Source organism: Scleropages formosus, chromosome 20 (genome assembly GCF_900964775.1).
Source record: "Scleropages formosus chromosome 20, fSclFor1.1, whole genome shotgun sequence".
In the NCBI taxonomy this organism is placed as follows: domain Eukaryota; kingdom Metazoa; phylum Chordata; class Actinopteri; order Osteoglossiformes; family Osteoglossidae; genus Scleropages; species Scleropages formosus.
In genome coordinates, this window is record NC_041825.1 from 7,040,757 (window position 1) to 7,184,817 (window position 144,061).

Here is a 144,061-nt window from a genome sequence, read left to right on the forward strand (position 1 = left end):
ATTTTAAAATATTGGAATAATTTCTGATGTAGGAAAAGCCAGGCACAGTTAAGAAGACTGATTTCATATGAAAACTATTGAAAATGATTTATTGTTGGCATAAGGGTTTGCTAAATATGGTGAAAAAGTGTCCCACATAAAGAAACCAAACATTTGATTTGTTATGCGTTGGTCAACTTTCCTCTATAAACAGTTTCTAGTAGTTTGTGATTCATTTCGTTGTCCTATCAACTTTAGTGCTTTTACTTAATCCACAGTCCTGTGAGTGTTGAGATTGATGTTTACAGCTGTCGGCTATTTTTCAAAAGTCTGATTGACTGTAATAGGATATTGACAATATTTTTGCTTTATGTACAGTGTTGTGACATTGAAGTATTTAGAATAGTTCAAATGGTCAAACTGCAGTTCAAGTAATCAGCTTTCTGGATCTTCCTTCCCAACCACAAGTCTAAAGGAGAAATTACAGACCTTTTTGTTTTTTTCCCTCATACAGTGTTCAAGGGGTCCAAAAGATATTGGCTGCTAGTAACCTCCTAGTGTCTGAAAGGCCTGCAGGGTGTGTTCATTCAAGAGTCATTTGAGACATGTTAAGACTATGGAAATATAACTGTCAAACATTCAATATGTTTACTTAAAATTTGTACAGAATTCCATGTGCACAAATGGCTATTATTACTGCAGTTCTCATGGGTGCTTCCACAGACATCTGTGTCTACATGGAAGAAGTGGAGAGTGATGCAAAAAGCATAAAATATGTGGATGGTTGTAAAATATTGTAATATTACAGTTTATTTTAAATGTTAAAATTCCGTGCTGTGTAATGACATGGAAAAAATACTCAAGTAACGAAGAATGCTATGTCTTTGGAAGGCATGCGAGAGAGTGAGAATCAGTTTTTCAAACGGTTTCAGTTACCGAGACAGGACCAAATGTCTGTGCTGGGAAATAGCACAACTGCACTGTATTTCAATAAACTAATTTATAAATGAATACTGAACGAATGGGATAAAAGCTTTTACAATAATGCACAAACAAATGCTCTGGCAGTGGTAGTGAGAATATCATTGTTCACTTGGTTTTCACTGCTGATTGAAGCCCAGCAGACACATTGCAGGATGAAAATATTTAGAAATTTGCAATGAAAGCAACCTAATTTTCAGCAAATGGAACATTCTTCTCTGTCATTTCAGTGCTGAGCTTGTGTCCTTTGTTGTTTACAAATTGCTTTACTCAAGGCTATCAACAGCCAAAATAACATGCAGTAAGTATGGAATCTTAAAGAGAAAGTCACTTTAAGCAATATTAAAAATGTCATAAGTTCTCAGAGTATTCTTATATAAGCTTCTTTTATTTTTATTGGTTTTTCTGTTTTCAAACTTTAATTTGCATATATTCAAGCAAGAGTAAAAACAATCCAAACAGAAAATGTATGATGTTTAAAACTACCATAGTTATATAGTATTTTGCATGCATTTAATATGCTGAATACTTAGATGTAAATTACCTACATTTCATGTGTAATTTCCTTCAGTTTCCTTTTTCAGGATGATACTGGTATCACAGTAACTTCTTTGTATACAAAACTCACTAATGCACAGCTGCCTGTTCTATGTTTCCTTGAATAATATATGCATGATTTGGAAATTCCTGATAAATTTTTAAAATGGTCAGATGAAGACTGGGTCAGGAGGAAAAGAGTGAGGGGCAGTGAAGGGTTTACGCAACAGCATCATTCCTGTGCTTAGAAATTCCATATATGCCCCTAGATAAAATAAAAAAAATTACTCTCCTTGCCCTTCTTTACAACAGCCTAGAAGGGGCTATTTAGATATAATTCAGTGATCGCTTAGTTGCAAATAACCTTTTCGAACCCTTCGAGGCTTAATGACCTCTTAATGGCAGCTGATTCTGGATCCCTTTCCATTCCAATTGTCGCAAACCTCACTGCAGCTTTTGACACTGTTAATCATGGCATTTCACTCGCCCATCTGGGGACTGCCTTTAGAATTTCAAAAACTGCACTTAAATGGTTCAGCTCATGTGTCACTCGCCACTGCATAAACAGTGTTTCACTTCTGCATTTAGGGATGTAAAGTCCTGTATTTCTCAAGGCGCTCTGTTCCTTAATGTGTAATGTTCCCACTTTGTCACATGCTAAGATTACACTGCTTGAGTTATCATTTTTTATGCAGTTTCTCAAATCTGCATCCACAGCAACCCTTTCATTGCAAGAGCTGTCTCAGCATTCTCCAGCGGCATTTCTCTTATTAATTCTTGTATGGTCCAACACTTTCTGCAATAAACTGTGGCATGGCTGAAGCCATGCTCCTTGGGAACCTTCATCACTTACACAAAGTGCTGGATCCATATGCATAGATGATATGGTAAGTCAATTTTAGTCTATGTTAAAAACATTGCAGTGCTATTTGGTCTTGGCCTCACGTTTGATGCACATCTGTGGACCATTGTTAAAAACCTCATCCAAAAAACATTGCCAGGCTGTTCCTTGTACCTTTTGCTGTTGCTGAAAAGCTAGTTAATGTGTTTATCTTCTCAGGAACTGACTTCTGTATTTGTCTCCTCTCCAAGGCCTTGAAATCCAATTTTAAAAAGCTCAGGTATGTTCAGAATGCAGCAGCTACTGTACTGACCAAATCTCATGCTAATGACCACACCACACTTGTGTCAGAATCCGTGCACTGGCTTCCAGGTAACTTCAGAATCCTCATGCTTACCTATAAAGCGCTACATGATTTGTCATCTGTGTAACTCTCCAGCCTTCTATCAGTCCTTTTCCCTACCCTATCTTGCAGTCTTCCTTCATCTCACTCCAGTCTTTTACACATCCCACAATCTCACCTGAACTCTGTGGGTCTAGAGCTTTCTGCTTTTCTGACCACAAACTGTGCAATTCCCATCCTAAGAATATCAGTGAGCCTTCTTCTCTAAGGACCTTTAAATCCACACTCAAGACCTACACGTTTAAAACTGGCTTCCAATGATGTGCTTGTGCATTCCTTTGTCTCTCATCATTTCTTGTACTCCTATTTTCTTTTCATTTATATTATAGGACCTTTCCACATTTATTTAATTAGCTGAAGCTTTTCTCCAAAGTGACTTACAATGTTATCTACAATTGTTTACCCATTTATACAGCTGGAAATATAGCTGGGAATAATAATATCTGTGGCTTGCAGGGTGGAAATATCTCCCTCCACCTCCACACCAGCACAATGTGTCTACTCCCTCCCGCCTCTTGATTTTACACCGCATGTCTGTGTGTAACCAGCAGCACTCTTCTCCTTGCCTCAAGGGAAGGGCCAATTGTCTCGCTGTTTTCTTCCTCTTGTGACAAATTGTGCCTTTGACAAGGCGTTTCAGGACCAAAGGATTTTTTAAAATTAATTCTGGTGATGTAAGGTCCCAGAGTCAGGTTTCCTTTTGCAATTTGTTCAAAGTAGAGATAGAACACTGAAAAACTGGGATTGACCTGTTTTATAACTCCTGTTCTTCTACAAACAGTTTTTTTTACCCTGTTCAAGACTAAATTAACTTGAAGAAGAGAAAAAACTTACTTAATGAGCATTACATTTTATTCCAAGAAAAGACTGTGAGACCTGGCCATTAAAACCACAAAGATTTCCCACAAGAGAGTGGCTGATTCCTAGCAGACATATTACAAACTTTCATCCCAACTTTGATGATAAAAACCATTAGCTGACTCAAGCTACAAAAATAAAACAGGAAAGTTTTTGTAGCCTCCCTGAGACTTCTGTTTAACCTTCACAAGAAAAATGTACATTACTGTTTATGAGAAATGACGCCACACAAAGAAAATTGTAAGCTGTTTTACACTGATTACCACATAATAAATATTATTATAGAAGACATATCTGTGAGCCTGGTTTTAAAACCATGAGTCCTAAAGCGTGTGTAGGCAAAGTTGTGCTTCTGTCAACTTTCCCTTGGAACAATGCAGCTTTGTCTGGTGACAAACTAAAACTTTTGTTCAGTTAGGGCTGAGAAGAAACAAAGACAAAAAAAATCACTATCAAGGAAATTACCTCTCGCAACAGGGTTTGCTGTCATTCTTCTACTACATCTAGCTGACGCCTTTCTCCCAAGCAACATAAAATGTTATGGTTACAGTTATCACAAGCTCACAATTATTTATATAGGTGGGTAACTTTAATGGAGTAATTTAGGGTAAGTACATTGCTCAAGGGTACTACAGAGGGGTGGGGATCAAACCTGCAACCTTAAGCTCCAAACGTACCAGCTGTCTCCTGTTGTTCAGCAGACACTTGTACACAAAGCACCTTACAATTTTAGCCATTTACTTAAGTGTTCTATCGCTGCTCTCAGAACTGAAACCATAACTTTTTAAGGATTAAATCCTGCTGCTGCTCTAAACTTAGCTATGACATCAAGGTTAGCCTGATATGTATAATCGACTGAAATAATAAAAGGTAATAAACATTATTGTTTTGAAGGAACACTGGAAGCTGGGTAGCAGCAAAATACAGAGATGAATATTTTTCAAAGGTGATAATTTTCTATAAATATATATTTACAGTACTGTGCAAAAGTTTTAGGCACTTGGGGGGGGAGAAAAAGCTGTAAAGTGAAAATGCTTCCAAACATAATGATCTTAATTAATAAACTTCCTACAAAGCTTAGTAACCAAACATCATGAACAACCACTTGATGTGGTGGGTTTGGCTGGGTCCCGCTTTCTGCTGGGTCTGGGGTTCGAGTCCTACTTGCGGTACCTTGTGATGGACTGGCGTCTGTCCATGGTGTGTCCCCTCCTCCTCCAGCCTTGCACCCTGTGTTGCTGGGTTAGGCTCTGGTTTGCTGTGACTCTGCTTCGGACAAGTGGTTTCAGACTGTGTGTGTGTGTGTGTGTGTACTTTCTTTTTTTAACAACATACAAAACATTTACTGTAATACTGTAACTTTTTGCAAAAGGAATGCTTGGAAATCTAAAATATGCTCTTTCCCATTGACATTAATGCAGACGACATTAAATAACCATCTAAAACAAATATTTTTGTGAAACATCTAAGTGCCTAAGACTTTTGCGCAGTACATTTGACTGGCACTTTTCTCCAAAGCAACTTCCAATGAACACTGTGTAGTAGTATCAGCCCACACCTTATTCACCCAAGATGACTTGCACTACTAGATATAGTATTTACATTGAGTCACTCATCCATGCTCCAGTGAAACACACTCTCACACACACACACACACACACACACACACACACACACACATACACACACAGTCTGAAACTGCTTGTCCTGAGGAGGGTCACGGTGAGCTGGAGCCTAACCCAGCAACACAGGATGCAAGGCTGGAGGAGGAAGGGACACACCCAGGATGAGACACCAGTCTGTCACAAAGCACCCCAAGGGGGACTTGAACCCTAGACCTATCAGAGAGCCAGACCCAGCCAACCCAGCTGCACCACCACACCACCTACCCATACACCCCCTACTACCAATTCAATTCAAAGCATCACTTTTGAATGAAACCCACACAGACAGAGGAAGAACGTGCAACCTCTACACAGACTGAGCGGGGATCGACCCCACGTCCGCTCACACCACCCAGGAGCGCTGAGACAACAGCGCTACTCACTGTGCCCCAGTGTAATGTATATTATATATTACAATAACTTTGTCTTCTATTTTTGAAATATGATTTAGTGTGGTTCATTTAAAAAAAAGGTGTATTTTTTCAAATATCCATTAACTTACATTTTTCTACAAATACCTTCAAGAAGAATTACACTGCTGTCAACAATAAAGAACTAGGAACTTCAAAATTATGTTAAAAGGCTAAAGGTTTGAGAAAATTATAGAAACCCTGGCATAGCACTGAATGTTCCGGAGAGCAGGGTTAAGTCAAATGTATGAGAATGAAAGAAAATGGCACAAATGAAATAGGACAAAAATTAGGATGTGACACCAAACTGAGCAACCAGATGACAAGGGCTATTGTAAGCGAAATGACAAAGAGGCTACAATAATGAGTTTCAGAGTACCAATATCAGGTAACATCTGGAGTTTACCATAAGCCTTGTTTTGGATTCTAACAACTTCTGGGAGGATGTTTTGTGGTCTGATGAGACTAACACTGAACTGTTTGTTCTGAATGCAGATCATTATTTCTCACCAAAACAAAAACAGCCCATTAAATCAATCTTTCCGACAAAGATGTTGGTGATCACCTACGAGCTTTTCTCACCAAATGGGACCGGGAAGCTTGTCGCAGGGCGGGTGCTGGATGGGGCACCAGCCCATCACAGGGCAATCACACACTCTTTCTTACTCACACATTCACACGAAATACAATTTAGAGGCACCAGTTCAGCTGAAAATCATGTGCTTGGACTTTGGGAGGAAACCCTGGCAAACACAAGGAGTACATAGACTGAGCTGCATTCAGAGCAACGAACCAACGCACAGTCCAGGATCCATAAGGCACCAGTGCAACAAGCTGCATCACTGTGCCGCCCCAGGCTGGTTATTACTTCTGTAAATACAAATATTTCAAGTTAATGAAAGGGAGGAACATTATTCCTGTGGATTTATGGTGTAATGAAAGAAAATCTGAAAAGGTTTAATTAGAAAATGCTTTATGAAGACACAGTTGTAAATGTGCTTTCAGCATGTCTGAATATTATGTTATTTCTAATCAATTTTATTACATTTTACTTTGCACAAAACTATTTCCAGGAAGACAGATCAAAAGTGATGTAACTATGGTTTAGTAATACTCAATATACTGCATACGTCCTCAAAACAATAAAAATCCATGTTTCTGGTAGTTTTATATCACAGGCTGTATCACTTCAAATGGATTAAATTGCACTATTTCTCTAATTCATATTTTTTTTGCTGAATGTATTTTATTACTGTGGCTATGATAATACTGTACTGATACTTAACTGTCATTTTCAGTATAATTGCTAGTTGTCCTCACTGCCTTTTAAATGGATCCAAATTAAAAAGGTTGTTTACTCGAGAAATGAAAAGAGGATTATTTTCTGCATTAATTCACATTATCCCACAATAAGTTAAAGGTAGTCATGAATAAAACATGTCTTCGCGCCAACAAATTAATAGCGTGTTGGCCTTCTTTTGGCCTAAATGTCTACTTCAATGCATTACGAAAGACTTGCGATTAATTTCTAGAAGAAAACAAGTGACATTGTGTTCCTGCTCTGAAGAATTAATAAGATCCACTACCCTTCCTCACCCTAATTATTCTTTCCAGTGCATCACCAAGCATGCTGAACTGGGCTGAGTTTAAAGCTCAGTGCTGGCTTTTTACGATGTTTGTGTTATCCTCCGCAGAATATGCATTTAAATTCATACAGTGAAACACGATGTCCTATCATTTTAGAAGCCCAAAAGCCAGCGGCGTAATACTGCAAGAAAGCAGGGCAGAGAACTCTCTAGAACATCAAGACATGGCTCGTCATTTCTGGATTCATTCTCTGCGACTGGAGGAGGAAAATTCATAACATAGTACATGCCCCCAAACAAACATACTGACAAACTGCACTACTTGGATAACATACTCAGGTTCAAAGAGATCTCCAATCATCCTCGAGCCCCCAGAAGTGTTCATCCAACTGTACTGCCATTGGTAGCTCCACACTATCGATTACCATTGATCATAGTCCAGGCTCAACATGCCTTTCCCTTGTCAGTAGAATCAGTCCTCCGTTTTTTTTTGCTGTGGGCTCTTCTGTACAAATTTGTGGCATACAGTTCCTGACGTGCAGCGCAAACACTTATGGTATTGCCCGTGGCTGTTTACATCCCCAACACAGATTGTGTGGTGTCTGACGGGGGTATGAGGTAACCAGCCTTCACAAGGCGCGCCAGCTCCTGTTAGTACTTTCTGCCTATCTGACAGTGTCACCTGTTCATATCCATTTCTTCAACATGCTGTGAAACATTCTCTTATTACGCAATAGCTTCAAACTTCTTTAACACTCAGAAATTGTTTGCATCTTTTACGCTCAACATTTTGCAGAAAATTCTGAAATTATTTTCACGCTTACTACTGATCATCTGTAGATCAGAATGTCACTATATACTTAATGTCTTTTCAAGGAAACAGACACAAGGTAATGACCAGCAGGCTTTAATTGTTGTCATATTTAATAAAGCTGTTCAACTCTTCTGATTTATGGCCATGCTTTTTTCCTCATTCTGACCAGGAGCAAATCCCATATCAGATTTTGAAGATAAAATATTTGCACAAAATATTTGCAGTGTGAAGCCTGTAGGTTATGTGACTGATTAACAATATTTTAATTGTACAATAAAGGTCTACATCAATTTTCCATGTGGAGCAACTGGTTAACGTTTCAACAAGTGACCTTCTGTGGTCCTGAGTCCCCATCCCCCAACATAAAGCATTGTCCAGACTGTACTATACCAAGTGTTTACTTTCTGAAAATAATCAGGACACCAAAACATCCATTAAAGAAATTCATTTATTTACATGATGACATATTTCAGTTATAACAGGAATGAAAATCATGGACAGTAACACAAACACCAGCCCAAATTCACTGATGCCCAAAGGAGGCCAAACCTTCCTACTAAAGTTCTGCATGTGACATTTTATGTGCCAGTCAAAAGTTTGAGCACACTTGCTGGTAACTATTTTGTTTTTTTTTTTTATTTCCCCATGAGGCATTTGGTGAACAAGACTCAGAGGCTCCGGCACCAATTTCCAAAGATGTCAGACTCTTGAGGGTCCATTGCATTCTCCCCTCTGTCCAGTTTATCCCATACAGGTGTTGCCCAGGTGCACTCATGACTGGTACAGTACATACACACAAGGACCTCGTCCTTTTCAGAGAACTAGTAATTCTGAATCTAGGGAACTTTGTGAAAAGTTTATTTGGTGTGACCTCCAGTGACTTTTTGACCAGAATCTCAGCGTGTAAGAGTTATATTGTTAAACCCTTCTGACCATGACGTTCCGATGTTAGTTTTGGCTTCCTCAAATGTTTTCTTTTTTTTTAGTCTGTGTGTTTTATACACGTATCCATTTTTACCCGCGTCCACGTTGTGTCCCTCAGTCCGACCTGGCAGCTGCGGAGCAGTGAAGCCTCTCAAAACGCTGAATATAATTATAACCCCCTGTTTTTATTCGTAGACAACCAACCGATCGTCCTACGATTCGGACCATAAGCGACACGAACTGAACTCTGTTTTTCACACCTGCTTCTTTTTGTTCAGGTAAGCGGTGCGTTGTTGAGAGCGCCGCTAAAATAAAAAAAACTTAAAAAGGCACCCGGTTGAGGATCTGCGGCAAAAGTGAACAGAACAGCCTAATCCTGCTGCATTAACCGCAGAGAGTTGAGTTTCACCAATTCCGACAAGATCGAGAAGCATCTTTACACACAAATTACAGACATCGCTGCGGAAGTCGGGGAGGCAGGAGAACGAGGTTTGACTTTGAAGGCGGTCGGATCATCTCCGATCGAGACGTTATTTTTCGGTCTCTCGCCGCAACTCGATCCCGCTTCGGCATCTTAAAAACGTCTATTTGCGCGCTTTCAAAAAATATTCGCTATGAAATCGCGCTAACAAGAAGTGCGAGCAAAAAGGCCACATCTATCGGATTACGCATATTTTTAACCCATACAAAAGATGAATGCGAAAAAAAGCCCATCATATCGCTTCAAGCCAGGCTCTTTCCAAACATAATGATGATCTTAATGCCACACAAGTTGTTATATAAGTATACTTCATTTCAGCAAGTCCAATTATAATCTAATCTGGTTTTTAAAGAGAATAATAATTATTCCCCTACGGTTCAGGTAAATAAAATATATGACAAGTCAGTGCGATATTATGGTAGCTTATGAAACAATGTAGACATTAAGCAACTGAAATCAGTTACTTAGTTAGTATTTCAAAGCAGGCCTGCTGTTTACTGTTAATAACGAATATTTGTGTGACAAACATACGGACAACTGTCGAGTGCGACGGAAAAGCGATTTTATTGGGCCGATTGAAAAGGAAAATGTGTACATACCCTTAAAGACACTCGAAAGTGGCGACTGCGGTGCGAAATTAAAAAGCGGTATCCATAACGATTTGATCCAAGCAGAAGAAAAAAAACGCAAGCAGGATCACTGATCAGCATTAATTTGTTTTTCCTTCCTTATTTTGTACTTAACCGTGGTTCACTACTAATTTCCCTCACCCATTATGTTTTTTTTTTTTTTTTTTGTTATCCTTTGGCCAAATTGGGAAGAATCCAGCGGCAAGTCGCTCTCCTTTCGCTGTACTCATTTTAAATGACAACTCCCTTCGCTCTCGCGTCCGTCCACCGCTTGTGCCCTTGACTCATTACTATTTCACTGCTATTTTCCTGTCTTCAGCCTCCAAAATGGAGGCGGGGGACTTGAAACCGCAACATAGTGGCTTGGCAAAGGGGTAGTTTGAAACCGCACTCGAACTCGTCCCTTTTTGTTAGCTGTTGTGGGACACAATATTAATATTAATTCAAAGCGATACCGGTACATTTCAGCCTGGCGTACTAATATCACACATTGACTTAGCTGTAATTTGTTTAAACGTGTAAACTGGAAAATAATAAAAGGTTGAATACTGTATTGTGCAACTGACAATATTACGTGATTACCTCAAGAGCCACGCTGCCAGCTGACGAGAATGTGTTTGAGCACGAATATAATTACTGTAACATAAGCCTCCTCAAGAAAGTACATTTGATTTGATTTAACCACTTCTGTAAAATTTGTAATAAGGTGCAAAAAAAATGAGCTGCAAAACAACATATTGCCGTACTGCATTACACTTCTCCAAAAAGCTATGCCCTCCATAAGGTCAGTGAACATAGGTCCATATTTCTGCAAAAAAAAAAAAAACAAAAAAAACAAAATGTGTTCCAGTTTTGTGACTGGAATGCAAAAAAAGTATTAAATAACCCATATTTTGTTTTAGGTACTTAAATCTTGCATAGTACACATTATCTGCTTTGTGCAGAACAGTGCATTTTGGCTAAAGCAAAGCCTTTGCACACTAAACTGTGTATTATGTTTAGGTGACCAGGAACAAACCTCCAAACATGTGCATTTACTCTTATATTTATTGAACCTAACACTTAAAACATCTGGTGACTAACCTTGCACACCACTACAGTGTGTGGTTGCAGAGCATAGCAGAATAAAGCATCAACTTCCCTGGCTTGACTGGTCACTGATTTGTGAACTATTTGCTGTTTCTATTTCTCTGGCATATTTAATTATTCTCTAAATATACAGTGTTGAAAAAGATAGGTGCGGAGTACATACCAGAAGAGCTACATAATATGTAACCTACTTTAGTAATTATGTAACCATAAGAATATAAGCACACACAGCCTGCCAATAATTGAGCTTGACGTGCCAGGATAAAAAATATATTTCTACCAAATGCAACATAGGTAAACTGATAGAGTGCATTAACAGAAATGCAAAATCCATCACCTCTAATTCAAACAAAAATTCCTAATTACTTTGAATTTGTGTTGTTGCACATATGCACCAAAATCTGTGTTGAATTTCTTTATCGAAAAGTAGACATTTCAAAAGTCAGCCACTTCCCTTGACAAGATTTGGCAGAAAACAACTTGGCTGACAATCCACTGTTAGATAAGAAATGCTGAGAAAAACTTCCATCCAGAGGATCCAATTATGTTATGTGCTGTGTCGTGCTGTTTTTAGTGTTAGGAATATGAACCAAGTGATCATTGCAAGAAAAAAATAATTAGCACAATATGTGCGTGACAGATTAAAGATATATTTGTGAAAATTAGTAATACTGTTTTCCACTGATGAGTGTTATAGACTGAACCATACTTTAATAAAACAAATATAATAAATTCTGTTTGATTGGACATAAGTCATTTATCAAAAAATCAAAGTAATTCAGTCTACAAGATGAAGGCTCATCAATACTGGTGAATCAGATTTTTTCGTTTTAATGACTTCCTTGACACAAGGCCAACCGTTGTGAAAGTCTACTGCAAGCACCAGGTCTATATTGCTTTACAGCTAAGGTTAATCCATCATGAGTTTCTGCACATGAAACACTTGTACAAGCTGGGTCACTGTGGGCCATTGTAGGTCATTGTGGCAGAACCTTGTGATCCAGAACACATTTGCATACGCTATACTCAGCAATAAAATTCAGATTTACCACAAGCCTGGACACTACCCGTTTCGTGTTTTAAGTGCACATTAAACAAGAGCGTTAACAATGTCTCCTAACAGAACGTTACATGTCCGTTTGTAAGCACTCACGTTCGTAAGCACTTAGGTAGTCCAAATCACAAATCCACCAGAGAGCAGCTACGGTGAACATTATAAATTATGCATGATTGCTGACATAATGAGTACACCAGTAGTCTGACCAACTACTGAGATTTCAAACTTTCTCTGTTGCTTTTTGAATTGATGGGGTACAAATACACTTCAGCAAAATTAAAATATGAAATTTTTACAAATTCACAAATTTTTACAAATTCACAAATTTAGCTGAATTCACACTTGGGCAAACATTGTTTTGGTCTGCCAAACAAAACAGTAAATTGTAAAGAGATGTGCTTTGAGTTAAAGCCACTATGAATATGCTTAACTTCTTACAGTGTCTTTTTTGTTCAGTGGTTATGTATGATAAACTGCTAAAAAATCTAGACACAGTACTTAAGGGTGAACATACTGTTTCTATTATGCCCCTGTAGGCTGCTTCACAAATGAGGCACTAAGTTTGTTATGTTATTTTTAGCACTGTAATTTATTTAGAACTTGCTACATATTTCATCAAGCTGTTTTCTTTCAGTTGTTCAGTTATACGAGTACTTTGTTAAAAATAAAATCATAACTTTATATTTGATGTGGCCTAAATTACTTGAATACCTTTATATACTACTGTTTTTTTTAAAATACAGTAAAACATTTTTGCAGGCTAGGTCCGATTTAAATGTTGGTAATAATTCAAGCCCTATATAACTCTGTTGCTCCAGTTTAGTATTAGGTTTCATTCACTAGTACATTTTTAACACTAGTCACTCATTAGAAAATGCTGCCAGGACAGTCCTTGCCATTTTACTCACAAGTAATTTGCACAATCTGAATGGCTCCTGCAAAATATAAGATAGTATAATGTGAAGAAATCACAAATTTGTTTAGATTTTTTAAAATACTAAGCAATACAAATGAAAGCATGCTTTTTGGAGCAACAGAAGAGAAAACAGAGTGGACTGACAGCACTTTCTATAAGGGAATATGAGGTAATAAAACATTCCAATAATTTGGAGTAAGACATTAGCAATAAGGGGGGGCACGGTGGTGCAGCGGGCTAGGCTGAGGCCTGCTCTGTGGCGGATCTGGGGTTTGAGTCCTGCTTGGGGTGCCTTGCAGTGGACTGGCATCCCGTCCTGGGTGTGTCCCCTCCCCCTCCAGCCTTGTGCCCTGTGTTGCCGGGTTAGGCTCCGGCTTGCCAAGACCCCACTCAAGGACAAGCAGCCTCAGCAAGTGTGTGTGCATTGGAAATAACTGCGACTTGAAGACTAATTTATATTTCAGGTTAATGGATCATCAGTAATTTGAGCAAGGTATAATCAACATAGTTAAGGAACTGTGATGGCATATGCCTTATGTGCAAAAGATGACTTTCAGAAAACATTCAAATGTTTTCTGAATCTTTTTAGTGACTTTCTGAGCTGGACTTGGTTATGACATCAAGTTCACATCTACCTTTGTTTGAAATAGGAAAATACAGTTTCACATTGAACTACAGCTGTAATACAGTTGTACATTAATAGTAGTTCCTGGAGAACCCATTGTCCCTCCAATCTTTGAAGTACATTTCCACTTTTAAAGTCCATCTTTTGAAATATACTGGCACAAATTTAACGACTGATTCGACTCAAGTTCGCTTGAATACTTTTCAAAGATGGCGAGTTTGTCTCTGCAGTATATTTAGAATCTTGCATTTCGTCACTTAACCTTGTAGTACTGCTTACTAATAACTGCAGCGATGGAAAGATGCTCCTCGACTTACGATGGTTTCACTTACGATTTTCCGACTTTATAATGATGACCTGGCGATAGACATTCAGTGGAAATCGTACTTTGAATTTTGAATTTTTTTCACGGGCAAGCGATACCTGGTGCGATACTCTCGCGATGCTGGGCACCGGTGGCAAGCCCATAATGGCCATCGCATGTATACTAGGCTATGATGTTCGGTAGGTTAGGTGTATTAAATACATTTTCGACTTACGATATTTTCGACTTACGATGGGTTTCCTGGAACGCGACGGCATCGTAAGTAGGGGACCACCTGTAATGTTATTGATGATCACTGAGTTGTCTTGATGTTTCAAGAAAGAGGTCCCTACATACTATGTAACGTGTATCAACTTGGAGGCATGTCCGCAACCACTGCCCCAGAACACCCCCTTCCTCCATATGTACACAATACTCCACTAACATTTCTTGGCACAGGAAAAGGTGGCAGCATCATAGTGACAGCCTGTGGTCTTCAGTCTTGACCTCAGAACCCACTGCAGGGCTAATTCCGCTCGAATCTCTAACCTCCTGGACGTATCATTGACCTTGATTTAGCTGACTACCTCGTCCAATGCACATTCAGTGTTAGATGAGCAGCTTTACAAATATTTACCCATTTACACAGCAGAGTATTCTCACTGTATCAATTCAGGATCTAAGTACCTTCTTAAATGAGATTTGAAAGAGGAACCATATATCATATGATATGATAATGCACCACACCTATTACTTGCTGCCAAGATAACATTACATTTATTTTACATTACCCAACAGCCGCGCTTGTTTCTCGAGATTTGCATTATTGTTTTATATTATAATAAGAAGAATGCAAGGACGTTAGATCGGATACTTTGCACGATCTCACAGTGACAGTGTGCTTACGATACTTACATCTCAGTCCTGGTTGTTTGTGCTGCATGATGATGAAGACTCGTTCAAACAAAAATCGTATCCTTGGTGTGTCATTTACGAGTGAACACTTCCGTGATACAATCCTGAACAAGATTTTTATGGACTAAGTCCCAACGGGCGAAACAACTCAGAAAGATAAATCAAGTACGACCTACAGTCCAGCAGAAAGAGCAGAACACACGTGTGCTTTTCGAGGAGTTTTTATTGAATTCAGCACGACTCATCCATACCCGCTACGCCGGTGTTCGCCTGCTGTTTGTATTATCAATCAGCGCCTGTACAGAAGAGCTGCCTTGAAACGGACTACCTAAACATTCTCACAGCTTGTTTTGATCACCGGGGTCCAGGAGAAGGGGCTCTAGAAACCGACCAATCTCCTCGGCCTGTAATTGGCTTTATAAGGCTGGCGAAGAGCCAACGTGTTTACATTACGATGATTGACATTTGTAAGAGCCAATAGGAGACTTTTCCTGGGAAATTCGTCGGCTACGTTCAGGTGGGCGGGGCCGGCGGAACAATGCTTGTTTCATTGCAGAAGAGTTCTTCAAGATACACGGAGACGGCAGCGCGAGGAGTTTACGCGCAGTGTCAGCCTGTAGCGATGTGCACGGCTGCTCCGTAAATGGAGTATTTAAAATCTGTCCTCGAACTTCATAACTCACTGGATTCTCTGGGACGGCGACTCCAGTAAGGACCCGCTCTTTCAAGTGCATGTAGGTTACTTTTCCTAAAGGAAACTAATCATGAACAGTACTAGAAAGTAGTTCGCATTCTAATAAATTATGAGTGATTTATAAAAAATATATATTAATTAATTTTCCTAAGGCTCTGCCAACCGAGATGTACTGCGAAGTGAATATTATTATATAATACAGGACTTCAAACGGCAGGCTGCTCTTAACGATAGATGCAGTTATGAAAGTTTCTTAGTTTCAACCAATCAGACACATTTTATTAACCCTAAAACAGGTTGTTTTTCGTTGCCTTTACGGAGGGTCGCAAACAACGCACGGAATTTTCGAGGAATTATTAGATGCTTGTTTCGTTGTGTTATAAAAGCACTGGTTAATTATAGAAGAGGTTTTTAAAATTGATCATACTAGTATGGTTAGGGGGTCAGTCTGTGGTGTGATCGATACGTTTGCATGCATGCATGTGTGGGGGTAATTAAAGATGCATGATAAGGAGGTAAATAACATGAACAGACTGTAATCCAACCGGTTAGGTCGTTTCCACACCAGTGACCGAGCACAGAAACCCAATAGCGTTACAACATTGCAAGTCTTGTACTTAAACCTTATAGTTCAGCGCTTTTTTTTTCTCGATTGCGACAGTCACAGTTTCTTCATGCTTCGCAGAGGAAATGATCGCACCAAAATATTAATCTGCTTGGTTTAGCATTTAGGCAGCGGCGGAACGGAAGAACCGTGAGCACGAAAAATATCAGAATCAATCTCTGATGTTACCTGACATTTTCCCGAAATTACCTTTATTGTAGGTGTTAATAATGACACCGTAACGTCTGGATTATGCAAGGTCTCCGTGTCAACATCTCGTTGTATCCGCTACGAAGTAAGAGCGATCTCGCCATTCATTTTCATAGTATCAAAGTTCATATGTAAAGTTAAAAGCGCGCCGTTGCTTTCGGGTGGATTTTGCGCTAAAGGAAACGCGCCCACTTCACTCGGAATATAGCAGAGAGCTAAATGATATCACGCTGAAGATTCTGCAACTGCATTTTAGAGTCTATATACCAGTAGGAAAATCGTGGGTTTACTTTAATCCTAATGTGAATGTTTATATTAAAACGCGGCGGATTGTTGTTTCGGAAACATTTGCAAAAAAAGCGGGATGGCCGCCGGAAAAGAGACGCGCATTCGCTCAGCCTGTGAGACAGATAACTCGGATCGAATCGATATTGCCGATAGCAGAATGTAACCGTGACTAAAGCGTGTCGCATTCTGGTAAACAAGACTCGCGGCGCGCGTGGGGGCCGCGTTCGGAGCGCGACTCTGGCGATTCGGGAGCGCAGCGCTCCTTCTTCTCAAACACACACCCCGGTTCGAGTGCTCTCATGCGGGCTGTTCCGCTGCGCACATAACGGCACAGTGTGAGACCTGCGTAAAATAAAACACATAAAAATGCATAGCTATAGGTTACTGTCCTGTAACCTTTCCTAATTTGATGCATTTTTTTTTTTTTTTTTTTTTTTTTTAAATTTTCTTTTTTAACGCTTGCCAGCAAACGGGAAAGTTTTCCCAGTATGTACGTGTGGATCAGTCAGTCTGGGTTTGTTCGTGTACCGTTGCTTACTTATTTGTTTATTCGTAGGTCATCGAGATGCCCGATCATCAAGAGGTTCTTTTCCGCAGCAACCGACCCCGCGTAACAGCCTAGACCTCCTGGGATTGCCTGTCGGTCCGCTTTCCTTACAGCAAGTCGACCCTTTGTGGATGATGGATGGCCGAGATTACGGAGCCCACAGATCAGTGCACGTCCCCCCGCCACTGCTCTCCGCTCTGGACACGGAGCCGCACCGACTCGCGGTGTCCACTGTGTCCGAGCGCGTGGCCGCGTCCCCCGCGCGTCTGGCGACGGGACCCCCGGCGCACCTCCATCCTGGGAAATATCTTTTATCCTCTATTAATCTCCATCCTCATCACAGTGAGTGCTTTCTTTTTTTTTTTAAATATATAATTATTTGCAAATGTGAAGTGGTTTGAGATGCAGCAAAAGGATAGTGCCTTTGGAAGACACTTGTAGTCCACTTGTCTGGTCTGGGGGTGGGGTGGAGTGGGGTGGGGGGTCCTTTGGGGGCCCCGGTGCGCATCTTTTTGAACAAGAGCCGCTTTTTGCTTTAAATAGACTATTAGACGCTCCCTGGAAGCGCTTTTTTTTTGTTTGGAGGCAGTGCGCTGGGCCGCTTATGAATCCAAAAATCCATGTGACCCGTTTTTAAAAGCGAAGACATTTGTAAAGAAAAATATAAAGGATGTGAGAAACAGTGTAAGAAGAAAGAAAACGCGGTATATTATGGTAACATGTATTTAAGACTTTTCTTATGGGATTGAAAAGTGATGCCTGCACTTCCAGTAATGTTTAATGACATGCGTACATGTATTGTACTTTAATCCAGGGTTTTAACGTGCTTGAGCTTGGAATGACATTTCACTCCATTTGCTCTAGTAATTAACGGTTTAATCCACTTTATTGTGTTTACATTAAGGGAAACTTCAGGCTGATAGATTTAAATCTTAAAGTATGTGGAAATGTAGGAACTTCTGGATTATACCAGTTTGCAGACTATTTAAAGAATGAGCAAAAGCTGCTTTGTTTAATTACAAATGCTACAGTTTGACGTCCATTTACAGAAATGTTATAATTAAATGTTGCCCTGCAGAATCTATTGTGTCAGAAAAAGCAGCTTTAATTTAAGAAAGTTCCATCTGTACAATTGGAGTTGAGTCATTGGTCTTAGCTAATTCATTAAAAGTACTTTCCAGACAAACAAAATCAACGCAAGTGACAACAGAAGGTAGAACAACCAAAAAAAACTTAATACATTTAGGGGGGGAAAAAAATTAAATAGAACACAAAATGTCTTTGGAATGCATCCCTTTACATCTGTGCCTTATGTCTTTCTGGTGGACAGCTGACAGTGAATGACTAAAGGGATTACTGTGCCATTTGTTGATTTCTGTGCATTTTTGTACCTTGCTCAGTTATTATAAAATCCTGTTTTCCTGTAAGTTCTACAATGAATCATTCATCTAACTGATGCTTAAGATGAGATGCCAGCGGTATTCTTTGCCTTTGCTTATCCTGAGTGAATATGTAAACATTTGAAGAGTTAGCTGGAAATTGCGTAAACCTTTCTGTGGAAGAAAACACATATTTACCTTCCACAAAGAAGAAAGGAAAACATATCTCTGCAAAAGGCTGGGAAATCATCTGAGAGAAAATGTCTGTATATGACAAAAGACTGATCCTGATATGACAGGCACCGGCATGGTTTCTGTAGAACAGGAGGTTAATTTCACATTATAGTTGCCTGGCTGTGTCAAAGAAATGCTTTGTTATCATCTGCCACCAGCAGAGCTGATACTTCACTGTGTTTCCTGTGCTGCTCAAAGCAGCCAGAAAAAAAAAAAAAAAAAAAAAAAAACTTTATAAAATGGCTGTTTTTGCAGTGGGCAGTGACATGAATGTGGAATGCTGTTGCCGTTTTTCTATCTCAGCGATATTTTCATCAGTTGTTATGTACTTTATAGAATAAATAAGTATTATCATTAATAGGTTTATATTTTTCCTTACTTTGACTGATCAAGACTGTAGAGGGTTCAGAATCGATAACTTATAGTTTTAATGCTGAGTATGGTGAATATGGAAATAAAAAAAATTCTGAATATGGATATTGGCACAAGGTTATTCATGCTTATTATTAACAAAGAAAAATGTTTGACTGGTTTATATATTTAACCATATCGGACAGTGATTTCAGTGGAAATAAGATTTTTGCTGACATCAAATCAGTGAAATTTAAGTTTATTACAAATTCGATTGAGTGTCAGTAGTTAAACAGCATAGTAAATTTTAGGAGCGGCTGTGTTTGGCCAGCGTAGTGCTGTGAGCAGCTGAGCACCACTTGCCTCTTGACATGAACATCACTCAAGCTTCTGCAGTGCTTGGACATCAGTGGGTGTCTTCAAACTGTGGGTATCTTCAGAATGTTTTTCACTGATTCAAATGAACACCGAGTAAATCACTTTCTTCTGCTAAATCCAGTTGATTCTTACCACAGTGCCACATATAGGTCACACCTTTATGTCATTCTGTGATTTACCCAGAATTTTTGTTTGACAGCTTTGGTTTTGTAAAATTTTCTGGATTTTTCTTGGGATAACTTTTGTGCCCTACCTTCTGTGCTGTAAAAATAGCTCATTTTAAAGGAACCAAGTATGCTGGGGCTTTTTACACGTGTGTCCATATTGCTCGTGTAGGAATACGGTGGTGCTGCCATGTAAATGATTTTCCTTACATGATTTTCAGGGTGAGCTGAGAGTGCTGTGCATTTTAAGAGTTTCTGTATGCAGTTTCCGAGGCATCTCCTCATGTACCATGTTGAATGTATTTTGAAGCATCACTGTAGGATGCCACATGGTTTATTGTTTCAAAATATTTTTCTTAAATGTTTAATTCTGTAAAGGATTGGCATACAAGAGACTACTGTAGTTGAAAAAGTAGTTAATTTTTTTCAATCCTGAAAAGTAAATTCAAGGGACTAGTGGTTCAATGTAGCAAAAATTAAGAATATAATTTATTTCATGTCATTGACATAATTCTTCCTAAAAAAACTATAATGGCCTGTAATGGTATCTTGTTATCCCCGTGTCTGATTTATCACTGTAGGAAAGTACATGCAGATAATTTTTTACACAACTTTTTTGTACAAGTCAAATCATAATATTTGTAAAGTTAACTGTTTTGTGAACCATTTAAAATTATGCATCAATTTGATCTGGTATAATATCCTTCAGTAATGTATTTCATGTATTATGAAGAAATACAATTTCTTTCCAGTATTGATCAAATATTATTGAAATAAGAAAAAAGTATGTAAAATATCATTTTTGATACTGCTTTCTTAATATACGATTTGTCCTCTCTTTCCCGTATCATAGGACAAAGGGCACAGGTTCTTAGGCTGCCAGTGTTAAAATGGACATAGACTTTGCTATGGTGGTGGATGTTTTCTTCTATCTAGTGTCTCGAATTCCTTGGAAGTCTTTTTTCAATATTTCTGCCAGATTTGTTCAGTGACAAAGGAAGAAAAATGGCTTGTTTACCTTTCCAGGAGCTTCTTTTGAAAACCACCTGCTTGTGAAGAACGTCCCAGTGTGTGAGGGGTGAAACCACTCCAGATGTCCTCTTCAGGGTAGTGAGGGAAAGTGGGGAGGAGAAAAAAACACGGCATGGGCTTTGTATTCTGCAGCCTGCGTCCTGCGTCCCATCAGCAGAGCGTAATAAAGAGAGGAAAAGGATGGGGATGAAAGATGCCTGCACTGGCTCTTGTCGTTCCCAGTTTAGAAAAAGCCCGGCGTGTTGATTGACAGTGAGTAGGTTCCCACTCCTCGGGGGGAAAAGATGGATCAAGTAAAGGCTCGTTTCTGTTTATTGACATGGCTCCTTTTCACTGAAACATGACAAAATAAAACGAGGTATTCTGGATGGTTCAGGTCTCCAGATTTCTTTGGTGACTATATATTTTTAGCCAGCAGTCTGGAAAACAGTGTCCATAATTTCTAAAAAGTTTGCTTTGACCTAGATATGTTTTTTTTTTTTTTTTTCCATGTTTTTCTTTTGGTTTAGTTGTTTTCTTAAAAGAATCAATTTCCATTTATTTTTTCCCTCCCATCTAGATGAGATCCATTAATGTCATTACATTACTTTCACAGAACAAACTTCAGGTGAATGCTGGCACTATATTTTTGCATGATTTGTATCCAGAAAGTATTACAATAAATGTATTGAGGGTGTTTTCATGTACCGTAAATGCTGTAATTTAACTGCTTATATACATTGATTTTCACAAATACATATTTTCTGTAGCTGTGTATTTCAGAATATTGTAATATTTTTGAAAAGGACGTTAATAAAATTGTTCAACTAAAAGCCAGGTATGTTCTAGTGACCTAACAATGACTACATTTATACATAATTGCTAAGTCATGTTGAGCTGAGGTAGTAATTTGCAGTTGCCAGATACTCCAAGTGCTAATGAAATGCAAAGTGAAAAATGTCTGTAGTTGCTGCTGAATGGCAGAAGTCTTCCATCCCTGACTGAACCCTTTTGAGCCTTTATGTCAAGGGGCTGCAATAGACTTGACTGTTCATAGTTCCAAATGGCCTTCCAAGAATGTCTCAGATGTCAAACACGGATTAACATGCTTAGCCTTTGAAATAAAATTACTCTGCCAATTAAGGCAAACCCAGAAATTTGCTGTAATTTTGCTTTACATTATTTGTTTGGCAGATGCTTTCATCCCCAGAGCTGTTTTCACTGAGTGTAGTTCGTACCGTCTTATACACGGGGGATATTTACTGAAGCAGGTATCATCCATGAGGGCTCTTCCCTTCCCGGATTTAATTCCTCAACCTCTTTGCAACTCGCTAACCTGTGATCTTTGAGATATTAATGGCAAGAATTCTGTGGTTGGGCTCTGATTATGTTTGCTAAGTGAGAACCAAGTTTATGGTGTCTGTTTAGTGTCGCTGGAAGGTCTTTAAAGAAGAAGAGATGGTTTGGAATATTTTAAGGTTGCGGTTTTAGTGTGTAGTATGTGCAGTTTTTTGAGACATCCAGTTATGGGTTGCATCTGTCATTGTGGATTGAATTATGTGATCCAGCTTTCTTCCCTCCTTTCTCTTTTGGTCTCTTTTGAGTTGTTTTAAGAAAACCAGCGGTCATTCCTGTGTCCGCTAGCTTCCCCCCATTCGCTTGACCGGGCTAACACAGGTCAAACCTGGAGAATGTGCCATCAAGTGGGTGAGAAGCTGTAATTGCTCTACTGTTTACCAGGATGTATGAATGGTACCTGACCATGTTTATCCATCTCATGTCAACGGACCCTCTTTCGGAAGGGTAAAGGAGGGAACGTTTCACTTTTTTCCCTCTTGTCATCTCAATTACATCTGTAGGGCATACATTTGGGAACTGTACAAAAAAGTCAGCATGGTTTAAAAGCACAACAGCTAAAGGGTGCCGTCGTCACAAATTATTAGCGTTTTGAGTTTTTCAACCACTTGTCAGTTTTATCTGGCTCTTCTTGGGTGCGAGCTTTGATAAAAACCCAGCGTGGTAGAAACAAATTGGGGCTTACCCTGGACAATTGACTCTGGTATCACCCGAGAAAGGTTGGCGCAGGCTGTGAAAGGAAAATTTCCGAGAGTTTCACAAAGCATCACCTTACGGAGCACCGTGTGTCTGTTCCTCCTGGTGCCTTGTGGAAGAGAAAACTAATTGAAGTGTATCTATTTAAGTGTACAAAACACACTGCTTCAGACCTGCTTCGAAATACAAAGCTGTACAAAGCCCTGAACCTGAATTATTTAAAATATATTTATTAAAGTTTAATTGTGAAAAGCTCTGAAATGTAATGAGAGTCAACAAATTCTCATGTGTTGGAAGAAAAATTCTAAGAATTAAACTTTATTTAAAGAGAATTTACTATTGTCACTTCATTCAGTGTGATGTTTGCATGTGCACTTTTGTCAAAGTGCCACCCTGTTTTACCTTGCTTGTAAATGTAAGACTTTTTACTTATTTAACTGTAGGAATGGTAGGAACAAGGGGATGGATTGGAGGTACGTGTTAATGGTTCTCCAGGTTAGACTGAGATTGCTGTATCTCTGTGTCGTAGGTGACCCAGGTAGGACTTGGGCGATGGTACTTGCTGCAGGGCTCCGAACTGTATGTAAATGAAGCACCAGCACAAGGACTTTACGTTACTTACTGTAATGTTCTGAAATTAAATAAAACACAATAGTTCTACATTTTGCATTTTGGATGTTTTCCCTTTACACCTCCTTTTTGACACATTATAGATTTTTTTCTTTGTATTTGTAGATGCCAGGTTTCAGGGCAATAAAGAAGACGGAAAATTTTAAAGCGTTTCTAAGTTTTAAACTTTTTTCCCTGAAATGATTTTTGTTGTAGTGTGTGTATGAGGTTTTAAGTATGTGTGGTGTTTTAGATATGGATACATGGGTAGGGTGAAAATAATTACATGGAAATGTGCTGTAAGTGGTCCTTTTGAAAATGGTGTGAAGGGCTAGTTATTTTGTTTTCCTTTCTGCTTATTCTTGGAAAAAATAATTCCTTTGGTTTCGTGATTTCAACAACAAACCTTTTCATTCACATTTTAGGAGGTTTTGAAGTTTCGGGTAATAATTTTCCAGAATGTTTGCATCAATACCTGAAATTCCCAAAATTTAAATATGGAACCTAGAGTCAAAAAGTAAACGGTGAATAGTGAGTGAAACTGAATTACGCACTTTAATCTTGAAACAAGGCTCCTTGGTCTGGTGCTCTTCAGCATGTGTGCTCTGTGGCCAGTTGTCCAAATCAGCTGATTTACAGTTAAAGTATTGACTGTGCTGTAAGTATGAAGCTATTTAAAGAAGGTTATCACTTTTTGTGGTACGTTTTCTTCGAGAAAAACGGTCGAATTTAATGAGTCTGAGCTCAAATGCGTTTGTAAAGTCTCCCTAGTTCTCTATGGCCTGACCAGCAGTGACTCTTCCATCAATAATAGATGAAGGCCTTCTTTAGGTGCCAAATGAGAGCTTGTTTTTCTCAGTGAGGTGCATAAGGCTGTAGACAGAAGAGTGAATAGAGGGTTAAATGACAGTGCCTTGACTACTGGGAAAAAGCGAGCGTGTATTGGATTTGACACGGGGAAAGGGTGAAGAAAGAATGTAAGATGGCCAATTGACATGATTCTTTTAAATGAATTCTTGGGGTATTCCTAAAAAAAATATGATCCAGTTGTTCTGGTGGTGCTGTGATTTGAAGGGAACTAGGTAGCTCTTTTTTCCCTCTTTCATCTCTGTGGCTTTTTGGGCATTTGTGTTCTATGAAATCAATACAACCAGAAGGTAATTTCCAGATTATAAGGTAAAATTCCATGTGGAGCAAAAAGAGATTCTGTGTTGAACAGCTGTGGCTTTATCTGGTGAATGTCGAGATGAAATGCAAAGCAAGCCCCTGGAGATATTCCTAAAATCACATTCAGTTCAGTGAAATCATTGTTTTATGGTTTTAACTGATTTAGAGACTCTTCTTTACTAGATATCAAAAAGAACACTGAATTCCCACAATGGCATCACTGCTGTTTCTGTACTTCTATCATTTTAAAGACCTCACTCCATATGTGAAGAATCTCTCTTTCAAATGGTTTACTTTGCTTTCATGTAGTGATTTATAGTAAGCAACTTTAGCCTTTCATTTTACATTTGTTAAAAAATGCACACCGCAGTTCAAGCTGTCTGTGTGTGTCTTTGTGTGGTCCTGTTTGTACGTTTAGAGAACGGTAAATAGTACTTTTATATGTAAAGTAAAAATGTGATAAAAGGGAGATGTAGAGTGAAGCAGATTTAAAGTTTTTTTTTAAAAAAAAACCTGGAAGTATGAGCAGGTTTGGAAGTTTCATGTATTTAGTAATATTTGTTTGTTTGTTTTATTTTTTTGCATCTCCAATTTTTGGGAATTGGCGAAAAAGGTATCTGCGTATGTCTTTAAGTTGTGTGGTGTGTTGTGCCAAAAGACCATTTGAGTGATGTCCCAGAATTGAGGACAGTTATCCTTTCTTTGCTTTGTTCAGCATTATCAATTTGTCTTGTCCGTGGTTGTGTATGTATGAAGTATTAGCTAGAGGTGGTGGTGCTGGTGACGAGGGGGTGGAGGGTTTGGAGGCTGACATTTCAAGATCCGTTGTTGTTTTTGTACTATTTGCTAAATGAACTGTGACCTAACCTCGTGTTTTGAAGACATTCTGAGAACATTACAGCGAACGCTATCCCACTGCACTCCGCTTATAAGTTTATCCTTTATTTTTTTGTGGAACTAACATCATTAATGTCCTCTAAGATCAAAAAGCTGATATCCTTTGAAAATTGTCCAGAAAGATCACATAGCACTTATTCATAAGTTTAATTTTTCCAGTCTACTGAATCATCTTTGTCATGTTTAAAGGCTTGCTAGTAAAAATGGCTTGGTGTGTATATGTGTGTGTGTGTGTGTGTGTGTGTGTGTGTGTGTGTGTGTGTGTGTGTGTATTTCATCTAGTCACACTGTGTAAATGTATAAACCATTAAATGTGAAGCAAGACAACTAACAGACAAATACACACATCCATAATCTATTTTGGCTGGAGGAATGCGTAACACATTTCATAAGGCAAATGTAAAACCTGACTTGGTTTTGTGTTTTTGAAGCCATATCGCCATACTAGTGAGAAGTCGTAACCGGTCGATCAGGTTTGTCTGGGCCACTGAAGGTCTCTGAGCTCTTATTCTCGTCAGTGAGATGTTTGCAATGCACTGACACTTGTGCTCATAGTGAAAGTGAGTGTGTCGCACGAGAAAGGGGCTCCTTCTGCTTCTCCAGCGTGCACCTACTGGTCTTCAGATTTCCTATGAAGAAGAAGAAAACCCTGTTTATCCAAGACTCAATTAATCAGTTCCATTGTATTTCTTATATTTAGTTTGTTTTTGTCTTTCTTTTAATGTACCCTCGAGCTAACTTTTGTGTTTGATGAAATAACATATGGATTTGCCAAAACGGCCTGTGAAGTTTGGGGGGTTGGGTGGGAACGGCGCCGTTGGAGATGATCAAGCACACACACGAAGGCTGAAAAGGAAGTGTCTTCTCTGTTTGAAAGAAGTCACTGATCCGTGGTCAATGGACCACAACCCAGCCGAACGGATCTTCTCGTTTCATTACTCTGCGGGCAGCAACCCCTCCTTCCTCCCTAGCTTGCTGTCCCCATAAACCCCTCGGTGGGGGTGGGAATCGGAAGGGGCTCGAAGACTACGCCGTCATGACCCGGCCACTTCTCCAAAGGTTGATCCAAATAGCTAACTGGTAATCCTAAATAAGCAAAGAGCCCCGTTCTGAAATTGTGTTAGCGGCGTGGCAGTCTGGCGGAGACTCGGAGCAAGATTAGTCTGCTCCTGAGTCAATTAGCATATATTATGACTTGCAGATATTCCTTAGCTCCTCACCACGGTGAATACTAATGCACATCGTTGCTTGTTCAAAAACCAAGGCGCAGATTAAACACATGCTGGTTTAATAAAGTACATTTTGTCCATTTGGGGATTGTCTTTTTTCATGCTAGCCTTTGATGAGGGTCAGAAAAAAGCTGAATATGCTGCAATAATGGAGGGAGAGGAAGGAAGGGTGGAGGGGTATGGGAAGATATGAAATGTCTCAAAAACCACTAAACAAAGCGGTAGCCTTAGCTCCCCAAGTGAGCTCCTAGTGAGTTTAAGGTTGGATGAAGGAGGCAGCTTTCTGGGTAGCGTTTAGAGCTGCTGCCTTCGGCTCTGAAGATCGCCGGTTCGGATCTCGCCTTCTACTCTAGTACGCTTGAGCAACGTGCTTACAATACATTGCTCGAGTAAAGTCACCCAGCTGGGTAAATAGTTGTAGGTATCTCAGCATTGTAAGTCACTTTGGAGAAAAGGGTCAGCAAAATGAACAGATGTAACTTAAGAACTTTCTATAGTAGCGAGAAGATGGTGTTGGCTGTAACTGTGGTTTTTTTTTTTTTTTTCTTTTTTGGTTGAGGGGGCGTGGCAGGCATGCCAGGGTTGCACTATTGCTGGTCCAAGCTTTTTGCCCTTTGGACTCATACTCCCCTCTCTGGCTGACCCACAGCATGGTGCTGCAGCCCTCAGACCCGCGCTGTTCCGGACTCGCTCTGGAGCGTGAGAGCCGACCTTCCCGTTGATCCCCCCCCGGTCTGGATTGAGAAGCCTGGGATAAAAGGATGATGCAGGGAGGCAGATGTCTCGCGGAGCCTCATTGTATCTGTGCTCTGCGAATCACTGGTACAGGACACAGATGCTGCTTTGACTTAGTGTGTGAGGCCTTGGGGGCCAGGAGGGGCAGAGTGTGTGTCTTGATTATTCCACTGAATGCACTTAGTGTTTAATTTCCTGTTGCGTGTACCAACAGAGGGTGTTGTTTACAGAGAGTGTCACTCCTAAAAATTTGTCCGCCTTGTATGTTTTCAATAATCCTTCCTCGCATACTTGTAACAAAATGGTTGCAGAGAAGAGGATGTTTCCGTAATCAGACGGTTCCATGATTTATGTCTGTCAAACTGCCCAAATTGAACCAGACTGTCACAGGAAATATTTGCGCCTCTGGAAAAATTTTGCCAGTTTGAATTTGTCAAGATGCTGAAAATTAAAATGGAAGCTCGATGTATACGTTCTAGCTTCTGTTTATGCTTGCTAATTAAATGTGGGTTTTGTTTTGCATTTTCCTTTGAGTGTGGCTTGAGGAGACCATGCTCTGAGCAATGATTTTATTCTAAATATTGAGATGCAGTGTAAGTCCTCAGTTTCACATGTGCACGGAAACAGCAACAGCAGTGATTTTATTCCATGGTAATTTTGTTAATAGCAAAATTAGATTGAACGGTTGAGTTTTTCACTTGTAAAGCCCCTTGCCTTTGTAAACCTTTTGTAAACCTGCTGTTTAATTTTACATGCGATTTTAGATCCATACTGGGAGAAAGTCGATTTTTGGCATTTTCGGTGTCTCTTATTGCAGGATTTACAATTTAATTAGCTACAAAGAAACCCTAGAACTCACCGATCAATGGCTCACTTAAGGGTCGTGTTGTGGAAGAAAGACTTCCGTTAAGGATTTTATTTGAAACATTGCATTTAATAACTCCCTGTTCTTGGGAAACATGTTCAGAATCCATTTTTTCCTGGTACTCTTGGTTGACATGTTCTTTGCAAAAGGAGGAAAGGCAACTTTTGGTGGTCATCCATTCTCTTCGGAATCTGTCACTGCTGTGTGATTTGTTTATGGCTTTCTCCATAAAAATATGTCACATTTAACAGTTTTATTTACATTTTTGTACGGTTTGAGGTGTTCCTCAATGCGTGTGCTTTTATTAATATTTGTTCTGTTCATTGTGCATCTGGCAGGGCGGCAAATCATTGCTATCAGATAAGTTCACCACTTATTAATACTGAAATTTTTATTTTCAGCTGTTACTCTTTGATGTGCTGTATTTATATTAATACTGAAACATGATATTTACCTGACACTTTTCTCCAAAGTGACTTACAGTGTTAAGGTTACAATTATTTACCCAGTTAGGCAGGTGGGTAATTTTACTGGAGCAATTTAGGATGAGTACCTTGCTCAAGGATACAATAGCTGGCAATGGGGATCCAACCCACAACCTTTAGGTCTAAAGGTAGTGACACTAACCACTACGCTACCAGCTGTCCCCAGACACCAGGCCTGTAACCAGACACAAGATGGGCTACAAAAGTAGATTTTATAGTCCACAGCAAACCGGAGGGAGAATTATGTTATTAAGAATATTAAAACTGAAAAACAACATTTTCATCAACTGAAATGTTAAAACAAGGTGAAAACAACTGGGCAGGACTCTTCATGGCCAGAATCAACTAACTGTCGGTGCAAATTGAGTGGGATTTAGAAGGAAGGAGGAAGAACAGAATATTGTCGCAGTGCATGATGAACAAAGAAATAGAACTGTAATGACTTCACTGGAAGGGTCACTTTACTTACATATTTACATTTACATTTTCATGTACGTGTTTGTTTTTTTCCCAAAGTGATGTACAACTTGGAGCTCAACTTGTGAGTCACTTGTAAGTGACATAAGACAAAAACAAGACAAAACCCTTGTATGTTTTCAGAGAAGTTCTTTTTTTCTTGATAAATTAAGGTAATTTGTGGGAACAGTGGGGAAATTGTTTATGTCACAGGTGTTTTCTATGCTGTGTGTTTGTTATTTCTGTGTTTTTTGGCCTGATTTCCCCTGTTTAGCTTTTGAGTTGCGTTTTGTCTGTGTGGGTTGACGACGCTAATGATGTTTGTGTCTTTACTCTGTTCAGCCCGGAACTGAAATCTTTTTAATAATATTCTCATTTCTAGTTAACCCACTGCATGTGTCTGTGCCTAGTTACACCTGGTCATTTATTACTCGACTGTGTAATTAGTTGTTTTATTGCATATTGTGCTGCAAGGACAGTAATTAAACTTTAACTGAAATTAACTCTTGGCTGAATCCCCCTGTGTATTAATCAGTGTCTAAAGTACACTGGCACTCATTTCAAAGAAGCTCCCTATTAGGAGGTGGGATTGCGACTTACGGCATCGTTCACAGGGTATTTTCTGTTTTTTAATAAATTCCCTGGAAGGAAAAATAGCCCCTTCTGTGGGTGATCAATTCTGTACAACACCATGCTTTCAGTGGCCACTTATACTGCCTTTGTGTTATTGTCTGGGTATTTATACTTTCAAAAGTACATTGTCTTGTGTCATCTGGCGGCGTGTAGAGAATTTTCTTTACCAGTTGAGAAGGAGAACTAGGGAACATGCCACACTGTGGGATTTTTTTTTTTTTTTTGTTTTCCAAAACTACGTATGAGATAGAAAAGGCCTTGTTTAGGCGCACTGGGGAAAGTATTTTAAGCATCCAAGTGAATGTGTCTGACATGAAGGATAAAGTGAGTGATACAAACTGCATTTCTCTGTAAACATGCACTTTCCTGGCTGTAGCGAGCGCAGTATTTCTGCACGCACGGGAGCCCCGTGCACATACTGTTCTGCTTTAGATGGAACCAGGAGGAAATGATTTCAGCCGCCTTTCTGTGAAATAATGGCCTGCTGTAGTTAATGTACTCGTGTGTGCACGTTTCAAACCCCTTTCTTTCAGAAGTTTCTGCCAGCACTCACACTCTGTTGGATTCCAGAGGAGGAAATAAAGCCACATGACTCTGTTACAGTGCTACTTCAGAACCGTTTACAGTTTATCAAAGGGCAGATCCTGTGTTCTTCCCTTTATTTCGGGAAAACGTACATCGTCGCAGAGCGCGAAAGGCTCGGAGTGTGAACAGACTTTTCTAAAACGGTTTCTTGCTTTGTTTAGATTGATAAATCAGTTCAATTTATGCTGTGCAGTTATTTCCCCGCAGAAGTGTACCGCTACCCAAGCGGCCATAGAAACTGTGATTTAATTTTTAGCCCTGATAAATTCTGTTTAGCTATTAGTTGAAATTTGCTATTTGCAATTAGTTGAAAGAAGATGGAACTAATTATCATTTTGATAATAGTCGTAAAGCCAGGTCGAATTGATGGGAGAATTGCATGGCTTTCTGATGTAGTCTAAGTGTAAAGAAATTTACTGACGCCCTTCCGCAGGTTCATTTTATGCCGGGGTTTGCCCTCAGCCAAGCTTCCAAGAAACGTCTTTGTTGTAAACATTGTAAACGCTTTGCTCTGTCATGACTCAGTCGAATTTTACGTGTTTTTCTAAATGAATAATGAAAAGCCAAGCTGCTTTTTTTTTCCCTTGAAAAAAGGGTGAATTTAACCGTACTGTATTTGCCTGCTAAAACAGAGGGCCGTTTTTCCCCCAGAGTTATGCGGAAAATAAACAAGGGGGAATAGTCCGGGACGAGATGGGGGGGACGAGCTGTGGCGTGTTGCCCTATTTTTTGCCGTTCATACTAACGGAAGGCATTCTGAGCATGCCACACCTCCGCGGCTACATAAATAGATGTCCAGTGTTATCCTGTTAACCTGCAGAGCCTGTAATGTGACTGAAGGCCGAGGCAGGCGGTAGCGCGGTTTATGGCCGTCTGGGGGGGAGGGTGAGGCGCACCTCTGCTCTCCCTCCTGCAGCCCCATCTGTAGCACGCAGAGATAGTGGCGCATGGCAGCTACGCGTCTGCGACGCATTCATTAATAACGCGGTTCTTCCTCCGCATAGATCTTGTCGGTTTAACCCTTTCCAGCGCCCACGCAGAAACGGTGGAGTGTACGCGAGCGTGTGTGCGTGCGGCATAATGCACGGTCATGAAACTGCGATCCAGCACAGAGGAGTGTAATAACACCCCACCCCCACCCAATTCATGGGTCAGTCGCAATTATTTAAACAGCGCCTGGTGCCCCGTAAAGCACGGGTCCTGACATAAAAACGTCAGGCGGGGTCCGCTTGGGCCAAGGCGCGTAACAAATGTTTCTTGTTTTAACGCCACCTCGGTGCTGGAGCGGGCCACGCTGATGCCTGCGCTGATACGCTTGACCTTTCCAATGAGCTCTCTTCTTGCCGTCTCCCCCCGCCCTTCCGTCGTCCCTCTGTCCATTTTGTCCAGTATTTTCTGTCCCTGCTGCCCCAACTGATCCCGCTCCGTCACCCGTGTCCCTTGGCGAAACGCACCGGCAGCGGGGCGTTTCCCAGGATCCTTGGAATAAAACAGACGGAGGGGCGGGGGGAGAGGGAGAAGAGCGGGGAAAAGAAGCAACGACACACGAGGTCTCTTTTCAGTGCTGGATGGGAGGCAAATATTTTTAGACGCACTTTGTCCTCCTTTCCGTAACAGTTTTGAGCTGTTGAGAGCAGCACAAGTGCACTTTTCCCTGAAGAATGCAAGAATGTGATTGTAATATGAAAGGAGGACTGGCTGTGCCGAGGTCACTCGCAGAGGTCATGCGTTTGACAGTGGTAATGAATCAAAACCACCGTTTGGAAAAAAGAAAAAAAAAAAAAAGAAAAATCTTATTGTTTACATCCAGTGTGTGTCTTATCTCTGTGAGGAAGGAGACAAGCACAGGAAGGTATTGTGAAGGTATAACTGTTTTTTTTTTTCTTTTCTTAAATGCATGAAGGCCAAATGGAAAGGAAAACGGGCTGGTTATGATGCACATGTCTTTTGGCAAAGGTTGCTCCCACCTGTCAAAGTGACTAAATGAGAAACAGGATTTGTTGGCTGCTTGCTGCCCCGGGTCGAGCCCAGAGGTGCTGTCACTGCGCTGGAATCTCCTCTCTGTACAGCATCCACGTTCACTTGTCAGGACAGGCAAACGGTGCTGTATTTCAGCTGTGTTCTAGTGTGAAATAGTGTGTGTGTGTGTGTGTGTGTGTGTGTGTGTGTGTGTGTGTGTGTGTGTGTGTGTGTGTGTGTGTGTGTGTGTGCGCGCGCACGCGCGCGCGCCAGCAGAGATGTATTCCTGTCTTAAAAATAACTGCAGTTCTGCATGTGTCACACTGGGATTGCTTATTTTGTACTGAAGTCCAGCAATAAGTTATTTACATAAAAATAAATTAACGGAAGCATGAGAAAAGTCGTAGTTTGGAAAGACTCAAACCTTCCGGAAAGACCTGTGTAAGAAGACCATTAATGATCATCTGTGTAATGACTTTTCTGTATTGTTTAAACGTTTGCTGTTTGGTTTCCATGACACCAACAGGAAGGGAGATGAAGAATACCGCTGGACTAATTTTATTTTACTTGCAAAATTTCATATTCATAAAAGGAGTCTCTCTTTGTTGTGTTTCATGGTAATGGCAAGAAGTATATCAATACTATCTTGACCTTCAGTAACTGTGAAGCCCTGAAGACCAATTCATTGTGTATTTATTTCAAGTTTTTTGTGTGATCTGTGTTTCTGTTCCCTGGAAATTTGTTTTGTTTCATTCTGTTTGCATCATATTTTTTGAGTTTTGTCTTTGTATTGTTGAGAATTTTATTTTTCAAAAGTGTATGTGAGCTTGATTTCTTTTTTTTTTTTTTTTTTTTTTTTTTAAATGGTTTATCTTTTAATTTTTATATAGAGAAAAGATAATACTCCTTTTTATGTTGGCATTTTATGGTGTTCATTATTGCATTTGTGCTACGTTACATAGTACGGTGTCTAGTTTCAACCGTGTGGGTAGTATATTATGATTTGTAATGTATTTTTACAGTTCAAGAGGCAATATAATACAGCATTCTAATATTGACTTTATTCACATGAAATTTGAATGGGGGGCTAATTTTGGCTCCTGGTAAAATATGGCAGAATGACATCCTTTATTCTTTCCAAGTAATTCTGAGTGGCTTCTTCACACACATTCTTCGTGCAAGTGTTCATGCATTTATGAGCATTTCCCTCAGTTTTCTTAACTCAAACTTTGGGTTTTTGACGAATTTATGTGTTTAAGTAGGATGAGATGTTATGTCGTGCATGTTTGAATAACGGGTTCATTAAGAGGACCTTTTATATGTAGTCTGGCAGGAGGGTTGCTTTGTGTGATCGGTGAGGACTGAGTGCTTGAGTGTTTTAATGGCCTCATTTTTCTTTGGCTTCCTTGAAGGCCTTGAATGCTAATTAGCACCCCCCCCCCCCCCAGCCCCCCCACCCCATTAATTTACAACTGCTCTTTCTGAAGTGAGTTCTGTAGTAGTCTGTGTTTAATTATGGGGGTGTTGGAGGGGTTTTGGGAGAGCTCAATTTTGGGACTCCGGATTGCTGTTGAGCTGAGCGTTGTTAGCAATTAGGCCTTTTTTCCCCATCCTCCCCATCCAGTTTGTCTGCGATTGTGCCCTGTGGCCAGAATGAAAAGGAACCCAGTGAAAGAGACTCCATTTAGCACTAAACTGTATCTGACCTGCTGAACTCAATGAATTCGAAATGGTCTCAAGGAAAAGGATTGTGTTAAATTGGTATGATTGGGAACATTTGCATTCCGTTCAAATGACCGTTTTTAGTAAACTCACATTTATAAGGATTACCAGTGGCTTTTATAAACATCTGTGCATTAGAAGTATTTATGTGGAACTGCAAGGCTAATTACTTGTGAAGTTTCTTCTGCGTTTTGGCGGATATATGTTTTGCAAACAATCTTGTCTCATTTACGGAAGTCATAACCAGAGTTTTTATTTTCTTTTAATATATAACGTAATTTATCCTCTGAATATAATTTATATAATAAACTGTGACTCACAGACGTGTCAGTATCCGCTTTGAATTTCTCGTATGATCTGACCAACAAGTTTGATGATCAAATGACAATTGGAACATTGCAGCCATTGCTACTGAATAGGTAGCTTGTCGAAATTCTCCTTGTGGTATAAGTAAAGCATCAAAATAGTGCTCATTTTGGATATTAGTAATGACATTAATAAAGCTGTTTGAAAATGAGAATATGTGATTCTGAACTTGAAATGCCATTCAAGGACAAAAATCTTGTTTGAAAATTCAAAAATTTCACTGAAATATGGGATGTATTTCGACTGAAAAATCTTCCCTAATGAACATGTGTATGGATATGTATTCTGTGAAGTTACATTTGTATTTACATTTTTGTTTATGGAAGAAGTTTTGCTGTATTGTGGGGTCGATCACAATTTTGCACAAGGGCATAATTTAAGGTCATTGTAAGACATAACTTTTTGAATACTACATAAACCTTCAGAAGTGCTTATGTCATCAGCCATAAATTGTTGTGTGACAGTTATGATGAAAGGGCCTACCTAAGACTTTTGGAACATCATAAATAATTTTCTTAAGAACTCTGGAGGCATAATAGCATGTCTATCTGCAACGTCAAAAAGTAAATGAAATGTCGTGGTGCTGGTCCTAAAGTATGGGGTTGGGCATGGGTGTTGCTGCGGTTGTAGTGGTTGGTGATGATGAAGAAGCAAGCTTTACTGTGGATTGCGGTGATATTGATGGTGAAACGGAGGTCTTAATAATGGAGTGTGGTGGTGTTGATGGAGAAGCCGGGAGTTTAAGACTGGAGTGTGGTGGTGTTCATGGTGAAGTAAGGGGTTTGATGTGGAGAGTGTTGGTGTTGCTCTGGTGCAGAAAGGCTATTGGCTTTGCTGGAGGAAAAAAGCTAAAATTTACCTTGAGTTAGTAAGCCCTAGTGTGTTTTTTGTGCGTAAGGTTTTTTGTTTGCTCTTTTTTGTTGTTATTGAGAGCTGATAACATTTCAGTGAAACTTATCTCAGTCACGTCTCAAGGTGAAAGCAAATTTGTGTAATGTGTGTAATGTGAATTGCTGATGTTTTGAGCGGCATTCAGTTATAATTCCCGGTTGTCTTCCTTTTTGATTTTGAAAATCTGCATAATCTGCCCCTTGGGTGAGTGCTTACATCGGGTTTGAAATTCCCTATCTGTAAATATTTGACAATAGATTTTTTTTAGCTGAAAGATATTGTTTGCACTTTCTTCATAGCTTTATTCTCCAGCCATTAGTGGCAAAATATTGGCTTCTGACAAAAGTGTTTCCAAAATGTAAGCACGTACACAAAAAACACAACTTTATTGTGTTTGGGTTATTTCACCAATTTTTTTTCATTTACTTAACTTAGTTACAATAAAATTATTTCTGAGGAAAAATATAAAATAAGGATTAGATAAATTTGAGTCTGTCACCACCATGCAGTGTTAGCAAATGGGAGCAATTCTAGTTGTGTCTCCATTTATTATATTACAAGAAGCAGTATAGTCTCTAAAAGAGTAATGAACCATCTTGGGTAAACAGGAATTCTTGCAGCACACACAAAAAAAACAGAAAAAAGCAAGAACCACTGTATGGAAGATGAAGTGGTTATTAAGTGATTTTTTTTTTTTTTTGTTTCCCCTTGAGGAATTTTAAAGGCTTGCACCATATTTCGTATGAATACAAGGAAGACATAAAACAGAGAGCAGTTTAGCCAAGCACATCAGCATGTCAATAATTTAAATTAATTAAATTAATAATTTAAATTGTTAATAATTAACAATACTTATTGGAGCACTAGATAGACCCTGAACATGAAAGTGATCAAATCACCTTAGAATAATCTCATGTGAAATTTTATGATTTATTATAAAAAAATGAAAAAAATGTTTTCTATATTTGTTTTTTGTAAACACATTTACCTCAAGATTAAATCTTAGAGATTTTGCCATATATTAACAGATTATAGATTAACTGTACACCAAGCACTGATACATAGGACTTATTTTGTTTGTGATGTTGTATTTTTTCTCCTCTGAGTTTGCTTATATGTGTGGTTCTGTACACAAGAAGGATTTCGCTGAAAATTAGGGGCAGCCAGAGAAATTCCAGTGGATTTATAAACCTACTGCTTTGATAAAAGATGAGATGTTTAGAAAGGTATTTTGGGGAGCCTTGGGATTTTTCAAGAGAACAGTAGGCGAGGCTGCATTAACAGGGGCATGCATTCAATTGGGACAGATACGCTGGTTGTGGTGGGTCTGGTGACTTGAGGGTTTAGCCTACATCATGTAATGAGAGGACAAAGACGTCTTTAGAAATAAAGAAGAGAATCTTTTGGAAACTGAGTATGTTTGTATTTTTTTGAGTTTCTGTTGGTATAAAACATTTATCATAAGGGTATCTCTCCTCCCCAGACACCATTTGCCAAGAATTTTGCAGACGGCTGCCTGTTTTCTGTAGCTGCATTACCGCTGAAATAGCTGCCCTTATGGTGTGGCTTCTATGGAAATCTTTGAGGAGAGACTGCATGCCATCCATTTTTGTTTTGCCTTCTCTTTGCACATCTGGTGTCTGTTATGACAATGGTACGTTGAGTAATGATACTTCATAACATTTGTTCATAAGTGTCAACAGTGACTCTGAACATGTGGCACTTCGCTCTGCTTTGTAAGTTTTGCGCGCAGAAGAAGAAGTGCCCGGCACACAGCGCTTAACTCATCGAAAGGTGAATTTCAAAGGGCACTGACAAAAATGCACTTTGGTGTCTCGAGTTTTTCAAAGGAAGTATAAACTCTGAAATCATTTGCAGTGCACACAATTCACTTTGCGCAAGCCGTTTCATAATTTTGACGACATTCTGCTTCCTCCGTTCAGCAGACGATGCCTACAGAGGTGGTTCCAGCTCCTTTCTTGGGGGCTACGTGAACAGTGGGTTGGCTGGCTCCTCCACTCCACTTGGGGACCCCACCCCCATGACCTCCGAACCCTCCTTCAGAGCTCCTGCCGTGACCGGCCTACAGATGGCACATCTCTGGGCCTCCCACCCCCACGAAGGTAACAACTGCTTTTCAAGCTGCTCGTCATACAGCAAAAAAGCAAAAGCAGAACAACTTGACTGTCAGACATTTTGCTTATAGAACGTTGAGCAGAGATGAAGGAAGGATGGGGCTGCTTGTGCAATGGCACATTGCTGTGGGTTTGAGTGTTGTAATGACTTACACTGATGGAGGGTGCAGACTCAAAGAAAATATACAAAAAGTCATTTGAGTAAAGGTCATTCAGTCCTGAAAAAAATCATGCAACAAAATAAAGTTGAAATTTTGAAAATTTTGATTTTTAATACTTAAAAAATAAAATAATAATTGGTTTAAAGTCTAGTAAAATCCTTGTACCAAGCAGACTGTTGCACAACTAAGGCTATGGAACTATAGGCGCTGTTCTTTCGATGTCCGTCAACAATTCCTTTCAACTCTTCCAGTAGAAATAGTTCCCTAGAAATGTTGCTGGTTCTGTGCATGAGAAAAGATTGCATAATGTCTGATGCAAAATGAAAAATTACACTGTCCCATCAGACCTTTCTGGGGGTCCTCTATCTTTTTTTCTAGTGATACTGTAGAACTTGTGAGTGGCTGACTGGCTCGGTAGATGATTCCCAGGTCTCCCTCCATCTGTCTGTCACTCATGGTATGCTGTAGTGAAAGGGGGGAGAAGGAGCAGAGCTGCTGCTGACTGATGTTCTAGGATTGCATATGGGGGGAGTGTGACAGCTACTCTCAGTTCAGGCCACTAGTTAAGACCACTCCGCACAGTCTGTAATTTGTCCCAGATCTTACTGCCCCTGGAGGGAAATGCTGCTTCAAGACACTGAAAAGAAAGGTCTTGTCAGTTTGTTCAGACTTGTATGCCAAAACTTGCAGCATGAAATGCTTTGTTACAAATCCAGAGAGACATAAAGGCTTCGCTTGTATAACGAAGGCCCCTTTTACAAGAATCCAGACTTACGAGCAGATGTAATTTACACCCTATGATTCACATACAGTAACAAGTAATCAACTGAGATAAAGAATGCCTTATGACAAAATAAATTTTGGCTTAAAATATGCATCGTGATACTGCACAAGGTGAGTGGACTCTGCCTTTCATGGGTTGTGCCTTCTTCTGCACATCATTCATCAGCCATGTGCTGGCTGGTAAGCATCTCTGAGAAATTCCATGTTTCTTTATTAACTATTACAATGGTAATATATATAATATTTGTCACAAGATGGGGGGGCAAGAGGTTAGACCAAATTGCGGTGGTGTTTATTAAAGATTTTGGGGCAAGACGAGACTCGTGGTCAGGGATGGGAGAAGTTTCAGGAACCAAGGTGCAAACGTCGTACAGCAGGCGAAAATAAAGTTGTAGTCGAGGTGAGGAGCGAAGTTCAGAACCAGAGTAATCAAGTTGTGGGGCAAGAAAACAGGTCAGGGGAAAAGAGGCAGAAGACACAGGGCAAAGAGTTGTAGGACTCAGGCAAGAGTAGGAGGGACGGTCATCTCTGGGAGATTCCGCAATATGAGATCAGTGGTTTAGCTGTTTTTAAACCATGTTCCGTGGATTTCTGCCAGGTGCGTGTAGCTGGGGCATGGTCGGGGGGGCTTGACAATAATATAATTGCCCTTAAAGCTAAAAAAAAAAAAAAAATATATAACAGAAGCAATACAAGTTACAAAGGCAAAAGATGTCTTCCATAAAGCTTGAAACAAAGAAACACAGAGAATTCTCTTGAAAGACAGTATCATTACGAATGACTTTGTGTGACTTGATTTACTATGCGCTTAATGCAAATGATGATTTATGAATATCTAAGCAGAGATAACATTAATTACAAGAATTGCCTCATTAGCTAATATTCACATGCAGCACACAAAGTAAACACAGAAAGAGTGGGGATCAAACGAACAGACAAACTCACAGATCAGGAGCTGTGAGGAACCCGCTTCACTACTGCGCTGTCCAAAAATCACAGATTAAACAAATTAAAAAGGAGCATAAAAGTAAGATCACAGAAAGAGGAAGGGGGTGGAAAAAGCAAGCACACAAATATTTGTGATTTTGAACATGTAGGTCCCAGTAGTGAATTTAAAATTGTCCAGAGCGGTGATGTATTTTGGACTTGGCTTTGAATTTAATTTTCTTCCATTTAAAGCAGGAAGAGGAATTTTGCCTTCTTGGTGAACGAATGAGTGCATCTTTTGAGGCACACAAACAAATATTGTATTTTCCCTATTTAAATAATAAGAATTCTTTTTATGGGTGTTATTTTACATACAGATTTTTAGGAGAGGCCTGTATTTCAGGTGCAATAAATAATCTAAGAATTATATGGAGCTTCCCCATTCTGAATTAGGAGTAAATAAAATATTTACTAATTTTTGCCATTGTTGTCATTACAAATGAAGGAAAGAATACTAATCAGGTAAATGCCAGTTTGTCTGTCCAGCAGTATTTTTTGAACGGTCAGTTTTGACTGAGTGGGGAACGCACTCCGCACATGTTTTTTTCCATGGCCCCAGCATATGACTGATTTAGATTTGCATATTTGAATACTGCCGTGCACAGTTCTTGTCAGCTCCCTCTGTTGCACATGTTTACTGATGGATATGAAAATTAGCCATGGCTTGGAAAGTTTTAGAATTTTTTTTATTATTACGGCAATTTAGATTTAGATGTGTGTAGTGTGTGTTGTTGTATAGGAAGCGTGGTGAGTTTTAGTAATGTCAGTGTTCACACCAATAATAGCAAAAAGGACAAGCCAGTGGTAGTATAGCTATACGAGTTGTTTTCCTCTCCATTTGCCAGCAGACTAGGGCAGGTGCTCATTGTCAGTGATACGTGAAGTTCCTGTCCTTGTCCATTTATTAGATATTTCCCACAAACCACCTCTTCATACTGCTTAGACTTAAGATAAAACTCCCTCAGTCTTGGTGACGGTGAGTGCTGGACCAAGCAAAAAATGGGTTCATGCATCAGCTATGGTTCCCTATAATCTTTGGTGCGGTCACTTGTGGTATGTAGAATAAAGTCCCACTTTCTGAAGGTTAATTGTCCGATACGGATAGTTCCACAGGGGAATGTTAACTGGGACGTTACCCTTTTCAGAGTGCACATTTCTTTACTATCTCATTCGCTTTACTGTAACCCAATCCCACCCAGGGTAGTAGCTCCCAAGGGGATTAGTACGCTAAATCACTCTTGCGTTCACCAAGGGGTTCAACCGCATGCCATATAATCATGTCAGCTGAAACATTCAGTGCATTTGCGGAATAATGCTTGTTTTTTTTTTTTTTCCCTCCGAATAAAACCAGTTTTTTTTCCTTCTCTAATCCATTTTCGGCTCTACTTGGTTTTTATCTGATGTGAAGAATGGACCTCATTGAGGCCCACATCAAGGTTATCTAACACAGTTGGATAAAGTGTCATAGTGTCCAGGAGGCAGGAAAACTAATTATGGTTTACTGTCTTACAAGAAAGAAACAGCGATTGGCTATGGTTTGGTGGGATTATTACAATATCTTCATGTACACATATATTTCTTCATGCACACATCTGATCTGCCTTGGTTCTGTTCACAACCGCTGGTGTTAGGACCCAGCCACATTGTACTGTTATTGTGTCAGAGCAGAGTGCTTTTCATCCTCTTTTTGGGATGATGAACTTACTGGTCAGAATGAATAACAGAGTGCTTCACTACTGACTGCTTTGAAGGGCTGTAAAAATCGTGCTTGGTAGCTTAGAAAAGAAACGCAAGTTAGGCTTTAAAAAAAAAAAAATGTTTTTGGGGAAAACTTTTGAAAGCTGTATCAAATTCAGATGAAATAGCTTGTGTGATCAGAGCACTGGTATGATTATTAGGGCACTCATTAAGCTTAAGTATTTTGCTTGTTTTATTGCATAGCTATACGCAGGACATTTTCTTTGGCACATTGGGGAAAATGTTTCCAGATGTACCTTATTAAAGACAAAAGACCTGCAGGAAAATAAGCAACACCAGATGAAAGTAACCATAGTTAATCAAAGTCGTGTGCCATTGTTTATAATCCCATGGTGCTTGCGTAATTACTGTACTTTTTTCTTATGAGAATCACCTGCTTACAGTACATACAGTTAGAAAGCAACCCGGTCTGAATGAAAAGAGTTCTTACTGTACTAATATCAGATGGGTTTCATAGCTAATTGGATCCGAATGACAAAATTGCTAGCTACGGTAAGATTCTGGATTGAATAATGTGAACCGTATGTATGCTGTGAATATTTACTGTTCTGTTCTTTTATAATAAACTTGCTTGTTTCATATGTAGTTATTGTTTTTCTCCTTGTATTCATTTTTATTCCAAGGACCCCAAGAAATGTTGAGATGAAATTCATTTGTTCATCACAGTAATTACTTTTAAAGTCTAAATTCAGAATGTTTTTATGAATACAAAAATGCCAAGCGAACTAACAAGAAGAGCTCTGACATCTTTTGTAATGTTGAAAAAAACAGATTTTTTTTTTCCCTCTCCAGAATTTGTTTGCATATATTTTCTGATTTCCAGTCGTTTTGAAACAAACTGTGTATGAAAGGCCTTGCGCATGTCTTCCTGAAATTAAGCTCAGGAGCAAAGTGTTCTGGTATTTTTAGTTGGGACTTTTACATAGTTTGGGGGTGAAATGTCAGTGGAAAAAGTGTGAAATTACTAAGCATGACAATTACTAAGAAGCAGAAAGCTGAAATGTCTAGTGACAACAATACATAGTTTCTTGTTCAGTGTCCAGTCCTAATTTTGAAAATGCTACAACTCTAAATGGGAATTCTTTTAGTAGTTATGCTCTAGTAACAAAGAGTCAGTGAATTTTAATTGTTTTTAAGTTGCTCTGTGATAATAAATGTCCTAGTCCATATGGCTAACTATCTTAGATTGGAATGGCTATAGTTCGATGTAGAGCAAATACACACACACACATTGACTGAAACTGCTTCTCTCAAGTGGGATCGCAGCGGGCCGGAGCCTAACCCGGCAACACGGGGCGGAGGGCTGGAGGGGGAGGGGACACACCAAGGACAGGACACTAGTCCGACGCAAGGCACCCCAAGAGGGACTTGAACCCCAGACCCACCAGAGAGCAATCACAGGCCAAGCCCACTGTGCCACTGTGCCCCCCCATAGAGGAAATATTAGAGATCTAACACTGTTTTGACCCACTGTACAATATTTAGCTGTACAATATTGTTTATTGTATGTCTGCATCTCCTGAATACCAATGCCTCTTTGCCAATTAAGATTTTCCCTTTGTCCTTGAAGATATTGCAGCTTCTGAAAAGTCTGTGTTGAAATGTCAGGCTAACCAACAAGAAAGCATTCATAAATACAGCAGTTTTTGTTTTCTTTCTGAGTGCTCTTTCCTTTTCCTTCTGTTATCCTAGACAGTGGAAAGAAACACCAATGCTGAGCTCTTGTAATACTTTTTTTTAGATTAGCTGACCTTTGACCTTTCGCACACTTGTAGCTTTGACGTTATCTCAACATTTTGAAAATCTCCACATAAATAATTTAATTTTTATTGATGGAAACAATGAGTGATTTTTAAAATAATCAAGCAGTTTTTCCTCGTTGGCAGAAATAGTGTTACAATCCAACTTTCAAATGACATCAAAAATGGCGATTTTGCAGTTTTGGGTTAACTCCACATTTGAACATTCTGACTTTTGTTTTGAGCTTTAAAATATCTCATTCAAAAACTTTATTATATACTGAGTACTTTCTAACTATTTTCTTCAGCAACAAGGTTTTCATGTTTTCAATGGAGCCTTGAACGACACTATTATCACAAGACATCGTTGCATTATTAGTAGCGTGAAAGTACCATTCCTGTATACATAGTGATCTCTGTTAAAGCAAAATTAGAGGCATTTTTGTGATTGGCATTAACAACTTTTGCAACAATAGCTACATTTACAATTTCAAAGAATGAAGTGTAAACTATTGTTTGAAACCAAGGGTGGAAATTACCATAGCAACTTCCCTTAACTCATTCATCTATTTAACATTCAGTCATTTTAATAACTGTTTTTTTTTTTTTCTTATCAAGGCCTATTTATAATTCCATTATTCCCCAGCTCTGGGCTAAAATACCCACTAACATTTAAATGACACGACATTTTATTTCATTGCATTCAGAATGTCTGTTTTGCCATTTACATTATGAAAGATACAAGCAACAGCTATGAAAAGCCGTATAGTAGGTGGACAATCTGTCCGTATTGGCGAGGTTTCATATTAATACACCTGATTTTCAATGTTTTGTGGTAACTCATCTCCTAATGGTTCCTCTACTACCTAGGATAACAATACTGTGACCTTCAGAAAATAACAAAGCCTTTTACATGTGCAGACCTTTGCTGTTATTTATTACATTTCCTGTTATGTAGCGCATGCTTAGAGTACTGTGGCTTTACAAAGAAATTCATGAGTTTCGGCATCAGTAGTTTCAACAGAACTGGCTACCAGGCTTAACGTCCCTTTCCCTCGAGTTTTTCATTCAAAAGCCAAGAGCATGTTTTGGAGGGAAACCTATTCTAGGCAGTATGCTAATACAATTTCTTTTTTATTTGTGCTGATATTATGTTAATTTTATGTGCTGGTACTTCTCTGTGCAATTATGTATCTTCAGTATTTTGCATGGATGCGTGGAGGGATGTTCTACATGTGTGTCTTGATGCCTAAATGGGTCTTTTGCCTCCCCAGGTTTCAGCCACTTGACCAGCAGTTTGTACCCTAGTCCTTACATTCCACTGGGACACATTGATCACACAAATGGGAACAACCCCTTCTTTGCCCAGTTGAGCCAGCATGCTCTCATGGACTCTCAAAAAGGTCAGTATCCTCTGCCTTTCTCTACTTTTACTACAAAACACTTTTGTTTCAGGAAGCCAGATAAGAAGATTTTGATATATGCTGCTTTATGACTGTGATGGAGCAGCTCCTCCACACATGCATTAAAGACTATGTTTATACGAATATATAAAAGTATAGAGAATATGTAACATTGGAACTGAAAATGGTGAGAAATTTGTTTTACAATGACAAACGAACAGATGCTTACCTTGGGACCAGGAAGGGGCCAAAATGGAAAAGAAGGAATTATGGGAATTGAAGTTCTTAAATACTCTCAGGAAGAGACCATTTTATAACTGATAGTAGAAATAGATACATTGTCTATATTGTCTGGATTAGATGTATGATCAGATGTGTGAAATACTTTGGAAAATGTTATGTAGTTGGTTTGTCAGTTGTTGAACTTGAAATCTAAAGTGGATATTTTTAATGCTAACTATAAAAACTGGACAATGGAATCGCTGAAGATGAAGCCTATGGTACTTCGTTGCTTCAGATCAGAGGAAGAGGAAAAAAATGGAACAGAGTATTGCTGTTATTGCTCTTGTTGGCATCATCACTAAATGAAGTCTTAAGTTTGTTCATAGTCATTGGGTTATTTGTACATATAAATAGAGCACTGAATAGCTACCACAGGAAATAAACCTTTGTGTATACATCCCAGCCTCGCATTGTCCTGATTGTTTTTCCAGCCTGGTCAAAATGGGCTCAGTCCACAATTAATAGTTTTATATTTCGCTAGGATGCATTTCAGTTAATACAATGCATCCAAGCCAAATATTGCCAAAAAAAGCTGTTCTGCTTAAGTTTGTTATTATCCATTAATTACTACTGAAATGGACTGAATCTCTCTTCTGGAAAAGCAGCGATGTTCATACCATGTGAGTTCACTGTACCTTCTACTGTGCAGCTAATAAACAGGAAGAACAGGAGAAAGGTGTTTTTTATTCAGATCAAAATAAGTGGAGCATATGATGTTACCAAAACATTTTTCGCCGCTGTTCGGCAAAAGAGATGGAGCGGCTCTCCTATTTTTAATTATTATTCTGTTATTGATTTTCTTTCCAACCTCAGCATTTATTTTTTGTGTGCTGTAGGCAAGCAGCTGCTGAGCTGTGGTTCTCAGTACTATGCCTGTGTGTTTGTGTGTAACCTTGCGCATATGATGTAACTGGAGTTTTTTTTTAATTATTCTTTTCTTTTGTCTTTTAGATGGGTTTTATTTGGCAAGCCTTACAGGACCATCAGCCCTCCCTTCACAGTCCATCGTCCCCAGGACACCTGCCACCCACACTCCCAGCTCTTTTACCAAGGAGGAGTCACTTCCCCATCACAAGAGTGTCAAGGATTCTGTGAAGGATTCTGGGAAAGAGAAACTATTCAAGAATGATCTCAACCAGTCCCTGTCCCGCAAGGAGAAGGACAAATCCAAGGAGGTGTCCAGGTCACGCAATGTTATGGAACTTACCCTTGACACAAAGATGGAGACTGAGAGGAAGCTCTCAACTTCCAAGGGTACAGAACAAACTATGGCTTTCCTTCCAGAACATTCACCTGGTTTGAGTGCCGTAGAGGCAAAGTCCAAGAACCCATTGCAAACCTCCTCCCTCAGTAACTGTAACAGTGGCAGCTATAGTGCATCCCTGAGGTACCAGGGCACTGAACAGGGCAAGAGCCCCAAAGACTTTGGTCAACACGATGAAAATATGAGGCCAGGGACACATGTCCAATCAGACAAGCTGAAAAAATGTGACTCTGTCGCAACATCATGTGGCACTTTACAAATATCTTGCAATTGTCCCTCCCCTCATAGTAACTCTTCTCAGTTGTCCCCACAACTAATGCCTCCAGGCACGTATCCTCCACCACACCACGTACCATCTAGTCTTTATCCACTGTACTCCACAGTACTGGAGCCTGGAAGGGAGCACAAAGTGATTGCGCCCACATTTGTGCCTTCAGTTGAGGTTTATGATAAGAGAAATGGACCAATCCAAATAGCTTCAAAGGCCCGGGACAATAAAAATGACAAAAATAGAGATAAAAATGGTAATCGATTAGGTGGTTGGCAGTTGGGCAATGAGAAGACCGCTCAAGCACACGAGTCTTTTTCTGGGGATACAAAGAGGACAGAAATGTTCAGGGAAGAAGGTTCTGTTATCAGGCAAAACACTTTGGCTCTAAAAAGACTTCAGCCATCAGAAACATACATTAACAAATTTGGGCATGTAAAAGGTTCTAATGTCTTAGCCTCAACCAGTGCCACATCGAAAGAAATTATCAAAACACGAGTGGAGGCCGAAACTTTTGAAAAACCATGTGGAGGGATCCAGAGGACCTCCAGTAAAGATGCTGGCAGATTCTTCTGTGGAACTGACTCTGCCAGGAGCCTTATAGATCAGCACCTGGAGTCCAAAAAGAAAACTTTTGATATGGGAAATTACACTTCTAACCACATAACAGTGCTGGTGGCTCAAAATGGACATGGAAGTAGGGCAGAAGAAGAGGGGAAGAAACTGTATCTGGACCCCTCTGGTGTCCATGACCCTACTCTGAGTGTGGGGTCCACTGGAAGCTTGGAGGGTCAGCATTCTGGCATCCGCAGTGGAGTGTCTGCGATGCAAAGTCTAATAAAATATAGTGGCAGCTTCACCAAGGAGTACAGCTCCCAGCAGGCCTCTGGCATCAAGAGCCCCTTTGGAGGCCTGGGCAACGTGAAGCTGGAGGACAGCCAGCTTGAAGTGTCCAGACTCCAGCAACCTGGGAGGGAGCTGAAGAAGGAGCCGGAGCAACTGGAAAGCACAAAGTCCTTCAGCCGGGAGAGCGTGGGCTCTCAGGGAGAAGCGGAGGTCAGGCATCCACCAGTGGGGATTGCAGTGGCAGTTGCTCGGCAGAAGGACATAAGCAACAAGCCAAGCTCATGTTTGACGGAGAGGGACAGACCTCTCTCTCTCTGTAGCGTTAAAGGTAAGCAGCTGAATTTAACGGGACATCACTGCGTACTTTTTTTAGTAATGCAAATATGTGCCTTTGTATTATATTTACTGCTGGCTTCTGTTTCAGGAGTCTATGTTCTCTTTATAGAGAAGCAATATGAAGATGCATTTCTTTTCCCCCTTTTTCTAAAAGGACACACATCAGTCTGCATGGGCTGAACAAAGCAAAGCTTCTTGAAGTGTGGTTGCCCTACTCTTCGGGCAGATTGTTCAAGTTGTGGCACCATTCCATTTTGTTACACTTGCCTCCAGATTTTGCAGAATAAATCTTGATTGACAGCACCATGGAAGTCGAAAGGGCTTAGCATTCTTCCCCTTCCACCCAAGCAGCTCTATCGTCATTGAGTCATCTGCAACATGCAGTCTGAAGCTTTTGTTTGTGCTGCTAAAGTAGCTGTTCCTACAGTCTGTCTTTCCTGGTCTAAGATAACAGTTTGTTAAGTGTTTCGCTTTCTGCAGTGTAGTGGTGTTGTATTGATTATAATTCACATAGCAAAGCTAGACGCTGCATATGCCATGGAATGCTAATAGGCCGAAGTTTATTTCCAAACAGAAGAAGCCTTGGGAGCAAGCAACCAAAGAATAATTTTCTTCCTCTGTGCCAGAAACCTTGCTCTAAGAGAAAATTATTAACAAAGACAGGAAAAAAAGAGCTAACTTTCTGTGACTTGCCTGTAGTGTTTATGAAGTAAAAGGCCAATGTTTATCTCATTTTTTTGGTAGCTGAAGAAACTTTTCTCAAAGCTTTTGTCATTGAAATCTGCATGATTTCCCCAAGTGTAACAGAAAGACAGAGACACTTCCTATAGGGAGACAGCAGAAACAGCCCAGTGGGCTCAAAAGAGCTTCCCTTACCTCGTGTAGAGTTTGAATTTTTTTAGTAGTTTGCTAAAGCACTCAGAGATGATCAGTTGGGACTCGGACTTTTCCATTCTGTTCTGTTTTTTGTCATACAAATTGATAACATAATTTCCTTTATTCCATATTTCATGCAGTATTTGAATTTTGGTTTGCATCCATATAATTTGAACCAGTAGTTTCTCAAGAACAAGTTCAGGCTCATAAATAGCCTCAGTCTGATGTGAAGGTTATTGCTGTCATGATATTCCACTAGATTTTTATGGTGTCATGATTTGATGCACTCGCGTGTCTGTTCTGTCCTCACAGCTGCAATACTCTGCACTATGATTTAAAGCATCCCACTTGGCGTGTGTTGAACATAATCACTGCTATTTGATGTTTTTCTAAGACTTACCTAACACTTGCTCTCACTGAGCCATTCTGTCACAGTCACAGACATTCTTGCTTTCTTCACAGCACTGCCGTTTATTTTTAATGTGTGTTTATGAACAAGGAGCTAATATGGATTATGAATTATATGGATCACACCAACAAAGTGATAGATAAAAGTGTTAGATTACTTTTTTATGACCTGTTAGGTGTTGTTTATATTTCATTAACTACCTCAATGTTTTCCGTTGCTGTAAGTACAGGTGGTTCGCAATTTACAATGGGGTTATGTTCCGCGAAAGCTGTCATAAGTCGAAAATATCGGAAGTCGTGAATGCATTTAATACACCTAACCTACACAACATCATAGCCAAGCATACGTGCGATGGCCATTACAGGCTTGCCATCTTCATTCTGGGCAGTTATCATCTTGAGTTTCTCCTCAAGAGTAATTGCCCTCCTCTTCTTCTTCCCATCAGTAGCAGGAGACACAGATGCGCGTTACTGTGACATTATGGATGCACAAAACACAATCGCATAACAGACTGGGAGATGCGGATCGCTGCCGCTGCCCAGCATCGTGAGAGAGTATCGCACCGCATATCGCTTGCCTGGGAAAAAAATCAAAGTTCAGAATTCGAACTACGGTTTCTACTGAATGTCGATCGCCAGCTCACCACCGTAAAGTCGAAAAAATTGTAAGTCGGACCAACGTAAGTCGGGGACTACCTGGATAAGTGTTGATGGTGTAGTGGTTAATGTTTCTATCTTTAACTCTGAAGGTTGGTGGTTTGAATCTCACAAACTGCTGTAGCATCTTTACCCTAAATTGCTTCAGTAAAATTATGTAGCTCTGTTAATAGGCAAATAGTTGTAGGTAGGTTGCTTTGGAGAAAAATCAGCTAAATGAATAACTGTAATGTAAGTGGTTGAGGTTTGTGGTTTCAGTAGGATGTCCACATTTATTCCCAGTGGATACTGTGTTTCATGTCTGTGACATTTAGAAGTGAAATATTTGAGGTTTCATGAATCTGGTATATTCTAGACTCCGCACTGATTTAGTTTCCTTGATTTCACGTCCAGGCCATCCAGATGGAAATCACAAAGATGGGCGGGTCCATCACCGTGACAACTGTGTCCTGCCAGGCCGTCTTCAGCAGGAGCGGGAGAAGCTTCTGCGGTAAGAGCAGACGGGCATGCCTCTGCTTGGCATCATTACCTCTTGTTTTGTTGGTGTTGAGGCAGAATTACTTCACTGAACATCAGTATTTGTCAGCAGAAGGCGTTTATAGAAATCACGTGGCTATTCAACAACCCGATAAAGCCAAGCTTTTTTTTTTAAATATGCATTCTTCTAGTGATGCCACACCCTAATATCATGTGAACGTCTAATGATATTTTCTGGGAAACACCACCCTCTGGATTGTCTGTGCCAGTGATTATGTTACTGTATAATAACCTTTGAAAATGCAGGTCTTTTTTTGCTTTTCACTAGCGTTACTTTGTAATTACATGTGTCAAAAACTGTACATTTAGGCATTTCAGGAAAATCTTGCAGCTCCTTTAAAAGAGAGCTGAGGTTAAGTTAAGAGGTTAATGTTGGCCTCGGTATCCAATTTGTATGCAGAATCTGTAATGTTTGAGTTGACCCAAGGAGAACCAAGCAGGGCATGCTCAAAGCAAAGCCAAAACCAAAGGGATGAAAACCTAATCAAGTTATTTTTGCTTTGTTTTCTCCCCTTTTAAGTGAAATAGCAAGGATCTAGGAATGATAGAATCCCTTGTGGCTTAGTTTATAAGATTTGTCGCTCTTGTGCTTCTAATATGTTTTTATATTCTGAAGATGAAAGCAGAGCCTTTTGTATGTTCTCACAATGAATTCCAGAGGGTCTCATTTTGTGCTTCTTGGCCCTGGAGTGTGTATTCGGTCTTACACGCGCAGAAAGAACAATGAACCCAGAACAGAAAAAAAATTTCCAGTTTTTCTATTCCCAGTTTTCTCCGAAAGGTGTGGGACCGCAGCCCCGTTAAAAGATTTATTTTTCCTTCCGTTGTGTGGGGACTGGAGATAAGGGCAGATAAAGGGCAGGGATGTTTGTCCTTTGAAGGTTACTCGTTGCAACTGCTCGCAGTCCCCAGGCTCGCTGCAGCGTGGGCAGGCGCTCGCCGTATATAAACAAGTCCTCGGATTCCTGCGGTGAGACTTGCCTCAATGCTTCATTGACTATTGTAAGAAACTAAGAAGGGAATGTCAAGGCTAGACTAAATAAAAAGGGCCTTATACTGTATCTCAAATAAGGAGCAGAACAAATCATAAAATGACCCAAAACAAAATGGAAAATATATTATTGAATGAGAGCACATTATAACCGTAAAGAACAATACTACAAGTAAATCCTTTCTATTTGAAATTGTCATATTTCTAAAGTGTTCATTTGTCGATTATATTCATGCACAGATGGATTGTGAGTCCTAATTACTTGTGAGCTAGAATATTTTTTCTAGGAGTTGCCCTGTAGAATCTAGGATTTTTAAAATTGCTCTTAATATATAGAAGCACTAGAATTTGGGGAGTGACATGGTCATGTTGGGTTCTAATCATTGCGGGCAACAGAGTTTACACAGCACATCTTTAACACCTTTATATTTAAAAATGAGCAAACAGTGAGTAAAATGGTATTATACTGTCTATTTTAATTTTTTTTTCCAATCTTTTTTTTTTATTTGTGATGCACAAATTATACATAAAACATTAGTATATACACTGGTAATGAAACTCATGAACTCTTACCTAATCTATTGTGAGTAACCCAGTATGAATTTTGAGCAAGATCGTCAAAGGGCAAATAGTGCTCCATTAAAAAACTGCAAAAATATTAAAGAACAATAGCTTTGGCATCTATATTAAAAACTTGAATGGAAATGGTAGCAGACACACAACCACTGTCATGCGGAACTGAGGGAACCGGGACGACTGGACCCAAGTGCAGGGTCGTTCGTCTGGATTCAAGAGGTCAGGCAAGTTCTCGGTGTCAGGGACAGGCGAAGGGTCGGTCGATCGGAGTTGAAACGAAGATCCATGGACGTGGTCAGGGAAACAAAGCGAAGGGTCAAAAACCGGAGGACGAGAACTGAGAACAAGGGTTGCGTATGAACTGGCCATCACAAAGGAGGACAGTTGTCTCTGACAAGATTCCACAAAGGTATGGGAGCTGAGGAGGGTCTGTAAAGGGTGAGCGGTTAGTCAGGTGCTTGATCAGAGTCAGGTGCTGTCGATTGAGGTGCGGGCGTGGACGTGACAACCACCTATACCAAATCAGAATTCTCCTTAATTAATGGGCAGACTGCTGTGGTTATCTTTGTCAAAATTAGGCATTACCGTTTATGCACTTTCTGAGTTATTCTTCCTGTAGAAATAACCAATTTGTTTCTTTTTGCAGCAGTTATACAGGCTTCATTTAAAATCTCTTACTTTAGTGTGCTGTGTTAACTTTTAGGAAGTTTATTTGTCTGTACTACTCAGAATTATTACTGTGGTAGGATTTAAGTAGTATAAAACTACACTATTTTCTCAATATGTACAGTATGAGATATTTTCTGATTTATTTATTCTGTTTAGCAGTATTGTCTGTGTTCTCAGTTTGTTGAAACAATTGTGCACAAATCATAGAAAAGAGTTGGCAAATTATGCTGCTGATTTGTCATAGGACTGAAAATTATTCATAAAAGATTACCTTCTATATTTTCACTTGTCTTTGCATGCAGCCACTGAAATCCCCTTTTGGGAATTGCTCTTTGTGCAGAGAGAATAAGGAGCTGGCAGAGTACACACATATGCATCCACTCTCGGGGCCGAATCTCATGGTGACCGGGGACCCCGTCCTGCCTGGCTCGGGCCGATGGCCTGCTGAGGCCAGCTCCCAGCTCACCTCCTTCCCCTGGATGGGCCGCACTGGGACCCCCGCACTGTGGCTTCCCAGATCACCTTACGGTAGGCCTCAAATTCTCCATCTGAAGACTGTCTCGCTACCTCCATTTTCATACTGGACAGCACTCAAATGCAATTACTGCGCCCGTACTGGTTTCTCTTTATGGACATTTATGGCCGTGGAATGAGGCGGGGTGGGGGAGTTCCATCAATGAGTCAGCAGTTGCTTGTTTTGTCAGGACACATCATACCCAACTCAAGAAATCATGACTCTCTGGAGAAGGAAACAATATCACTGTAAAATGGCATCTCTGGCTTCATTCATTTAACATTTACAGTATTTACTTGGGAATATTAGATAAGTTAAGGCAACACTTCAACACCACGTGGCTGAGATGTTGGTTCTCCTTCTGCAAAGTGTCTTCCTCATGTAGCAGAGCTTCTGTTACCAGGCAGCATTAAAAGCCTTATTTGGCTAATCGATTTAAATCAGTCTGCTTCCTTGACCTGCCAATCTGTGTTGGCTTTTCCTATCCGTAAGATCGAGAGTCATATAAGGAAACATCCGTGATTTGCACTCTGCGTTACTCAGTGCCCACACATTCCACTAGAAATAACAGCAAACAAAATAGTCACATTAGGATTCTTTCATGTTTGAATTTCTGTCTAGACGGAAAATTAAGCAAAACACAGATTCTGACAGCAGTGTTTTGCAGCGCACTTGAAAAACACAGGGATCAGGAGTAACTCAAGTTTCAGTCTTGTGTGAGGAAGGCAGCCCTAGTTCAGGATCAGGAGGGTTAGTCTTATGAACCAGTTATAAGTGATATGTGTGGTAATTTCAGTTACTCATCCTTTAACAGGCACCTGGTCTTCACTGCTATTTTGAAATACAGTTTACATGATGACCCTTCATATTTTAGAGATTAACATTAGTTTGATATTACATTTTGTCACATTTTTCACTAAAAATATCATTGCAGTAATACAGTACAGTTAAAAATGTTACATACTGCACAAATACTATACAGATCTGTCCACTATGAACAACTAAAATATTTTGAGTGAAATTTTAGTTTCTAGACACGTTTCTCATTACCATTACATTTGTTCAAGTGCTTGTCAAAGTTACAAAATTTAAATAAAGTATGATGCTTTCATAAGGGGGTGCAGTGGGTTGGACCGGGTCCTGCTCTCTGGTGGGTCTGGGGTTCGAGTCCCGCTTGGGGTGCCTTGCGGCGGACTGGTGTCTCGTCTTGGGTGTGTCCCCTCTCCCTCCGGCCTTACGCCCTCGGTTGCCGGGTAGGCTCCGGTTCCCCGCGACCTCGTATGGGACAAGCGGTTCAGAAAATGTGTGTGTGTGTGTGTGTGTGTGTGATTCTTCCATGATTTCTCATGAAGAAGTTAAGATTATTGATGAAGATGAGATGTTCTTTTGTTTTTCATACCTTAAAAATGTCAGTGTTTTCTTTGTAACCCTTGGAGCTAAGTGAGTCCGTTGCTATAACGGGATCTTATTGAAAATCCTAAGAAAGTTAAAATAAAATGACTAATTGTTTAGAAAGGTATTAAAGGGTCTAATCATGGCTGCCAACATTGGAAAGGAAATGCTAAGGATTTCTCATTACTATAACAGATAATTTCCTCATCTGCTTTGGTTTAAAGTTCATAAAGCTGGCCCAGGAATAGGTCATCATGGGGAATCATAGCTTGTGCAGACACTCTGATTAAATGCTTGCTGCTTGTGTCTTCCCTTCGCTTGCAAACAGGTTTGGATCCCCTGCCTTCAGGGTACCCTCCCAGCCTCCATGGTTCTGTTCCCTCACCGTACCACATTGCTCGAGACCCTCAGTCAGGGCAACTCTTGGTTGTTCCCACAGAACACCTCCCACACCTTGGTACGTGTCAAGCCTCAGATCTTCCCCATGTGTTCCATAGTGTTGCTGTTCCTGTGAGTCTTATGATCTGAGTTTTGCCTCTCCTACCCCGAGCAGCAGCTGACCTGGTGGAGCGAAACCCCTCGGTGTGGTCGCCTGTATACCCGCCGACAGGTAGTCCTTTCCAACATGCTCATCAGCTGCAGCTCCTGTCTCACCATCAGCAGCTGCTGCGGCAACACGAGCTCTACGTGATCCAGCATCAGCGGCAGGTCATGGAGCTGCAACGGGGCACTCAGCTGGCGGTGAGGGTCTTAGGATGTGTCACCCTCCGAAAAGTCTAAAAAAACCTTCTTGTAGAAGTAAACAAGCCATCCACAAGACTTCTCTCTCAGCACTTGGTCGATGAGTTAACTCCCGTCACGGTGCACCTGGGCTTGTGGCCTGTAGGAAACCGTTAATGCGTGACTACTTGAAAGGACTCTGCTATCTATGAAATGTATTATGTAACGCTGTGGTTACATGCAGCGCACAGAGCAGGACAACTCGCGTTCCATTTACGGTTCAGTGCCAGGCTTAACAACGTTGATTGCAGGAAGAAATACTCAGCATATTTATCACCGCTTCCCTGCAGTACAGTGATAAAGTACTTGCAGCAGCAGTTTGGATTTTAATTAAGATTTTTTTATTGAAGTGGTTATTATAGCGTGACACAAAGTCACTTGCTTCCCACACTCTTTTCCATTCCCTTCTGTTGCCTAAGAACTCTTTGAATGCTTACGAAGGAGAGTATTGCAGTGGCAAGCACCAGTGTCCTTTCTGCCAACAGGAGAGGTTAAAGGCCAGTGAGTCTAGAGCAGAGCTGGAAGACAAAGCAGCCAAGAGAAGCAGTGAGGATGCCAAACCAGGAGTCTCTGCTGCTTCCACTGGGTCTCCTCATGTCCAGAATCCACCCTTACTCTCCCCATCACCGTCTACTTCTTATGACAAGGTCTTGCGTGCAGAACATACCACACAGTTACACTCGCCCATTACCCGGCTTAAGACAGAAAATGGGCCGAGAGTAGAGGTGTCCCGAGCCGAGCGTTCCTCCTGTTACCCTCTGTCCACCCCAGCCCAACGTACACCCAACCTGTCTGCCACATCCCCCATGCCACCCCCACTCAACACCCCCAAAGAAGAGCCTGCTGTGCATTTGAAGAAGAAAGATGCGACACAACCTACAGCATCATTCCGAGGAATATATAACGGTAGGAAAGACAACATTTCATTTAAGTTATTGTACAAGTTGTTATTATTGAAGCAAGTTATTGTGTACTGAGGAATTTGCTCAGAATTTGCAAAGGTGCTCAGAGAGTGTTAGGGTGGTGCTCAGACACCTTGATGAAAAAGCTTGTAGTGTTTAAGATGGATATTCCGTAAAGGGACAGTTGTCACTCAAGAGCAGTATGTTCTGCTGACCAGAAGTCGGTATGGTCTTTGTTATAAAGGGAATGTCATTCATTGAGTAATAAGACTTTGTGTGTGTTTGCTGGGAGTGCAGTTCAGCTCTTCTCTTTAGTAATTTACCTCATGAAACTTTCATGAATCCCCTCTTCTAACATGTGACGTCTGTGATTAATCGCTTTGCCACTCTTGTCGCAGGCAGCTTTACCCCACCAAAACCTCCACTTAATGGATAAACGTCCCAAGCCTCTCAAATTGCTGTCTCATCTCTTTTGGCAGATGTTCCTCTTGGCTACACGTATCAGTCGATAGCAGGCGCTTTCGGCAACCCCTATCCCTACCTCCTCCAGCCAACCGTTGTTACGGATGCCAGTGATGTGGCACCAGACGTGCCATTGCCAACTGAGGCCTCGGAGCATATAGCTACCTCGGCCAACGGCAAAATGGCACGTGTGCATTCCCCTGCTGTACTGGAGCCTCTTCAAGCCTCCAGAGAGGATTCTGCTTCATTCAAGGCGGAGCCTTCTTTAGAGACCAGAAAGGAGGTTCTTAGCCAAAGGATTCTGGGTTCACTTCACAGTGCAGTGACTGCTTTACCCAGTTCAAGCCCAAACCCTCCTTTTGCCCCCAAGCATGATAGGGATGTAGCCATCCTGGAAGAGGCAAACAAGGAAAAGGAGGAAACCGAGATGGTAGAACCTCAGGACCTGTCAGTACAGAGCTGCCAAGAAGTGACTGAGTCCTTCTCACATGTGGGACCTAAAGTAGAGGTTCAAGATCGGTCACCTTGTGCAGGAAGTGAGCCTTCCATGCAGAGTAACAAAGCACCAGCCTGTGAGCTCCAGAGACCAGTTGAGATGGTCAGTCATCACGAGGAAGCAGGTTTAAAGTCTGATGTTGAGGATTCCATCCCCCAGCTCTGTGGCACGTCTGAGTCTTCTTGTGAAAGCCAGCTGTCCAACGAAGTCACCCTTCCTCCATGCCTGTCTCCCATGTTGATCGCTGTGCCCGAAGATCCCATGGCTGACTTGCTTACCTTGCCAACTGCCAGTGGGCTGCCCGAGGCCCGCTCACTGCCACCACGGATGGGCACCTCTGCACAGCTACAAGTCTGTTCTAACTTTGGGTCCTTGGAGTCCACAGCCCTTGAGGGAATTGCTTTGCTGAGTGAAATTGCTGAGCTGGAAGTGGAGTGGAGCCGCAGTAAGAGTCAGGGTATGTTTTCTCTCAGTTGGAAAAAAAATACAAACAGCTCCAAAAGTAGTCATTTCCTTTACGTTCGAAATGAATGATTTATTAAAGTAGACTGACCAATGTTAGTGGTTCTAACTGAGGAATTTTTCAAAAGTATGTTTGCGGAAACTACTTTTTTCTTTTTTTAAATTGTTGTAAATCATGAGTTTTGGCAAATTTTACTTTTGGCAGTTTGTTTTGTACAAACTGTAACCAAGGCCCCTGTGCAAATGATGGTGCAAATTACTGAGAAGTGTACTTCACGTGCAGGTGTGAATCACTGTGGCCTGGAGCATCTTCTGCTGGCTGGAAGACAGGTGCTGCTGGAAGAGCTTGAGTGTGAACCTGTCCTCAGCATCCGTCTCCCTAGAGAGCTGAACCCAAACAAGACGTACAGCTGGAGGAGCAAGAACGATGACTCTGTAAGCAGATAAATAATGCTCTGAAGAAAATATTTCTTCAACCCAATGTATTAATATTTATTTAATCTCTCATGTATCAGTGCATAAAAACTACCTTTTGTGATTTTGACAAGTTCCCTGCTGATTTGTTGATGGGACCAAAACACTGCTTTGGGGTGCTTCAACCCCTGGCTGAAATATTATTATCACATTTACATTTATTCATTTAGCTGACACTTTTCTCCAAGGCAATTTATGTTCAGCTACCTGCAATTATTTAGCCATTTGATTATTATTATTTGTATTATTATTATTATTATTATTATTATTACTATTAGCCAGTTAGTATGTTTATTGCAAGTATGTTTTATTGTTTCTATGAAATGCCTGGGCAAATTTGAAAATCACATTTCTGATAGCTTATTTGTTTTGGACTTGTTCTTGAAGGTCAGCTTTTACCTTGGCCACCAGCTCTGCTTAGTTCCTCTATAATTGAGGGAAACATGAGGTTACATTAATTTTTCTGACGTTTTTCTCCAAAGAAACTCACAGCGTTAAGCTCCAGAAAAGTCTTTACCCATTTATACAGCCTGGTAATTTTGCTGGACTAATTCAAAGTACGTACAGCAAGGGTACTAAAGAGCTATATGAGGTTTGGACTGCTGATCTTCAAATTCAAAGACAGCAGCTCAAACCACTACACTGTCAGCTTTTCCCTGAGATGTTTGAGATGCTCCACACAGGTGTCCCTTCAGACAGTGCATCAAGGGATGTTTGTAATGGCACACAGAGGTCACTATTTTTTTATATGTGGTTTAGAATGCCATGGAATATAAGGAAGGTTCTTCACAGCTTACCTCACAATAAGCATTTCTGCCCTGACCTCTGACTTCTGGGCCATAGCTGATCTCTATGAAGTCATCCTCAGAGGCAACGGAAGACCTAGAGCTGGATTATCGCATGAAGCTGGCTGAACTGCAGAGGCGGTACAGAGACAAGCAGAGGGAGCTGATGAAGTTACAGAGACACCATGACTCTGGGTGAGTCACGGGCTGGCGAGTTGTACGCTTCCACACCTCCGCAGGACACCAGGAACTCAAACGCACAGAGTAACTGCACTTTGCCATCTTGGGCACTTATGAATATCGATCAAGATGAGTTAAACTTTGCAACGTTTAATGTAGGCAAAATGGCTCGTGGATGGAATTGTGCATGAGTACATTTGGTCTGTTTGGTCAGGGAGAAGCAAAAGGAAGAGAGGAACGAGAATTCGGGGAGAAGAGGTCCAGGAAGGCCGAGGAAGAGGAAACATGGTGTCTGCGATCTCTCGCCACCTGCAAGCAAAGGAATCGCCAAGTGTGGAAAGTGCGTACACAGTCTAGATGAGTTTGTATCTCTGTGCGGCAACATGACCGTGTAGTTTAGCCCGGCTCTGCGTCTTGTTGGCTTTAGCAGGAGCCTGCTGCTCTCCAAAGACTCTGAGAGTAGAGAAGGAGTAAGGAAACAACTGGGTGGCCCAAGCCCAGATAACAGTGAGGACGGTGGAGCTGGCCAGGCCAAAAGGAGGAATAATGGTTGGCATGACCAAGAATCTTCCTCAGGCTTGTCGCACCAGGTTAGTCATTGTGTATTTGTGCCATCGGGTGCCTTTCTTGAATTTTTTATTATTATTACTATTATTATTATTATATCCGTAAGTAAAATAAGTAAAAGCACTGGTTCCTCACCTTACAAAAACAATTGAGCCCAGAACCCATAACTCACTTTGTTTCTAAATCCAGAGTCAGTTTTAAGTCAGAATCAGTGAAGGCTTAATAGTTCTTTATAATTATATAAGCTTAGCAATAATGTATCTTGATTTATTTACAGGTTAGATTCTGTTACTGTTTCCGAGATACAGATATTTTAATATTTTTACTATGTCTACATTAAAAGGGAAAGAAAACCTTTACAAAGTTAAAGTATGCTGTTGCCACAAACTCTTATTCAGTTTGGATTGTGGATCAGGTCATTTACATTTACTCAATTAGCTGACACTTTTCAATAAAAGCAACTTACAATGTTAAACCAACTGTAATTATTTACCGATAATGTTTAGGCTAAGTACCTTTCTGAAGGGTACTACAGTTGGAGGTCAGAATTAAACCTGCAACCTTTGGATCCAAAGGCAACAGCACAAACCACTACACTACCAGCTGTGCCCTCTCATCCTATCAACATATGCAATGTTCTTCATCGTGCTGCTAGGTGGTTTGCACTATATTTTAACTATTTTGCTGAACCCCATTTCTAGCAGACTGAAGTAAAGAGGAACAAGAAGGTGACTGTACAGGAGCAGTTAGCAACCAAGCTTCACAAGGTCTTGTCTCTCTCCAAACTCAACAAGTCCTCCAGTTCTGGAATCTCCAGAAAATTGTTGATGCTTCAGAGAATGGAGATGAAAGGCAAAGAGGGCAAGAAGAGTCACCCAAAAAGTCTTGCTGACCTAAAGTGCTCTTCCACTGGAGGTAAATGGAACAGGAATAAAGAACGTGGAATCTGTGTCTCCTCTGAAGGGTCGTCTGAGGTCGTTGTTCTCCGCAGCACAATTCAAAGTGAGCAGTTACTCAGAGTGTAAGAGGCCACTTTGCCCACTCATGAGTGTAAGGTTTCAGGTCTTTTTTGGGGTTTTCCGTACAGCAAAATGTTTGTAAAACCAAGGTTGTGTTCACATGGTTTTAATTTCACGTAACACATAATTACCTATGAACACAGATGTTGCAGGAAGACCTAAAGACAAATATGGCCAGAAAATGGCTTTTATTCTTCGACTGTTTGGTTTCGGTCCGTTAGATCTTGGTAATGAACGATGATGAAATGAAATTCTAGGTGGTAACAGAAGTGCTTTCTAACAGAGTGAAACCTTAATTAAAAAGGCACATTGCCTAATGCGGCAAGCCCCGTGATGCATTAAACGTTCTTGCTGATTTTGCATGTTGACACACCACTCGTGCAAAGTGCACTGTGTTTTGAAGGAAATTTAAATATTTTTCTTTTTGCTCGTTACAGGCTGCATTAGGTTTTTTTTTAAGGTATACTGTGGGCAGACTGAATGCTAGTATTTATTATAGTAATGCATCAGTAGAGCAGGCATAAGGACAAAAATGCCAGGCTGTTGCAGCCCAGCAAATAATGATTTTAACGGAATACTAATAGGAATAATAATGATTTTTTATGGGAATGGGTGCAGGGTTCTGACCATGCGGCTTTCTGATTTGACAGACACAGATTCGGAGGAGGATGTGGATTCGCTGAAAGAGGGCTGGCCAGGACTGCTCGCCCAGCGCCCCACCTTGCAAAATGTACTGAGCAGCAGGGGGAGGTCGGGGCTGACGAGGGGTGCGGCATCCCGGCCGCTCTGCGAGAGGAAGCGCAGACCTCCCCTGTCCAACAGCGACTCCTCGGAGGACCCCTCCGATCAAGGTTGCTCAGCCAAACCCCCGGCACATACATAATGAATGAAACACAGCAGTTCCTCCTCCCCTGTTTAACCCTCAGCCACAGTGCGAAAGCGATTGCTGGTGCTGATATTGATCTCTAACGCTCGCCGTGCCTCCGTGTGATGGCGTACAATGCAGCCGTCTCAAAGAGCCCATTTTAACCGAGCACTGTATGTTTTGCCTAGTTTTGTTTCAGAGGCATCTGTAGAATTGTGACCGAGACAGTGCGTGGGCGTTTGGAAAGGTTTCCCTTTCAGTTTTTATTGCAGATTTATTAAATATGCTTATTTTAATGTTATGCTAAAAAAAACAAGCGTGCTTTGTCTCCCCTTCTGTGATTCTGTTAATTCATTCGGTGGTTTCACTTAATTCCAGAATGAAGTCCGCTGCACAGCTGTTAGCTGAGATATCCCCCCCTTTGCTTCTCTTGTTTATAGATATCTATAATAAAATATTCAAAGGAATTTAAACTGTATTGATAATGAACATGCCAAACTGGCTGCCTTTTTGAATGTAATTTGGCATCCTAGAACTTGATGATTTATATTATAAAAACCAAGTCATAGAATTATAACAAAGGGCAGACTGAAAGGAGATGAAAATTAATACCCTAGAGCGACGACTTGAATCGATTTATGACTGGTTTGTCGGAGCACTCTGTTGGCAGCAGTCCTTATTTTTTGATGGCCAGATTAACAAAACTGCAGCCTTATTTCAAAAATTTGGGCAAACTGCAGCAGGGTAAATGTAATTTATATGGGTTTTACTGTTCATTGTACATATTAAACTCACACCACAGTAACTTGAAAGGATTTTAAGATAATATGGTTCATAGTGGGTTTCCCTTCTGAAAACTTGCTCTTCTACAGTACTGGCTTTCTCTCCGCAGTCGATTTGTCATTCTTTCACCTCTGATCCCCGTAACTAGCTATGATTTTTTGTACTTTTAATCTCTGTATATTTGATAATAACATTTTGATCTTGGGGCACCGAGAATGTTGCCTTGTTTCTTTTTAAAAAGTACAACAACGTCAAAGCTATAATTAAAATTTATTTCTCTGACTAATAAAATAAACAAAATAAAAAAAATTAAAATAAAATACGTGTCATTGATTGACACTTAAGCTTTTTGTATGCCTTCCAAAGAGGCGTTTTTATACAGTTCGTAATGTAAACCTTGGCAATTTTTTCCACAGAACAAGTGTTTTTTTTTTTTTTTTTTTTATTGACCATTTTATTTTTTTTCCTCAAATAGCCTTTCTTAAACTGCCTTTCCTATTGATTGTGGCTTATATATTTCCATTCATAATCAAATGTGCTGACAGAGCAGCTCTGTTAAGCATGCCTTTGATTGGGATGTGAAAGTGCCGTATGGAAATGAAACTTGCACTTGTGCTGAATAAACACTGACGTTACACAATATTCCAGTGTAATGTCAGGAGTCAGTGCAATTATTTTAAAAAGTCTGCTTATTTAATGTAATGCCTACATATATCATATTTGACATTGCGTCCCATTTTCCCAGGCAACTTCTAAACTTTTTGCATGATTTGAGTACGTTTGTGTTTTATGTACACTATACTGCTTTGCCATTTAATTGAATGATGTGAATATGCGCAATAATTTTTATCAGTATTGTCCTGTAGTCATATATCTCCGTGTTAGATGGAAACTGCTTTTATTTATGTAACTATTCCTCTTTTATATAGTAGCATTTACTGCTTTTATCAAGCAGTCTCTGTCACTGTCCGTCAAATTAGTATTTTAACGTGAAATTATGGGGGAACACAGTATTATATAGTTCCTGTAACAGAAAAAATACTGGAATTTTTTTTTTTCACTGTATTAGGGATTGATTTTTGTATAACTTATTTATGACTACTTCTCATACACGCTGCAAATTAAGAAGCTGTGTTTTTGAAGCCCTGCGGGGAGTGTACGCAGCATTCCCATTGTGCTCGACGTTGTGCTTTATTCACACATTAAACCAGCACGTTCCCTCTTTCAAACCCTAAAAATGCCGAGCTGTGGGAGCCCTGCTTTATTCTATATTAATGTGTCCTTGTCCGCTAATGAAGGTAAACAAGAAAGTCGGCTGTCCGTCATGATTTTTCCATGAGGGTGTTTGACAGGCCCCACCCATTTGCCTTTGCACTTTTTTTTTTTTTGACAGGATCCTCTCAGAAAGAACCGTTAATAATTTATGTCTTCTTTAGTCAGGATTTCTGCGTGTAGCAGCACACTCGCCCACACTCCCATTGTTGTGCCCAGTCAGCTGTATCGGCACAGGGCCCTTTGCATTGTCTCTGTCAGGTCTGCCTGCATCTCCAGCTCTGCATCCAGTCCTTCACCTTGAGCATGATGAGTAGCAGCTTGGATGAAAAATCCACCTTTAATTCCCCTCTATTCTGCTGTATTTATGAGATGCAGGCCAACCCCGAATTTCACACAGGGCCCGAGCTAAATCAAGCTTACTTCTCCTGCTTTAATCATTTTTATTGGCATGCGGAGTCGTGAATAAATTAAAGAACACTTTATCCGAGATGCATTTAGCCTCCGCCCTGCTGCATTACCATTGGAGAGAACCAGAGAGACACCTGCAGCCACAAAGTGACCTTTGCTTCTTGTTTGTTTCATGTGTGTTATCAGTAGTCTCCTTTAAGCTTGCTTCAGAACTTATTTGGGCAAAACTTTTCAACAAAATATTCATTCCTTGTCATTTAATAAAGGGCATGTAAACAATATAGCTCTACCATTCATTCGGTTTGAGTGTAGCAACTTCTGGAATAGTTATTCCAAGAGTTGTTTATCTAACCCTAACCTTAACCCTAGATGTATAACTGCTTTTTAATTCCACAGATATCTGCTGGAAGAAAAAGTATGACGACGAGGAAACGGAGGAGGAGGAGGAAGGGTACGAATGTGAGCTGGATGAGAGTGATGGCCTATGTTCCTCCTCTCTGGAGGAGAGTGGACTGGGCCTCCTGGCTCGCTTTGCGGCCCGCGCCACACCCACCCCGGTCACGTCCACGCCGCTGTCTGTCGTCCAGCTGGAGGCACAGCACAAAGCCAGGAAGAAGGAGGAGAGGCAGAACCTTCTAGGTAAGATGCCATGGAATCATACCCACAGAAGGGGTCATTGACTGCTGTCCTTTGAAAATTAATTACATCAATGGGCAGCGCATGGAGTAGTGATTAGGGTTCAGACGTTGCAGGTTCCATTCCAACCTTCTACTGTAGTATACTGGAATAAGGTGTTTATCCTAAATCACTCCAGTAGAAATTGCCCACCTGTATGAATGGAAAAATCATTGTAAGTCGTTTTGCATAGAAGCGTCAGCTAGTTGAATAAATATCAATATACAGATGCTCCTTTACTTACGATGGTTCGACTTACGATTTTTCAAAGTTACGATGGTAAGATAGCATTCGGTAGAATCCGTACTTCGTATTTTGAATTTCGATCTGTTCCAATGCTCGCGATATGCGGTACGATACTCTCTCCCAATGCTGGGTGATGGCGGCGAGCCGCAGCATCCACTCAACCGCACTCTCAATCTCTGTAGCGATCATGTGAACGAGTGTAAACAACCAATACAATGTTGAAAGCGTTTTTTTTATTTTGTGTTTTCACGTCTACTAAACGCCCATATGTGTGTCCTGCTTAAATTTACCCAGCTGTAGGCTATAGTACGTGTTCTGAGCACGTTTAAGTTAGGCTACGCTAGGCTATGATGTTCGGTAGGTGCGGTACTGTATTCTTTCTCGACTTACGATTTTTCCACTTACTGTGAGTTTTTCGGAACGCAACCCCGTCGTTAGCGGAGGACCATCCGTAATATCGAGATAAAAGCACATGCAGTCGTTTGACACGCTGCCCTCATCTGGTTTTAACACCGCCTTCACGTGCTGCCTACATGTGAGCAGTTCCGACTCAGAGTAGCAGGGTAAAGCGTGGTGAGCCGAAGTTACAATTCTTTAAAACAAACATGTCGGCTCCTTTTTTCTTCCGTGAAGCTCCTGTGCCGTCTGGAGACCGATGCTCTCTGTACGTCGGGCCGTGCATTCTCCTTGTGCGGATTGTTAGCATATGTACAACTTTGATGAGGTGCAGCGCACGGCGTCTGATCCTGACAAGCGACGGGTGTAAAATGATGGAAGTGGGGAGACGGCTTCCTAATTAATACCCCAGACAGTGTTTATAAGTACACGTATATATTTTGTTACCTCACGCATCTGGTTTTACCAGCGAGGTCTTATTCCACGTAGACAGCGTGGCTCTCGTTGTTATTGCGAGAGAAAATGAGGCAAGGGAATAACCCACAATGCACTGCACATCTGGTGGAGAGGATAGGAGCGGCTCCTTCAGACGGAGAAGACGGAGACGGAGAAGGGAAATGCAGGAACTTGACAGGTACGAAGAGTCGTGACATCACTTGGATCGTCGAGGAAGAAATTTTGGATAGGAAATGATGAATTGATTTTATCTTGAAAAGTTTATTTTAAGTTAAACCCTAGAAATCTCTAACGTTAGGAAATGAAAAAATGCGATTTCATATAATCCAATTTTTATGAGTTGTCTAGCTTAAGTATGAATTTTTTTTTATTATTTATTTGCCTGCAGCTTCTCTCCAAAGCGACTTAGAGTCTTCAGCAGTTTAAAATGATTTGCATCTTTAAACAGCTGGGTGATTTTTACTGGGGAAGTTGCGAAACTTACAGGGTAAAGTACCGTGATCAAGGGTACTACAGCAGGAGGTGGGATTCGAACCTGCGACCTACAAGTCCAAAGGCAGCGGCTCTAACCGCCGCGGCACGTAAAAATGAAATAAAGGTCCTCAAGAAATTTATTATTGTGTAGGAAGACAACTGAGCCCCTAATGGATGTAACAGATGGCTGATGTCCTCTGAGATACAAATTATTCACTTATCCAGCTGCGCGTCGTGCAAAACCCTAAATGCCACTGCTGTAACTCACGTTTGAGTAACGGACCCGTTCTGTTGACTGCACTCTTCTGGACTTATTTTATGCGGAGAGAGCCTTACGATAAACAATGGTGGATTTTAAAAGGGCATCATCGTGACGGTTAATGTGTTGCCATAGGACTAGTGAAACCCGAGTCTCTGGTATGTGACTGAGGGGATTTCTGCACTGCCTGTTTAAATCCATCAGGTGCCTCAACTACTGCTGTCAGAGGTTCAGAGGTTCATCGGAGGTTCACTCTCTGCTCTAAGTTGTAGATGGTAGATAAGTTCTTGTGCGTTTGGCACCGGAATTCGGGCGTTCGCCGAATCTGTCTTTCTGGACGGAGTAGGGAGCGACCGTTCAGTAGGCTGTCTTTCGCATTTCCAGGTACGGGGTTCGAGTGCACGGACTCCGAGGGCAGCGCTAAGGTGCGCAGGAAGGTACCGATGCTGCTGCACAGGAAGAGGCCCGCTTCGGAGCTGCCCCATCTGGCCCTATCGAGCACCCCCGGGGAGGAGACCAAGGGGCCCGGGTCGGGCAGGAAGTCGCAGCACGCGAAGCCGACCAGAGAGTCGGGCTTCGAATTCGGCGACGAGGACTGCTGGACGCGGCGGAGGAGCGAGCGCATTTTCTTGCACGACGCTGCCGCCGCTGCTTCGTCCCCGGGGAGTCCGCCTGCCTCCACGCCGAAAACCCCCCGCTCCTCCAGGGCTCTGCCGTGCAACCCCAGGAAGGCGCCTGCCAAGCCCAAGGAGGTGAGAGACGTCCGCCGGCACGTGACCCATCCCTTATTTGTGAAAGCGGATCCCTGTTTGACACACACCGTAGGACTGGTAAATGTGCGGTGGAGCCAGTGGGGAGCGACGTGCTCTTCGCAGCAGGTGTCCCGCGGTGTTTGTAGTACAGTCGGGCCCCCCGCTGACTGCGGCGCGTGGCGGGACACTAATGGACAGCCGGAGCCTCCTGGTGATCCGTGCTTGATCTGTCTTTTGCTCTCTCTCCCTCTCTCTCTCTCTCTCTCTGACTCTCAGAGTAATACACATTATGACTGTGTTTGTGGAACCCGAGTGTGTCAGGAAGGTTTGTTCCACTGCATACATATAAATCTAAGTTAGAGCCTTGGAAATGGGTGTGCGTCAGCGGTTTGTCTCAGTGGAAGCACAGCCCGTGTGTCCCCGCAGCCGTAGCACAGTCTCATACACTCTGACGGTGTGACTCCAGCTCTGTGTGTGTGAACCGCGTTTCAGAAAAAGAAGGGTAAAGACACCCTGCCCTCTCCGCCACGTCCCGACGCCTCCTCAGATGCCCAGAGGCCCCTAAACTGCTCTCCTGCCCACCCAGCACACAGGACCAGGGCCAAGCCGAAAGCCAAGGAGGTAAACACACTCATACACACACCCACGTACTGCACACACACACACACACACACACACACACACACGCAGAAATATGTACATTCAGTTTAAGAAAGTAAAAACCAGGTTTTACCAACCCCCCCCACCCCCAGGTTGAAAGCACTTAACAGCTCAGACTATGACTGAGATTATGGCAGTTAAAATTTAGATGTACTTTAATTAATTTCCTTTCAATTAACCCGAGTCTTCCTCGCACGGAAGGCATTTTTAGGAAAGATGGAGAAGGAAGCGAGGTTAATTAAATCGGAAAGGTCGAAGTTGAGGAACGTTGCGAGATGTGTAAAGGGGGGGGACTCGGTTTCAGCCGCGCGCTTGTGTAGTTATGAAAGGAGTGTTTTAGTGACAAATCCATCGAGGTTGTGTGTGTGCGACCGCGGCTGCATTTGCGAGTTTGATCGGTTCTTTAGCAGGAGTCAAGTAGCGACACTGTAGGCTGGCGATCTCTCTCTGTCTCTGTCTCTCTCACTGTCATTCCCTCGCTTTTGTCGAGAGCCGTGCCCGTTTTTATTTAAATAGATACCCCGTGAGACGTCACGTGTTCCTGCAATGACAAGTTCCTACGGCGAACAACAACTTGGTGTTGATTGTCTCGTATGCTGGAGTTTTTTTTTTTTTTTTTTTTTAAATAATTGTTGAACAGAAGGTATGACATCAGTCTACACGAGGAGTCAATTAACACCCTAAGTTTTGTGTCCCAAACGAGGCTCGTGTCAAGGGAGGGGCTGTTAGCAAGCTGATGGAGAGCATGGCGGCGGATGAGGATTTTGAGCCCAATCAGGACAGCAGTTTCTCGGAGGACGAGGGTCCCGGTCACCCCGAGCGACCCAACACGCCACGTGAGTGCCTGCCGGGAGATGTGCTGACACACAGCTCCGCACCCTCACCTACGTGCCTCATAGCCCTCCCTCCCTCACTCCCTCCCTAGCTATGCTCTGCTGTCCCTATTCTTGTACAGTAATACCTCGCCCTACGTTTTTTCGTGTTGCGTCGATTTCGACTTTACGTGGGTTTTTTGTTAAATATATATGGAAAAATACAATTCGTCTTCGGTCGACTGACGCGACTTTACGTCGGTCAGCCGAAAACAGTAAAAATTGTTTACAACTTAAAAATCACTTAAAAACTATAACAAAGTGTAAAATCAAATAAAAAAAAAAGGTTAAAATATATAGAATAATATACTGTAATCTTTAAAATCAATTAAAAGCTTAAAAATAAAAATAAAAAAATTGTCTTATTTACCTGACATTTTTTCGGAATTTCTTTTTTGTTTTGTTTTTTCTGTATTTTAGCTTTAATTGAAGTGTATACACTTAAGGGGAATGCTGATAAGGGGTTTATAGGTGGTCTAAATCAGTTTTTTAGGGGTTATTTTGTTTTTTGTCGCTTTTCAACTTAAGTCGCACCCTTTGGAAACAATTGACGACATAGGGCGAGGTATTGCTGTACTAAATTTCTGGCACTAATACACATCTTTTTTTGGGAATAACTGGTAGCGTAGTGGTTAGAGTTGCTGCCTTTGTGCCTAAAGGTTGCAGGTTTGGTCCCCACCTCCAGCTGTAGTACCCTAGAACAAGGTACTTATCCTAAATTGCGCTAGTAAAATTACCCAGCTGTGTAAATGGATAAATAATTGTAAGTTGCTTTGAAGAGAAGCATCAGCTAAATGGATAAATGTAAATCTTTTACATTTAAAAGGATGCCAGCATAGCAGGTTAGACCTTCTGCCTTGCATTTGAAGCGCTCAGGTTTGAATCCTACCTCTTACTGTGGTACCCTTAACCAAGGTATTTACCCTGAATTGCTGCATTAGAAAAAATAACCAGATGTATAAATGGTTAAGCTACTGTATGTCAATATTGTCGGTTACTTTGGAGAAAACCATTAGCTAAAGAAAAAAAAATGTAAATAATAGAGTAGTTTTTTATGTTCAGTTGCACCACAAGGACATTTGCTATAAGAATTATTAATCCTTGTATTGTCAATCATTGTACTGTATCCTTGTAAATGATGGCAGGTGAATCCAAAGTGTTACCCATCTGCATTTGTCACAACTCAAGAGTAAACAAAAGTTCATTCCATGAAGAAACATCCATTAATTTATCTGATGCTTTTCTCCAAAGCAACATACAATTTTAATGTACCTACAATTTACCCATTTATACAGCTGGGTACTTTTACCAGAGCCATTTTAGAGTAAGTGCATTGCTCAAGGGTACTACAGTATTAGGAGATTCAAACCGACAACTTTCAGATCTAAAGGCTGTCGCTTTAACCACTATGTTATCAGTTCAGAAGAATTTCTGCCAGCACATTAAGATAACTGTATAAAGAACTGATAGGAAATACAAAGGTTGCTGTGACAGATAATGTGATGCAAGTTTGTGGAGAAGTTAGGAGATCAGGAGAGAACTGGGTACAAAAGAGGTGTGTTTTGAGTCCCTTCTTGAGTGTTGAAAAGCATTCAGCAGTTCTGAGGGGGAGAGGGCGCTCATTCCGCCACATCGGTGCCAGTTACACCGCATTACTTGCCGACTATTGTCAGCAGTTCACATGAAGTTTCCTGATGTATTTTCGCCGGTCCTCATGAGAGATGAAGGTGCCTAAATGAAATTAGCAAAGGAAATGCTGACGCAACAGATAACCTTGTGATGATGCGACGGCTTCTACACAGTTGTAGTTCATTTCATATATTCTTCTTGTGAAAAAAGCACTGTAGCAGGAGCAGAGAAATGAATGTTTTAGACCTACTATCCCACTGTCTGCTGACAGCAAGTGACAAAGGACGTAATGCACTCCCGGACGATGGATACATTTTAGCTGGATAAATATGTTTCCTTGGTCCGCTAATGTTTCTATGATGGAGTTATAATGAGAGATCTTGAGTTATACAGTTTCTACACCGTGTCTCTGACCGCGGCTGCCGCCCTGCCTTGCAGCCCCCCGGAGCTGCGTGATTGACAAGGATGAGCTGAAGGACGGGCTGAGGGTCCTCATCCCCATGGACGACAAGCTGCTCTACGCTGGCCACGTCAGCACGGTTCACTCTCCGGACATGTAAGACATCCGCAAATTGGCCCGAGTGTCAAAGAGCCTTGTTAGCAGGCATCCTTTCTGCGCCGCCCCTGACACGGGGTTATTGAGGCGGCTTGGGGCCGAAAGCAACGGCAACCGTGGAATACCGCACATCTTCAGCTTTCGCGTTGGGTGAGGGCTGGGGGATGGGGGCCTCGGCAAACTCCGCTCCTTCATCATGCATCGTGGAAGTTAAACGTTTATGAGCCTCTCAAGAAAATTCTGGAATCTAGTAGTTTGCACTATTAATATTAAGCAGGAGGGCACAATCCCCAGTGCCCCTCGCATCCCTTGGCTCTCCCTTTAAAACATGTCTTTGATCTGCAAACTGTTTGTTTGCTGTGCTATTTACTCGTTATAATCAAGCCAGCATTTGAATATACGGTATAATACGCCAAAAAAAATTGTATGGCTCTCCCAGAAAAGGACTGAAATAATCGGTACATCTCATGGGCCTCTGCTCTGATTACCTCCCTGCCTCTTGTTTCATACAGCACCTCCTCATCCTTATTATACACAGCACCTCCTTATTCTGTATTATACACAGCACCTCTGCCTTTATTATACACAATACCTTTTTATGTTGTATTAAGTACAGCAAGTCATCGTTCTGTTAAACACACCACTTCCTCATCCCTTATAAAACACCTCCCATTGTCTCATTACTTCTCCATGTCTTACATAACATATGACATCTCTTTCCATTATAAAACAAAGCACCTCCTCACGCCCCATTAAACACAGCACCTCCCTCGTCATAATTTATTAAATGTACGACTTTCCCCGTCCCTTTTTACACACGGCACCTCCTCGTTTCTTATAAAATACCTCTCGATGTCTCATTACCTCTCCGAGTCTTCGATAATAGACCTTACCCCTTATTAAACACAGCGCCTCCCTTCTCCCTTATTATACACCACATTTACCTGCCCATAAACTTCATTACCACGCTTATTAACAAACACAGCATCAAACAGCCCGTTATTATACAAATCCTTCATGTCTCTTACTAAGTACAGCACCTCCCAGGTGGAGTCCAGAGCATTACCCGCTGTCCTCTGCTGGACGCCTGTCCCCAGGCAGCTCGCTGGCTCCCTCGCAGCTCAGCTCTTGGCTCACATTGCAGATGCCGCCACTGCGATGGGCATTTGGAAAGACTGCTTTGGCGTTAGCGTGAGCCATCTTATTAAAAAGGAACACGCCGGTAGTCTTAAAGCTCATCCAGCAAATTCTTACATCGGTTCCTGAGCTGCTGAATAGGTGCTTTGGAAGAATGGCAAGTGCATTCAAATGAAAATCAATACCCAAAAAAACAACACACAGACTATGCAATGTACATTTAGCCAAATGTATTTATCCCCAACATTTGGAAAGAAATGACATCTGTTCTTTACAAGTACTTGGCAGCATTCCTATCACACTGTGGTTGCGGTAGATTTTAGAACAGATCATTTGGAATTTATTCTGCAGCCAGTAAAATTCAGCTGCGGTTTGATTCCCGGAGTAATGGAATTAATACGGAGAAAACGAGAGGAACCGCTATTTCATAAGTATTTCAGTTCTGTCGTGAATTAATGCGGCCGTCTTTTCTTAAACCTGATTAACAGTAACCTTTTGTTTTGAAATATTTTGTTCATGTACTGTGAATCTGGAGCCTTTTAGAATGCGTGCTGTTGTTTCATCGCAGGCTCCTATTATTTCCATCCCATTTCTCACTCTTTTGCGGCAAAGGGGGCTTTTGTTCGGGGGGGGTGTTCGTTTCCCAATCCTTCACCCCGCTTACTACTTCGGGAGAGAAAGTTTAGCGTCGCATTGAAGCGACGTTTTGAAAAGATTCTTAAATGTCCACGTTGAAGGGAAAGACAGGCTCATCAGTCTGAAAGGAAGGCCGAAGGGAACAGATGGATTGTCCTCTTTCTGTTCTCACATTCGCGTTCCCATCTATGCTGTACACAACACCTAAAGGCTTTCAGAGCAGATAAAATCTGTTCGGTACTTCAACAGTCTGTTAATGAATAATATGATAATGCATACGCACATATAGAGATGCGCGTTTACGTGCCGTCGCTCCCCATTTCATTAGTGAGGACCATTCATAGCGCTGGATGAATTACTTTGATGCAGGAGACAAGTGCGGCTCGAAAAACAACAGGGAAAAGACGTGCAAATTAATCAGATAAATCAAACTTTTATCCAGAAGATTAATGTGAAAGGTTGTGGCCTTTGTCCTGCACTGTACGTGATTGCCATGGAGACAACACCGTGACTTTATCGGCTAATAGGTACGGAAATAGACAGAGTTACGGAAAATGAACATTTCTGTTTTCATATTTACTATAGTCACATGTTTTTAACCATGCTGCGCTGATAGATTCGACATGACAGGCGATCGCGATCTTGATTTTGCCTCGTAACATACGGCCATAGCAAAATATGTTGTGGAAGATGGATGTGCATCATGTCGTCCTTCTCGTATGCTGAAGCAGTGTGTGTGTGTGTGTGTGTGTGTGTGTGTGTGTGTGTGTGAGCAATTCCTCTGTTGTGCTGCTCTAGAGTGGTCGGCTGTATGCTAGAATGGGCAACAGCATATCAGATACATCAGCTTGCGTGGAAAGGTCTTTCCACTAAACGTGGTCATCAGCTTACAACATGTGACTCACAACACCCGTCCTGTCAACCTTATTACATTATTTTTGACTCCCAACAATTTGTTAGAATGTCTAATAACGACCGCTCCATCTGGTGTACGATAACATCGTGCATCGCTAAACCGCCACAAAAAAGCCACATTTCTTATTGACTCGGTCGGTGTTTCTATCAGCCGGACTTTTTTGATACGGAACATGTTTTTTTGTGGTTCCACTCATGCAATTTATTTAAAATTTCTAGCAAGCAAAAACATGGGTATTGCGGTGTTGCAGGAAGGAAAAAGCAGAAGAAAACCAATTTAGAAATTAAACTGAAAGTAACACACACTGTCTGAAACCGCTTGTTCCATATGGAGTCGCGGGGAGCCGGAGCCTAACCCGGCAACACAGGGCGTAAGGCTGGAGGGGGAGGGGACACACGCAGGACGGGACGCCAGTCCGTCGCAAGGCACCCCAAGCGGGACTCGAACCCCAGACCCACCGGAGAGCAAGACCTGGTCCAACCCACTGCGTCACCGCTTCCCCCCCAAAAGTAACAGTGTAGCATAAATTAAATAATAATATTGAAATACTGTACTGTATGTATATTATTAATATATATTTATATCATTTTAACCCAAATAATATATGAAATTCGTGAGCAAACAAAGCCCTATTATTCAGTGTAGCGTTCATGCTTGTTAATTGTTTATTTAACGCTATGTTTAGTGTGTAGTAGAACGAGGTCTGCAACAATGAAGTCACTTTATGTCGAGGCCATCGGAATGGAAGCTTGCCGTAAGTTGAGGAGCGCGTGTATCCCGCTGATGCGCTCACATGATAGTTTACATTTGGGGCTGCTACCCAGCATCACGTGTCGTGGGGTAAAGGTCACAGTGACCGGCCAACCTTGTGTGTTTCTATGAACTTCCCGTGGTGTAAAACTGCATGGCTCTAAAATGAGATTCTGAGGAATGTGCTTAGAGACCTTTTTTTATTTTTTATGTTTTAAAAAAAGAAAAAATAATATTGACCCCTTGGGGCTCATGTCACACTTAGTGGGATGTGTCTGCTGGGAGTTGGTGGAATGTCAGTTTATTTTGCCCGCGCTTATCTTTACGATTTACCAGTTGCATCGGCGCTCTTATTATTGCTAAAAGCCTCTTAACATGTGACAGAACCACCTTGGACGCCCTTGCTGTCAACGAACCTCAGGACATACCTGCCCTAAAGCTAAGCAGATGTTTGTTGAAGAGACTCAGAGGGATTGACTGTTATGACATCAGCTATGTTTTGTGGAGTGGACATAATCAGTGAAAGGAATGCATACTATGGCCAGCTATGTTATATGCCAGCTGCTTATAATGAAGAGAAATTCCAGAGCCGGTCTGTACGCTCTGTCCGTAGCCCCCATAAAGCACGATAAATAGATGGAGCTGTATTAGCTAAACTAAAACGATTGGCTCAATACAGACATAAACCCCACGCTGAGCTTTTTCCTGGCAAGGGAGGCATCCAGTGCACCTATGAAACACTTTGAAGAAAAGACGGAGAAAGGCAGGCAATGAAGATTCCGTGTTTTTCATTTTCTCCGGTGTTTCTCCGCGGAGCGAATGAGCAGACGGCTTTATTGAGTGTCTGGTGGGAAAACTCCAGAGACCCGGTTTAAGGGGAGGAAAAAAGTATCAGAAGCATGCAGACCCCCGTTGCCCCACGCTCCTGCACCCGCAGTGCCAAGCGTGGTCTGTTCCTTGGAGCCTGCGGAGGTACGCGGGAGCTGGTGGAGATAAGCGCGCGGTGTATTCTCCCCCGGTTCGCTGCGTTCCACACCAGCGCGGCCTCCTTTCAGCTCACCGAGGACAGAACGGCAAAGAGCTCATCCTCTCCAGGCTGGACGCTCTGAAAACAAGCCTGACCCACTAGACATGACCGATACCCCTGTGCTCTTTGCTCCAGCTGTGTGGAGAAACGGCGCTTGTGAGGGAGGTGGGAAGGAGGGAAGATGCTGCCGATGCCGATGCTGCTGCTGCTGCTGCTGCTGCTGCTGCAGGGGTTTCAGGGAGGGGTCGCTGCCGACCACCATCTGTGGCCCAACTCAACGTAATGGATTTCTACTCTTGAGCGGCAGGTGTCCTCCGAGACAGGACCTTCGCTAGCCTGCTTTTCGCGTTTAAAAACATTTTTAGTTGTAAAATATCCTTAAATATAAAAATATTTCTAAATATAAAGATTCTTTTTCAGGACCCAGAGAAGACATCGTGCTGTCTTGCTGGACATTAAAGTCTTGCTCAGTTTGTCAAAAATGTCTATGTTATATAAAATATACTATATGTTTAGCTATTTTTCCACATAGCTATCTATAATAGATCGATAGGTAGATGTTATTTTTTTATCAAAAATATACATTTTATCCATCCATTCGATTTCAATAACTGCTTTTCCTGAACAGGGTCACGGTGATATATGTTTTGTGTTTTGTTACATGTATTTATATTTTGTTTGTTTGTCTAAGGTCTTGTTACATTTATATTTACATACAGGTGTTCAGTGGAAGTGTATATTGTTGCCTTCCAACAAAATATTTAATACCATTAGTAAATAATACTTGAATCACCATCTTATCTAAATAAATACATAAAAATATTATTAGACTGTATTATAACATATAGTTATATAAACGTCTCTTATTGATATACATGAATTTGTCCCTTTAAAATATATGGAAGGTGATCCATCCCAGGAGAGAGGAACTGTAAGCCAAAGCTCAGTTCAGCAGTCAGGTGCTGCTGGATGTTTTGTCTTAGAGACTGTCCAAAGACCCACTGTCTCCTCAAGGGAGCCCTGGATTAATGGTCCAGCTGCCTGAGCTGCCCAGCTCCTCTCAGCGCTTCAAGGTTTAACCCCTGTGCAGCAACACCATTGCAGAGACATCATCTCCTCCCGACTACAATTATTTTTTTTTTTTTTTAATGATTATACCTCCTTATGAGCTTTCTCCTGATACCTCCTTTGGAAATTCTGAGTAGAATGAAGCCGTGGGGAGTGTGGGGGTGTGAAGGGCGAGAGGAGTGTGGGAGGCCGTACGCCCTCGGGGTGCACTGAGGATTGTGAACCGTGTGTCTTGCAGATACAGGGTGATGGTGGAGGGAGAGCGAGGGAACCGGCCGCACATCTACTGCTTGGAGCAGCTGCTGCAGGAAGCGGTGAGCATCTTGCTTCTGCTGACTGGATGATCTGCAGGGGCCGTCCTTGGCCTACAAACCATTTATTCTGTCTCAGCAAAGGAGATCCATAGGGACATCCATGGGCTTCTTTCATTCCATCAGTGCATTTCATCAAATCAATTTTCCAGACCATATTTATGAATTTACCCACCAAAAATGAATGTCAGTTCCTTCTTCTGAGCAGCTATTTCACAAGAAACTTTTTGTGTTCCCCTGCCTAGATAATCGACGTGAAGCCCCCCTCGGTGAGGTACCTCCCAGAGGGTACTAGGATTGCCGCCTACTGGAGCCAACAGTACCGCTGTCTATACCCCGGGACAGTCGTCAGAGGTTATGATTCATATTTGCTTAGCGTATGCATTAGTTTACTTAGAAAATATTTTTACAAGGAACTTTTACTATAAGGAAAGGTTCAGAACAAATTAAAGGCAGCCTGGGTCTGGAACGGCACTTCACCACAGTATCCCAGTTATCTGCTTCCTGTATGATGACACATCACACATATAGTATCGGTACACAATACAGTTTGCTTAGAGCAGTTCTGAACTTTTAGTATGGTAAAAGTGCACCCAAAATACATGTGGACACACCACTGTGTTGTGTAGGACACAACAGCAGGCTGGAACATATGACCGTAACGCCTTTACTGCAATTCACACAGTTAAACGGCAGCTAATGAAACGTATTTTTGCCGCAAACAGATGTTCTGAATTTGAAGCGTAATAATAAATGTACACAATCGATTCAACTTTGGTAGTTTTGTTCTGTATTAAAAAGTGCTGGCGAATTGCTCTTCCACACATGGAAGGGCATATCATTCCATGCTGGCGAATATGAATTCATTTTGGTCAGAGAATCTCTGCTAGTTGAGATGGAAAGTTATTTTAATAGCCTGATTTTTAGACCAGTCAGCCAGAGTTATGGTAACGTGGCTCAAGAACCGTGTGGTTGACTGAGTGCAAGATTTCCCCTGCAGAAAATTTATTGCATGTAAAATTTTTATTTGAAAATTGGTCAAAAGCCTCTTAGGCTGAAAGCCATTAATAGCATTCTTTCAGGCTGAAGAAAATAAGGTGAAAGGGTTATGATGGCTGCTGTAGTTTATTTTTGTGTACTGGGTTTGAAACAAAAAGGAGAGACAGGGTTTTTTTTCAGGGACTTGGCTATCAAAATTATTTTTATATGAAACCATAGGTTTTCATTGGTCGGCTGGTCATTCTGGCCATAGGGAATCTAGAAGGTCAGAAATCCCAGTAAAAAAAACAGTCAAGGCAGTTGCTCTTGAGCAGTACAGGACAAGCTGCCAAAAACCAAAATTCTGACTTTCATCATTATTAGTGAAAACTGGAACTTTGAGCCAACTCTTCCAGGCAGTCTCCGCCTCCTCTTTTGGCAGTTATAATTGTGCACATTGTAACATAAACAACAGTCGTGTGTGTGGGCAAGTTTTACTGTGGTCTGTGGGAAGGTTGCTAGAATCCAGAAGCTGATGACATTGCAAATGAGCTTTTCAAAGAGAGCATAACTTCTGTCTGTCAAAGGCTTTCCTCTCTTCGAAATGACAGGAAATCCTGAAACAGATGTAGAAGATGGCTTCATAACTGTGGAGTTTGACGATGGCGATACTGGCCGAATTCCCCTGTCGCACATTCGACTGCTTCCTCCCAACTACAAGATCCAGTGTAGGTATTTTGTAAATCAAGCCGAGCAAACATCTGACAGAAAAATATACAGACTGAAATCTCTTCCATTAAAAGAAATTTAACTTCTCTGAAGTATCCAAATAATATTTCAGATAAAGTAAACTCAGCATGAACAAATGTGTTATTTGGATGCAGTCCAGCTACTGGTCTGTTTGGTTTTGCCTCTGAACGTTGATAATGAATACTGCAAGCAAAACTTGTTTATAAAGCCAGTATTTAGTCTTTGATTGCAGGAATTATAATGTACAACCTTGTCAAATTCGGAATCTGTCGTTTTCCAGCCTACATTTATTTATTTAGCTGATGCCTTTGTCCAAGGCAAATTACAGTAGTAAGTTTGTAGACTAAGCTATTTGCAATGATTTACCCATTTATGCATATAATTTGTTTTTGCTGGACCAGTGGTTTGATACAATTGTTTTTGTATCCAATGTACAGATAAATATTTAATTTAATCAAATATTTCATTAATAAAATTCTTGTTTATTCTCACGAAAATGAAACATTGTTTGAGACAATTCTCTGAATTTATGGGTAGATGTCAAAGGACATGTGGTTCAGTTTCTCCTGGCCACTGTGGCACTGGTCATACCATATAGCCAGACAGATCTTTTAAACATCCTGGATGGGTTTTTCTGTACAGGTGCAGAGCCCTCTCCCGCTCTCCTGGTAGCCAGCACAAAGAGACGGGGCAGGAAGTCCAGCAAATACATTTCTGAGACCCAGGAGACAACCCTGCATGTGCCTGAAGACCTTGCTCCAAAGGCCAGAGGACGGGGCAGAAAACCCAAGCCAAAGCCGGGTAATTTCACATACTTCATGCTTAGTTAAGGGACCAGTTCATAACATATTCACTTACATTTGATGAAGTTACATCTTTCTCACCCAGACATGGTTAAACTCATTTGAGAAACTTATAAAAACTGGTATGTTAAATGTGGAATGTTGTTCTCTCAATCACCCATGTGCTCATTATCCATAGACGATCATCAGTTGTTATGTAATGACTAACGACGGTGGGAAAGTACATGTATGACTACACACCAAGAGTGTGTGTGCATAAACCTGAATACAGCAGTCAGGATCACTTGTGTGTATTCCTCAATACACAATACACAATGAACATGCCGCTACTGTGTGTGCCGATAGTCCAGCTGTCTGCAGCTATGGTATCATTCAGTGTTTAAGCACACAGTTCTCTCTGCAACATTGCAAATAATTTCACCATATAAAACAACTGAAAAAAGGAACAAAGTTGTACTTGCTATAAAACAAAAGCTTTGGGTACTTGAAAAAAATTGCAAGAAGGCCATCTGCAGCTGAGCTTGCAAAAGAATTCCGCAAGTTTGCAATATGCACAAAAGTTAAAAAAAAAAAAAAAAAAAAAAAAGAAAATTAAAGCATTTGCAACAGACTGTAATTGGTATTTTGAAACAAGACAACATGAAGAAGGTCATCCTAGGAGGTAGATGTTCCACCCAATAAAGTATATGTTTTTCAATGATCTGTGTTTTTGATTATTCATGCACCCCCCTTCCATTAACCCAGATAATCGAGAGTACACTGTAGTTCTAAATCTGCGTTCTTCAATATTTAATATTAACACATATGCACCTTTACAGCAGCTGAAGGGGTTCCAGAGGAGCACTTGGAGGCAGAAATGTCTGCTTTTCCTGAGAAATCCACAGAGAGCCCTCTGAGCTCAGTGAGACCAGGCCAGCGGCTTGAAAGAAGATGCCAACAGGCTGACTCTGCAGACACCTCTGTTACAGTTCCTAATGAAGCCCAGAAGAAAACTGTGAAGGCTCCAGCCAAAATCAGCTCCCAGCCACAGCCATCCTATTTGTTTCCACTCTACGGGAAAGTCCTCTCTGTTGATATCTACAACGAACCATCAAGTTCATTGAGTTCCCTTGTGTTGAATGAGAAGCACAACGCAGGAAATGTGAATTTGGCAAAGAAAGGAAAGAAGAGTGAGCACAAGCAGGTGGGAAAAATGCCAAGAAAACCATCGGAAATTCTCATAAAGTTGGACCATGAAGGCGTGATGTCCCCCAAAACAAAGAAGACTAAAGCACTGATGATGATGGAAGACCACAGTCTGTCCAGTAGGGAAAGCAAGGCAGTGACAGATGTACCTTTCTCCACAGTTCTACCAGGAGACACTAAACAAAAGTCAAAAGCTTCAGAAAAGGATGTTCTGAAGGTTGACTCTGTGCCTACATCCAAGACTGGAGTGCTGGAAGAGAATGAGGATGAGCCAGTCAAGGGTTCCCACCTGAAAGAAGAAGCCATGTCAAGTAGTAGCACAAGCAGCTCAGAATCAGAAGAAGAGCGGGGGCAAGAAAAGGGACATGGGAGCGATAAGAGGTCCACCAGCTCAAGGACTTCCAGCAGCATATCCTCAAAGTCCTCCTCCAGCTCCTCTTCAAGCAGCTCATCGTCCTCCTCTACATCATCATCCAGTTCTTCCTCTTCCTCTTGCTCTTCTTCATCCACAACAGACGAGGACTCCTCATGCAGCTCCGATGAGGAAACGCCTGTCCCTCCGCAGACCACTCCTGTGGCCCAGCAGACACGGCCACATGTGGAGGACAAGTTGTCCAGTCAGCTTCAGACTCCCTCCATTACTCCATCCAAGGGCCAGAAAAAACAGCAGCAGCAGAAGCAACAACACAAGCAGCCACAAGCAAAAAACCGTCCAAGAAAACGAGAGGGCATACATCTCCCTACCACCAAGGAGTTGGCCAAGCGTCAGAGGCTCCCTTCAGTGGAGAACAGGCCTAAAATCGCTGCCTTTCTCCCAGCAAGGCAGCTGTGGAAGTGGTTTGGAAAACCTACCCAGGTGAGATTCATCATCAGGAGTAGCTATGAGCTAGTTTATCTAAATTCGGTTTATCTATAACCTTAACCTCGAAAGTATTAATCTAGCAAACACTGGCTCTGATAATGCTTTGGTAAGAATTAAGGGTTGTCTTCACCTCTTGTTTGCAGAGACGAGGAATGAAGGGAAAGGCCAAGAAGTTGTTCTACAAAGCCATTGTGCGTGGAAAAGAGATGATTAGAATCGGAGACTGTGCTGTATTTTTGTCTGCCGGACGGCCCAACCTGCCATACATTGGTTGTATCCAGAGCATGTGGGAGTCCTGGGGGAATAATATGGTGGTCAGAGTAAAGTGGTTTTACCACCCTGAAGAAACAAACCCTTTAAAGAAGCTTCATGACAAAAAGGTGTGTTCCATAGTCATGTCAGTTACTTATGTTTGTAAATATAACTTTCTGTCTTGGTTATCTGTGTTTACACAGCACATAGAGACAGCCAAAATCTCCGTAACATCTTACTTATAAAAAACCCTAAAACTTACAAAATACCTCTTGGCAGAACTGGGATCACAAGTCTCCAAAGGGGCTTCCAGCCAGCCTTCAGGCCCCCAGCCAGAGAAAGGATTTCATGGAGGTGAGAAGTTTTGCATTTCTGTATAGTATAATAACAACTGAGAAGGTCCATTTATGAGAAACTTTAACCATCTTTTTCCTTCAACAGCGTGCCCTGTATCAGTCCTCTCATGTCGATGAAAATGACGTGCAGACGGTCTCTCACAAGTGTCTGGTTGTCGGTTTGGATCAGTATGAACAGATGATTAAAACAAAGAAGTACCAGGACAGTGAGGATCTCTACTACTTGGCCGGGACCTATGAACCCACCACTGGGATGATCTTCAGCACCGATGGTGTTCCTGTCATCTGTTGAAAGATCTCTCTTTCTTGCTCCTCACAACTTCTGATCTTCAAAATTATATGTAATTCAAACCAGCTACCTGTTGAAGGTCACCTGTGCATCTGGAGACACAGATTTGTTGGGAGAGGTGACATGAAATAGAAGCACTGTATGTGTTGCCCCCCTCAGATGAAGGCACCAGCTGCTTCAGTCTGGGTGGAAACCTAGAAGGACTCGGGGCATCAGTCCATCTCCCATGAGTTTAACCTTTCATAGGAATGGAAAAAAGAAGCCTGCAGCAGCTTCTAGTGTAAACACATTGGCTTGTGGCCGTGATATATTCAGATGGCAATTATCTGTGTTTGAAGAGATGGACTTATCAAAGAAGATGCCTTTACTGCATTCATGGAGTGAAGAAGACAGTGATCATTAGGATCCTTTCCTCTGCAGGGAAACAGTGGAAGGAAGTGAGATGGACAAGCATCATGCCACCTCCCTAGAAAGCTGTGATTTCTCACTGGGTCTGAGAGTTGGCTTTGTAGACAGTGTTAGAACGTCTGAGGGCAAAGTGGTACTTGCAGCTCAAGCTATTTTGTCTTGAGTGGTGCAGCACCTCTAGCACCAGACAGCGTCACCACCACCACCAGCAGCATAGACCTAAATGAGAGATGACACTACTCAGAAGGGAGTGTTCACCATGAAAGCCAGGAGCTTTGCCTCTAATGATCCTCAGGCATTCTTCGGTCTAAGGACCCAGTAGAGGACAAGTAATTGGAGATGACAACATGCATTAAACTGGTAACACAAACCCACCAGGCGAAGATGACATCATCTCCGTTGTCGTCCTGCAACGTTCTGGAAAAGCTATCGAGGTGCTTTAACAAACAAGGGTTTCTAACCCGTGTTGACAAATGTCCCCCTGTTGTGCCTCACACTGACGTTCTGCCGCAAACTAGTCTTCACCGTCACAAGTGTGAAAAGTGAAGGTAAGCTTCAGTTCAAGCACTTTGTGAGGAACACAAGACAAAATTTTCCAACGTTTTGATGCAAACCATGGGTCAGGCAGACATTTTTGAACTGCGTATGGTCTTTTCTTTATATTCTTTGGGTTTTTTTTTTTTTTCAGGAATATGACTGCTGGCTCATGCAGCTTTGGAAGTAACCAAATGCTGCAATATTAAATATCACAATTGTACTTTACTTTGGACTGGAAAAAGACACTTTTGCAAAAACCAAGGTGAACTGGTGTTAAAGGGATCCCAGAATCTTGTGTACACTACACACAAAAGATATACCTTGTAATGTTTTTATTTCATTTATTTTTTAAAAATGAGATGTTTTTTATAAAGGAGAAAGATTCTTTATATAATTGTAAATAATATCGGAAGAAAAAAAATCAGGAAATTTAACGGTGTGGATATTCTTCAGTCTTGTTGCCAGAAACTTACACTGTCAGCACACACCTTGTGTGACTAATTGTTTTCCAAAAAAGCAAGAGAACCACGTATTCTTGGATCCTTAGCAGTATTTAGAAGATAGTTAGGATGAGAAGAATGTATGACAGTGAGCACTTACACATTGCCCATGGCCTTGTGTTGAGAATAGTCTGTTAGACAATCGGGAGAAGAGTAGCATTAGGTGTGCAGTTTCTATATTGCCCCCTAACCCCTAAGTTCTAACCCTAGCCCTTACCCCCCAAGTCCTAACCTAACCCTTACCCCCGAGTCCTAACCTAATCCTTACCCCGGAGTCCTAACCTAACCCTAACCCCCGAGTCCTTACCTAACCCTTACCCCCGAGTCCTAACCTAACCCTAACCCCCAAGTCCTAACCCTAACCCTAACCCCCAAGTCTTAACCTAACCCTTTCCCCCAAGTCCTAACCTAACCTTTATCCCCAAGTCCTAACCTAACCTTTACCCTCAAGTCCTAGCCCTAACCCCAAAGTCCTAACCTAACCGATAGCCCTGCAGAAACAGGCCTGGGTAGCATTAGTTTATAGCTCAGGCATCTTCCAGGTCTAGACCACTATGCCACACCACAAACTGCTCCATCGCCATGCCAGAAACAACAGGCTTCCTTCTCGGAGCCACAGTCCTGCAGCAGTTCTGCATAATTTGGATTTTTCCCCTCCTTTGAACTGTCCCTATATGCTATCAGGAAAGATAATCTGCTTTATTATAGCACTTTTTTGAGAATGACACAGAGAGCCGCGCAACCTCCAGGAAACACCAAATTCCTGCTGTGTAGGATTCAGAACGTACCACGTGACACGAAAAAAAAAGGGAATTTGGTTGATTCCGTCCTGACGTACGAAAATCTAAAAACTCTCAAATGTAGTTGCCTTTCTCTTCTGTGCACATTATCAAGCACTTAGAAGCCTATCCTAGATTTTCCCACACTATTTGTGGTAAACAGTATGTATTGCTGTGTAATAGCCTTTTGTACGGGAGCTTGCAGCAGTGTGAAAGACGCTTCGGTGTAAATACTTTCTTTAGTGTTGCTTTATGCGAAAGTGCTTGTGTTGTACTCCAAAGAAGCGGCGGACTCAGCCGACAGAAAGCCTCCTCTTTCTCTACTGCTGTTGGGACACCTTTTATTAATTACTGCACTTCACATCAAGATCAATGTGATTTTTTTTTTTTTTTTTATTTACTTTGTGTAATATTCACCTTGCTGTGACTTCATATTTCATTTTGCCAGCGCTTCACTGTATTTTACGTTTGTTTTTTCATTGTGCCATGTTTGTAAAATCAAAGGAATACAAGCTTATGGGTTAATGAATATTAGTGTATCTCTCTTGAACATTTAAATGGGATACAGCTGTTTAAAATGCCCCCACCCCCAGCCTTGCACCCAGTGATTTTGGGATAGGCTCCGGACCACTGCAACCCTGAGCAGGACAAGCAGTTATCAAAAGTGAGCGATTGTGCAAACGTTATTTGCATGAAGTTAATATAACAGCATTCTAAAGTAGAAATGATCAAATGTCAGGAAGACAATTTGAAGGGTGCATCCTAAAAATTATTTTTCATGGTTTATGTCTACAGATTTGCCTTATTATATTTGAAAGTCAAGTAGATACTGTATACACGGTAATAAACGTGAGGGGTTTACTTTGTACTTATTCATTTTTAATATGGACACATTGCCCACGTTTGGCTGTTCGTGCCTTTCACGTCATTTTTGATTTTGGACAACGATTAAAAACTGAAATCATCAGTAGGTGTGTTTTACAGTATGGTAATTTTTCTCGAAATTTTCCTTGAGTAATCTCATAGAAGTATTTGTTGTTGACTATTAGTTATTCAATTTCAAGAATGCTTTTTTGTTCACATGCAAGCCTTATATTTTCTGCTCTGCTGATTAAGTGCCCTGAGAAAAACAGCATTTACTGAGATTGCAGCTTTAATGCCTTTGAGTTGTGCTAAACAGCGACCGCAACCCAGGAACAACGGCTTTCCGAAACATTTGTGGACGTGTCAGATTCATTGTCCGCCATCGGCTGGCCTCTGCAGCTTGCTTCCTTCCCCTGTGTGTGCATGCGTGCGTGTGTGTGTGTGTGTGTGTGTGTGTGTGTGTGTGTGTACACTTGTGTCACCACAAACCTCCTGCACACTGACACTAAGTGGCCAGTGCACCTTCGACGTGCTGACAGTCACTTCCACCCGACAGGCACACCATGAAACCCTCCACTATTCAAATTTTCCATAACTAAAACATGAGCATGCAAGACATATTGGCTTTAGTGGCAAACACACGTTTTCTTGTCCATTGGCAGGTACATTTAATTTTTAATCCACTATGTATTTTGTGCTTACTTGTGACTGCATGTGTTCCGGATTTTTTTCCTCCCCTTTTTTAAGTGACATTTTCTTTTGTACTCTTTTCTAACCCTTGCCCAAACAGAATGATATTCAGTGATTAATGTGCAATACTGCTGACTGGGTCTCCCGGGGTAGCTGCTAGTGGACAGACTGTGTAACTGGGACGGAAGGAAGAGAAGGATGTGTACAGGGATGCAGACTGGAGGCTGGACCTTCGCTGCCCACCGATCTATCGTTCCTTCACATGTTCTGTATGAATGACCGTTTCCAAATACAGTTGTTTAAAAAATGTTTTAATGTTCTCAGCATTTTGTAAAAAGAAAAAAAAAAAAAAAAAAGTGAAAAAAGAAAATTTTATTTCAGAGGGAATGACATGTTATCTTTCTTTATAAAAACATTTAATCGTGTAAAAAAAAAAATCAAGTAAATAAATTTACCTTGGGTACATAATCATTTGCAATTTCTTATTTTAAAACATTTTATTGAACCAAAATTTTGGAGTCTGAGTTGTATTTAAACTATGTACCAATTTACATACAGTGTTTTTTTTTTTTTCTTTTTTTTTTAAATTTATGTGTTTTGTAGTAGTTTCTTTTATTGTTAGTCCAACAAACCCTCCTATTGTTCCTTTGGGAGGGTACCTGACCTGAGTAACTGAGTAGTACAGCAGGTTGCTCTGGTGCCTCACAACTCCTGGGCTCTGGGATCAGATGGGTGTGTGAGTTTGGTTCAGTCTGTGTGGAGTTCAATCTTTACTTGGGTTTCCTGTCGGTGCTCTGGTTTCCTCCCACAGGCTAAAGACACATTTCATGTGGATTAGTCACCTTGAACTGACCATAGTGTGTGTGAGACAATGACTTTGTCTGTGTATGATTATCCTGTTATGACCGGTGTCCGATCCAGGATGCACCCTGCCCCACGCTGTTTCTGGGATGGGCCCTTGAGCACCAAGACCTTGCATTGAAAAAGCATTTATTGATAACAGATGGATGAATGAAACAGGTAAACATGCAGCAGACTGTAGCAGGTTCTGAGTCTTTAGTTACCTTGCAATGAAAGGACTTGGGTTCAATTCCCCACTCCTACTGTATTGCCCTTGAATAAGGTACTTACCAGAATTGCTCCTGTAAGAATTTGCCAGCTGTATAATTTGGTAAATTATTGCAAGTAGCTCAGTGTACAAACCTGGCTTTAGAAGTCTATTTAAAACAAGCTAAATAAATAACATCTGATTAAAACTGGAAAAATTGCTTTAGTAATAATAACCTCTCTACAGTTTAAAAGGTTTAATTACAAAGTTAATTTAGCTCATGTGAATTCTTATCCAGCATTTAATTCCTTCAAGCATATTTTATAAATCACTAATATTTATGGACATAATTTCTTTGCTTTTATAACACAGAAATATTTCTATAAATTTTACTGATATCCTGCCCATCCAAGCCCTGTGTCATCAGAACATTTTTTTCACTTAGATATCAAATGGGGGAAAAATAACTGATGAAAAATGGATTAAATCAAAGACCTTCACTGCTTGTGTATAATTCCATAAGCAAGCAGATGGGCCGCATTATGACACAGAAACATAATTGTTTCCAGTTCCATAATTCTGTATTTTGTGTTGCCATTAAACATACTGAGTGCAATTTCTTTCACAAATGTTTATAGCCACTTGTATGTGAGAATAATCACACACGAGAATCGCGCGCACACGGTCACAGTTTGGTTTTGTCCAGGAGAAAGATGCGTAAGAAGTAATGCGCTGATGTGAATATCAATCATCTGACACACGGGAGGCAGAGCAGCCAACAGCAACTGAAAGAGATGTTCACTACGAGGTCTGTATAAACCATCTGACAATGTTCTGGCCAAAAAATTTTCCCCAGAACACCGCAGCACATGCAGGTAAGCTCCAGGTCACGGTCAGTAATAGACGACATCGCTTGACCATAGCCTGACCTGCAGGAAGTGCGGCTTTATTGACTGAGCATCTTGGAATCCATGATGTTTCCATAGAGAAATATGAAGAAATGTGTTTACTGGATAGACTGGATAGAACTGTACCGCTGCATGTATGCTTGGGGGAAAAAAAAATGAAAGAAAAAATCATTTAGCTTATGCAGGATGCAGAAATGGAATTAGCAAGTTCTATTAATTATAAATGGAAAATATGGGTCATTATCCCTGAAGTAATTATTTGTTTCATATTTCATTAAGGCACACAATTTTAAATTATAATAATGTTATGTGCTATGAATACTATATTACAAAATGTCATTAGATTCTTTAAGGTTATATCTGTGATTTTTAAAGATGATGGATTAAAGAACTCAACTACCCAAGGCTTTGTATTTCCTACAAAGGTGATGCTTTTGTGTACTGATCGCATGACACACGTGTAGGATAACAGCACATACCCATAAAGTGTCGATAAAATAAACTATTTATCGAGCAGCACTCACTTTTCCAAATACTAAAAAACTGGATTTTTAAATAAACCTACTTGGATATCATTGCTAGGGTGATGTGCCAGCTATGACTGTTTTGTCATCTTTGTATTAATTTTGTCAAAAGGTATTTTGCCTTATTCCACCGTTTTCTGTACCATTTTGACTTTAAAACACCTAAATGACTAAAAACTGAAAATACCATTGCATAAGCAGCACTTAGAACACATACAAAGCAACATCAACTGTTAAGATGCCTGTAGTAAAACAAAAAAATATATATATATTTTTATTAACTACTTGGTCAACAGAAATTATAGCATATGAATAAAATAGCTATTAACTCTCAGTAAAGCAAGAAAATATTTATTTTTTTTTTTTTTTTAGCAATAGCAGTACAATAAAGAGCACTGAATCTCACTTGTACTGTAACTATTCCCCTGAACTAGTACTGGACATCTGACTTCCAGTTGTTCTGAACACATCCGAGGTATAACTCCAAACGTAATGCAACTTGGAAACGGTAACATTTAAAAGCGATGATTTAATTGCAATTCAACAATATACATTAGCTTTTTAAAAGGAACCGAACAGCTGAAATGTTTACAGAAATTATGTACACATACCATGTTATGACTTTCTATATATTTTCTGAGAGACTTTACGCATTCATATATGTAACTAGCTTTTAACAGAATTAACTGAAATATGTTGCCTATAAAAAGGTATATTTTAATGACAGGTGTTTAGACAGCAAGACTACTGTGTTAAAGGAATTTCATATCGCGACGAGAGAGGAATCCACACTTTCCATTGGCCAGTAACACTATTCTGTGCTCATTCTCCACATGTTCATTCATTTCCCAGAGAGGGAAAATACATGACCGATGATGAACGGCGCTGCACCATAAACTCTAGGTTAAATTTGTACCGCTCCTCTACTTCGAGCATTTCTCCAATAAACAGGCATTGTTTACAGAAGCTTTAACAAATCCTTCAACAACTCTAAAATGGCATGGTGGCACAATGAGTACTGCTGCCGTCTTCTAGTGCCTGGGTGCTGCGAGTGGATGTGGGTTTGATCCTCGCTCATTCTATGTGGCGTTTGCACGTTTTCTCTGGGTGCTCTTGTTTCCTCCCACAGTCCAAAATATGCTGTTCAGGTTCCCCCACAGTGTGTGAGTGGCAGAGAGAGTGTGTTTCACTGATGTATGGATGAGTGACTCATTGTAAGCAGTGTATCTAGCAGTGTAAGTCACCATGGTGAATAAGGTGTGTGGGCTGATAACACTACACAGAGTTCACTGGAAGATGGAAGTGTCCACTAAATAAATGTAAGAACTTAAATTTAGTAAAGGATTTAATATGTTAAGGAGTAGTACAAAGTCTACTGAAATCACAGTCACCCGCAGAAAGTAAAATCAGTACTTCCTACAGGATCCTGGAGTCAAATGACATTAAAGGAAAAAACCTACAAAGTTTTTCTTTTTTTAATTTAAGATTTAGTTTTGAAAGCCTATCAAAAAAATGACACACTGCTTATATAATGCTGGTGCTATTTACTTACAGTTCTACATTTTTTTTTCTCAGTTTTAAGTGAATAAAAGCCATTTCTAAGCTACTTTATTCCTCCAGTAAAATCTGATTTGTTTTATAAATAGCGGTTTATATGTCAACTGCAATGTGCAGGTATTTCACTACATCACCTTAAATGAAATGGTTTCAACACGCAAATCAAATATTTAGGATAGGTGACAAAAGGGATATTTCAGAGGAATTAAAAGGATATGTATGCCTGAATTAATAAAAAAATGAAATACTTCACAAAAAAAACATTATTCACAAAAAATCAATAACCATTTTATGAAATACTATACAATATTTACGTAATAAACTAAAACACAACTTGGAAAAGACTGACTTAACCGTTTAATAGTGCTATTATTGCATGTACAATAAAATAAAATTTCCACACAAATGTTTTCACTGGCAGTCAAGTTAAAAAAAAAAAAAAAAAAAAAAAAAAAAAAAAAAAAAGGAAGGAAAGGATTGTCAAATACTCACAAATGACAGTACAGGAATTGTAAAAATCCCTCACAGACCAGACCCCAGTTTAACACTCAGTCAAAGCTGTTTCTAGAGGCTATGATCACACAACATACCTTGTAATTTGTCCTAAACCAATTCCATAATGTCAGCATTACATATTCAAGATAGATATTGTATTTATTTGGCACACTGCAAGAGCAACATCCACAGCAGCATCCACAGATGCAAAATACTCAAAACCAGGTCGACGGAACCGAAAAGAGTCGTCTAAAATGCACATCCAGCGAGGCTTAATTCACGCTAGAAAAGAAGCGATACATTCTGAAGAAACAGTAAGGCGAGGAAAAAAAAAGGGGGGGGGGGGGGGGGGGGGGCAAAGAAAGCAGATCTTATCCGTGAAGCAGTTAATTAAATCCACAGCGCTGCGGACGCAGCTCTCGCTGGATTAGGCCGGATTTCTCTCCTGCTCCCACAAGGAAGGTTTTCGCAAGATGGATATGTTTACTTTACCTGCTTACCTTTGAGCACGGAGCGCAGAGACAATCCGTCTCCCCCGCTGCAATAAACACAAGTAATACATGGTCTGAATTACAGTAACACGCGGCTCCGACAGACGACACGAACGACACACCCGTTTTGCTTCTGATGCCTCCCCGGATCGTGAACGGCAGAGCCCGGTGTCCCGCATCGCGTTTTTATTCGTCTTGCGAGACGACGGCCCGAGAAGCGGCACGAGACGGAGACGGGGCCGATTTGTCCGCGTTCGCCGACGCGCGTCGGGAAAAGTGGAGTTCGGCAAACGTTGATCTGTGGGGAACGAAGGACCCCGGAAAGCCAGCGAGGACGACATTTTTCCCTACCCCGGGATTGTAGTTTTGCGTTTTGTTGTTAACTTGATCAGAGGCCGAGAGTCGCCGAAGAGGGAGAACTGCATGCTCTCTAACTCGTGATTGGAAAAGGACCCCGGCTGAGAGAAGGTGAACGTTTTGGGGTGGGGAGGGCTGGTCTTCAGGTATATTGCTTTTTACATCCTCCCTACCCATTAAGCTTCTGTTCACAAATTACTCCCGTTCAATAGACAATCAGCAATCAGTTCAATTCGCGTGCGGTGAGGGAATCAAAAGGTGACGGTGCCATTCGGGCGGGGGTCCTCGCTTGTCTCGCGGTCTCACGGCGCTTTGCGGAGCGCGGTCACGCAGCGGGACCGGGGGGGTGGAAAGTAATCAGATGGTAATAGCCGGCCTCCGCTGAGACCAGAGCAGTAGTGCAAATTTAGAATCAGCGGGAGCGTGCGGTTTCTGCGGTGCCGCAGCCACCAGGGGGACCCATTCCTGAAACGGGGTCATTTAAGAACGGTTTAGCCGCCCGGTAAACAAAACTGCTGCGAGGCTCACAATATTGGAGAATGAAATGTAAAGGCGGCACCACTACTACGTCGTCAGACTGCAAACAGAGAAACAAAAGGGGAAATGATGGGTGGGCGGGAACAGAAGAATAGGTGCGCTAAGAGCACCCCGAACTCTGTAGGATCCCGCTCTTAAGTTCTGATTCGGCCCCCCGAGGTCCAGTGTCCAGAGCGAGTCCTCCAAACGAGCGAGACGCGTCAACTCGAGGACAAAGCGCAGTGCCCGGCTTAAGCGTTTTCACCTCACGGAAGAAAGGCGAGCGGTGCCTCGCGGTCCGCCGCTACCACCAGAGGCGCGGCGGGTCCTCGGCCACGCGGCTCCTGAAGAGGGTGATCTCGTCCAGGTGGAGCAGGGGCATCTCTCTGATTACTAGAGCCAGGTCCTCGTGCAGCAACGGGTAGATCACCACGCTGAGTGCTGGGCGCTCTGCCGCAAAGCTGGGACATGGGAAACGTTACAGCGCCGTGAATACCGTTCATCCCAACACGTGATGCACCGCACAGCTCGTTATTCTCCGATTTTCAGAAACATTTCACATTTACGGCATTTATTTAGCCGACCCTTTTCTCCGAAGTGACTTGCAACGTTTAGCTACTTACGACGGTTTACCCATTTGTACGGATCTTTAGTGTTTACCGCATACGCTTAGCTCAGGAGTACTCCAGCAGGATGTGGGATTTGCACCTCGGTCCTCAGAGCACGAGGTGGCAGCTCTAACCGCCACACCCCCTGCTGGCCGTTAACATAAAATCGTGGAGTACAGAAACTTTCACCTCTGAGACAAACTTCAGACGAATAAACTGAACGGTGTCCACCAGCATATCAGGTAGGACAGAGTTAAAGACCTGAATGTTGGTGGTTTAAGTCCCAGATGAGCCCAGATGTACGATTACAGCTGGTACTAAACCCGAATTGCTCCAGAAAAACATTAAGCCGTATAAACGGCTAAAATAGTAAGTCAGCTAAAAAGCGTTGGCTAAGTGACAGAAAAATAATTAAGAAGGGAAAACGATTTAATTAAAAACGGCGCTCCTTACACACGTCCCCTTCTGCTCCCATTGTGATGCACGGCATCACAACTGAAACTCAAGACAATAAGAGCATAAAAACCTGACAGGCAGAACTGGACACCCTCCTGGCTTCTTAAAGGCAGGCTCTCTTAAGATTTCGAAATGGATTTGACTGTAAAGCTGTTTTTAATGAATAATATTCTAAATCCCCAGGAGGATGTACTATGGGGGGGGGGGGGGGGGGGGGCGAGGGGAGGGAGATGAAACGATTGTAAATTTGACCAAGTTACTAATGCAAAACTTTCAGGCCGACCGAGTGAACGAATACATTTGCGAGCGAAGGCGCGGTGAGGAAGCTTCTGAGGAGATGTGCCTCTCTAATCACAGATCCACAAGAAAGACTTCTCCGCTCGCAACTAATTCGCTCTTCTTAATACGGTGTCTTTTGATACAGCCTTCACCCTTCCACTGGGGGGCAATCCGGCAAACCTTTGATCACAGGCAACGGGGGGGATGTGAACGCTTCCTGGGCCTTTTCACGCACCTGACCAGGTGGGTTCCGTTCATACGCCCTCCTGCACGAAAACGGTTTTTAAATTGTGCATTTTAGATAAATAATTTCAGCTAACCTAGCTTTCACAGACCAGCTCCTCGAGTTACGAACACGGCTGGAGCGAGAGGACGGTAAATCGTAATTTAGTAATGCAGACCATTATTTGATGGTTAGTAAGAAAGATTTTTATTTTTCATATTTCTCAATAAACATAAAGCTACAGTAAAATTAAACGCAGATTTACATTTATTCATTTAGCGCTTTTCTCCAAATCGAGCTTCAAAGTTAAGCTACCTGTAATTCTAGCTAGTAAATAAAAGTAATTAAATAATTATAATTATTTACACATTTATACAGCTCAGCAATTTTACTGGAGCGATTTAGGGTAAGTACTTTGCTCAAGCATATTACAGCTGGAGATGGGAATCAAACCTTTTAGGTCCAAAGACAGTAGCTCTAACTATAAATATGTTTAAGATGACTGGAAAAAAAAAATATATATACACACACACACACACACACACACACACACATTTTCAACACTGGTCATCCTACTGAACACTCAGGATGGCTGTAAACACTGTGGAGGCGAGTTGAACTAAGTCAGTCCCACAGCCCTTTTCTGTTGGGATGCACTTTACTGACACCTATTGGCTAAGCAGGTAAATACAGCTCATTTTCTTTCGTCAACTTAATGATGAAAACATGTTAAGTGGAAAAAAAACCAATTCAAAACTAATAAACTGGATAATATTTCCATCTTCAGAAATACGTAAGTCGGTTTTCCCAACACAAGGGTCTCGACAAATTAGAAAATCTGTTTAATAATAAAAAATACATTTTAAAAACTATGTGGCTACCCGTGTAATGTATCCTGGTTCATATGGTGGTATGTGAGAAACTAACTGTACGGAAGAACCACATGTCTGCATCCAGATCCTGATGTAATGCACTTCTGTGTTGTTCTCTGACTGGAGAGAAATATCAGTTGTTATTTATGTGGCACATGGTCTCCATAATTCGTAATGTGCATCTAACAGCGTACAATACTTAACACCTTGTTCTCTATCCCATTGTGAATTAAAATGCACCATCGCACGGGAACAAAGGCGGAAACTGCACATCGGTCAACATGTGCATGTGTTTACACGTGTATCACTGAGCTCACGGCACCTGTGATTGAAAAGAACACGTCATACACATGTTATATCCACCTGTCTTACCAATAACTGTAATACTGAGAGTACCGCGGTCCTGTTACATCAATGTATCCATGAAAGAACCCAGCTGCCTCAAACTCATTAAGTAGAACCCCCACACGTTTCCATTTACCAAGTCATCTCTGCAGATTGATTCATAATCCAAACCAGTGGGGGGGGGGGAAAAAAAAATCTACTGTCCAACACAGCTGATTTGTCTGTCCTCTCCCTGCCTCTCATTAGGTAACTTGCAAATGCTTTCCTGCTGCTTTCCTTTAATGAAAATAAAATGAATACCAAACGACTCCGCCTCGAGGCATCTGATCACGAGGGTGGATGTTCAAAACCTCCACACAGTGCATCTTCCTAGATATGGAAACCTAGGAGACAACTGTCGGGAGGGGGAGGCAGGAGGGGGTGTCTTTCACACAATCACGGCTGGCGTCAAATTCCGGCCTTGTAGCGCAGACAGGAACTCTGCATTTGCATAAACCTGGAAATTTCTGCTTGAATGAGTCATCCAATTTGTGAGCAAGATGTATTCTGATCTTGCTAACGCGGGAGCGTGGCGTTTCCACCGTCACAAAAACCACCCCCCGCGATGGACGGATCTGACCTCCATCCCCCGCTCGAGACCTCTCGCAAACATGAGGAAAACAGAGAACCACATTTCCCAGGACTAGAAAGGACAAAGAGACACGTTAGGTATACTGATGCATCTGTTTGTTGGAAGCCTCTGCTACACTCATGGTCGCAGGGAATGTGGGTGTAAAAGGCGACTAAGGAGAGGACTAAGGAGAGGACTAAGGAGAGGACTAAGGAGAGCTGGACTCTTCTGGTTCAACCAAAAAAAGGGTGACACTCCTGCTAGAGGTCGTCAGAAACAGTCACTGTGGGGGTCAGAACCACCCCCCCCACCACTTTCCTCCCGTGCCTCCAGTGCGCTCGTCTGTCAGGAGTCCCATGGACCGCTGGGAGAATACTGGGTGCTCCGTTCCACTCCGCTACCCCCATCTAGTCCCCGGGCGCCCCAGCAATCGCTTAGATGCAACACTCGGGGCACCAACAAAGGGGGGATTATTTGCCTGATGGCTTTCTGTTTTGTCATCTCCTCTGTAGCTGTCAAGCATCAAATGGGAGACTCATCTGGAGGACGGGAGTGGAGCGAGAGGATAATTAACCACGTGTGAAATGCTGTCTTAAAGCGGAGTGGACTTGGCTCTCCTCTGAGCGCCCCTGACCACTTCCTGCCGTTCTCCGCTGTCATTTCAAATCTCCTCGCAGCTTTGAAGGCACCTGACAAACGCGCCCCCGTCTCGGCAAACACGATCAGCTAGCTGTTATAGCAACCGATGCGCCCACGGGACTTCAGCGGAGCTCCGCTGCCGATTTGCCTCGTGCGTATCAATTTCCTCGCACCCCACCGCCTCCGCAGCCCGCGACCTTCAGCGAAACTAAAGGTACGTGGAGGAAGCGCGTAAATATTTGACTGCCGCGCCACTGGGAGGTGCATTTCTTCACGGGGCAGCGACACAGAAAACATCTCTCCGAGCCAGCGAAGCGGACGCTGAGGAGCGCCAATTCGGTCCATTTGTTTGTGCGATTTTGCCATCCCCCGCCAGGTCCGCGCACACCGCATCTGCACAGCACAACGCACTCATTAGGATACAACAAGACAAGCCTGGAAACGGGAATGTACAAAACCAGGTAAATTAATGGAGGTACGGACTTTTGAAAACACTCAAAGGGCCGCGCAACTTTTGGCAACACAGACAGAAGAGATTTGGTGGCCATCATCTGGCGCTGCAAAAATCGATGATGGATCAACTCTGCAATCGCAGTGATTGAATCTGGCACAGAACCACATTAATCCCAGAGTGCTTACGGGCCTTGGTGACCAAACATGACAAAGCATAAATGGGCGTAGCCAGAATAAATCGACTGACCGTGTCGGTCATGTCGTCTTCTTGCTGACCTACCCTTCCCTTCCCACACCATCGACAGCATACTCCTTAAACCCCCACTGTGTTCTTCACCTTGGCCCTAACTTCAGACAAGCATTCAATTTACTCATTCAGCAGACGCTTTTCTCCAAAGCGACGAACATCTCAGGAAATCCAAAAGCGAGTTACACCGACAGACGGAGATGCAAGACACAGACATGTGGTTCTCAAGTACAGTTTGTCATATGCCACTATATAAACTAGGATATACTACACAAGAAGGTGCACATAAGAGTTTTTTCTTTTTCAAATCACATATTGTGCAGTACACATTTATTGAGACTGGGGAGAACTGAGTATTTCGGGACTCTCGAGTGTCTACACGGTGACATCTTATAACTTTTTTTTTTTTAAGTCACGGTTTCATCTTTAACCAAACAGCCCCCTAAACCACCAAAGGCTTCGCTCGAACCCTCAGCAAAATCAGGGAGGATTAGTTCCACTTGCATACAGGAATGTTTTATTACATGGCATACAAGACACCATCCATATGATCCGGAATAAACGGGAGACACAAGTTGGCCCAGAATTTACTCACAAATGCTGGGGAGGGGCCATTAACACGGTCGATACGTGAACCTTGTGTGCTCAGTTGCGATGGTCCAGTTTGAGATCCTTCACCAGGTTCCCCTCAGTAAGGACAAGTGAGCTGGTGTCCATCGGGACATGGACAGCATGGACAGACTCACTGTTTGGGGTACTGCCCCAGCTTAGGCGCACTGATTTACACCCGTGCCCATTTATACCACTTTTCGGACTTCCTTGAAACCTTTCTCTGCCGAGAACTAAACCGTCTAATGCTGTCGCCTTTGCTTCCCTAAAAGCCAGGTGCGCAACACCGAGAGCTCGCAAATCTCCCAGCACCCCGTCCTTTCTCCCTCCGGCTCAGAGACATGTTGTTCTTTCTGAAACTGGAACGCATTAAGTTCAATTTGCGAGGTTCTAGAAATCGTTTCCACTCTGACTGGAGCTACTTTGCAGAACACTTTGATGCCTTGGACAATCAGCCTCTACAACAAGTGTGAAACCTTAGATTTGGCAGAGCTCCTCTGAAATTCCATTCTGTTTTGTAATACCCTGGTACACCTGATAACTAGTGCCCCCCCCCACAGTTTTCTGCAGTTTGTCTGCATATATTTGTTTCCATTATTCCTTCTAAGGTGCATGTCCAAGTAGTTTTTTTTTTTTTTTTACATTTATCTGTCTATTTATTTATTCATAACCATGTCCATCCTTTATGTTTTTTTTTTTTTTTTAAACTCAACTGTGTGTTCAAGATCAAGGGGAGGGGTGTGCATGAACGTTGCATTGTTTGATGGGGCTTTGTTACATTTTTCATTAATCTCACATTTTCCATGTTATAACCACACACATCTGACGCTTTTCTCCAAGGTGACTTCTAACGTCAAGGTATTTATAGTCTTTTACCTACTTTTACAGGGGCAATTTAGGGTAAGTGCCTTGCTCAAGGGTATTACAGCTGGAGGTGGGATTCAAACCAACAAACTTTGGGTGCAAAGGCAGCAGGTCTAACCGCTACACTACCATCAACTACTTTGTTTAAAAACAACAATACAAATACAGCACATTATTATAATTACATATTTTCAGGCTGCACTATTTACTTTTATTTCTAATTCTGTTTTTCTGCACCCCAGAACTCGTATTTCCGCGTGCTGGTCGTTTTAAAAAAAAAAAACAAAAAAGGTAACTTGAATGGAATGACAAACAAAAGATTCTGTAAATAAAACAATGCTTTTGCAAATAAAATGCAGCCGCTGACAGACACGCTGATCGAGTGCATGAGAAATATGGCGCCTCGTTGCAGCACGGCCAGCTGAGACGGCTGGAAGATGGCAGAGAAGGGACGTGTCGTAAGTCGAGGACTACCTGAAAACGAACCCAGGCTCCTGGCAGAACTTAACAGCTCTGCTGATCCATTACACACTTCAATCTGGCTGGCCAATCAATTTAGAAAGGAAGCCGCACTTAGTTTATCATTTGTTTATCATACCGCTTAAAAAGACTAAATGAATGAAGTAAAGCCAGAGGAATCTGAACGCCCGGTTAAGCGAAACCCCTAAAATCCTGGGAAGTTCACGTCCCACTATTTGCTCATCCACAGGATCCCCGTGGGCAGCCTCACAGCACAAACACTCAGAGCTCAGTGCCCTCACACAGCACGCCCAGCCTTGGCAAATGGGGCCCATTTACTCAGCAAGGGAAAGCAGGGACTCGTGCGCGCTGAGTAAATGTCGATCTATGTGTCCAAGGACATTCAGCGGAGCGGCCGGGAAAAGCGTCGCACGTCTTATCATTATCGATAAAAGAATAAACCGCTTCTTATAATCAAGCCGTTCCAGGGACAAACCCAAAGGGAGCAGCAACAATGGCAATTCTCAGGAATGCAAAATCTCTGCACCTCGCAGCATGTTAAAATATTCAGCATTATAAATGCGCAGCATTCTTTGTGGCTTTGGTTACAGGAATTGGCTATGCAGCAAAATAACAATAATTATAATATTAGGAACAGGTCTGAACCTTAGTCAGGAGACCAGTTCTGCATCCAAGAAGGCCAAAGCTATTCCACAAGTCGTGGAAACAAGTCAGACTGCGCACCTCTACAACTCCTCTTACGATTTTTTTTCCCCTACATTTACCGCAATAGACAAAGATTTTCAACAGACCGAGATTTGCATTCGCAGCTCGCAGTAAACCTCATTTTTCCCCACTTTGCTCAATAAAGACACTGAAATTAAAAAAGTATCTATGATAAGACTTCCTAATTAGTTTCCATTATATCAAAACTATGGACTTAACAATATTTCACGAAAGCTTTGTATCAAGGCTTTAGTCATGCAATGAAGGAACACAGCATTTCATTTCAACAACTTGTACTTAATTAAAAGACTGAATCCACGTTCATTCTGGTATATAATTTCCCATTCTCCGCTGCACACCAGAAACATTTGACCAAGGTATGAGCATTTACTCTTAATGCAAGTAAAATACAGGTAAGCACTCTTTTAGAGAGCTTTCAAAGTGGGAATGGTGAGAAACTGACTAATGTGCTGTAATTGAGGCTTAAAATCCAAAGCGGCTCGGCCAGGATGGGCGGAGAACCGCTGGACATCCAGAGGCCTATCCGACACCTACACCACACTTAACGTGGAATGACAACAGCACCTTTGCATGTCATCCAAACAAAGAACACCTTTAAAGAGATGGAAGGGACAAGGAGTCGGCCAATTATGAATTCCAGCAGATAGATGGGAGTCCTGAGAGCACGAAGGGTCTGCTTATATCTCATTGCATCACTACTGCTCCTTATGTGCTTTACTCCAACAGAGGTGGCTTTTTGCGCACTCAACTAGACTGACTTTGTGCCAATGAATAGAACCTAAAAGAAAGGCTCAGCTTGAGAGAGCACGTAGGCAAATATGTCCAGGTCACTGTCTGGATCAACTCATGCAAGGAACCATAGCACCCAGGTCCATCTGTGCTTGCGTTCGCTCCCAAATGAGTTTGAGGTGGAGAGTCAGGGCTTCTGCAAGTGATGCCTGAAGGCAGCCAGCAGCAAAAAAGGACGGACAGAGAGAGGGAGGGGGGGTTGAGGGGACATGCTCTGCTTAACCTGTCAAAGTAGTGGAAGGCTATACAAAATTGTCAGAGATCGCCAAAACTCATTTCAGGAAAGCCAAAAAAAAAAAAAAAAAAAACCCTTGGACACAACAGACTTAATGTCACAGCAGCCCTGGACTGGATATAAAAAAAGAAAAAAAAAAAAAAAAAACATTTTACCTGAAAATATCTCCACTTCGATAGTGCTCACCTCTTTCTCTACTTTCGTCATATAATAATCCCTATAACGGTATCCACTACAGGCAGTTCCACAGCAGCAAAAGGGGAACTACCCTAAAAGAAAAAGATACAAGGAAAGGCTTCTACATCTTTTACGGGAAAAAAAAAAAAAAAGTATATATAAAATACAAAACACGAACATCTATACACACACAATGTGTGCAGAAAATAAAACTCGAGAGTCAGCAGCTATTGTTCCGTACAATTCCAGTAGAAATTCGTCCACCGTAATACCAGGCATTTTTTAAAGTTTTTTTTATTCTATTTTCCATTCACAATTCCAAGGCATCTGACACGACTGACAGTATCCTGTTCACCTGTAAGAATAAATACATTCGCACAAGCACTGCTCTGTTGGAGAGGGGTACTCATATGATGCATATTAATTTTTCCCAAACAACTGAGCGCTAAGGAGCTCAAACGAAACAATCGAAATTCTTTATCATCTCCAATAACATTCTTTTCTACTGCTAAGCAGCAGTGTAATATGAAATTGATATTGCACTTGTTACGCTTCGATAAATATTCAAGGAATGGCAACAAAATAGCACCATTAGACCAACTGTTTCTTTCTCAATTGTTTTTACCCCTTTTTGCATTAAAACAGAAATATTAAATCTGGCATTCCCATTCCTCCTGAGGGAGTACAGTGGCAGTAATGAGATGAAGAGGTACAAATAACTGCAGAAGGGAGGGCCACGGTGAAGGCTGTACCTCTCAAGTCAGTCGATAAAGGGGGTCCTTCCACTGCGGCGCATGGCCTGTACGCAGAATCTTACACCAACACTATAAAGGCTCGTCACACTTCAGACAAGCAGGACACTGATCTCGCCTTCCCACGTTTTTGCTAATCAGAAGACAGGGCGGTGCTGCAGGAATGAGACAAACACCAGTGCCCCCTGCTGGTTTCCGCACCAAACTGCCTGCGATACTTCGGTGACGGAGCAAACTCCCCGCCTCTAGTTTGTAAAAGTAAAACTCGTCGTTTATCCGCAGCAGCGTAAAACTGTTTAGGCGAGTTACGGGTTAATAAAACATTTTGGCTCCGTTACGCTCGTTTTAAAGGACGACGCATTGCGTAGTACGGCTGGTGTACAACGAATACGTTCATTTTTGGGTGTGGAGCGATTGAGCGTCAGGTCTAGCCGATAAGGATGGCCTAGTTTTTCGCCTTTAAAAGCTTTGGACACGGTTACCATGGCAATCTGCCAACCATGGCTGGAGCAGGTCTCACATTTTCCTCACGTACCAGGGCCAGAGGAACTACGAGTCAAAAAGAAACGGAGGAAGATATTTCAGTTACAGATATTTCCTACTCAAACACATCTCTCAATTAAATCGCTATTTATTTTCCACCCGATTAATTACATGATTGACGTCATCAAGGCCACCGAAAGAGTGCACTATGAAACATGATCACGTCGATGTTTGCAGGACGTTACGCTAGCGTTAAGCCGAAACTTACACTCGCCGATTCCAAACCCCTTCGGTGATTAAGAAGTGTTAATAACGTGACCTTATATTCATCGAGGCTCAAAACCAAATTGCCAAACCGATACGGCTGTTTGCGGTTTTCCCTCCCGATACGACTACAAAGAAAATATACTCCACCGGATTACTGAGATGTGCTGTAGAACATGGTAGATTACACACATTTTCTTTGCAATGCAACAGCAGACAATTACACTCCTTTCCTTGCTCTTTTAAAGTTTTGCACCGAGTTTTGTCTGCACTGCTTACTACGGGCAGGAAGTTTGTTATTTGGAGACGGTAAGGAGCAAACACCGCTTCGGGATGTGCCGCGTTTGTTTCAGCGCCAGATCGCCGCGCTGGAAAAGGCTTGGCGTGCAGCTGTCTGAGCTGCCGGCTCTTTCACCGACCGTGCCCAGCGGTGCTGAGGGTGGGGCGGGGGTGGTTGTGGTGAAGGTGGAGGATAAGGTTCCCCCCGTGTTCACGGTGGGTACGCTCATGTTTCGATTACTGCTCAGAAAGCAGGCCCCAGAGCGAGAAGCCTGGCTGAGTGCCACACGGACTCGGGGGCTAAATACGGCCCCCCCCACCCCCGGAAAGCCCGTTCGGCAGCACATCACACTGACAAGGCAGAAGAGAACTTGGGCAACAAAGGCAGGGCGAACACGATACGTGAACATGATCTCCAGCTATTCCTCAAACACTCAAAAAGCTGAAAAGGTCTTCAGGAACAAACACTGCATGTGTGATGCTAACAGTGTTAGATATGAATCAAGTGCAGTGTCATAAAAGAGCCTCCAAACAACAGGAGCGCCTTACACCAACGCGATCCTAATCTTCTATCCCAGGCAAAAGGCCCTTTATGTGCTGAGGATCTACTGATTTCCTGCCACAAGCGATCAATATCTTCCTACACAAGAAGTAAACCCTGCCCTCAGAAACAAATACTCAATATTGCATCCTGAGCGTTGAAGAAAGCCATTTAAAAATATGATTTTAGGCATCTTTATCCTAAAACCTTATCAAGAGCGACTCAACATTAAAAGTGCCATTTTTCTGATTGTCGATATTATATCCGGCAAGACCGGCGGCTATAACCTCCAACGGTCTTTTCGAGCAGACAAACAGGTCCCCACTGGCCTACGCTGGTCACGCATCCACAAGAACACACGAGAAGTTGACAGATGACTTCAAGTCCAGCTACAAACAGCTCTACTACGGGTGGTCGTAAGTCGCATACGTACGACCGACCGAATTTACGACGCTGACCTTTTTACGCTCTTTTCGAACGCCTACATTTGGTCGTATCGTCTAACGACGACCTACGGCTCCGCCTGCTGTACGATAACCCCATGTGGCCGTGTTTCCGAAAGGCACCGCGTACCTTTCATTTGCAAGATCACTGAATTATTTTCAGAACATTTTGTTGCAAAACATTTTACTTTTCTGGTTACCGTTTTATGTTTTTTTTTACAATAGCTAGCAAGTGGAAGCATGAGTATTATTGTGGCGCAGAAAATGCAAAAGAAAACAGATTTAGAAATGAAAGTTAAATAACAGTGCAGCATTGTAACAACTGGTTTAATTATTCTATATTACTAATAATATAACATTTGATATTAATCTCTCTCTATATATGTATAGCACAAAGGAACAAATATAGTGGTTAGAATTTGTGTCTTTCTACCCAAAGGTTGAGGGTTCAAATCCCACCTTCAGCTGTAGTACCCTTGAGCAAGGTACTTACCCTAAATTGCTCCAGTAAAATGACCCAACAGTATAAATGGGTAAATAATAATTGTAAGTAGATTAACATTGTAAGTCGCTCTGAGAAAAGCATCAGCTAAATGAATAAATTTAAATAATATATTAATATTTTAACAGGAATGTATGGGACAAGCGGTTCCGAAAATGTGTGCGTGTGTATAAAATTTTAAAAATTTTAAAAAAAGTCTGCATCTGCACTATCCAACGTAGCACTCATACACAATAACTGTTTATATGTCCATATGGTTTATATAATATTGCATAAGGGCATTTGTGACTTACATCAAGGTTATGAGAAAGGAACCCCATCGTAAGCTGAGGACGAGCTGTACTTGCAACAACAGTGAGGAGGGTTTGCCCGCTCTCAACAACTGTGTCTTAGAGCCCATCTATAAAATGAATCGTGTTTGATCCATTCATTTTTTAAATGTGTGACCATTAATGCTTTGCATTTCTCCTCCTCATGTTTAGAGGGCAATTCATACACCCAGATTTCCATTTCCTCATTATTAACCCATTTTAAAATTTGTTTCAATTTCAGTGTAGATCAACGTTAATAAAAATATCAAAATTAAAGTCTTGCGCTATATTTTTACGAGCGTCTCAGACACAGATGTCACTTTGCTGTCGTCCACCTTCTACTATTAACCTGTAGAGGGCGCAACACCGCTATCAACTACAAAACCCAGAACGTATGATGATCAAGTTATCAGTTCTTGCAAACCTACAGGGTTGAAAAGAGACTTTAAACTGTACTGCTTACATATTAGGCTCTGGAGGGTACTTATTCACCAGAACTCATTTGTATGCTCAAGTCAGAGTGTTTGACTACAGAGCGGAGTTATGGGGCAGAATTCAGTTATGGGGATCCTCAATTTTGAAAAAATCCTTTCCAGACTGAAGGGTTAGTGATGCTGTCCATGCTGTTGTTTGTCAGCCTGCTAAATGTAACTGTATACAGTACCCATTAATCTTTTATTTGCCCACAGACCTGTCATGGCTGAGCCCCTGCGGTCAACTTTGTGGGGTCGAGACCTGCAAGACCTCACTATCTGTTCTGACAGGAGGATCTAGATCCATCCAGAAATTCTTCACGAATGCAGGCCATTGTGCGGCGGCGTGCTGGGATGGGCAGTCAGTTAGCCCAGCCGGCCTCGGACGATGCTTGCGCTGCACAGCTCCTGAGCTACTGGTTCGAGCACAGGTTTGAATCTAGCAAAGTTTGGGTGGAGTGTGTGGAACTTATATCTTCTCCCCATGTTCACAATACAAAGAGACGGAAGCAAGGAAGAAACAGTCAACCACTTCCATACCCTCCCTTACCATGAAAACCACGCGAGTGGTCACTACGAGTCCACTCAACAGCACTTACCCTGCACTCCCCAACCTACCGCTGTCAGCCTGAGTAGTTTCGTTTCCTTTCCTCCACTGTCTTCTGTGTCTGCCCACATCTTTTAACTGTTTTTGTTATTAATTAATACTTGAACTCTTCACATTTTTTTCATTAATCGTTCTAAGGAAGCTAGCCTGGGAAAGACCCGGAATTATATCTCGTTTCCTCATTTTCAGAGAAGCCCAGGAGGAAGGAAGCTTGTCGGCCACTGGTGCATAAATGTGATCCTCGAGCGCTGCGGGACACGCTGACTCCAGGTGGCGTTACCGAGGTCACAAGCTCGTTGCACCTCACCATCCAGGTATAACTCAGTGACTAACCGCAACTGTGGATTGGAGGGCTGCGGGAGGCGCTCACCTGTCCTGCAGGGCCTTCTGCAGGTTCCTGCAGGCCACGAGGCTCCCACCCATGAACATGTGGCACATGATGACGTCGCGACAACTGGCCATGAATGCCGTCACGGCATCAGCCTGGAAGGTGCCGTTGCGGGATATGAGGCAGAGGCGGCGCAGGGAGCTGCACTGGCTCAAGGCCTGGAAGAAGCGTGCATTGGCATTTATGTAGGGTTGTTCCAGTCTGGGGGGGGCAAAGGGACACAGGACTGCGTGTTACACCAACTTCCCAAAGCCAACATGCTCAAAAAAAAAAAAAAAACACAGAGGGAAAACAAACACCAATAAAGACTATTCCATACATTCCCAGTGATTCTATTGCTGCGAACCCTCGCTTTACATGCGCAGACTTCCAGCGTTATGAATCGTTGCATTATGAATTTCCAAACATACAAATATTTTCTAGTTTATTTTATATTACTTTTTCCCTTACAAATTTTCACTTACGAATTTTCAGTTTGTAGCAGAGCAAATACAAAGCTATACTCACAGATCTGGCCAGTAGACATAAGTGAATCGCACCTGTTTTATTTCAGAATTGAATTTTCACTCAGTTCAACAGGTGCTGAATGGGAATTTGTGGAAACAATGTTTTAAACTTGTTTGACTTTCATGTACCTCAAAGCTAATAAATATATGTAAAGTGTTAAAGAACTTGTTATTACAAGGATCAAATTTTACAGAACTTAATGCATAAATAAATCAAGGGATATCTACATTATTAAGTTTTTATTGAACGTGGTTTTAGGGTAAAAGTGGCTATGGAGTTTTGAAAAAAAAAAAACAAATACAAACTGATTTCTGGAGACACTTTTGTCTGAAGAAAACTACAGAACCTTGCTGAGATTTTAAAAAATGAAAAAAAAAAAAAAAAAAAAATGTTCAAACATGTAGCAGATTTAACAGGAAGTCGGGAGTAAAACTGCCAGTAGTAATGTGTGTAAAGTCCTTAGTATAATCGGGGTCATACATAGAGTACATACGGGAAGAATTACAGAAACTCCTGCATGTGCGAAGCGGGATTCCCGTTCGTGTCCTGCAACAAGGCCGACGGGTGCGGACAGCGTGGCACTCGAGCGCACTCCTCTGTTCTTACCTGAGGTCTTTGAGCTGTTTGCAGTAAGGCAAGGCCTCGATGAGAGCTGGCATGTAGGTGGTATTTTTCAACAATCCCAGGTTGGCTAATGAAAGCACCTGCAGGTCCCGACACTTCATGGCCACCTCGACCAGGCCAGTGCCTTTCACGATGCCGGGGAGCTGCGCTAAAGTCAGCCTGCGAAGGAAACCTAAAGCCCCCAGGGCTGCTACTTCCGAGTCTCCGATGTGGCCTGCCCAGCTGCAGGCTGCCTGCTCCTTACGGATGGCCGGCTCATAGCGAGGCATGGCCGATGAAAAGTTGGACCCTATGAGTTCAATCTCCTCCAGGAAGGGGTTACCCTCCAGAAGGGCGCGGAAGCTGGAGCTCGTCTGCTCATCCCTTAGGTCCGAGTTGACCTTATATGTCTGCAGGCCCACTCGGGTGCCCTTCCTGAGGCCGAGCATAAGCGAGCTGGAGATCGGAGCCGTGCTACCCCTCGCCGCGTATTCCGGATTCTTCACACCGTCTGAGACAGCACACACTGGCAGCGCCAAGGAACGCAGGCTCTTAAACCGGGTCAGAACGGCACAGAGGTGCTCCTCCGAGCCAGGTGTGCTGTGGTAGTGTGCCGCGGACAGGTTGAGGTGCCTGATGTTGGGGCAAGCGCTCGCCAACGACTCCATAACGTGACTGTCTATGTGCTCGTCGGCCTTCCATGTGCAGTCCAAGTACAGCCCCTGAATGCAGCCGCTGAGATTGAGACTAACCAGCTGCCTGAGGTCCATCACGCCGTTCAGGATGCTGTGAATGAGCTGACTGCCAAAGACAGAGCAGCGGCTAAAGTTAAGGTGGGAGGGCGCGCTGTGCTTCAGGATACGCTGCAGGGAGCTCTGGTCTAGCCAGGTCTTGGGCAACTGCAGGGCCTCCAGGGCCCCATTTCTGGCAATTCCATCTAGGAGGTTCTTAGCAGCAGGCCAGTGTCCTGGATTATTCCCTGGGATAGAGATGATGAAGACATGCAGGCGCTCTGGCACATGGACACTAAAAACAGCCAGGTACAGGTTGACAAGTGTTTGGTTGACCTCACCAGGAGCTAGCCGGGCATAAAACACCTGCAGGTTCTGGTAGTGAGGGATGCTGCTCTGACCCACCATCAGCTGGCAACATATGGTGGCCCCTTCTCTGGTGAGGTCATAGATTTCGAAGTACAACAGCAGCCTCTCCAGGTTGGTACAGCAAGGGACCACACCATAGGAAGGTGTGTAGAGTGTCTGTTTGAGCTCACTAATCTTACTCAGGGTGGCTTTGCTCTCTCTGCTCAGCTGGTTAGAGTCAAAGCCAGCACTGATGTCGATGGCCAATGACCGCAAACCCCGAAGGGAGGAAAGGATCTTGGAGAGTCGCACCGAAGTCAGACGACACCCTGAGAGGTCCAACTTGACGAGGCCCTTGCACCGGGTCAGCTGGTCGATGGTAGCCCCAGAAAGCCAGTAGCACCCACTCATGCTGAGCGTCTGGATCTCACTGGCCAGCTCTTTCACCACTTGTTTAACAGCATCATCATTAGCCTGAGAGACATAGAAAAATATGTTACATCTACACAAAAGACTGGTCTCTCTCCTCTCCTTCCTGTCTAAAACCCTAGAGTGGGCAGCCTGTGATCAACTGTCCGATTTCCTCACCCGGAACCATCTCCTCGATGGTTATCAGTCTGGTTTCAAAGTTGGTCAGTCCACTGAGACTGCCCTTCTGGCGGTATCTGACGCTCTCCAAGCTGCTATAGCTGCCTCCCTCTCCTTGGTCCTCATCCTCCTCGATCTGTCTGCACTGTGAATCACCAGATTCTACTCTCCTCTCTTAACCAGCTTGGGATCAAAGGTGCAGCACTAAGATGGTTTGAGTCCTACCTCTCTGACAGATCCTATCAAATGGTCTGGCGGAGCTCTCGTTCTTCTCCTCTGCCTCTCTCAACCGGTGTTCCGCAGGGCTCAGTATTGGGTTCTCTTCTTTTCTCGATCTACACCTCTTCCCTCAGTCCAGTCATAGCCTCCCATGGATTCAAATACCACTGCTATGCTGATGATACCCAGCTCTTCCTCCCCTTTCCACCTGGTGCATCAGACATCTCCGCACGCATTGCTGCCTGCCTGTCGGACATCTCTTCATGGATGTATGATCACCACCTCCAACTCAACCTCTCCAAAACAGATTCTTTACCTCCCAGCTGGCCTGTCCTCCTGTCACGACCTGTCGATCAAACTGGACAACTCACTCATTTCGCCTAGCTCCTTCTATAAAAGTCTGGGAGTAACGATTAATGCGAGTCTGTCATTCTCTCAACATATCGAAGCCACAACCCGGTCCCGGAGATACATCCTGCATCATATTCGTAGGATCCGTTCCTACCTCACTACTGTCTCCGCCCAACTACTTGTCCAGGCCATGGTGACTTCCCGTCTGGACTACTGCAACTCTCTCCTATGTGGCCTTCCTGTTACTGCCATCAAACCTCTGCAGCTGATACAGAATGCTGCTGCACGAGTTGTGTTTGATTTGCCAAAGCGTTCCCGTGTATCTCCTCTACTCGTTTCTCCGCACTGGCTTCCTATAGCTGCCCGAATCAAATTCGAAACCCTGGTTACTGTGTACAATAGATCAATCAATAGAACTGCTCCCAGCTATTTACAAGACTTACTCAATCGCTACACCCCAGCCAGGCCCCTTCGCTCGTCTACTTCTGCTCGCTTGGTGGTCCCGCGCACGAAAGGTAAACCTTGGAGATTCTCGGTTCTGGGTCCGTTGTGGTGGAATGACCTTTCCCTGTCACTCAGAACTGCGGAAACTCTGTCTGTTTTCAAGAAGGGTCTGAAAACTCACCTTTCCAGATCCACTTCACCCAAGATCTCTCCAGCTCATCTATGGTGTAACTGTTCACGCATCGTAACTCCATAAGCATCCCCAGATACAACCTTTATTCAGCCACTACTCTGGTATTGTACATGCTAATTTGTGTATCTTATAATATTTTTAAAAAAATGGTGGGAGGGTCTCGGGCTTTGTCTATCCTGTGTCTTATGCACCTACTGTGATGAACCTCGGTGCAGCAAGTGGTAGGGAACAAACTGGGTTTGCTTGGGACTTTCATGTTTGCAGCTTTGTCTCCTCTTAATGTAATGCATAAATTGTACTTCTGCTGAGTTGTACGTCGCTTTGGACAAAAGTGTCTGCTAAATGAATAAATGTAAATGATCCACTATAAATGTACAGAATTCAGCATCTCACACTTCCTTAGCTATTTAAGTGATAACGAATAGAAAAGTGGAATGCCAACCTTTTTTTTGTTTTGTTACTTCTTTCAACTTCATCCCCCAAAAAATGTTAACTTTGTTGACATGAAAGAAAATGAATAACGACCCATTTTTGGAGGACCAGAAAGAAGTATAGAAACACAGTCCTTACCAGGTACTCTTTGGAGAGTCTAACGTGGTTAGTGAGACTTTTGTCCAGACTCAAAGTCTTCATCTTTTTACAGACTCTTCCGACACTGAGCACCAGGTCATGACTGGGCACGTGTGTCAGAATGTTCAACAAGATCTCGTCAGAAAACCCCGAAATGCTGATGCCGCTGTGCTCCACGCAGTCCAAACTGAACCTCTCCTAAACAGAGACACAAAAGACATTTTCACTTACACTTATTTCTGCTCAAAGCCCACAGTCTCCTCTTTGACGGTACTTGCTCCACGTTTGCCAAGCACAAAAATCTCCATTTAGCACTTAATTTTGGAATATTAGTCCTGAGCTTCCATACTACTACACACAGCAATTGAAAATAATGTTCTGATCAACTACAATTAATTTTAATAATACAACCCCATCTATAGAAATACTAAATTAATTAATAATAAAAATTTTAAATAATGTATTGTTTTGGGGTTTCTTGCATTTTCCATGTAGTTTTGTTAAAATAAACATACTTTCATACTACATATGAGTTTTTTTTTTTTAATATTCCACATTCTTAAAATTAGCAAATTTTGGTACCAGGTTCCAAGCACCAAATATTTCAGTACCTTTTAGGATCTGATACTCTCTATAATGTTCTGCTACTTTCTACAATGTTTGGGTACCTTCTAGAATCTTCCAATGGCTGCAAGATTGCATGACTAGAAGTGACACTGAAGAACTGGTGGTATTTTTGTAATTAGGAAACTAAGTAATCACAGCAAAAAAAAAAATCGACATAGCGATAGCTAACTGAAAAATTTTGTTACATTGTGTAATGTTCTAAATTATGTCAAACAAATCAATTAAAATTAATAATATTAATGCGCTGAAATACTGCAGAGGGGGCGTGGTGGCACAGCGGGTTTGGTTGGGTACAGCTGTGTGGTGAGTCTGGGGTTCGAGTCCCGCTTGGGGTGCCTTGCAATGGACTGGCGTCCCGTCCAGGGTGTGCCCCCTCCCCCTCCGGCCTTGTGCCCTGCAATGCTGGGTTAGGCTCCGGTTTGCCACAACCCTACTCCAGACATGTGGTGTGTGTGAGTGAGTGAGTGAGTGAGTGAGTGAAATATTGCAGATGGTTAACTGAACACTTTGGTATGTTTTCACCAGACTCATCACACCAAGGTATAAATCATTAACACTGTAATGACAAGGATGAAGAAAACCCACTGGGCCCTGCTGCTTTGACCATGTGGGTCATGACCTCATCAAGGACAGCCTTCCAACACTTTCACTGCTATTGTGGTTATGATGTAGTATGAGAGAAAGCTGGGAGCGTACCGAATTTCTCCTTGGAGTGAGAAGGGCATGGGTTCGAATCCCACTGTCCTGCAGTGTAGTGCCCTGATCAACAGGCACTTACCCAAATTGATACAGTGAGTGAGAACGTCCTGCCTTGGACAGATCAGGGTAAAGCTGATTGAATTTTGGAGTCAAACCTCGAACAAGTGTCAGCTAAAGAGAACAGTAACAAACATTGCTACAATCAATGTTCACAATATCATCATGTTAACGCGCTCGCTGTCCACACACACACACGTGTTTCCAGCACGAACGTTACGTACGTAGCCCCGGCTCGCGAGGCGGCACAGGGACACGTGAATGTAACGTGATAAATGGGCACGCGCAGCTCGGCCCCGCCACATTCACACGGCGTTAATTGTCATGATTTCTACACGAACGAGTGAAACTCGAGTGTAGACAGTTAGCAGAACGTTGGGACTAGACTAGATCGATGCAGCGCGAGCTGCTTTTAACGTACCTCTACATTTTGATTATCCATGTTGCCATCCGACGTCCGTTTTCGGCAAGAATACATATCTGCATGGGTTCGTCCTACTTACTATTAACAGCTTTATTCTGACAATTTCTGGGCATCTTGAGTTGTTGTAGTCCATCGGAACATGATTGCGAACGTACTTCCGGAACATTCAATACTTCCGGTGGTGTTAGTCACGTGCTTCATTGCTCCGTCTTCATTGGCTGCTGGTTGCTTAATGCAGTTGAACGCTGGCGAGCTTCCCCCTTCAACTGATAAATTGTCCCTCGTAGTGGTGGTGGTGGTGTTACGCATCGTGTAAAATGTGAAAATACTCATGTAACTATGGCCGATTTCCGTAAGGTTTACAAATCAAATTTATGGAACGCAGTCATTGTGGGCTAGAATGACTTGTGCTAGTGATGTCCAGAAGCTGGCGTTTATATCAGTGATTCTATGTTAAGGTACTTATGTGTTATTTACATTGTGGGTAGCCCTTCAAACTTTAATAGGAAACTACCCTTATACTTAAGAGTCCCATCCTGTAACATCCAGGACAGCAGTTTTGTTTGAACCACCTAGGCCACAGTACTCATAAGGGTGGTCAATTAATGTCACCCTTGTGGCACTCAGGTGATGGGTCATTTACTCATGTTGCTTGTGGGGGATGTTAACTCTTCTTCCCTTCAAGTCAGTTTGAACCCACCTTCCCCCCCCCCACTGTTGACCATTGCTATTATGTTAACACTGCACCTGCCCCAGTTACCACTTTAGTGTAAATTGGTTAGCCAGGAGGCTGCACTATGCTATTTCAGCACATAAAGACCCAAGAAACAGAAAGCACTTTTCAAACATGTGCACTTTATTGAATTTGTATTAGTCAGTGTACAAGTAGGCCCCACCATAAGTCTGGTACTGCCACTTCCCACAAAACAGCTTTGAACATATGCCCCAGGGGATGTAAACCTTTTTGAAAAGGTAAAGCTTCTTGCATAACAAAACAAACCAGACCAAGAATTTAAGGCTGAAAAGTACAAAACCAGACATTTTCGGTTACATTAATTTACATAAGCAATACAAAGTTTGTGCTCCCACTTGACAGGGCAGCCTTCATAGAGGCAAATAAGTTTGGAACAATGCATTTAACATTAAACATTTGGAATGACTAAAGAAATGTACATTAAGTCCTCAGATGCATTGTCAACCTTCGTGGATGCTTATTTGCCAAAACGCTGCTGTCACCCTCACCGTTCCAGTTTTTAAATCCTGAGTCAAGCGCCAAAAATAACAAAAGCCATGCCAATTTGTCGTTTCTGGTTTCTCTGCGCAGTTGGTGGAGTGGTAACAGTTCATTTAGAAACACTTGCGGTGAACAATGGAGGGTCCAGACTCATCGTACTCCTGCTTGCTGATCCACATCTGCTGGAAGGTGGACAGGGAGGCCAGGATAGAGCCTCCAATCCAGACAGAGTACTTGCGCTCAGGTGGGGCAATGATCTGAAAATGTAGAACAAGAGTTAATTGTACACATCCTTGAAATTGCACCATACCAAAAATAATTCTGACAATACCAACCTTAATTTTCATTGTGCTTGGAGCCAGAGCTGTGATCTCCTTCTGCATCCTGTCTGCAATGCCAGGGTACATGGTCGTACCACCAGACAGAACAGTGTTGGCATACAGGTCTTTACGGATATCGACATCACACTTCATGATTGAGTTGAAGGTAGTTTCATGGATACCGCAAGACTCCATACCTATGGAACAAAAAGCAGGTTAGCTTGTCTCATCAGTAAGCAGCATATTTTACATTCATTCATGACAGGAAATATTTACCCAGGAATGAGGGCTGGAACAGGGCCTCAGGGCATCTGAACCTCTCATTGCCAATGGTGATGACCTGCCCATCAGGCAGCTCATAGCTCTTCTCCAGGGAAGAGGAAGAGGCAGCAGTGCTCATCTCCTGCTCAAAATCAAGAGCAACGTAACACAGCTTTTCCTTGATGTCACGGACAATTTCCCTCTCGGCTGTGGTGGTGAAGCTGTAGCCTCTCTCGGTGAGAATCTTCATGAGGTAGTCAGTGAGGTCACGACCAGCCAAGTCCAGACGGAGGATGGCATGGGGCAAGGCATAACCTTCATAGATGGGCACCGTGTGGGTCACACCATCACCAGAGTCCATCACAATACCAGTGGTGCGACCAGAGGCATACAGGGACAGCACAGCCTGGATAGCAACATACATAGCTGGGGTGTTGAAGGTCTCAAACATGATCTGCAAGGGAAGAAAATGTTCATTAGAATATGAAAGGAAACACCATTGTTAGTGCATGCACACACACGTGTTATTCCAGCATCAGTGCAGAGCTGCCACAACATTCCTCAAAGTCAGAAACTGAAAGGAAAAGAAACCTGCAACTTCCAGAGAAAGGAGAAATCAGGTCTGAAGAGAATATTCCTGAAAAGAGTGTTGGAATAGAAGTGAGCCTTTAAAAGACAGAAGAATGAGATGCTGTAGTTTAACTAGTCATGAGACTAACCTGTGTCATCTTCTCCCTGTTGGCTTTGGGGTTGAGGGGAGCCTCAGTGAGGAGAACAGGGTGCTCCTCAGGGGCAACACGCAGCTCATTGTAGAAAGTATGATGCCAGATCTTCTCCATGTCATCCCAGTTGGTAACAATGCCATGCTCAATTGGGTATTTCAGGGTCAGAATACCCCTCTTGCTCTGAGCTTCATCACCAACATAGCTGTCTTTCTGTCCCATACCAACCATGACACCCTGAAAGAGACAAAGTGTTACTTTGTAAGCTTAATGTAGTTGAGCTGAACTAGAAGTGCATTAACACATTTGTCAAAGTGAAATTAAAGCTTAATTATTCATACCTGATGCCTTGGGCGACCAACAATGGATGGGAAGACAGCACGTGGCGCATCATCCCCAGCAAATCCAGCTTTGCACATGCCAGATCCGTTGTCAACAACCAGCGCAGCAATTTCGTCGTCCATTGTTGAACTAGAAACAATATTCGAGAGTGAGTCAGGTCGCGTCTGCCGCAGGTTTGATATACGCATCAGTGCCACCATGTGACCAACTAATTTCCTGAGTCCTGCTGTACTACAAAGTGCCGCTAGGTGGAGCTGGCGCCTAGAGGCTAGACAAAGGAAGTCCCTACACGTTCTCGCGCTATGACCATATAAGGTAATGGTTTGAGCGGCGTCGTGGCCCTTAGCCAGACATGGGACGCATCGCCAACGGACGAAGGCGACGGTACACACGGCCGCGGCCACTCCCTAAACCCATTAACACGTCTTTGCGCCACTTGGCACTTTAGGCAATGCCACTAAATTTGAGCGGTGGTTTCAGTTGCACTACTTGGGCAAATACGCACGAGTGCATCAATAACGTTACGTTTGGGTTCGTTAACTAGAGAAGTTGCAGCGCAACCATGATGGCATGAGGCGCCGGGCAGTTCAGGACTGGAAATGGCAACCGCCACCGCCTCGTCAGTGTTCTCGAAGGCCATGCATGCTCATATTGCTGTGAGTCAACTCTGACCAAAAAACACGACGTTTTATTCAACGCCGCAACTCATAAGACACGCGTTCGTATTCTTTGAGAGTGGGCGAACGGGCAAGCCGGCAAAAAAAAAAAAAAAAAAAAAATAAAAAAAAGCCATTTACATTAATCAAGGACGTTCCTAATGAATAGGAACACTTACAGATGCACAACTGCTGGTGACTCGCATAGCTACGACCTTCAGAAGTAGTATATAGTCTACTATATTCAATATTGAATAAAAAAAACATTTAGTTTTCTTTAAAATATCTTCAATGACCTTAAGATCTCAAACGCAGCACTGGGCGGACACCGCTCCTAGGCAGTAACGGTTTCAGATTAAGGAAAGAACTACAGTAATCTGATTAAAATAACATGCAATCGTAAATTTAGATTACCATTTTAATGCAGACTCACCGTAGGTTTAGGTGTTGCGGATGAAAAGAGGAGAACTAGAGAGCTGCTTTTTCCTGCACCGGCTGTGTAAGGAGAAGCTCACAGTGAAGCCGGTAGGTTCCCCGCCCGTCTTTTTATACCAGCTCCCCTGCCCGGCTCAAGCCATAAAAGGCAAACTTTGTGCACGCAGCACTCTGATTGGCTGGGGCGGTCACTCGGCCGCTATGTGTGAGTGTATGCGCGAGCGCAGTGCTGCACGGCGCAACCCGAGAAAGAGAGAAAAAGGGGGAAATAAAGAAACAGCGAACGCATACGTTTATGCTACAGTAGCGAAAAAGGGTTTGATGATTAGTAAAGAAGGAAAAAAAAAAAAACGTGCACTTAATGTACCGGTTTTTTGTGTCATTTATTTTTGCGAAGCAGCAGTGGGTGTTAGCTCTCGGGCTAGCCAAGTAGCCGGGCCCTTAGCCCGCGCTGCTCTTCTTGCTGTGTCAGTCAGTGTGTTGAACTTTCACGGTCAGTGTAACCTCAGCTTCCTCGCTACACGTGTGACCAGCACACGTTGTCTTCGTTCACTGTTAGGGTACCTATGACTATACGTTCCGCCACATATAGCGCCTTTCACCAGCACCCGAAGCAATGAGCTGTGGCAAGTTTCAAAGCAAGATGCGAGCAAGTTTGCGTTTAGTTTCCATGGTAACCAGGAGCTCCGCTGCTGTGGGGGTGACATCCCAGGCTGCGGCCTCCAGGCTTCCCGCTGCTCTCCCCCCTGCACCACGGCCAACGCACCCGGCAAAGACAAGTGTTGACCAACAACCCCGCCCAGTTCTTCATTTCGGAACAGTTTACCACTCTTCACACTGCTTTTACCATACAGACCAGGCATTTTCCTCTTTGGCTTTGGGATGCTGACAAATGATGGTGATGTACATGTGTATTTACAGCCTTTGTTGTGTGTGAGATGCTTTTTATTTCGATAGTTATTGCGTCCCAAAATACATTTGTGTCTTTACGTTGTCTTGGCACGTTTGCTGGCATGTAATTTTAGTTCTCATAAAGGTGTTGCGTGTTTTTTTACAAGTTAGCAACAGCTGATATGGCAACTTTTGAATAGGAAGGCGTGGCACGGTGAGATGGCGCAACACCTACCGGGTCCGATCCCTACTGTAACAATTCCGGCTCTACCCGAAGGTACAGTAACCGGGAGGCATCTGTCTTTGTAAACCCCAAATGTCTGAAATATATGCTGGTTTCTATATGTCTGTCACTTTGGGTTTCATCTGATTTCTCAGCTACAGGCCTATGGAACAGCTGCCTGCATGGTACTCCAGCTGAAATATTGTATATATTATATAGTCAGATATAACCTAGAAAGATGAGAAAAGCAGCACTGTGCAAATGCAGTTTTGAAATAAATGCATGTATCCATCATCAGTATCCATATGTGTAATACATTTATTCATTTAGCTGACACTTTTGTCCGAAGTGACTTATAACGTCAAGTTATTTACAATGATTTACCCATTTATACAGCTGGGTAATTTGACATTGTCTGAAACTGCTTGTCCCATATGGGGCTGCGGGGAGCTGGAGCCTAACCCAGTAACACAGGCTGTGAGGCTGAAGGGGGAGGTGACACACCCAGGATGGGACGCCAGTCCGTCGCAAGGCACCCCAAGGGGGACTCAAACCCCAGACCCACAGGAGAGCAGGACCCGGTCCAACCCACTGCACCACCGCGCCCCCTGCTGGGTAATTTTACTAGAGCAATTAAGGGTAAGTGAGGATCAAACCTGCAACCTTTACGTCCAAAAGGTACCAGCCATCCCTGCAGGGATATAGGGGTAAGGTGGGATATGTTGGCCCAGAGAGTACCCCAGAAGTATTCCAAAGCAGGGTATGCCAGGGATGTCTGACTACTGCAGACATTAATGCACACTCTGAAACTCACGCAGTATGGGCAATTCAGAGTCGCAGGTCCACACGAGACACGTGTTGGGACGATGGGAGGAATTTCATACAAACCTCACACAGAAAGAGTTTACAGAGAGCCGTGAGACACCAGCACTATAGCTGCACCGCTTGAAATGCATATAATGAAAAAAAATAAATGGGTCGATGTGCATTTTTGAGTTATGTTCATGCAGCTGTAATGCTGCCGTTTTTCCTTTTTGCATGCTAGTTTGCTCCACACTGCAGAGGCAAGATTTTGCCTTGACAGTGCCATACATGGGTAAGTTTCACCCCATTTCATACCATCCCATCTGACGGAATCACAGATAACCAAAGTCTGTGTCTTTTTAAAATAGTCTTATTGTTTAAAAATTACTTGTAAATTGCGTGACGTAGAAACTGAATTTTTACTGTGTGCATTGCTGCTGTGTTAGCCAAGAGAAGAGAGGTAATATAGGTAAGTCGTTCATTGACACAGTTTCTTTTAGCAATCGTCCAGTTGCACTTGCCCTCATTTTGCTAAGCTGCACTGGAAGTAAAAATAGAGATAGCTGTCATCAGGTTCCTGTATGTGATTATAGTTGTCTTGTTTCTTTGCAAGTTTTATTGTAAAACTGTTACTGACAGTGAGAGATACAGTAATTATTAATGGAATGGCAATTTATAAACAGTGCTGCCAAAAAGTTGATCTGTAAATATCACATTTACATTTACAGCAATATTTTTTAATGGCAAAAAGTCAATTTTTTGTATTTGTCATTTATAGGCATTAGGAATGTAAGAGAGAAACAGCAGGTAAATAAGATTTAGTTTGGTTTCGCCCACAGAGGTGATGTCATGAACCCCATCACCCCTCACTGGCTTAAAGTCTGGAGGTACAACACAAACTCGTCTAACATCAAAAGTGTTTCCCTGGAGAACCATCCATGATTCTTTATGACATCATCAGTCGTAGAATTTTTCACATCTGATATCACTGGTTGCTTAGTATTAAAGAATGTTTGGTCCGGCTTGCTTTGCGGATTCCTCTATGAGCTCTCTGGTTATTCCACCCATGTGACTTAGCTAAGTGCCTGGATAAGTTTCGTCTGGTCATTTCAAGAAGCTCTGAACCTAGTTCTTGAGCCTGCCTAGTTTAACATTCACAGTGTTGAAGTGTTTCAAGCCCTGCATCTGAGTCCAACGTCAACCCATATTTGTGTTTTTTTTGGACAGGTTCATGTGTTGCTTACTGATATTGGACCCATTTGTACAGCACCAGACAGCATAGTCTGTCTCACAGTGCCTGGGTGGTGCAAGAGGACAGGGGTTCAATCCATGCTCAGTCTGCGTGGAGTTCGTAGGTTGTCTGCGTAGGTTTCTTCCAGGTGCTCTGGTTTCCTCGAAAAGACGTGCTGTCCAGGTTCACCCATAGTGTGTGAGTGACAGAGAGAGTGTGCTCCACCGATGTATGGATGAGTGACCCACTGTAAGTCCCTGCAGTGAATAAGGTGTGTGGGCTGATAACACTACATAGAGTTCATTGGAAGTCACTTTGGAGAAAAGTGACTGCTAAAATAAATGTAGGTGGGGTTGGATTTCAACCAAAAACCTTTAACCACACTAAAATTCCATCTCCTTACCTGCTATGTTATGTTGCCTGCCTCCATTTATACAGTATATAGAGTAGTGTTAACACTTGCTTGCATGTAAAGAGATGGTCTCTTAGATGACCTCATGAAGAAAGTTTTAAACCTGTCACCAGTTCTGAGGTGTTTCGAAACCAAAAGCAAAACATTCTGGAACTGATCAGAAATTGTCAGGCTCAGGGTGTGAACAACTGTTCCATACCTCACATTCCACTCGACTCTGCACTCCAGTGAAAGGGTGTCTGTGCAAAACATAACTTAACCTTGGTATCAGTCCTCCAGCCACTGAAAACCCAGCAGGCTGTGTTCATGGTAAAATGTAATTTCAATGAAAAAATGAGTTTGGAGCATTTAGGACATTGTTATACACAAAACAAGCTCTGCCGCTGATACCATAAATGGAAAACAACAGATATCACATCACTCTGACAAAGTGGAATTCTATTGTATTAAACCACTTTAATGCACCGTTGTTACGGTAACATGAAGAAAGATCCACGGTTATCCTACTAATAGCTTCTTACTGTAGAACTACAGCAGAACTTGAAACAATATTGTGACAAGCTTCCTAGAGAATGGTACAGTCTTACTAATAGAAACTTTTATTCTTTTATGATCCATAATCATACCAACAGTGGATCGCAAAGGATTAAAATGCCATGGCATAACAGCTTGTAAAGTACTGGGGGGACCAAGATGTATGAACAATACGTCCTAGAGGAGTTATACACAGGCTGACTTGAACACTGCGGGAGTTTCGACTCCTCCCTTGTTACACCCATGTTTTAACACCTCTACACTTTTCAAATAGTTAATAGCTTATTATCATATTACTAGTTTTAAGTGTTCTGTAGTTACAGGCTTTTGTTATAGTTTTGTATTATTTTTGAGACTTATGTGTTACTGAATGACACCGAACAGGTCATTTTTGGATTTTCCAAAGATTAAGATTTTAGCACTTTTTTGTCTTCTTACCAGCCATCCGGGCACTTTATTGAAAATATTACATATTATTGAATATTTATTTTGTGAATTAGCGTCGATAATCAATATGTTTATGCCTTCGTTATAAATGCTGGGAAGGCTCGGCTTGGACCAAGCCATGCTATGACGGGCCCGAAACCACTGATTGTAACTGAAATGGCCCACTGATTATGAGCTGGTTGTAGCCAAAGACTGATCTGATAATAACATCTTCATGTGCACTCGGAGAGCTTGTTTTGCATTCCGCGGGACAAGCCTGCGTAGCGGATCCAGAAAACAAGGCAGTCGTACTGAGCCTCTCCACCAACTGCCTTTAAACTCGCACATGTAATGAACCAGCTGCACAAACTGCCCACCCTATTGTCGGACCCACATCTTCACTCCCAAACTGCGCAAAGCATCCTGTTTTAAAAGAACATATTCTTACATTTAACTGAAGCGGATTATCCTCACTGCAGCTTACAAAGATTCAGTCATTTACACAACTGGGTATTTTTTGTTGGCAATCTAGAATGGGTCCCTTGCTCAAGGGCCCAGTAACACTAGATGGGATTCAAACCTACGGCATTCAACACTGAAGGCCCTAGTATCTGCCCCAAAGCTTTTTTATCAAACAGTCCATCTCCAGCATTTCAGTGCTTCTATAAAATTTTAGAATTCTTGTTTTTGGTTTTATACTGTAACTTAAAAATATTTATATTATTCAGATCTTCAAAACCTTCAAGAATTCCCACCGAAATTCCCTGTAGCTATGGGTATGTCACGGTATGTAAGGGTACTTTCTGCTTGTGATTTTTTTTTTTTTTTTTACAAAATGGTACATAAAGTAAAAAAAGGAAGCAGGTGACATGCTGGTACATTGAATAGTGCTGACCCAAATCCAGCTCAGTATGTGTAGAGTTTGCATATGAGTTAGAGTTTTCCCCATGTCTGTGTGGGTTCAGGTGGACTGAACATTCTAGCATCCTGCAGTTGTGTGTGTGGCTATTGGAATTCTGTGATAGGTTCTGAACCACCTTGACCAGCGCAAGTGGTTGTCAAAAAGAAGTGAGTAAAATCCCTATGGTAAATTGGTGAATAACAGTTACCTGCTGTTGGGATCACTACTGTATGCAGCATGAGGTAGTAAGAATACAACCTTTAAAAATGACATGTTGCAGATGTGGGCCACACACAGGCAGGTCAGAAGGCAGGGCAGATGGTTCAGGTAAAGAAAAGGGCACAATCATCCATTTCTGTATCAGTCCATAAATGGACTTTGGTGAGTGAAATCTAGCATATCCATATCAGCAGTATACTAGGTTGTTGAGATACCCCCCTTCTTCATAAATCATTCATTTTATGATGCGCTGTACTGATGTCATAAATTTGTTATCCCTTGGCTGGTCAAAAGCAGTGGATCTTATATCAGGAAGCATAAAAGGCACTTAGAAGCTTTCAGACATAACATGTTAAGCACGTGGTTCCATGTTCGTGGCTTGGTCATGGGATGCTTGATTATATACTCATCTGTATGGGTCACTCTTTTCCATAATTATGACTATATGATCCAGTTTAAGGCCTACAGGCAGAAGCTCAAAGTAAAAGGAATCTGTTTTATCATGACAATAAGTGGTGCAGCGGTAAATTCTGGAGTTGAAGGTCGTGGGTTCTAATCTTTCTCGTGCTGGTGTGCTCATGAGCAAGGAACTTACCCTGAAGTGCTCCAGTAAAAGGTACCCATGTGTCTAAATGGGTGAATCACTGTAATCAGGGTAACGCATTAAGTTTGGTGAAAAATGCCAGCTAAATGACCAAATGTAAATCAGTTGTTGTTGTAACTTGCTTTCTAAGTGTTATCATGGACCCTTTCCTGAGTCTTCCTCCATCGCAGCAATAGCACTGCAAAGTGATAGGAAGCACTACTTCCTCTTTATAGCCGCATGCGGTGGCCTGCAGAAGGCCCTATGCCATATAAGGGCCTTTGGGATTTACAGTGTGCAGAAAGGCGCTGTTGACACACACACCTCTCGTATCATGTCGGACACAGCGTAGGCTTTGGGGCTGTCACCGCTGCCTTCTGATTTGTGTGCCTGTCAGCACCAGAGCTCCCGGCCAAGGTGCGGAAAGGGGCGGGGGGGCAACAGGCTGTTGTGCAGTTTATTGCTGGGTGGATCTACAGAGAATGCCCCCTTGAATGGTAGCAAAAGTAGCAATATACTGTATATGTCAGCTGCTAGTGCAGTAGTTAGAGCCGCTGCATTGGACCCAAAGGTCGTAGGTTTGAATCCCACCTCTAGCTGTAGGACCTTTGAGCAAGGTACTCACCCTAAAATTATTGTAGTAAAAAATTGCCCAGCTGTATAAATAGGTAAATCATTGTAAGTATCTTAACATTGTAAATTTCTTTAGAGAAAAGTATCAGCTAAATTAATAAACGTAGAGTAAATATTCTTAGTGAGTGAGTGTGACAGTATTACTTAATGTTCTGTGAATGAACTGAGAAAATAATAAGCAGGGTAATCACCATTTACATATACTGTAAAGTTATTGACTACATGTATTATTAATTTATTACCAGATTACATTACTTATTAATTTAGCTGATGCTTTGCTCCAAAGCAAAATTCCATTTAAATTCATTTACAGTCATTTGCCCATATATACACCTGGGTAACTTTTATTGTTTACCGTTTAATTTTTACAGGGCACTACGGGAATGAGAGATATAAACCTGGGTATTTGATTGCAAGGCAGTGGCTCTAACCTCTATTTTACTGGCAAGCAGGATAATTAATTACTAAGCACGCTAAGTGCTCTTTAAAGGCAAAAAAGTTGTTGAGGTTGTAAAGATTCTGTCAGTGCTTCCAGAATATGCTCTGGACCACCAGGGCCCTGCTTTAGGATAAGCAGTTACCAATAGTGAATAAGTGATTATATTACTCATACTTTGTCTATACATTTGAAGTTGTTAGTTCCCTTTGCAAATGTCATGATGTCAATTTAATCTGAACAGTTTGGATATTTTTTTTCCAGATATGTGAATAAGTTGCTAAAATTTTATCTGAAAATGTGTTCACATTCGGGGGGTGCGGTGGCGCAGTGGGTTGGACCACAGTCCTTCTTGCTGGTGGGTCTGGGGTTCGAGTCGCGCTTGGGGTGCCTTGTGACGGACTGGCGTCCTGTCCTGGGTGTGTCCCCTCCCCCTCTGGCCTTACGCCCTGTGTTACCGGGTTAGGCTCCGGTTCCCCGTGACCCCATATGGGACAAGCGGTTCTGAAAATGTGTGTGTGTGTGTGTTCACATTCTCTGATAAGGTGGAGGGTGTAAATCATGGTTGCTAGCATGTATTCAGTCTCGCAAATGTTCTACTGGAATAAAAGTAGTGCCTTTGCTCTTCAAAACACCTGCTGCCAACATGATCTGCAAAACACTGGAGTTTTGCCCGGCAGAGAAGAAATTCTCTATGACTGGTGAAAAATTACTTTGTAAAAGGTTACTTTGCGGATGAAGTCTGCCTTCAAATGAAGAGTGTATCCAGACCGGGAGAAGAGGATGGACCATCATGAAACCACTGAAGCCTTTTAACAGAAGGGAACAGGCAGAGCTCTTCAGCTGTCATCACATCACCACACATGCAACTCCATTTGTCAAGAACATAGTGCTGACCACATGTCCAGCTATTTCACACCCCCCCCCCACCCCACCACGCACACAAGTCTTGTGCTCCTTGCACTGCCTACCTTGTAATCTGGCACCGTTATGAGATCCAGCTTTGAGAGTTTCCCTTTGGACATTTGAAGCTGAAATAAGATGCTTTTAACAGGGGTTGATTTTGGAATTTGTAGGTCCTAGGCACTCCCACTCCGAAATATGGAGATGAATTACATTCATTGACATGATGCACTTTAAAGTACTATAACACTAAACCACACGATTGTTGGAGAAGCTGAAGACAGAAACGCTGATGAAGGCATCCTGCCAAAATGTACCCGTCACCTTGCAAGAAGTAAAACTGCTCCAGGAGCTCATGTTTGCCCTCCCACCTTTGGAATATACGTAAATATGATATTTCATAATTATTGTAAACTGTATTTTGAGTACCAAAGGCCTTGACTAGATTCTTACGCTAAGCTGAGCGTGTCTTTTTTTCCAGCATGCGTATGTTTTTGAAATTTGAAGTTAATTGTGAAGTTTATTTGCATTAGATTTCTGTGTCACAAATTTTTTTCCTCTTTTCCACATTTTTTCTGCTTCTTAATTTTTTTTCCTTCCTTCATAGGCCCTAATAGTTTTGACACTGTGCCAGCAGTGTCTAGCGGACAGTCTGCCACCAGCGTTGAATGTAATACTTGTCAACTGCTTTTTGCAGCACCCGCACCTTCCACCCAGTATTATTTTTCCACCATGTTTCTTTCTTTATTTTCTTGAGTCCTGGTTTCAATTTCTTTCTTTCATTCGCCCGCCCTCTACTGACTTCACCTTCTTCATTAAATATTTTCTCTGGCCTTTATTCCCCAGCCTTTGTCTCCTAATTGCCTTCCCAACTTGAACCTCAGCAATGACAGGTCTCTTCAGGCGGCCAGAAAACGAAAGCTGAGCCCGTCCGAATACACAGCGAGAGACTGATGGGGGGTGCATTTGCATATTTCACAGTTCAGATCACATTTGTATGGTGGCCACAAGCTTTGTATACATGTTGCGTGGCCTTTGTTCCTTGTTGATTTTATCCACCTCTTTTGCTTTAAAAGGAAGCCATGTTGCGGTACGCAACGGTGGTACACAACACGGTAAATGAGAGTGCACGGGCCTCAGCGGCACGAAGTACGAATAAAAAGTCCACAGGTCTGCTCACGGGGTGGCGCTTGCATAAGAGATTGGAAAAAGCCTTTCTCGGTTTTGGTGTGAGTCAGGGAAGCAGAGCCGCGGGGCGTAATCGTCTCAGAACCAGCATGACAGGAGGTGGCAGTGCCAACGACAGCCCTAAAGGGAGTGCTGTGGCAATCCCGCTAATTACGAGTCCGCTATGGAAGCAGACCTTAAAAAGCAAACAAAGCTCTTCATAGGCCTTTCGCGGTACCTCGCTACCTTGAGCAGCTCAAACGCACCATTGCCGGCCTTCTGCCGACGAGCGAATGAGCGTTGCGAGCGGTTACGTTTACTTTTAATTGTTTAGCACAGGCTTTCCTCGATTTACGATGATTGTGAACTAGCATTTAGCGTGTAACGTTCAGCATCGAGCGTTTGGCATCGAGCATTTAGCGTTTAGCATTTAGCTGACCCCTTCGTCCAAGGTGGTGTCAATGCCGGATTCACTGAAGTCCGTTTGGTCATTAACCCATTTATACAGCGCAGTAACGTGACGCACACTTAGATACACACACGCACGCTACAAGCATGTTCTCCTTAAAGGTGTAATAATCTTTTGAGGTAAAACAAGACGCGCACCGTAGCTTCGTTGGTTATACGCCATTTATAGTCTTATTAACTGTGCCAGCATTTCAGGAAATGGCAGACAAGTGCACACTTTGACCCCTGGGGGACTGTTCAGATTGCTGGATGATCTTCCTTCCACTTCCTTCTTACCAGCTGAACTCACAGCGAACATTGCAGTAACAGCTTACCACAAACAAATGCATTTTCCTACTGGCCAAATAAGGGCATTTTCAGCGAGGCCTAGGCCTTCGAACAGGAACCGCATTTCTTACGGCTGACATAGGAAGTTGTACAGAGATATTTTAGCCCTGGGGGAAAGAAGAAGCCAAAATAGGTACGCACGGTGTCATTATATGCGTTTGCTCCGTCTCATATCTGCTTATGACTGCGGCACCTCTATCGGCTACGTGGTGATCAAGTATTTTCACCAGCTAATTGATAGGAAAACAGTTTAAAGTCAGTAAATTGGGAGTTCAAAACATCGTTTTAATTATGATTTTCAATCGGAATTTAATAACACAGGCATATATATATATGCATATCAAAAATCTACATTTGTTTATAAAATTGAAAGTGTAAGTGGGCATGAAGTGTTCCATTCTTACTGCAGCAAGGACCTTAATCTAGGCCAAAATCTCTGCATCCGTCACAAACTCATATTACGGGCATCTTAGTTTAGGAATTAAAGCCGGACCCCACACAAAACCTGTTTTTGTAGGGAGTGAGATTAATAAACAATGCTGCTGCACACTTCTCAAGTGCTGACCGGGTGAGCCACGTCAACGCGCGTGCGGCCCGGTACCGACGGACACCCTACCTCTTGGACTTGCACCATGCGGTGCAAGTCCAAGAGGTGGGGTCTCCGTCGGTGACCCAGCATGGTTTCGTTTGCTTGATTTACGTTTGCTGGAACAGTCGATAGCGTAGTGGTTAGCGCTACTGCGTCTAGATCCAAAAGTTGCAGGTTTGATCTCCACCTCCAGCTATGGTACCCTTGAGCAAGGTACTTACCGTAAAAATCGCTTTAGTAAAATTACCCAGCTGTGCAAATGTTTGTAACTCTAATAATAATTGTAACCTTAACATGGTAAGTTGCTTTGTAGAAAAGCGTCAGCTAAATGTAAATTTCGTTAATCGACGCCTTTCTCCAAATGGCAACGTTGACACGCGATGCCAGGGATGCACTGCGTTTCTTGCTCGAGGCTTCCTCAGCCCGTGTGCTGATCATTGTGTAACTCTACGGGTCGACTGTTCGACACCCGTGTATTCTGTGCCAGGCTGAGAACTTGAGAGGGTGCAGTTTCCTTTCTGGGCAGCAGGGACGAACATCACAGCCGGGGAAGAGCGCCGCTTCGTGTTCCGAACGACGGCGAACGGCGTTTGATGGAGAAATCGCATCTCAGATGTTGCGCTTCCTCCCCGTCTGGCGCTCTAGTAGGTCATACTGCAAGTAGATCTTCCAAACTATTTCAATAATAGATGCTTTCATCTGCTTTATATTCATATCCACAAGTTCGGGCCGAGTTTCTGCCGCCTTAATGGCCTGAGGTCTGTAGTTTTCCTGCGCTGTTTGCTGCGGTTGCCTCGCCCACGAGCTTAGCGGCCCCCACCATAAATGGAAATCTATCGGACTGTCACTTGCTAACAATGTGAAGAATGCAAGGGCCCGGTGTCACATGGGACCTTCTCAAGGAAATCAGATTTAAAGTGTTGGGACGGATAAATGAAATGAAAAGTACAGCGAAGGAAAACGTTCGCTTCCGCCTCACCGCGAGAGATGCGAGTGGCCTCGGCGGGCCTCCTCCTCCTCCTCCTCCTCCTCCCACAGCCCTTTCTCTCTCGCTCTTTTCTTATTCCTTTATGCACTGAATATGGGGGCGGAGCGACCGGCGGGGGCCTTTAATGCTGTGAGCGCCTGTGGTTTGTAAGCGCCTCCGTGCTGAAGAAATACCTTATGCAGAGCATCTGATCGTTTCGTGGGTTCATAAACACGTGCGTGAGCGCGGTCAAAAAGTATCCGCAATATCGTCTATTCGTTACGATGCAGATTTTTGGCAGAAACATTTTGACTCAATTTTGCGCGTGCATGCGCGTGTCTCGCGTGTAAATCCACTGCGGCAACGAAAGGAGTGCGTCGCCATGCATTACGCCTTCTTCGTTGCGTTGTCGTAGCGATGTCAAGTATCAGCTCTGTACGCACCGTATTGCGAAACTCGTACAGGAACCGAGAGTATGAACCGGTGCAGTTAAACTTTAACTGCCGAAAAGACTCCCAGAAATAAATGTGTCAGACTGTTGGTCTTTGTTTTTTTTGTTGCCTTGTCACACTGAATGTTTCTCGCTCGCACAAACGCACACACACACACACCCAGACACACAGAAACACACATCACTGGGATTACTTAACTCTTTGACAGAGGTCCCCTTTCCCACACACACACACACTGTCCCTCCTAGGCTCCTGGTGTCCTCCATGCAAAGTTGGGATGACCAACCTATCCTTAGAAGCAGACCTACAGGGTGGAGCTCTGCTTCGCATCTCTCGCTGTCTCCATATATGGGAAAAGGCAGCAGGTACCGACTGCCAAACTTAGTCATCGGTGCCCACAGTCCACTCAGTGCTCCGTCAGCATCTCGTTTCCTTTCGTTTTAGGGGAGTGTTTCTGTGCGCGCCGTCACGAGGCGACACGGCGGCACAGCTGAGAGGTTAACCGTTTACCCTCTGTTGTTTACGCTGGGACAGGCAGTTGGGTCGGAGCCCGGTGAGCTCTTACCCCAGGGCGAGCACCTCGGCCCAGCTCTTTGGAAACAGACGACAGCCTGGGGTTCATTTGCCATCTGCGCAACGGGAGCACGGGAGCTGTCGGAGCGCGACCGCGCCGGTCGGGCGTGACATCGCAGCCTGGCCACGCTCTGCGCCGCGCGCGTGTCCGTGGCCAGGAATCCGCTGCCCTGGGAAGATGATCCTTCGCACCGGGGGGACGCTCGCTCGGTTTCAGCAGCGATGAGCGAGGCGCTTGTCCGCACTTGTTTCCGTTCCTCCGGAATGTTAATTGACCCGTTCCATCGCCGCACGCCGGAGCGGGAGCGCGCGTGCACGCGTGACGCACGCCTGGGACCGTGCTTAGCGGATCGTTCACGTTCTCGGGCTGACGCTGCTCGCTGAAAAAGGCACGACTGCAATTTGAAAACGAGCGTCTAGCACGATGAATGAACATAAGAGAGGCCGGCTCTCGTAACATCTGAGAGTCGCCTTAATTAGCATAAAGTTGCATAACTGCTGTAATTACTTCACTCAAGGCCAAGAGCAGAAGCTTCTCAAAATGGGGAAAAAAAAAAGGGGAACGAATGGGAGGAGTTCAACAAAATATCTGCCTTTCGTAAACCCCAAAATGACAATGGTTCTGTATTGGTGTTATTCGTTTGAGTTTTTTTTTTTTTTTTTTTTTTTTTAAAAAATAAGCAAACTGAAAGCAGACTCTGCTCCTTTAAAGCACTCCGGCACGCAGTTCCGCTTCAGAGCATTTCCTCTTTTCTAGCGTTCATCGAGAATATTATTTTTTTTACACAATCGAAACATCCTGCCCGGCCCTTTGTGACAATTGCGCCGCGAGGAAGGTTTTGTCAAGTTTGCCATTTTATTACTAAGGGTGTTATTAAGCCCGAAAGCAACTTTATTTGCCCTGGACTTCGTTCCAGGATAACAGGCTCTCAATATGATTTTGGATATGCCTTCTTATTTTCTTACTCATAGCCCCCGCCACACATTGCATCACTTTGGGTGTCATAAAGAAGAACAGGGCCAAAAGTGATTTCCCAGCGGTCACGGTGACTCCTCCTCGCCCCCCGAAGACGCAGTAAAGAAATGGTATTTTTGATAACGGTGTGAAATAGAAACGCCCACTCCCCCCCCCCAGGTGTGTACCCTTTGTCCTCCTGCCATTTACCCACCCGACCACACACACACACACATTTTCAGAACCGCTTGTCCCTCACGGGGTCACGGGAAACCGGAGCCTACCCGGCAACACAGGGCGTAAGGCCGGAGGGGGAAGGGGACACACCCAGGACGGGACGCCAGTCCGTCGCAAGGCACCCCAAGCGGGACTCGAACCCCAGACCCACTGGACAGCAGGACTGCGGTCCAACCCACTGCGCCACCGCATCCCCTCCCCACCCGACCACTGCTGGTTAATTATTTTCTCATTCCAACACAGATTGCAGGGCCCTTAAGGGAAACCGGGGACTGGTTTCACACACACACACACACACCGCAACATGTGTCAAAGTGTTTTTTTTTTTTTTATTATTATTTTTTTTAATGAAACTTGTCACTCTTTCATATTCCCCACTTAGAATGAATTGGTCATTTATCATTTGTGCTGAGGTCACGACATCCGCATCGGCGACACGCGGAGGTAAATGCGTACGGGCGCGATCTTTACATCGCGCCGTTTCCATCTGTGACGTCCCGTCGTTTTTTAAGTATTTATTTAATTAGCTGATGCTTTTCCGTAATGAAATTTACAACGTTAAGCTATTTATAGCAACTTACAAATTTATACAGCGGGGTATGTTGTTTTTACTAGGGCAGTTTAGGGTAAGTACCTTGCTCACCGGTACTGCAGCAGTAGGTGGGATTCGAACCTGCGACCTTGGCAGCAAAAAGCAGCAGCTCTAGCAGCTCCGCTGCCCCTGAGAGAAAAGGCACAGAGTGCAGCGGCGCAGCGGATCCGCCGTCATTTTTGGGACAAACGCAGAGGGGGAACATCCTGCAGATCTGTGTCCATCATGCCCTAAAAAGGCAATCCAGGCTCCTGGTGCGAACCATGGGAGGAGTGCCCCCCCCCCCCCCCAGGTGTTTCTGCAGGTAACCACCAAGGTGCCGATAAACAAACCCGGGGAAATGCACAGAGCCAGTCGGCACCATCATGCCCAAATAGAGCAGGTGAAGCCCGACCCCGGGAGACGGCCGGCGTGCGGCATGACGTGAGCTCCAGGTGAGCCCATACCTCAGCGCTCAGCTGTTGTCTAAATAAGGTGAGGCTGAAGGTCTCTACTTAATCTGCAATCCAAGGAATGTCAATGTGTCAGAGCATGAGTTTCACCGGGAACCCCCCCCCCTCCTTCCCCCACTGCCTACAAGGCATGTCGGCGATAAGAGAGACACACTAACTAGTTGCCTGGGCTCCGAACACACCCAGTTCAGGAGTCACGGTGAGAAAGCCGACGGCCCTTCGGTTCGACATAAGGGCTGTTGCACAACCACCTCCAGCCCTAGCAAAGAGACCCGATCAGCTCATTCGAGACATATAAGGCTTCCTTCTCTATTCTCATCGCCGACCGTGACAACCTGAGCGACTCTTCGCTTCCTGCCGCTGAATTACCGCACTCAAAAAAAGCCTGCATGGGAAGGCTCGGGTGAGAACGGCAGCGCCGACCGGAGACCAAATAGGCCATTTGCGCGAAGTCGTTACAGGAGAAGCGCCGAGCAGCCGAAGCGGAACCGTTCGAAGGCCTGGGTGGAAGATTTAATTCCCCTTTCTCGGACGCAAAAAAAGACCGTCGAGAAGTCGAGAGGTTTCTCTCTGTGGCATGGGGGGCCGTTGCGAGGAAGTGACTTCGCAAAGCAGCAGCACGGCGGGGCACTCCCGAACGCGCCGTTCTGGGCGGACGGGTCTGCTCCGTTCGAAGGGCTGCCGGTTAACGGAAGAATAACGGCGCGCGTCGGCACGGTCCCTCGACCAGTTTCGAGTAAGGATGGCGAGACCGACGGAGAAACGGACCACGAGTGTCCGTTCCGCAGAGCGCCGAACGTTCTGTGAAGCCTGACAATGGCGGTTGCCGTAGTAACAGGTTCAGTCATAACTCACGTGTAGAAGGCATGTTTCGTGCATTGACGGCGGAGTTTATTCCCCTGACGCCCCTGCCCCCCACCCCTGGTCTTGAGCTTCAAGAAATTTCTACACGCATCACACAATCGAGACAGGGTAGGTAGAGGACATCTCAGCAATGTTTGACCCAACAATTGCGCAGCTACTCCTGTAACGCAACGTAACATAAATGTTTATAGGTACATATATATGTATATATATATTAATGTTTACATATATATAAAATATTTATACATATTAATGTTTATATATATTTTATATATATGTATACTGTACATATATATATATACATACAGTACTATGCAAAGGTTTTAGGCACTTGGGAAAAAAAGCTGTAAAGTGAAAATGCTTCCAAAAATGATGCTCTTAATTAATAAACTTCCTACAAAGCTCAGTAAGCACCCATCATCGACAACCACTTACCCCAGGCGGAGTTGCAACAAGCTTGGCTGGGTCCTGCTCTCCGGTGGGTCTGGGGTTCGAGTCCCGCTTGGGGTGCCTTGTGATGGACCGGCGTCCCTCCCACGGTGTGTCCCCTCCTCCTCCAGCTTTGCCCCCTGCGTTGTCAGGTTAGGCTCCGGCTTGCTAGTAGTTTCAGACTGTGTGTGTGTGTGTGTGTGTGTGTGTGTGTGTGTGTGTGTACTTTCTTTCTTTAACAACATACAAAACACTTACTGTAATACTGTAACTTTTTGCAAAAGGAATGCTTGGAAATCTAAAATATGCTCTTTCTCATTGACGCTACTGCAGAAGACATTAACTTGTGAAAAAACTGTCTAAAACAAATATTTTTGTGAAACATCTAAGTGCCCAAGACTTCTGCACAGTAGTGTACATATACTTTTTTTAAAAACTAGGAAGACAGCGCGAATAGTCCGAGAAAGTTTTATGCCGCTACTCTTGCGATGAACATCGTATTTTCGTCCGAGACGTACGTCGCTTTGGAGAAAAGCATCTGCTGAATGAATACACGTAAAACGCACGCAAAGCACGGCGAGGGAGCCGCAGCGACTATTTGCACATATTTAACAGATGCTTTTCTCCAAAGCGGCGAACATCTCGCGCAAAAATACAGCGTCGTCAGCAGAAGGAGCGATTTGGATGCAGACATGTGACGCTAGGAAAACATGCTGGAGAGATGTGAGAAAGTGCTCTTCCTGTCTTTCCAGTCTCATTTCGAAAACATGACATCTGGAAATTGGCTCTCGGCCTGGAAGTCAAAGCCAGAAGAAAGTATTCCAGGAAACCAAAACTTCGCTCGCTCCATTAATCCGACGCTTTTCTCCAAAGCAACTCCAGAATTATTTACCCGCAGCTGGGTGGTTTTACTGGAGTAATTGAGGGAAAGTACCTTGCTCAAGAGGGGGTGCGGTGGTGCAGCTGTGCAGTGGGTTGGTCTTGGTCCTGCTCTTTGGTGGGTTTGGGATTCGAGCCCCGCTTAGGGTGCCTTGTGATGGACCGGCGTCCCGTCCTGGGCGTGTCCCCTCCCCCTCCGGTCTTACACCCCGTGTGCCGGGTTAGGCTCCGGTTCCCCGTGTCCCGCATGGGGTGAGTGGTTCGGACGGACGGACCTTGCTCAGGGGTGCTATGGCTGGAGGAGGGATTTAAACCTGTGACCTTTAGGTGCCAAGGCAGCAGTCGTCCCAAAATGACTGGCATTTCAAAATTGTTTAGCGAGATTCTTTAGATATACCAAAGCTTTTACGCAAAGCAAATAGCAGTTTTACTCGTTTTCAAAGCTGACAGTGTCTCAGTTCAAGATAAATCTCTTCCACTGTGGCGCAGGGACCCAGCTTTTAATCTTATTTTGTGCCGAAAAATATTATCATTATTATATTTTACATTTATTCCTTTAGCAGACGCTTTTCTCCAAAGCAATGTACATATAAGCATAAGAATAACGGTGGTAATAATAATAACAATCATCATCATCATCATCATCATTATTATTATTATTATTATTATTATTATTATTACTGGGGGGGTGTAGTGGCGCAGCAGGTTTGGCCTGTGTCTGCTTTCTGGTGGGTCTGGGGTTCGAGTCCCGCTTGGGGTGCCTTGTGATGGACCGGCGTCCCGTCCTGGGCGTGTCCCCTCCCCCTCCGGTCTTACACCCCGTGTGCCGGGTAGGCTCCGGTTCCCCGTGACCCCGTAAGGGACAAGCGGTTCTGAAAATGTGTGTGTGTGTGTGTATTATTATTATTATTACTGGGGGGGTGTAGTGGCGCAGCAGGTTTGGCCTGTGTCTGCTTTCTGGTGGGTCTGGGGTTCGAGTCCCGCTTGGGGTGCCTTGTGACAGACTGGCATCCTGTCCTGGTTGTGTCCCCTCCTCCTCCTCCAGCCCTGGGTCCCGTGCTGCCGGGTTAGGCTCCGGTTCACCGTGACCCCGCTCAGGACAAGCGGTTTCAGACAGTGTGTGATTATTATTATTATTATTATTATTGCTGAAACCAATTTCACCCATTTTTCGCTACCCAAACAACTCGAACTGAGATTATTTAGGCCCCTAACTTCCACATTGTCTCAAATATTGAAAGTAACGCTAATAAGAGTCATGATCACTTCAGCAGTAAACGGTTCGGGAGGTCGGCGTCGCCCTGCGGGGCCCAGGACAAGGACGAGGCGTCCCCTGGCGTTGGCGAGCGTGTGTCTTGGGCCACCTGTGACACACCCCTCTCCCCACATGGTGTTTTTGTCTTCAGACATGAGCGATCGCACGGTTTCAGGTCCCAGCGCATGGAGCAGTTGTCGAATAACAAATCGTTCACCTCATTTACCACATCCGACGAGTGTCCTCCCGTCAAAGAACCCTCGGGGTAAAGGACGGGGTAAAGCCCATCCGATGGTCCGTCGTCACGCATTTCCCTGTAACCTATTCATGTTGTTTCCTATTTTATTTTATGAATCGGGCAGGAATATTTAGCCCATCGTGCTTAAAATAAAGTGAGACCTAAATCACACAGAAGATCCGTCCTTGTTAAAACGCTACGTGTATCTGGAACAAGAAATTTATTCATATGAAATAAGCATGTAACAAAATAAACATTTTTACCTTGCTGAGTGTTGCGCGGCAGAAAGGTCAGAGGTCACGGGTGGGATTTTTTATTATTAAAAAAAAAAAAAAAGCCAGTGGATGCAGATGCATCTGTTTTCCCGGCGGGAAACGCCAAAATGTGATTTTAAAAACCGAAATCAGTGAAAACAAATAAACCATAAAGGACCTTTGTGATAAAATTCTGAGCCCGACGCTGCAATGTTTTGTTTGTCTGTGCAGATGTGGGGCTGGGACACACATGCACACACACGCACACACACACACACACACACACACACTACAGTCAAGCTCATGTCCGCTCACATCTCACCCCTTTCTCCTGCTCCCCATCGGTGGGCGCTGGCTGTCGGAGCACGTTTGCAGGGCCCTCGGGGCCTGGGTTCCGATTTGTTCTGCACGGCTCCGGCTCCTCAGCGCCACAACGTACCCCGTGAAATAAGCTGAACACAAACATACGAAGGCGAAACATGTGAAACGTGGAAATAAGCGGCGCAGACGCCTGGCCCACAGTCCACGATAACACACGGCTGTCACTGTCACATTTACATTATATATATATGTTGAAAAATACAATAAATACATTTCCTGACATTTCAGGATATATTACACATCTTATATATATACCTTAATAGGTGACACTGCACTGCTGACCCTCCATGAGGTTTCAAGGCGCAATGGCGTAGAGCGGCCAGTAGGGGGCGCCCTCGAAACTCCAGCTCCTCAAAAGCCCTCCCAAAAATTTTGAGTAAATATCCTGTGCAGCACAGTTCCTTCACAAATTCACGTCTCTTTCTTGAGTTCAGCCCTACGTAATGCCCAGCATTTCACCCATCGCTCACCTTTTTTTTTCCTGCGTTTTTTCGAAAAGAACCAAGTCCGTGGGCTACGGAAAAAAATCTATGGAAGGAAGGATGCTGCGACGGAAGCGTTTGATGTGTGTGATGCTGATCGTGGACCGTGGTGTAAGTTGCAGCACTCACTCACACACTCTGCAGTTTTCCCACCTCCCCACCCCCCCCTGGATCTGATGACCTTAATGAAGTGTCCTGTTTAGCGGCGCATTCTTCACACTGGCTGCTCCTTTGCCGCACACCTACGAACAGCTCCGGGATGAGGCCTTTTTGTGTGTGTGTGTGTGTGTGTGGGGGGGCACACTCTCCCAGTGCATCTGTTTTTCATTCTAAAGACCTTAAAGTAAACGCACTGGGTCCTCGAAAAGAAAATTTGAGTTCTGAATTTCGGAAGATGTAAACATTTTTACATTTCTTTTCCCCATGCATTTTTTCAGAGATGAGTGTTGCACGTGTTTCATCGAGTTAATAAAAGATAATAAAATAAAAGTCCTTGCCATCCATCTCCCCGAGTTCCTGCTTTCCTGTATATTAATATTCTTCTCGCCGCCTTCGGAGGAAGGGAAGCTGAATATTCTGGAAAAGACGGGGTTTGGAATTTCTCTTTCTCTCCTCACCCCATCAGTTCTGCACATTGAGCATTCGGGGGCCTAAGATCATCTTTCGAAATCAGCCCTCCTGTTCTAGGCAGGGGTGGGGTGGGGTGGGGTGGCACGGGGTGGCACGGGGTGGCACAGTGGGTTGGACTGGGTCCTGCTCTCTGGTGGGTCTGGGGTTCAAGTCCTGCGTGGGGTGCCTTGTGGCGGACTGGCGTCCCGTCCTGGGTGTGTCCCTTCACCCTGTGTTGCCGGGTTAGGCTCCGGCTCCCTGCGACCCTGTATGGGACAAGCGGTTCAGAAAGTGTGTGTGTGTGTGTGTGTGTGTGTGTGTGTGTGTGTGTGTGTGTGTGTGTTCTAGGCAGGGCCTAGAGGTAGTTTGATCCATAGAATTTCACATCAAAATGGGCCAAAAGAGCACTAATCACCCACCCTTTAACGGAGACCAAATATTCTACAACTGACATTATGCAAATCAGAATGAGTTTTACTGGCCAAATGTGCCGATGCACACAAGGAATTTGCCGTGGTTCTAGATGCTTCCAGTATTTACAGACAGAATTGCGGAATAAATACCAATTTATAATGTACTGCAATTTATATTGTCAATTATAGTAAATATCATTACTATGTGCTGCCGTTTATATTCACAATTAAACTTGCAATTTATAACGCGCATTGCAAATAATGCACCGCCGTTAATTTTCTACGGAACGAATGATGCGAAACACAACCTCTAGCTATCGTACAGTATCTACTTATGCCTTCATCTACTGTTGTTGAACTATAAAAGCACTGTAATTTGTGCACTTCGACATGCAGTGTTGTTTCGTGGTACATGAGGTAATAATGCTGGTAAACGAATCTCAGCGTGAGCCCCTACGACACACGCTGCTTGTCGCCGCTATTATAAACTTGTCCGAGTCACAGGTAACGTCCCGGTCTTTACGATACGAATTATAAAATGTGCGCGCGTGTGATTCGTGCAATTAATTTACAAGGAAAATTTCCTGTTGCTCTTCTGTTTCCTTTTCGGATGCAAATCGACGGGGGGGGACAGAGAAGCCGCGAGCAGTAAGATGCAAATGGGCCGGGAAGAGGGAGCGACGCACAGAGCGGGGCCTGTTGACGGGCTGCTGCTGCTGCTCGGGAGTCATTTGTTTATTCCACGAGGCAAGAAGGAAGCTGCGACGCTTCGTCGGAACACGCCGGGGACGCTTTGCAGAATCCCCGTTTTGTTTCGCGCGTCTGAATCGTTTTGCCAACGTGGGCCGCTGCGTTCTGCCGGCCTGGTGCACTTTTGTTTCGCGCACAAAGCAGCAGCAGTATCTATAAAGGGTACAATAGAAAAGAGATGCTGGAAGTATATATTCTATTTCTGCATATCTAACGTTATTATAAGGTCCGGTGGCCACGGAGCGTTGGCTAAATAACGCAGTGCCGATCGAAAGTATGTGAACCCCATAGGGACGATCGTTATTCTCGTATAGAATATTACAATAAACTCCTAAAATCTGAATGTTCAATCTTAAACATATAAAATGAATAAACACTTATAATAGGACTGTGATTTACATCCCCGATTCTACTTTACCTACTTGGTGTAACCAAGGCAACTTGGGCTTCGCGTATTTTTTACACCTGCACTGTTTTCGTGTTTCTACTACACACACGATTTCCTCTAAACAATATTTTACCAAATGGTCATTATGCACTTATTATGTCACACTGAACCGTGGTGAAATTAATGGACACGAGGGCTTCGTGTGCTTCGAAGCAGTACTGTACCACCGACTGATCGGGGCTCGGCAATATTTCTTAAAACGAAATTTACTGAGCAGCAAAGTTATGTCTTATGAACATTTCAGTTCTGCTCTCCTGATTATTAGGGATGTGTAAAGGTACACATTTGCCGTGAGAGAGAAAGGCTTTGTTCAGAGGGGATGTGGTGACTCACAGCTCTTGGAATGCAGGTTCTAATCTTGGCCCATCTGCGCTAGAGTTTGCATGATCCCTTTAGGTAGATACCACGGTACTGTACTTCCTCTTTTTGAAACGAACTCAAGGCATATACTGTATGAGGCTAATGTATGAGCGCACTTTCTCAAAACTATTTTTTCTCCCCGCGAGGCATTCGGTGAAGAAGGTACAGCAGGAGATGAGCCCACGCATCTTTCCAGCTCTTCTACAGCACTTCCCAGACATCCGGGACCCCGTGGGCTCTTCTGCTTTTACTCTTTTTGCCCCGTTTGTCCTCTACAGGTACTGCCCAAAGTGGCCCGCGCGTACTCAAACTTTTGACCGGCACTGTATATTTCCACCATCTGACAAATGCAAACATTTGTGATTGAAGACACCGAACCGACTGCACAGCAGCGCCACAGGTGATGGTTAAAGGTATTAAAATAATTGGGCGGCATGGTGACATAGCAAGTAGCACTGCTGTCTCACAGGGGCTTGCTGGTGCAAAAGGACATTGGTTCGATCCCCACCCAGTATGTGCAGAGTTTGCATGTTCATCTGTGTGGAGTGCCTATGGGTGCTCTGGTTTCCTCCCACACTCCAAAGACATGCTGTTGAGGTTCCCCCATAGTGTGAGTGACAGAGAGCGTCTGTGTGTTCCACTGATGTATGGATGAGTGATCCAGTGTAAGTAGTGTATTTAGCAGTGTAAGTCACTGCAGTGAATAAGGTGTGTGGACTTGTAACACTAGATAGAGTTTGTTGGAAGTTGCTTTGGAGAAAAGCATCTGCTAAATAAATGTAAACTGTTCAGCTGCAGTCAATATGAGGCCATATTATGATTCAAATCATGGGTCTCATTTAAATACGATTTTACCAGATGACACTAAGAACTATGGCGCAATGTACTGATTAAAGTGTAAATCACGGTGCAGCATCCTGTGGAAAGGCTTACAGAAGCTTCCACACACACACACACACTTTCAGAACCGCTTGTCCCATACAGGGTCACGGGGAACCGGAGCCTACCCGACAACACAGGGCGTAAGGCCGGACGGGGAGGGGACACACCCAGGACAGGACACCAGTCCGTCGCAAGGCACCCGAAGCAGGACTCGAACCCCAGACCCACTGGAAAGCAGGACCATGGTCCAACCCACTGCGCCACTGCGCCACCGCACCCCTGCTTCCAAAAATACCTGGCAGGAAATGTGACCAAAGTTGAAATTTTGCAGAGCGGCATTTGTCCTCTTAAAGTTTTATCATATTATAACATATTGTAACCACAGACATTTTAAGAGAGGAACAAGGACACAGTGTAGACTCACTCACCCACTCAGCATTAGCAGCTTGTCCAAGTCAGGATCAGGGTGGTCTGGAGCCCATCCTCGAAGCACAGGACAGAAGGTTAGGTGGGGTGCACCCTGGACGGGATGCCAGTCCATCACAGGGTAGACACACACACTTATTCACTCCCACACACATATTCCAGCTAATTTAGAGTCACTAATTCAACTTAAACACATCTTTGAACCAGGGGGAGGAAACCAGAGCGCCCTGAAGCAAACCACAAAATCACGTGAGCACGGCAAAAGTCGTTCCGTTTTAAAAAAAAAAGAGCTTCCTGAGGAAGGACATCACATTGTACGCACATATTGTGTTGCTCTGGATTGTTACGCTGACAGCTTTGCCAAGCCAGCATCTGGCCAAGTTTCCGTATGCGTAAATAATATTTCGATCGCATAAAGTTCTGGAAATGCGCAGCATAAATATCCAAATCATAAAGTTTGTCGGAGGGCTGCAACGATTTCTGTTCTAATTCTTCCCATAATATAATAGACACAGATTAATTTGCGTCCACTGTCGGTGAAACCAATATGTGCCCTAATAACACTTGATGGAATTGTTATATGGGTGTCATAAATAATTCTCACAGCCCTATACACTGTAAAAGGAAGCACTGGGCTGAGATACGGAAATCTGGAGCGCGCATCTGGGACGGGCGCCCCCGCTCTCCTTCGGCCGGCCTGCCTGCCTTTGGAAGTTCACCCTCCGGCGCCGCTGCGCCACCCTCACCTGCTTCCTGTCCTTCAGTCTGACCCACATATGACTGCTGTGCTCCGCACCCACATCTCCAGACCTACATCTCGAACCGCGCGAAGAGACTCAGTACCACCATGACCAGAGGTGTTCCTGGTGCCTTTCACACGTCGGCGCCGAACTGGTCAAGTGACACAAAAAGTTCTCCACAGACTGTGCTGCTTCAAAGTATGTGAAGCCCTTGTGCCCCTTAGTTTTACCACAAAATGGTTATTTATTGAGAATCAGTGTTTCTCATGTGACATAATAGGTGTGTAATGACCGATTCCATGTGTTGCTTTAGAGGAAATCATGCGTGTGGTAGAAACGTGGAAATAGAGCAGGTATAAAAGTAAGTGAAGCCCAAGTTGCATTGGTTACACCAAGTAGGTAAGTAGAATCGGGTGTGTAAATCACAGTCCTTTATTCATTTTATAAGTTTACTTTAATATTTGGGGGTGGGGTGACGCAGCGGGTTTGGCCGGGTCCTGCTCTCCGGTGGGTCTGGGGTTCGAGTCCCGCTTAAGGGTGCCTTGCGATGGACTGGCGTCCCGTCCTGGGTGTGTCCCCTCCCCCTCCAGCCTTGCACCCTGTGTTACTGGGTTAGGCTCTGGTCCGTCGCAGCCCTGCTAGGGACAAGTAGTTTCAGACAGTGTGTGTGTGAGATTTTTATCAATTTAGTTTAATATTTCATACAAAAATAATTCCCATCCCTACAGGGTTCACATACTTTCCAGCAGCCTTTACATTTATTTATCTGATGCTTTTCTCTAAAGCAGCTTACAATTATTTACCCATTTACACAGCCAGGTAATTTTACTGGAGCACTTAGGGTAAGTACTTTGCTCAAAGGCACTACAGCTGGAGGTGGGAAGCAAACCTGCAACCTTGTGGTGCAAAGGCTGGAGTACTTTGCACCACGCTATCAGTTGGTCCAGCCCTGTACCCATCTAGTAGTGGTTAGAGCTTCAGCCTTGTATGAGAAGGAGCCAGGTTCGAATCCCACCTCCTACTGCAGCACTCTTGAGCAAGATACTACTGACAGACTTATTCCCGTAAAATCTCCAGCTGTATAAAAGACTCAATAACTCTCAGTAATTTAGCGCTGCAAGTCACTTTGGATTAAAGTGTCAGCTAAATGAAAAGACATTAACTGTTTATAAAAATCAGTAAATAAATAAGGTGTTTGTTGCTGCGTATGTCGGGACGACCGGTACTTCTGGGGAGAGATTGAAAAAACAAAAATCCAGCAGTATAAATCAGTAAATAACAGTAAGTTGCAAGTCCCTTTGGAGAGAAGTACACAAATAGATTATTAAAATAAATATTAAGATAAATAAATGTTGTTACAGGAGAGCAGCACAAGTCTCGTCTAATAAGCGACGACATCACGGGGGGGCACTTTTCCTCTTAAACAGATGGAAACTTCATCTCTTCTTCCTGCTTTCCTCAGGTGAGGAAGGTCAGATGGCTCTCTTATCATCACCCGAGGGCGACTTGGCAGATGTGCGCTCGGACAAACAAAGTGCCGACCTTTCACCTTTCCGGCGAGCCGAGAGCATCTGCGCGGTTTTCGGCCCTTCGGTGCCCTAAGGTGACCTCGGGCGTCGACGTATGCGATCGCCACGGAAACTAGCGTAACTCGACGATGATGAATGTGGACAGATGTTGGCAGAGGAGCACGGAACACCTGTGCCCGTCAGTGGCAGATTAATAAAGAAAAAAAATGGATTTTTCCAGTTCCCATGAAGCCCACGTTAGAAAAGTGGAAAATTCCGACCCGAATAAAAGCCGAAATTCAGCCCGGCGACATCCGAGCCATTTTTTTATTTAACCATTCAGCAGCCATTAACAAACACAGAGCAACCGTTTAGAACAACAACTGGAACTTAATTCCATTATTAAAGGAACCCAGTTGGACTCAAACAATATTATTTTAACTACCGACAATAGGACAACGGAAAAATTTTTCTAATAACAGAAAAACTACCGATTTCCTGACTCCTCCTGCTTTATGAAAAAAAAAAAAAGATCTTTTTTGCAATTGTTACGACTGTTGATGTGTCAGCTGTCTGGCAAATTTATTACCCGGTGGCGTTAGAGCTGCGGATGACAGCTGGTGTCATTTTGCTACAAATGCTATTAGGTCTTTAGTGGCATTATTGAGCCTTTTCAGTAATTACATTAATATTGTGATCAATTATAGAATGTGGCTAAAATTTTATTAGGTTACATTTGGTTTTGTTAGATTAAGCATACGTTTGCCATTAGTTCATGTTCGATGTGTTTTTATACAAATATTCCACATTCTGGAAATTAGCAAATTTTGGCGAATTTTGCCACTGGGTTCCAGGCGCCGAATATTCCTGTACCTGTTAGGATCTCGTGTTTTCTAGAAAGATTTGATACTTTCTAGAATGTTCTGGTGTCTTCTAGAATCTTCCAATGGTTGCTGTGTTTCAGCGTTTTTCTAGAATCTTCCCATGCGGAATATCTATGTAATTTTTTCATTAATAAAAGGTGTTTAAAATCCCTTAATACCGTGTTCTTTACGTGTCAGTAAAAATTCTCGTGAATTCTTGAAAAATGTTATATGTCAAAATAGTGAAAGCAAGATTCTGTGGCTAAAACCGACACTAGAAGAATTAGCGGTACTTTTGTAAACAGTAAACTTCGCCTGATCATAATCAACGCAAAAATCAACATAACTAAGACTTTGAAAAATGTTGTTGCGCTGTGTTGTGGGGAAAAGACCCAACAAGTATGAGCTGGGGATATACTGCATGGTATGACATTTACATCTACATTTATTCATTTAGCAAAGCGACATACAAATCAGAGTAAACAAAGTGCAGATGGAGCAGTCACTTTATGCAATACCCCAAAATTACCCAAATAGCTGCACATATAATTGATAGGAAGTGCAAAGGTAAACTGGGACAGCTGGTAGTGTAGTGGTTAGCGATGCTGCCTTTGGACCCACAGGTTCAATTCCCACCTCCAGCTGTAGTACCCTTGAGCAAGGTACTTACCCTAAATTGCCCCAGTAAAACTACCTAGCTGTAGAAATGGGTAAATAGTTGTAAGTCCCTTAATATTTTAAGTTACTTTGGAGAAACATGTCAGTTAAATGAATAAATGTAAGAGTGACAGGTGATGTGATGCATGTTTACGGAGCCGTTCAGGAGAAATGGGTCCAAAAAACTTATTTTCTGAGTCTCTTCTTGAATGTTGCATGGGATTCAGCAGTCTCGAGTGACAGAGGGAGCTCATTCCACCACATCAGAGCTGAAACCCAGAACCTGAAATCTTTTTAAATTGGCTGCGGGTGGATGTTAATTCTTCCTTGAAGTGATCCTATGAGATAAACATAAAAAAACACTCAAGCAGGAAGACATGGGGAAGCAGGCAGGATCCTGATAACAAAGAAAGGAGCCGCACGCTTTAGTTTTTGCAGCGGGACAGCCTTTTCATTGTCCTCTACAACGTGACATGTGAAATCCACAAGGAGCTCGTGCTCAAAGTCTCAGGTCATTTTTTCCATTTTTCACACATTTTCACAACCGCTTGTCCCTTACGGGGTCACGGGGAACCGGAGCCTACCCGGCAACACAGGGCGTAAGGCCGGAGGGGGAAGGGGACACACCCAGGACGGGACGCCAGTCCGTCACAAGGCACCCCAAGCGGGATTCGAACCCCAGACCCACCGGAGAGCAGGACTGCGGTCCAACCCACTGCGCCACCGCACCCCCCTCTCAGGTCATTTTTCTACCTCATAAATCAGTCGGAAATTGAACCGCACACTTCAGCTGTTTGCTAAAGAGTTTATAACACATAATGAGTAATGTTTTCCAAGCACAATAAAATCACATCAGACTGCTAAATAGCCCCCCTAGGAAGAGCCCTGCTTCTCGTCGGGATCCGGGTGGATGAACTCTGGAGATGTGGTGAACGAAGTGCTCCGCTGTGTTGGGGAAAAACAATGCCGAACCCTCAACATGAATCAAACTGGTGTGGCCAAGTTCTTGGGCCAGTAGGCCTACGCACAGATAATACACACAGTCTGTGCGGTCTGTGCAGTGTCGTCACTATAGTATATCCATTGGTATAGCCTGTACAGTATGTCCACTGGCATAGCCTGTACAGCA

At 42.8% G+C, this 144,061-nt stretch overlaps 3 protein-coding genes across 12 annotated transcripts; 1 reads left to right on the forward strand and 2 right to left on the reverse strand.

The window, feature by feature from the left end:
• The first annotated feature begins 15,582 nt into the window (after window positions 1-15,582).
• On the forward strand, window positions 15,583-83,615 carry LOC108926993 (trinucleotide repeat-containing gene 18 protein-like). Of its 7 annotated transcripts, XR_003797162.1 has the most exons (31): window positions 16,476-16,606; window positions 17,366-17,698; window positions 37,468-37,647; window positions 44,362-44,490; window positions 45,724-47,478; window positions 49,821-49,917; window positions 52,541-52,728; window positions 54,435-54,563; window positions 54,660-54,847; window positions 55,372-55,792; window positions 56,268-57,203; window positions 57,492-57,643; window positions 58,526-58,662; window positions 58,862-58,987; window positions 59,075-59,237; window positions 59,916-60,216; window positions 60,884-61,084; window positions 63,961-64,203; window positions 66,455-66,822; window positions 67,315-67,443; window positions 68,186-68,318; window positions 70,422-70,539; window positions 76,312-76,387; window positions 76,630-76,738; window positions 77,974-78,090; window positions 78,755-78,913; window positions 79,734-80,956; window positions 81,106-81,342; window positions 81,494-81,568; window positions 81,656-82,815; window positions 82,956-83,615. XR_003797162.1 is itself a non-coding variant. In XM_029246644.1 (30 exons), the coding sequence occupies exons 2-30, from the start codon at window positions 17,488-17,490 to the stop codon at window positions 81,860-81,862; spliced, it is 8,508 nt and encodes a 2,835-aa protein (XP_029102477.1). In that variant the 5' UTR covers window positions 15,583-15,747; window positions 17,366-17,487; the 3' UTR covers window positions 81,863-83,615. The 7 variants fall into 7 exon arrangements, 6 of the variants coding, with proteins under 6 accessions (XP_029102477.1, XP_029102478.1, XP_029102472.1 ...); XM_029246644.1 differs by lacking the exon at window positions 16,476-16,606 and adding an exon at window positions 15,583-15,747 and having other exon boundaries at window positions 81,656-83,615; XM_029246645.1 differs by lacking the exon at window positions 16,476-16,606 and adding an exon at window positions 15,583-15,721 and having other exon boundaries at window positions 81,656-83,615.
• A 2,622-nt stretch (window positions 83,616-86,237) lies between these two features.
• On the reverse strand, window positions 86,238-111,701 carry fbxl18 (F-box and leucine-rich repeat protein 18). 4 transcript variants are annotated; one of them, XM_018740394.1, is made up of 5 exons: window positions 111,547-111,701; window positions 109,743-109,940; window positions 106,302-107,851; window positions 105,171-105,389; window positions 86,238-86,449 (listed from the first exon to the last, which is right to left on the reverse strand). In XM_018740394.1, the coding sequence occupies exons 1-5, from the start codon at window positions 111,601-111,603 to the stop codon at window positions 86,401-86,403; spliced, it is 2,073 nt and encodes a 690-aa protein (XP_018595910.1). In that variant the 5' UTR covers window positions 111,604-111,701; the 3' UTR covers window positions 86,238-86,400. The 4 variants fall into 4 exon arrangements, with proteins under 4 accessions (XP_018595910.1, XP_018595900.1, XP_029102620.1 ...); XM_018740384.2 differs by lacking the exon at window positions 86,238-86,449 and adding an exon at window positions 90,521-91,994; XM_029246787.1 differs by lacking the exons at window positions 86,238-86,449; window positions 111,547-111,701 and adding exons at window positions 90,521-91,994; window positions 111,148-111,187.
• Window positions 111,702-112,383: 682 nt separating this feature from the next.
• Window positions 112,384-115,613, reverse strand: LOC108926888 (actin, cytoplasmic 2). Its single transcript, XM_018739872.2, has 6 exons — window positions 115,518-115,613; window positions 114,428-114,557; window positions 114,084-114,323; window positions 113,380-113,818; window positions 113,119-113,300; window positions 112,384-113,040 (listed from the first exon to the last, which is right to left on the reverse strand). Exons 2-6 carry the CDS (start codon window positions 114,548-114,550, stop codon window positions 112,897-112,899), a joined length of 1,128 nt encoding a protein of 375 aa, XP_018595388.1. The 5' UTR covers window positions 114,551-114,557; window positions 115,518-115,613; the 3' UTR covers window positions 112,384-112,896.
• Window positions 115,614-144,061: the final 28,448 nt, after the last annotated feature.

Bases quoted from the DNA above. Each gene is read 5' to 3' on its own strand.
- LOC108926993 (XM_029246639.1), top strand. From the start codon at position 16,564: ATGCAAGGTCTCCGTGTCAACATCTCGTTGTATCCGCTACGAA. The intron at 66,823-67,314 runs GTGAGAGACGTC...ACCGCGTTTCAG, and splicing joins CGCCTGCCAAGCCCAAGGAG to AAAAAGAAGGGTAAAGACAC. The intron at 70,540-76,311 runs GTAAGACATCCG...TGTGTCTTGCAG, and splicing joins ACGGTTCACTCTCCGGACAT to ATACAGGGTGATGGTGGAGG.
- fbxl18 (XM_018740384.2), bottom strand. From the start codon at position 111,603: ATGTATTCTTGCCGAAAACGGACGTCGGATGGCAACATGGATAATCAA. The intron at 109,941-111,546 runs GTACGTTAAAAG...GTCTCTGTTTAG, and splicing joins TGGATAATCAAAATGTAGAG to GAGAGGTTCAGTTTGGACTG. The intron at 107,852-109,742 runs GTAAGGACTGTG...TATGTCTCTCAG, and splicing joins GACTCTCCAAAGAGTACCTG to GCTAATGATGATGCTGTTAA.
- LOC108926888 (XM_018739872.2), bottom strand. From the start codon at position 114,550: ATGGACGACGAAATTGCTGCGCTGGTTGTTGACAACGGATCTGGCATG. The intron at 114,324-114,427 runs GTATGAATAATT...TGTCTCTTTCAG, and splicing joins TTGGTCGCCCAAGGCATCAG to GGTGTCATGGTTGGTATGGG. The intron at 113,819-114,083 runs GTTAGTCTCATG...CTTCCCTTGCAG, and splicing joins ACAGGGAGAAGATGACACAG to ATCATGTTTGAGACCTTCAA.